The sequence below is a fragment of the Eptesicus fuscus genome, chromosome 10 (genome assembly GCF_027574615.1).
Source record: "Eptesicus fuscus isolate TK198812 chromosome 10, DD_ASM_mEF_20220401, whole genome shotgun sequence".
Lineage (NCBI taxonomy): Eukaryota > Metazoa > Chordata > Mammalia > Chiroptera > Vespertilionidae > Eptesicus > Eptesicus fuscus.
In genome coordinates, this window is record NC_072482.1 from 2,267,375 (window position 1) to 2,391,644 (window position 124,270).

At 56.9% G+C, this 124,270-nt stretch overlaps 9 protein-coding genes, 1 long non-coding RNA gene and 1 pseudogene across 27 annotated transcripts; 5 read left to right on the top strand and 6 right to left on the bottom strand.

The window, feature by feature from the left end:
• Positions 1–5,482: 5,482 nt before the first annotated feature.
• On the top strand, positions 5,483–17,910 carry PPT2 (palmitoyl-protein thioesterase 2). Of its 4 annotated transcripts, none has more exons than XM_054722644.1 (9): positions 5,483–5,550; positions 10,706–10,902; positions 11,144–11,297; positions 11,740–11,835; positions 11,931–12,038; positions 12,752–12,835; positions 12,947–13,031; positions 16,940–16,994; positions 17,156–17,910. In XM_054722644.1, the coding sequence occupies exons 2-9, from the start codon at positions 10,714–10,716 to the stop codon at positions 17,297–17,299; spliced, it is 915 nt and encodes a 304-aa protein (XP_054578619.1). In that variant the 5' UTR covers positions 5,483–5,550; positions 10,706–10,713; the 3' UTR covers positions 17,300–17,910. The 4 variants fall into 4 exon arrangements, with proteins under 4 accessions (XP_054578619.1, XP_054578618.1, XP_008155546.1 ...); XM_054722643.1 differs by lacking the exon at positions 5,483–5,550 and adding an exon at positions 6,713–6,732; XM_008157324.3 differs by lacking the exon at positions 5,483–5,550 and adding an exon at positions 9,828–9,906.
• PRRT1 (proline rich transmembrane protein 1) lies at positions 5,498–7,894 on the bottom strand. The gene is made up of 4 exons (XM_028133795.2): positions 7,876–7,894; positions 6,511–7,049; positions 5,809–5,994; positions 5,498–5,675 (listed from the first exon to the last, which is right to left on the bottom strand). The coding sequence occupies exons 1-4, from the start codon at positions 7,892–7,894 to the stop codon at positions 5,499–5,501; spliced, it is 921 nt and encodes a 306-aa protein (XP_027989596.2). The 3' UTR covers position 5,498.
• Positions 17,911–18,898: 988 nt separating the features above from the next.
• Positions 18,899–21,167, top strand: EGFL8 (EGF like domain multiple 8). Its single transcript, XM_054722307.1, has 8 exons — positions 18,899–18,930; positions 19,675–19,797; positions 19,901–20,013; positions 20,090–20,185; positions 20,276–20,446; positions 20,516–20,595; positions 20,677–20,830; positions 20,943–21,167. The coding sequence occupies exons 1-8, from the start codon at positions 18,899–18,901 to the stop codon at positions 20,990–20,992; spliced, it is 819 nt and encodes a 272-aa protein (XP_054578282.1). The 3' UTR covers positions 20,993–21,167.
• On the bottom strand, positions 21,162–30,106 carry AGPAT1 (1-acylglycerol-3-phosphate O-acyltransferase 1). 6 transcript variants are annotated; one of them, XM_054722645.1, is made up of 8 exons: positions 27,406–27,532; positions 25,140–25,561; positions 23,960–24,168; positions 23,620–23,753; positions 23,138–23,313; positions 22,917–23,012; positions 22,738–22,810; positions 21,162–22,302 (listed from the first exon to the last, which is right to left on the bottom strand). In XM_054722645.1, exons 2-8 carry the CDS (start codon positions 25,149–25,151, stop codon positions 22,121–22,123), a joined length of 882 nt encoding a protein of 293 aa, XP_054578620.1. In that variant the 5' UTR covers positions 25,152–25,561; positions 27,406–27,532; the 3' UTR covers positions 21,162–22,120. The 6 variants fall into 6 exon arrangements, with proteins under 6 accessions (XP_054578620.1, XP_054578622.1, XP_027989570.1 ...); XM_054722647.1 differs by lacking the exons at positions 25,140–25,561; positions 27,406–27,532 and adding an exon at positions 29,448–30,106; XM_028133769.2 differs by lacking the exons at positions 25,140–25,561; positions 27,406–27,532 and adding an exon at positions 28,987–29,068.
• Positions 30,107–30,280: 174 nt separating this feature from the next.
• RNF5 (ring finger protein 5) lies at positions 30,281–32,637 on the top strand. 2 transcript variants are annotated; one of them, XM_008157321.3, is made up of 6 exons: positions 30,281–30,496; positions 31,392–31,410; positions 31,505–31,617; positions 31,721–31,775; positions 31,848–31,965; positions 32,070–32,637. In XM_008157321.3, the coding sequence occupies exons 1-6, from the start codon at positions 30,357–30,359 to the stop codon at positions 32,165–32,167; spliced, it is 543 nt and encodes a 180-aa protein (XP_008155543.2). In that variant the 5' UTR covers positions 30,281–30,356; the 3' UTR covers positions 32,168–32,637. The 2 variants fall into 2 exon arrangements, with proteins under 2 accessions (XP_008155543.2, XP_054578624.1); XM_054722649.1 differs by lacking the exon at positions 31,392–31,410 and having other exon boundaries at positions 30,431–30,496.
• Positions 32,638–32,846: 209 nt separating this feature from the next.
• On the bottom strand, positions 32,847–35,551 carry AGER (advanced glycosylation end-product specific receptor). 2 transcript variants are annotated; one of them, XM_008157319.3, is made up of 11 exons: positions 35,485–35,551; positions 35,224–35,330; positions 34,936–35,128; positions 34,729–34,793; positions 34,542–34,629; positions 34,262–34,456; positions 34,057–34,190; positions 33,730–33,871; positions 33,452–33,478; positions 33,214–33,340; positions 32,847–33,109 (listed from the first exon to the last, which is right to left on the bottom strand). In XM_008157319.3, exons 1-11 carry the CDS (start codon positions 35,534–35,536, stop codon positions 33,010–33,012), a joined length of 1,230 nt encoding a protein of 409 aa, XP_008155541.2. In that variant the 5' UTR covers positions 35,537–35,551; the 3' UTR covers positions 32,847–33,009. The 2 variants fall into 2 exon arrangements, with proteins under 2 accessions (XP_008155541.2, XP_054578613.1); XM_054722638.1 differs by lacking the exons at positions 32,847–33,109; positions 33,214–33,340 and having other exon boundaries at positions 33,417–33,478; positions 34,542–34,653; positions 34,705–34,793; positions 35,485–35,536.
• Positions 35,552–36,889: 1,338 nt separating this feature from the next.
• Positions 36,890–40,661, bottom strand: PBX2 (PBX homeobox 2). Its single transcript, XM_008157316.3, has 9 exons — positions 40,441–40,661; positions 39,606–39,679; positions 39,174–39,421; positions 38,890–39,080; positions 38,647–38,782; positions 38,398–38,551; positions 37,990–38,078; positions 37,790–37,876; positions 36,890–37,680 (listed from the first exon to the last, which is right to left on the bottom strand). The coding sequence occupies exons 1-9, from the start codon at positions 40,659–40,661 to the stop codon at positions 37,588–37,590; spliced, it is 1,293 nt and encodes a 430-aa protein (XP_008155538.1). The 3' UTR covers positions 36,890–37,587.
• A 692-nt stretch (positions 40,662–41,353) lies between these two features.
• GPSM3 (G protein signaling modulator 3) lies at positions 41,354–46,584 on the bottom strand. Of its 2 annotated transcripts, none has more exons than XM_054722650.1 (5): positions 46,508–46,584; positions 43,037–43,081; positions 42,738–42,837; positions 42,316–42,515; positions 41,354–42,086 (listed from the first exon to the last, which is right to left on the bottom strand). In XM_054722650.1, exons 2-5 carry the CDS (start codon positions 43,076–43,078, stop codon positions 41,949–41,951), a joined length of 480 nt encoding a protein of 159 aa, XP_054578625.1. In that variant the 5' UTR covers positions 43,079–43,081; positions 46,508–46,584; the 3' UTR covers positions 41,354–41,948. The 2 variants fall into 2 exon arrangements, with proteins under 2 accessions (XP_054578625.1, XP_054578626.1); XM_054722651.1 differs by lacking the exon at positions 46,508–46,584 and adding an exon at positions 43,287–44,137.
• Positions 45,094–65,457, bottom strand: NOTCH4 (notch receptor 4). The gene is made up of 30 exons (XM_054722637.1): positions 65,413–65,457; positions 64,692–64,792; positions 64,290–64,582; positions 62,630–62,977; positions 62,436–62,558; positions 62,102–62,338; positions 61,870–62,025; positions 61,111–61,305; positions 59,645–59,758; positions 58,476–58,589; positions 58,210–58,332; positions 57,503–57,662; positions 56,927–57,072; positions 56,560–56,712; positions 56,272–56,389; positions 56,025–56,112; positions 55,593–55,746; positions 53,947–54,131; positions 52,201–52,453; positions 51,885–51,997; positions 50,581–51,101; positions 49,720–50,100; positions 49,473–49,648; positions 48,754–48,973; positions 48,497–48,578; positions 48,269–48,407; positions 47,495–47,778; positions 47,095–47,242; positions 46,508–46,605; positions 45,094–46,339 (listed from the first exon to the last, which is right to left on the bottom strand). The coding sequence occupies exons 1-30, from the start codon at positions 65,455–65,457 to the stop codon at positions 45,659–45,661; spliced, it is 5,949 nt and encodes a 1,982-aa protein (XP_054578612.1). The 3' UTR covers positions 45,094–45,658.
• On the top strand, positions 46,284–51,556 carry LOC114228285 (uncharacterized). Of its 7 annotated transcripts, XR_008557363.1 has the most exons (7): positions 46,295–46,365; positions 47,358–47,629; positions 48,198–48,388; positions 48,711–49,005; positions 49,195–49,353; positions 51,085–51,174; positions 51,286–51,556. It is a non-coding gene; the product is annotated as an uncharacterized LOC114228285 (long non-coding RNA). The 7 variants fall into 7 exon arrangements; XR_008557359.1 differs by having other exon boundaries at positions 46,284–46,365; positions 47,399–47,629; positions 51,085–51,556; XR_008557362.1 differs by having other exon boundaries at positions 47,358–47,659; positions 51,085–51,556.
• Positions 65,458–95,661: 30,204 nt separating the features above from the next.
• LOC103300443 (adenylyl cyclase-associated protein 1-like) lies at positions 95,662–98,381 on the top strand (annotated as a pseudogene).
• The last annotated feature ends 25,889 nt before the right edge of the window (positions 98,382–124,270 follow it).

Here is a 124,270-nt window from a genome sequence, read left to right on the forward strand (position 1 = left end):
TTTATTTATTTCAGAGAGGAAGACGGAGAGAGAGAGAGATGGAAACATCAATGATGAGAGAGAATCATTGATTGGCTGCCTCCTGCACGCCCTACACTGAGGATCGAGCCTGCAACCCAGGCATGTGCCCTTGACTGGAATCGAACCTGGGACCCTTCAGTCCTCAGGCCTATGCTGTATCCACTGAGCAAAACCAGGTAGGGCATAGACCTGGGAGTCAACCTTTGAATGCGGTCCACTCTCATTCAAGAACTGACTATCATCGGGGAAAGATTAGCAACCTTGTTGCCCAACAATGGGGCCCACCCAGCCTGCACTGCCTGCTTCCCCACGTCTGTAATCCCACTTCCCCACGCAATCTTTGTCTCACCCGATATAAGCCTCTGGCTGATGGGGGCTGCAGAGCAGATGTTTGTGAATGATCTGCTGCTCTCCCATACTGCCGGCAGTATTGGAATAAATGCTCATATATGATTCAACCCTGTCTCTGCTGAATTGGATCAAGTAGTGACAGGCAGCATGAACCCATTGATTGTCCAGTTACAAAGAAATTATGTATGTTCTATTATCTTACACCATTTATCTAGGACAGTACAGAAAGCATTACAGGTGTATGGAAACAAAATTCTACCTGCCCCCGATAAAGACTACCAACAAGCTACATCAGGGGGCCAGGGGGAGGCAGGAGGAAACAACTGCCCTGAGTCCCAACTACATCCCAGATGGAAGGGCCACATCAAGTCCTAGTAAGCACCCCAACTATAGTAAAGCTCCCAGGGATACCCGGTGGGGTCCACTTATCTGGTGTAATCTATTTCCGGTGAGTCCCCATAGGAACCTCACCCTGAGACCTGCTCTTGTGAACCTATGGAGGACCTGAAGCTCCTCTCCAAGAAACAAAAGCCTGTCACAGGTGAGTAATGCCATGACTAGGCTTTGATATAATTGACTTCCCTCCACTAACCTTCTTGTCAGGTTTGTCACTTTCAGAAAACAGCAATTTCATGTCAAGATGATGACACTTCAAGAATTCCAGCCCACCCCCACTTTATTTATTTATTTATTTATTTAAAATGTTTTATTGATTTTTTACAGAGAGGAAGGGAGAGGGATAGAGAGTTAGAAACATCGATCAGCTGCCTCTTGCACACCCCCTACTGGGGATGTGCCCGCAACCAAGGTACATGCCCTTAACTTTTTTTTTTTTTTGACTGGAATCGAACCTGGGACCCTTGAGTCTGCAGGCCGATGCTCTATCCACTGAGCCAAACCATTTAGGGCCCACCCCCACTTTAGTAGAATCAGCCAATGGCCTCTGGATTCCAGTCTCAGATCCCATTCCCTGGTCTCCCTTAGCTCAGGCAGTGAAAGACTCCCACACCCGACATAGCCAGGGACTATGGCCATTGTCAGCATGAAATGGTTGCAGAAGAAAAGACCATCCTCCCTCATCAACCCTAAAAGACTTTAGCAATGGAAGTCTCTGAGCAGGGAATGTGGCAGGCTAGTAAGAAGCTAGGACAATTCCTGGGCAAGTGGAAGGGGAAACTGAGACAAGAAAAGGAAACAAGGCCAACCAGTTTGGGCAGCTTGCAGCTAATGTGTGAGACACGACCTTATCTTCCCCAACCAAGGACACTCGAGAGCAAATGGTTTATATCTCTCCCCCCTAACCAGAGAATATAGGAAAGGGGGAAGGGGGAAAAGAGGGAGAGTTTTATCTCACCCAATGAACAAAGAAGTCAGCAGTCTTGGGACTTGCCCAGATAAAATTCTGGAAATTCTTGCCCAGATGTCATCATAAATTCTGGAAAAAGCCACAACAAAGTAAAAGGGGGACCTTGAAATCTGGTCTGTTGCCCAAGATATCTGGCAGAGGAAGCTTTAAACCTGTAGACAGAAAAGTATAAAACCCTTAAACTTCCACCAGCAGGGCACTCAGACTAGCTGGGTGCCCACTTATGCTATATGCCAAGTGTATTTTTAATAAATTTGCTTGCTTTGTTACCTTAATAAATCCGCTTGCTTTGCTACAATGCTGCTGTTGCTCATCTGAAATCTTATGAGACTGACAAGAGCCAAGGAGGGGACAGCCCTCCCCATCCGACTCAGGGAACTGTCCTCTAATAGCATCAAGTTTTCAGATAAGGGGGCTGGGAAAATGGTGCCAATAATAGAGACAGGGAAGCAGGTTTTCAGTGGCATTTGGTTTGGAACATGCTGAGTTTGAGGACCAGCAGCGTGGTCCAGTGGAGGTGTTCCACAGGCCGTGGAAGAGTGTCTGCATGTAAACATTTAGGTTGGGTAATGTCTCAACCAACTCGGGCTGTTCTAACAAAAGGCCATGTACTGGATGGCTTCTAAACAACAGACGTCCATTTCTCACACTTCTGGAGGCTGGAAAGTCTACGATCAGGCACCACCAGATCCAGTGTCTGCTGAGACACTCTGATTCACATACAGCTGTCTTCTAACTTTGCCCTTACTTGGTGGAAGGGGCAAGGGAGCTCTCTGTAGTTTCTGGTACTCATCCCACTCATAACAGTCCATCCTCATGACCTAAGCACCCCCCAAAGGTCCCACCAGCACACTGGGATCAAGTTTCAGCATGAATTTGGGGGGACACAAACATTCAGTCTACAGCAGAGAAGCATTAGAAATCATTTCTGGGCAGCTCTTCCTCTGGGAAGCCACCCGCACCTTTCCCTTCCCTCGGAGCCCGTGACTACGAGTCTATGACTTTCTAAATAAACTTTCTCTTATAATTTGAAAAAAAGAAAGAAAGAAATGATGTGTGAGTTTGGAGTAGATGAGATTTTCAAGGGAAGGTCCCAAATAAGGGGGGAAAAATCCAGAACAGGCACTTAGGGGAAGGGAGGAGGAAAAACAGTGGGAGGAAGATGATTAGAGGTGTGTATGGAGGTAAAGGGGGGAGAGATGACCTGTCCCTGAACCCTGCCTGGGTGAGTGAGGAATCCAAGGTCAAGAAACAAACATGGAAGGGTTCAGGAAAATGCCACTGACTTTGGCTCCTGGTGATTTCTGGTCATTGGGTACTGTTTGAGAGAGCAGTTTCAGTACAGTAGGGAGTGGGAGCAGATTTTAAAGGGTTAAGAAACAGTGGGTATGAAAGAAAGACAGACAGAGACACATCTGTGACAACCATGTTCCCCTTTTCAGGCGGCAAGGGGGGAAAATGAGTAAGTGGTAAGGAAGTGGAGGTTGCAAATGTGAATTCTTTTTTCAAGAAGTTTGGTGATGCCCTGGCCAGAGTGTCTCAGCTGGCTCAGCTGGTTGAGAGCCCACCGGTGCAGGTGTGCCGAAAGGTCATCGGTTAGATCCCTGGCCAGGGCACGTACCCAGGCTGCAGGTTCGTGTGCAGGACGCAACCAATTGATGCTTCTCTCTAACATCAATGTTTCTCTCCCTCTCCCTTCCTCACTCTCTAAAATAATCAATTACAATTTTTTTTTTAAAAAAACAAGTTTGATGAGGAAGGCACATTCAACCTGAAATGTCTAAAAAAATGTTCCCCATGATTTCCACACCCTCCTCCCACGCCTCTTATCCTGGTGCGTGGCTTTCCTTCTAGGTAAACTGCATGAGGTCAGTGTTCTCATCTGCTGTCTCGGCAAATGTCTCACCAGCACCCTGCGTGGTATCTGCATGTTGTATGAATGCATGGAGTCAGGGTAGGATCATGTCCTGCAGGTGTCCAACTGAAGAGACCAAGCCCACTGCTTGTGCCCCTTCCCCCTCCCCAAGAGGCCCCTGGCTGACCTCAGGGTAGGCAAGGACCACAGCCCACTTGGGTGTGAGCGGCTCCTGACCGCCTTCCTGGGGCCCTGCTGTAGCGTGAACATGTTCCTTGCAAACTTCATGTTAAAATCCTAATGTGCAGAGAGGGGGCCTTTGGGGGTGATTAGGTCCTGAGGGTGGAGCCTTCGTGAATGGGGCACCCTCCCCCCGCCCCCCCAAATGGGAAGTCTGCAAGCCACAGAGGGCCCTCGCCTGCTCTTGGGCGCTCTGATCTCAGACTGCAGTCTCGGGGACCCTGAGCAATACATTCTGTTGTTCATGAGCCGGCCTCTGGCACTGAGAGACAGAAGCAGCTGGAATAGACTGGGACAGGTGTCCGCAGCCCTTCCCTCTGCCTCCCGGTACTGGCACAACACACCACTTAGGGCTCCAACTCAAATGTCTGCCACCCTCCAGCCCGCAGGCAGGCACACCTGCGGGCAGTTGGCATCTTTTCTCTGCCCCTGCCACCCTATCTCTGACCAACTTCTTCAGAATGGTCTGCCCTCTCCTTCCCTCCTGGCGTTCCGGAGTTCTGGGGATAGATCCCCGGGCCTCCTTGTGCCTTATCCCTCTCCAAAGCCTGAAGCCCAGTGGGTAGGGAGTGGAAAAGGTGAGCTGCGGAAAGAAATCCTCCCCGAGAATGGACCCCAAGATCTTTCCTGGCAGGATCCCAGGGACCCTCCCCGCTGCATGTGTGTGTGTCTCTCTCTCTGGTGTCCTGAGACCTGTCAGTCTCCCCCCCCCCCACACACCCCAAGGGGAAATGGGAAGAGATGAAAGGGGTACCAAAAGAGCAGGGTCTTTGCTAGGCTGCAGCCATCGGATTCCGGGTAATAAATCCACTTAGATCTTTAATATTGGCTTTCAGAAATCCACACACACACTCACACACATCAGAACAAGGCGGGGGCTGCCGGGGAGCGGGAGCGGGCCGGCTCCCCCGACATTGGCAGGCCCGCAGCCTGGGGTCCCTTCTGCCGGCCGCTCAGGGAATATTTACAGGGATCGGCACGGAATCTTCCTCCCAGCGTGAAGGGTCCTAACCGGGAGCCTCCCAAATTTCATCCCAAGAAACAGAACGAAAATAGAGGTTCTGGGATTAGCAAGAAACGCAGTGGAGACGCGGGTGTAGGAGACGAGAACCTGCCGGCAAACACGGGAGTGCGCGTGGGCCGTGGCCGCGCCGAGGCTGGGTCCTCACGCCGCGAGAACGGGAGTCTGTCGGTCTGGGGCGAGGCCTGGAGCCCCAAACCCAGTCACCGGCCCGAAGCACCCCGCGAGGAAGAGAAGAAGGCGGAGCCTGCCGACCTGGAGGCGGGGTTTTTCGGAGCCGGGCGGAGCCTACGGAGGAGGCGGGGTTTGCGGGACTGGTCTCCGGGCTTCGCGGAGGGCTCTCCGCAGCTTCCCCGGGGGCGCTGCTTTTACCGGGGAGGGGAGTCTGGGCCGACTGGGGCCCGGCGTTGGGCTGGGATCCAGGGAAGCGGCGCCCTTGGGAGTGTGGGCTTTGGCGAGGTTCCTGAGGAACTGGATTCGGAGCGTGCCCGCACCGCGAGAGCTTGGGCGGAGGCCGAGTTGAGGGCGCATCCAAGTCCGGCAGCCCCGGGGGCGGGTGTGCAGGGCGCCCCCGGGGTCCGCGGCGGGACTGCAGGACGCGCGGCGGTGGAGGGGCGCCGGGCGGCGCCGGGCCGGGGGCGCCCTCACGGGTCCCAGTAGTTCTCGTGGTGCTGCGCGGCGATGATGATGACGACGGTGAGGATGGTGCAGAGCACCATGGCCGCGATGCCCACCGCCAGGGAGATGAAGGAGAAGTTCCGCGCCTCGCGCGAGGCGATCTCGGCCGACACCATGTCTCCGCGCGCCAGGGCCGTGCGCACCTGCGGGCGGCGGCGGGGACGCGGGTCAGAGAGCTGCCGCCCGCCCTCCCTCTGGCTCCCAGTGGCTCCCAGACGCCCGGCTCCCGGGCTTAAGAGCCGAGTGAGCCTCCGCTCCGAACGCCCCCCCCCGTACCTGCACCGCCTTGAAGATAGCGATGATGCCCGTGGGCCAGAAGCAGCAGATGGTGGTCAGCACGGCGATGGGCATGTAGTCGTGCGGCGGGCGCCTGGGCTCCAGCAGGGCCAGCCCCGGGCCCTGCGGCGGCGCGGGCAGCGTGGAGGGGACTCCCGCGGCCCCTGGGGTCCCGCCTGCATAGGGCTGTGTAAGGGGGGGGGGGGGAGGCGGCGTCATGCGGACCCTCTCTGGGCCCCACAATGCTCCGCTTTGGAAGGGCGAGTTTTAAAGCACAGTTCTTGCACGTTGCTTCCAGAACCCCCTACAGCCCACCTAGGCCCCTCTCCTCCCTTCATTGTAGCCATTAACCCCATATCCTCGGGGTAACCCTATATCCAGGGGTTCTCCAACTTCCCTCCCCCAAGGGATCGCCCCTCCGGCGCTGCCCGCCTCACTTCAAACCTTGTTTCTCCTCTCCAGATCCCTCCCTGGCCTCCCCACTCACTCGGTCCCAGGTTTCTGCTCGCTCAGCTGTTCCGTTGCCCTCCCAGGCCACGGTCTCTGGCCGCACTGACGGCCAGAACCCCCCCCCCCCCCCCCCCCCCGCCTCTCTAGGCCTTAGCCTAGGCCGCCAGGTCCCCTGGCCCGTTTCCCCACCCCACCGGCCCCCAGGGTGTCCCCACCGCGCCCTCCCCCTCCCGGCCCGTCCGCCGCACTCACCGCGCCCACGGGGTAGACCGGCACGTAGGCGGTGCAGGGCTGCAGCTGCAGGGGGTACCCGGGGGCCACGTAGCCCCCCAGCGGCAGCGTGCCCACCGCCCCGGGGTGCGTCGGCACCACGAAGCCGGGGGCCTGGGCTGTGTGCGAGGGCGCCGGCGGGGGCGGGGCGGCGGCGGCGGGCGGCGGCGGGGGCAGCGGGCCCTCGAAGCGAGTCTCCTGCAGGTAAGGGTCGGGTGGCATGCGGGGCAAGGTGGCGCAGCCGGGCGGGGGCGCCCCGGAGGCCGGGCCGGGCGGGGCGTGGTGTGGGGGCCGCGGCAGAGTGGCGGAGAACGAGGGCCCGCGCGCGGCGGAGGCCCCGGAAGCCGCCAGGCCGCCGGCCCCGAGGCGCGGGAGGGTGGCGGTGCCCGACTGGTGGTAGTGGTGGTGGTGGTGGTGGTGCGCGGGGGGCGCCGCCTGCGGGGGCGGGGCGGGGGGCTCGGCGGGCGGCTGCGGGGCGTTGTAGGGCGGCGGGGAGGTGTGCGGGACCGAGTCCGGGAGGCCTGGGGCGGCGAGCCGAGGCGGGGTCCGGGGGCAGGTCAGGGCGAGATGGGGAGGGTTAGGGGAGACAGAGGGTCCGGGGTGGAGGAAGACAGTGGGAGAGACAGAGGAGATAGGTGAGAACCATCTCATGTTGGGGGCAGGAGAGGGCTGGTATCTAGGCCACCTGTGCTCCCCCACTTCTGTTTCTCCGTCTAGTTCTGAGGCCACAGCTCTGCTCTCCACAGCACGGTGCCCGCAGCGTTCGCCAGCGGAGCCGCGCCGCTTGGCTGTGGCCGCCTCGGGCCTGCCTCTCTGAGCTAGTCCTGCGCGTGTCCATGTGGACATGCAACACTGCTTTAACCTGTGTCAGCTCAACACTGCGAGCCATGCGGGCTGACACGGCCCACCCGCCATGCCTTCAGGGGAGGGCGCCCCAGCCTCTCTGGGAATCTCAGTGCTTCTTTAGGGCTGACAGCGAAGGGTCTGCTGGGTTTTACTCCCCTAACAACCCGCATCTGATAGTGTCTCCCTACGTCCCCACTGGATGTCCCCATGCCAGCCAGTGCCATCTGTCACTCCCAACGATGCTGTCCCTGCAGCACCTGGCTGATAAGCCACTCGCCTACTTCCCTTACCGCTTCAGCCTACCCCCTGCTGCCCACGTTGGCAGGGACCGAGGCTGAAACTGGAAGGAGGAAAGGAAGAGGAGGGGGTTTAGGGGTGGCTGAGAGCTGGATAGAACCCGCTAGGAAGAGGTAAGGGAGGGGGTTGGAGCGGAGGGGAGGGGGAGGGGGAGGGGGTTAGGAGACCGCGGAGGGAGTGGGAGGTTTTGCTGTGGATTCTTACCTGACTTTTCTGATGACATGCTTGCAGTCTCTGTCTCGCTGGGTCAGGGTCTCTCTAGCTGGAGTCGGGGGTCTCCAACTGGAGCTGGAGTCGGGGTGCAGGGATTGCGCAGCCAGCAGCGCAAGAGATGGAGAGAAGACAGCCTCGGAGGGTGGTGGTGGAGGGGGGGCAGAGGGAGAACAGGGAGGGGGGAGAGCTTAAAGGGACCGAGGCGGGGTTGGGGGAGCTCTTCAGATGTACCCCCACTCGTCTCTCCTCCTCTCACCCCAGCATTCAAGCCCCCAGTTTGGGCTCCCTTGGAGTTGTCATGGAAACAGGGAGGCAAGCAAGACCAGGCAAAGTGGGTGGGACTAAGGAAAGGAAGGAGAGAGAACAGTCTAGAGCCTGCCCCTCTGAGGCTGGCAGTAGTGATCAGCTGTGGGAGGGATCCAGTAGGTGCTCCACAGACTCAATACCCAGCTCCCTGAGATCCGGCTCACTCCAGTGCGGCCTCTCCCCCAGCTTCCCCCAGAGCCCCGCCAGGTCCCAGAATCTTCTCTCAAATCCTTGCCCCTAGTCTCCTCACTTCAGGAGAGACAGCTGTGTATGAGGAAGGTGTATATGCAGAGTTGAGACCTGTGATGGCCTGGAAAGTTCCCAGGGTTATAGCCTCAACCCGCCACCCAGGCCTGGGCGAACGGGGAAGTAAAGTGGGAGGCTCGGGCTGTAACGGTTGGGAGAAAGCCCCACCCACCCCGACCATGGGAGGGGGCAGGACGGAGGGGAAGCTTGGGGGATGCACTGATACTTCCTTCCCCAGGTGAAGGGGCTGCTCATTCCTGGCCGCTGGTTTGGGAAGATGTACTTGATCCCCTTTTCTCCCTTTGCTTATGGGCTTCTTGGAGTCCCTGGGCCTGCCAGTGTTCAGATCCATTTCTTACCCCCCCCCCCCCCCCACCCCCCGCCCGCCACCCGCCAAGACACAGAGTCACTCTCCTGGGCTGTGTCCTTCCCCTTCATGTCTGAACAGAGACTACAGAGCTAGCTGAACGGAGACCCTCAGCTGGGCCTGAGGCTGCAGAGATTTAAATCACGGCTCCTCATTCTGGTTTTTAAGGTGTTTGTGTGAGCCCCAACCTGTACCACCACCTCATCCTCGTTCTACACAACTCAGAGCTCAAGTTGGTGATTGGGAACTGCTTTAGACGGGCAAAGACCCTGTGAGCAAGGGAGGGGTTCAGACCACCTGGGAAGTTCTTTTCTGAAGGGAAACACCTTTAAGTGCTAAGTAAAAGCTCTAACGGGGCTCTGGTGTCCAAGAAACTCAGTAAGTGTCCGGAGGCTTTGATAGAAACAAACGGCAAAGATTTATCCAAGGATCTTAGGGTTGGCAACCTGGTAACACAATCAGGCAATACTTGGAGTGTTCCTGAGAAGAAGGAAAGGCTTATAGGGTACATTTTCCAGAAGAATCAGTTCATTCTTAGCCTCTGGATGGGTGATCCTCCAGATGACCAGCGGTCTTCACACTGGGTGTCAGGTGGTCTGGATATCAGAGTAGTTTCTCAGTTGTCTGGAGGTCTGAGGTATATGCAGGCATTGACGCAGGGCTAGAAAGTTCCAAAGTTTAAGTTAAAACAAGAATAGAATCCTTTCTTCATACCTCAACCTGCTTACCATTAGTAGCTTAGCAGCTTGGCCACAGCGAGTTCATTTTTTTCATTGAGTTCTTCCTGGGTACTGGGTAAGGGTCACAGGTGGAGGGTGGGGATGCCTGGGGCTGGGAAGTCTGGCCTGGTGGGGAGCCGCCCCGGGAGCTCCCAGCTAAGGCCAGGTTGTGGGGGTCGTTCTGGTTGAAAGTCTGGTCGAAACCACGCTAGCAAGCGTGAGTCAGAGCCGCCTCGGGAGCCCTCCACCCTGAGGGGTGGATCCTTCACGGAGCCGCAGAGCGGGCAGGAGAAACTGGGCCAGGCTGCTCTCAGCTCGAGGGGCCAGGAGGACTCTCCACGTCTCGGGAGACAAGGCGCGACACGCACTTCAGAATCAAGAGTTGTAAGAGGCCGGCCGGGCGGCGGGCAGGGCGGGCGGGGCTCGCCGGACTGGCTCCAGCCCTGAGCAGGCGGCGGCGAAGCGCGGAGGACTGCCCTTCCCCGGGAGGGAACGTCGAGTTCCCTGCGGAGCCGGACCCAGAACCGGGCACTGGGGCGAAGGCCTTCTCTCTATTCGCAGGACCTCTTTGCTGCTTCTTCCTCTCCTCGCCGTCAAAATGGGTCGCTCCGCCCATGTCCTCCCCCGCTCCTAGGGCGCAATGGAAAGTTCCAGGGTCCCTCCGGTCCCCGGCCTGCGTTGCCTGGGACGCTGGCACGGTTGCCAGGGAAAGCCCCGGAAATGACGTCTGAGCGCGACCCCGAGCAGCCTCCCCGCTCCCCCCCCCCCCCCCGTCACTCCCGGGCGCACGCCGTCCTCCCCCCCCCCCGCCCCCCGGGCTTCCAGACCCGGGAGAAGCCCACAGCGGGCGGGCGGGCGGAGCCGGGCCGGTGGGAGTGCGGCTCCCTGGGACCTGGCTGCAGCCCCGAGGTCCCTCCTGCAAAAGCGGGCGGCGCATGGCGGGGACTACGCTTTAGGGACGTCCCCGCCGGAGCACCGTCCCCGCGAGTTGGGGGCGGGGCTTCGGTGCGCGTCGCTGCGTCTGCGTGGTAGGGGGTGTGTTTGCGGGGAGACCAGAGTAAGTTAAAAGTTGGCTGTTTTGTGGCCCGGACCTGGGTGGGCCCGGGCGGGAGAGGCTCGACAGCGCGCTGTCTGTCCGAGGGCAGGGGCGTTGTCATCGCTCACGAGCCTCATCCCCTCTCAGGTGAGAGCATGCTGGGGCTCCCGGGGCCTCGGCCGCCCCCGGCGGGGATCCTGCTCGCGTTGCCCTTCCTGCCGCTGCTGCTGCTGCTGCCTGCAGCCCCCGCGCCCCATCGCGCTTCCTACAAGCCGGTCATCGTGGTGCACGGGCTCTTTGACAGCTCGTACAGCTTCCGCCACCTGCTGGACTACATCAACGAGGTCTGGCCGGGGACGCCTGGTTGCGGGCGTTGGAGGCGTCACGGTGGCTGGGGAGGAAGCGTGCGGAACTGAAAGCCGCCCCGCTGGGCCTGCCCGGTTCCTCGGGAGCTGGTGCTGGACTGGGGAGAGGGGTGGGGGACGGACCCCCGGTTCTGCAGGGCACAGGAGGCATTGGCGCAGCCAGGGTGGCGTGGAGGGCTTCGCAGTTCGCCCCCAGCTGCAGCATCGCCCCTTCCCACAGACACACCCTGGCACCGTGGTGACCGTGCTTGATCTCTTCGATGGGAGAGAGAGTTTGCGGCCCCTGTGGGAACAGGTGCAAGGGTTCCGAGAGGCTGTGGCCCCCATCATGGCAAAGGCCCCTCAAGGGGTGCATCTCATCTGCTACTCGCAGGGTAGGTGCCCCCCTAATCCTAAGCACTCTCTGAAGCTTGATCCTTATCTGAGGGGCACTTCCTAGGGTCCCCTTTTCTGAGCCACACTGTCCAGCAGGGCCCTGGTGCCTGAGCCCTCCTTTTCTGACTTCCCTCAGCCCCTGGTCTCACCTCTGTGTCCTCCGTGGACCCAGTGCTCCCCCCTCCCTTCCCCATTACTCCTGGTTCTCGGACCTAAGAGATAGTGAGAGGGGCGGTGAAAAACACCTAGAGTTAGAGCCAGAACCCCGAATCCAAGTCTGGCTCTTGGCCCTGTCACCTGCGTGATAGGACCTTTTGCCACAGGCCGTGTCTGTGTTGTCCGGGCCTCAGTCTTCCTGGTGCACATTGTGGTGGGGGAGGCAGTGGGGACTGCTGGCCTGGCTGTCCCCGAACCCCTGCCCATGTGGCGGTCTGCCCACAGGCGGCCTGGTGTGCCGGGCACTGCTCTCCGTCATGGATGAACACAATGTGGATTCCTTCATCTCTCTCTCCTCCCCACAGATGGGACAGTATGGAGGTGAGTGGGAACTGGGGGCTTCATGCGGGCCCTGAGTTTGGGGGGCACAAAGTTTGGGGGTTTGGATCTACTTGGCGCTGCTGTTCTCTTGCCAGACACGGACTACCTGAAGTGGCTGTTCCCCACCTCCATGAGGTCTAACCTCTACCGCATCTGCTACAGCCCCTGGGGGCAGGAGTTCTCCATATGCAACTACTGGCATGGTGAGTAGGGGATGCTAACCTGGACCTCCATGGAGGGGTGCCCTGGAGGCTAGGGCCTGCTGCTCCCCCCTCTACCATAGCCAATAGCAACAATAATAGTGATAACTTATATTTATTGAGCACAAAATGCTTTATGTGTATCAGCTGTTGTCTCAGAAAGTACCGTGTGGTGCAGAGGTCGGCAAGCTTTTCCTTTAAAGCACAGATAGTAAATGTTTTTAGTTTTGTAGGCCGCGTGGTCTCTGTCACCACTCCTCCGTCCCGGCACGCCCGTGTGGACGCAGCCGCGGGTCCGTGTTCCATGCAGCTTCCTCACAGGAGCAGGCCGGGGCGAGTGCAGAAGCCTGCGGGCTTTTCAAGACCCTGGCTGCCGGGTCCGGGCCCCTGCGTTTGAAGTCTGAGCCTGCTGGGGGCCTGGGTGTTCCTCCACCTTCCTGTGACTCAGTTTCCTCGTCTGTAAAAGAATAATGTAATACTTACCTCACAGGATGGTTGTAAGCATTACATAAATTAACGAGTATAAAATGCTTTGAACATATCTGGCTCATCGTAGGTGCTAGGTAAAGGTGTTTGCTGTCGTGTTCACATGTATTATTGTTGCTGCATCACATCACTGCTCACCTTTTACTGAAGCCTCCGGAATGGTCTTCTGTGCCGGTCCTCCTCCTCTGCCTGCTCCTCTGACTGTCTTTCTCAATGCTCCTTGTTCCCAGATCCCCACCACGATGACTTGTACCTCAATGCCAGCAGCTTCCTGGCCCTGATCAATGGGGAAAGAGACCACCCCAATGCCACTGGTGAGGCCCCAGGCTTCCGCTTGGGTATCACTTTCTGCTTTTCTGACCGCTGTGTTCCCCTCTCCCACCTGGCCTGGCCCGGGACTGACGGCTCTCTCCTCCCCACGGCAGCATGGCGGAAGAACTTCCTCCGCGTGGGCCGCCTGGTGCTGATCGGAGGCCCCGATGACGGTGTCATCACCCCGTGGCAGTCCAGGTAACAAGGGGCTGCATGGCCTGAGGTTCACTAAGGACACCCCCTAGTCCCCATCAATCTCATCGCATACCTAAAACTGGTCCCCCTGTTCAGGGAATGCCTGTCAGCCAAGATCCAAACCTGGGAGTCCTCCCCCAACCCCTTGTATCTAGCCAGTCACTACATCCTGCGGATTCTATTTCCTCCCCATCCCTACCACCCCGAGTTTTATAAAAAACTTTTAACTTTGAAATAATTGTAGATTCATAGGAAATTGCAAAGATGGTTTAGAGAGGTCCTGTGTACCCTTCACCCAGTTTCCCCAATGGCTGCATCTTATGTAACCATAGCACAGTATCAAAAAACAGGAACTTGACATTGGCACATTGTGTGCAGACACTCCATGCCATTTTAATCCATTTCCTATCACCTCTTTACTTTCCTGGTCCGCTGTGATTGCCTCCTTCTCGTCCCTTCCGTCCTGTTCCTCTGGGAAACCAGGTCTCCATGGCACCATGTGCGAGCCGCCGTTCCAGGTCTCCTGCTGAGGTGTCACGTAGTCCCTCATTGAGCGTGCGTGCCCTGGCGCTGTCCTGGGCCTGGGAGTGCAGCTGTCAGTGAGGAGTCGGCTGTAATGTAGCTTTCATTCTAGAGGGGAGGCAGGTAACAGATGTAACTCTGTGTCAAGTAGGAGGGAAGTGAGGCAGGGGTCGGCTCTCAGGAGCGGAGCCTGTTTTAGGGGTGGCCACAGAAGCCCTCTGGGAAGAGCTGCCCTCTGCGCTGAGGCTGAGGCGGAAGGAAATCAGGGAAGGAGTTGTGCAACGGTGTGGGGGAGTGGGCCAGGGACCAGGACAGCGCCTGCAGCCCTGTGAACAGGGAGCCGGGGAGCGAGTGGGAGAGGAGGTTGAAAGCGGTAGCAGGGAGCCGTTATGTTGAGCCTTTGTAGGGCAAAGTAAGGTCCTTCTTTTAAAAAAATATACACAAAATAAAACTTGCCATTTTTTATATATGTATTTATTTTTACAGAGAGAGAGAGAAAGAGCGGGCGAAACATCAATCTGTTGCAGAGAGAGAGAGAGAGAGAGAGAGAGAGAGAGAGAGAGAGAGAGAGAGAGAGAGATCCGTTGCCTCCTATATGTGCACCGAACCGACCAGGGCTCGAACCCAAAATCTGGGTATGTATCCTGACTGGGCATTGAACCTCACCACCTTTCGGTGTATGGATGACACTCCAACCTGCAGAGTCACACCAGCCAGGGCAAAATTTGCCATTCGTAAATGCACACTTCAGTGGCATGAAGTACGTTCACATTATTGTGTGACCATCATCACCATCCATGTCCAGGACTTCCTTTTTCTTCCCAAACTGAAATTCCATATCCATTAACATGAACTCCTCAGCCCAGCCTTCCCCAACCCCAGCAACCACGACCCTTGACTGTATATTCTGAGTAAGATGGGAAGACATTGGAGGGTTTGGAGTGAAGGTATAACATCCCTTGTAATAATAGTAAGAGATGGGATTTCTTTACATTTCATTTCAATCTACGACCCTATAAAGATAGTAATAGCTCACAGTTATGTAGCACCTTTAAATAAAGCTCACTTAATCCTCAAAACGACCTTTTAGGAAACTTGGGTGCAAAGAGATGGAATTTTTTACGTTCATAGAGTTAGTGCGTGGTGAAGTCAGGCTGTCTCCCTGTTAGCACGCGCTTTCCTTCCTCGCTGCCAAGGAGGTATTTCTCACTAGGACCCGGGGGAAGGAGCATGCCCAGTGGCACACAGTGGGGAGTGTGGCAGAGCTGGAGAGCGAGTCCAGGTCTGGGCCCTGCTGCTCTCCCAGCCGGGGGACATCCAGCTTCTCCCAGGCCTCCAGGTCTCCCCCCCCCCCCCCCCGCCCCGGGACCCCAGCTGCGCCCCCCTCCGCGCCTTTGCTCTGGCATTCCATTGGCCTGCAGCAGCCTTCCCTAGTCCAGGGTCATCGCGGGGAAGCCTTTGTTGATGCTCTAAACCAGGGGTGCTCTGAACCGGGCAGGCCCGATAAGGCCCCGGAAATCGTTTGGTCTGGCCTGCCAAGGCATTAGGGGGGTTAATTAAATGTTTGACCGAACACAGCAGGCTAATGTTTAAGTCGATAATTTGGTATGGCCATCGAATCACGTTATAAATATCCAAGTGGCCCTCGGCAGAGAAGGTTCCCCACCCTGCTCTCCGATAAGGCGGGGCTTTTGTCTGTGCTCCTGTGGCCCATTGGACTGAACTCCTATCAGCATTCAGTTATTCACTGCCAGCATCCACTCAATGCTCGTGCCAGTTATATATTCTTCTTATTTATTTATTTTTAAATATATTTTTATTGATTTCAGAGAGGAAGGGAGAGGGAGAGATAGAAACATCAATGATGAGAGAGAATCATTGATTGGCTGCCTCCTGCACACGCCACACTGGGGATCGAGCCCGCAACCCAGGCATGTGCCCTTTGCCAGAATCGAACCCAGGACCCTTCAGTCCACAGGCCGATGCTCTACTCACTGAGCCAAACCGGCTAGGGCCAGTTATATATTCTTAATGAAGAAACATGTTCAGACCTTTAAAAAATTTTTTTAATTATATATTTTTATTGATATCAGAGAGGAAGGGAGAGATAGAAACATCAATGATGAGAGAGAATCATTGATTGGCTGCCGCCTGCATGGGGATTGAGCTCCCAACCTGGGTGTGTGCCCTTAACCAGAATTGAACCCGGGACCTTTCAGTCCGCAGGCCGATGCTCTATCCACTGAGCCAAGCCAGCTAAGGCTTAAGGTCTTTTTATTTTGAAACAATCTCATATTTAAGAAGTTACCAAAGTAGTACAAAGCAATCTCATATACTCATCACCTAGTGTTTATAAATATATATTTCGGAGAGGAAAGGAAAGGGAGAGGTAGATGCATCAGTGATGAGAATCATTGGTCAGCTGCCTCCCACACGCCCCCTGCTGGGTGTGTGAGCCGTTTGAGAGTAGGTTGAAGACAGTATCTCTTTATCCCTAAAACTGGAGTATGTCACTACATATTTCCTATATACAGGGCATTTTTTTATATGTCTGCAATACAATTATCAAAATCAGGAAATTAACATTGATAGGGTACTCTATAGACCTTATTCAAATTTTTCTAATTATCTTTTAAAAAAATGTTTGATACTTTAGAGGAAGGGAGAGGGAGAGAGAAACATCGATGAGAGAGAAACATCCCCCGGCTGCCTCTTGCACACCCCCTACTGGGGATTGAGCTGGTGACCTCTTAGTTCATGAATTGATACTCAACCACTGAGCCACACTGGCCTGGCTCTAATTGTCTTTTTTTAAAATATATTTTTATTGGTTTCAGAGAGGAAGGGAGAGGGAGAGATAGAAACATCAATGATGAACCAAGAATCATTGCTCAGCTGCCTCTTGCATGCCCCACATTGTGGGTTGAGCTGGGCTCTCCCGGGCTTGAGCATGTGCCCTGATCGGGAATCGAACCGTGATCTCCTGGTTCATAGGTCGACACTCAAACCACTGAGCCACGCCGGCTGGGCTGTCTTTTTAGGGGAAAACAAAATTCCAGTGCAAGATCAAACCCAGGGTCATGTGTTAGTTTTCATGTCTTTTCAGTTTCTCTTAATCCTGAATACTACCCGAGTCCTCTTGTCCGGGACACTGATACTTTTGAAGTGTATGGACCATCTATGTTGTAGAATGTCCCTCAGTTTGGGAATTCAGCGAAGTGATGCCGTGTCTTCCGTGCGTCACCTCATGGGGTGCATGATGTCCCGTTAAATACGTTGAGTGTTCTCCCTGCTGCCTGTCTCCCCAACAGGCTGTGAGTTCTTAAAGGACCACCCCACCTTGATTTTCTCCACCTCTCCTGATAATGGCCCGCCCCATCTCTTTGTAGCTTCTTTGGTTTCTATGACGCAAATGAGACGGTCTTGGAGATGGAGGAACAACTGGTGAGTCCCTGGGGTTTCTTCATGCCCCTCCCAGCTGTCTCTAGCCCCCCCACTGCTGACTCCGGAGCCCAGGGGTTCACCCTGGGAAGGGGCCTGGGACTCGGCGGGAACTCACGTTGTCTCTCCCTGTGTCTTTCCCTGTGTCCCTTCACCCCGCAAAGGTTTATCTTCGGGATTCTTTTGGGCTGAAGACGCTCTTGGCCCGGGGGGCCATAGTGAGGTGCCCCATGGCTGGCATTGCCCACACGGCCTGGCACTCCAACCACACCCTTTACGAGACCTGCATCGAGCCCTGGCTCTCCTGAGGGCACGCCCACGGGGCCCAGAGACCGAGTGCTGGATTGGAGAGCAGCTGCCTGTGACCATGTCATTACTGCCCCCTGACTGCCCCCACCGGCCAGGGCTCCCAGACCCCTCTGCTCTGTGAATGACAACTCCTGGTCTCCCCCACCTCATGTCTTCATTTGGGGGTGGCTCCATGCTCTCCCATCCTCCCAAGGCTGAGGTTGGGAAGTGAGAAACCAGGTTTTTAACTTACGGCTGCTCCTCCATCTCTGGCTGTACAGGACGGGGACCCAGCCTGCCCACCACCGGGTCTCCTCCCAGGCTGCTCAGGACATTGTCACTCTGTTCCCGCTGAACTCCCCATGGTCAGCCCTCTCACCCCCAGGAAGGACTGCCCATGAGAGCGGGGTCCACGGCTCCCCTGTGGGTACAGTTCCATTCTTGAAGTGTCAATGTTGGGGAATATCTGTGGCCTGCGAGGCCCATCTCAGGTTTGGGGATCCCCCAGTCCCTATGTTCAGTGTTGGGGTACTTCCTGGGAGCCTACTTTCTTTGAGGCCCCAGCCCCTCCTTTAGCTACCCTTGAATGGGTGTTACCTTGTATTTATGGAAATAAAGTTCCATTTCCTCAGTGTGGCTTGGCTCATTTCCAGGTGAGGGGGACCTGGCTCCCCAAAAAGGGTGGGAATGGAGAGCCCGAGGCCTGGGTGCCCGGATGCCTGGTCTGGGGTGGGACCCCTGGTGTTTCCGCTCTCTCAATGCCCATTCTGTGTGGGTTCCTGATTCTCTGTGGGTTCTTTCCTGCTGAGGACAATTCTCTTCCTGTCCCAGGCTGAGATTGGGGGGCTGAGCCCAGGGTCCCAGTGGTTTGTGCCCCAGCTTCATGGATGGAATGTCCTTGCCACCCCAGGCCAGCCCGGGGGGAAGGGTCAGGGGAAGCATTTCTTGAGCCCCTTTCTAACCTTTGCGGACCAGAGCTGGGTGAGGGCGGACAATGAGCCTCCTCTTCCTGGAAAGGAGGAATTTTGATGGAGACAATAGAGCCCTGTCTACTCTGGCCGAGGGGGCGGTGGCTGACTCAACTGTGCCCCCTCCCAGGCCCTGACAAATGTCATCAAGAAATGGGGTCATTTTCCCCTAGTGCCCTGGCTTGCCCCCTGCCCCTCTGTGATGACTTCCCTTCTTTCCTCAACTGATCTTGCCTCTTCTCCCATGACCTGACCCCACTGTGTTCTTTGCCAGCCCTTTCCCTGCCCCCCAGTTCTCCCCCGGTCTGTGTTGGGTTTAAGGGGGAGGCTAGGACCAAGGGTACTGGTAGTGTTATATAGCAAGTAGCCTGCTGATTTGGGGGGTCCAGAAAGAAGGGGCCTCAGGAAGTTGGGAGGATACTTCTAGGGGGCCCTGTGCCGGGGTGGGGAAAGTGGTGAGACTTGGAGCCCACTGAGCACGCCAAGCTGGAGCTCTAGGGGGAGCCTGTGGGAGGGGGCAGGAATGGGAGGGCTCTGGCCCAGCCCCTCCTCTCAGCAGCCCAGCCTGCCCACCAGTCGAGCTGCTGCTGCTGAGGCTGGTGGGCCTGACTCTCCCAGAGAGAGGGAAAGGCAGGTGGGCATGGAATGGCGATGGGGAAAGTGGGGTCATTCAGAGCCTTGGAGTGAGTGTGAGTTGGGGTGCTGTCTGGGTGAGGGGTGTATGTGATGGCATGGTGTGGGGTGTGAGGGGAGTAGGCATGTGTTTGCAGTGTGGAGTTTGTGTGGAGGGAGGGAGGGGTGTGGTGAATACCTCAGGTTGTGAAGGTAGGGAGATTACGGTGGAAGAGGGCATGTTAGAGATCAGAGGGTCATGAAGGGCAGGGCAGTGTGTGTGCAGAGGGGAGGCGGGTGCAGGTGGCAGCCTGTCTGGTGCTACAGGAAGGGTGCTGGTAGGTAAGCACGCCCCCGTGCCGCGATCCTGGTGACTGGTGCAAGTGTACACGAATGAACGTGTCACCCTTCGAGGGCACCGCAGGCCGCTCGGGCGGGGCGGGAGCTGGAGAAGGGAGCGGGGCGGGAAGGCCGTCCTTCACCTCTCCTTCCTGCAGGCGGCAGTCTGGAGTCAGGAGCGTCATGGGGTCCAGGGCTGAGCTGTGCGCTCTCCTAAGCGGACTCTCACTCCTCCTCCTGGTGTCAGGCCAAGGGTCCAAGGGTGGATCCCTCAAAGAGAGGTGACAACGAGGGGGCAGGGCAGGGGCAGGGGAGACGGTCAGGAAACCTGGGTGGGGCTTCACAGGAGGGGCCAATGAAGTTCAGAATGGGGGCGAGGCTGTCAGCTGAAGGGAGGCCTGGGCCTCGGGGAGCCTGGAGGACTCCCCAGGGCCTGGCCCACTCAACGCCTCCCACCTTCCCCCGCGTGGGTGCAGCCAGGGGGTCTGCTCCAAGCAGACGCTGGTGGTCCCGCTCCGTTACAACGAGTCCTACAGCCAGCCCGTGTATAAGCCCTACCTGACCCTGTGCCCGGGAAGGCGCCTCTGCAGCACCTACAGGTGAGGGATGGGGAGCGTGGGTCCCGGGGTCTTTCAAGAGGAACCCCAAGAACCCCGACCAGGACCCCTGTGTCGGGGTCCAGAGCCGGGCACTGTGCTCCAGGACCACGTACCGCGTGGCATGGCGGGAGGTGCGGAGGGAGGTGCGGCAGACGCACGCCGTGTGCTGCCAGGGATGGAAGAAGCGGCATCCGGGGGCGCTCGCCTGTGAGGAAGGTGAGGCTGGCTCTTCCTGGGCCTCGGGGCGGGGAGCCCGCGGGCCCGTTCCAAACCGCCCTTCCTGCGCCCCCAGCCGTCTGCGCCAAACCCTGCCTGAACGGAGGCGCCTGCGTCCGGCCGGACCGGTGCGAGTGCGCCCCCGGCTGGGGTGGGAAGCACTGCCACGTGGGTGAGTCGGATGGCCGCCTCCGGAGCGCCGCGCCCTCCCAGCCCCCGGCGCCCGCCCGCCCCGCTCAGCCCCTCCTCTCTCCGTCACTAGACGTGGATGAATGCCGGACTAGCGTGGCCCTCTGCTCGCACCGTTGCCGGAACACGGCAGGCAGCTTCTCCTGCGGCTGCCCCCACGGCCTGGTGCTGGGCCCGGACGGGCGCACCTGCCTGGAGGGGTCCCCGGAGCCTCCGACCAGCGCCAGCGCCCTCAGCGTGGCGGGTGAGCGGCGGGAGCGCGGGCCGCGGGGCGGCGGCGGCGGGGCCGAGGTCACGCTCTCCTCTGTGCCAGTTCGGGAAGCGGAGCCGGATGAGCGCGCCCTGAGGCGAGAGATCCGTGAGCTGCGAGGGCGCCTCGAGCGGCTGGAGCAGGTGAGCTGGGCCCTGGGGCCGCGCCCGCCCGCGGGGCTGGGCGCGCCCACCCCAACCGCCGAGGCGGCTCTTCCTTTGCAGTGGGCTGGGCAGGCCGGGGCCTGGGTCCGAGCGGTGCTGCCTGTGCCCCCCGAAGACCTGCGGCCGGAGCAGGTGGCAGAGCTGTGGGGCCGGGGCGACAGGATAGAATCTCTCAGCGACCAGGTGCTGCTGCTGGAGGAGAGGCTGGGCGCCTGTGAGTCCTCTTCCCCCAGCTGCCCCCCCTCACTCGCCCCACGCCTTCCCGCCGGCGGCTCACTGTGGTTGGGTGACAGACCACAGGTCTCCTGTCTCCTGTCATTAACCAGGCTCCTGTGAGGACAATAGCCTGAGCCCAGGCCTCAAGGGGCGGCAATGAGGACCCTCTGCAGAGCCCTGCCCCCAATTTACACAGAAGCTGGACCCACTCATCCTCTGGGACTCGCCAGCTGGGGACCTGCAGATGAGGTCACCTGCCACTAAGGAGCGACGTCTTGGCCGACTCCCTCCGGGTGGGAACTGCTTCAACTTAACAAAGGCAGCTAGCGTCCAGATCGCTCTGTCTTTATTCTTGGTTCCTTGCTGTTATCCAGATAATTAATAAAAACCAACCATGAAAAACGGAGTCCCACCCTCTCCTTTGCTCCCAGCCCCTCCCTGTTGTGGGCACAGGTCCGGGATGGGAGGCAGGGAGGCTAATGCCACAGGGAGGAAATGAAAACTGGCTCAAAGGGGGAAACCTCAAAAGAAAGAGAAATAAATAAAAGCCCTCCCATCCCCTCCAGCCAGGGGTCAGCGCTTCCCCGGCGGGAGCCCGAGTGCAGCCCTGCGGTGCGCTTCCCCATGTCTCTCCAGAATGGACCCAGGGCTGAGGGGGTGGTGGGGCCGGCACAGGAACAGGGGGAGCAGAAATGTGAAGACCAAACTGGCATCCGGGAGTGTGCTCAGTCCTGGGCACCTGGGCACGGGCAGGAATGAGACCTCGGAGTGAGAAGAGTCCAGCCCCCTGACGGAGGCTCCACCGGAGGGAGGGTGACGTTGCTGAGGAGTGTTCCCAGGAGGAGCCTGGGAGGTGTTCCAGGCACCAGCTTCCAGGCCCAGCATGGAGTCCTCCTCGCAAACGGATGAGTCCACTGAATCCACGGGCGTGGAGGCGGGGGATTTGTTCCACGGAATGGATGAGTCCACTGGCCAATGTCGGGGAGAGGGAGAGACCACGAAGGAAGGCGGCCCACTGGGCAGGATGGAGTGCTCCCGCTGTGTGTGGGCTGAGCACTGGAGATGAGGGGGAGGCACTGTCCCAGGACTCAGGGCACAGGAGGTGGGTGGGGTCAGAGTGGAGGCTGCACCGAGGCAAGGAGTCCATGGGGGAGCTGGGGAGGGGCAGACATTCACTTCAGAAGCTGGACTCCGAAGAGGAGACTGAGCAGGGAGGGGGGGACGAGGAAGAGGGCTTGGTCCTGCTTCAGAGCCCACGGGCTGGCAGGTGGGGGGGGTGGAGGGGAGCTCAGAGCCGGGCCTCGCCGACTCCAGGTTTCTTCAGGTAGTCGCCACCGCCCCTGCCATCAGTGGAGATTTCCCGGAAAATGGTGAGCATGGAATGCCGGACTCTGTCGGCCAGAGCTGGGACGTCATCTGGTGTCAGCCCTTCTGTGGGCACTGGGGGCAGCACCCGGACCTGACAGCGCCCTGGCGGGGGGGCGGGGGGGGGGGAGAGCAGTCAGGGCCCGTCTGCCCCGCCTTGGCCCGCGGCTGGGCCCAGGTTCTGGGCTCTCCTGCTACCCCTCTCCTCAACCGTGTAGGGCTCTTCTCCCTGCCAGATGCCGCCTGTTCCGTGAGGCCCCCTGCACAAAGCCTTCCTCAGACCAGTCCAGACGCCGCACCTCCCAGCCCCCCGTCTGTCCAGATGCCACACCTCCCAGCCCCCCGTCTGTCCCAGCCACCCGAACACAGGCCTCTTTCCTGCTTGACAGGAACGGCCCCTTACGGCGGTGCTCCACAAACACTTCCTGGCAGGTGATCTGTGGACATTTCGCAGCTCTGACACTCAGTGCCCCGTGGGGACGTCCCTCCAGCCTCTGCCATGACCTTTCCGGTCCCCCCCAGGTCTGCTCAGAGCCTCACCCGACGTGAAGCGGCGCTCCTTTTTGCAGTAGAAGTCTTGATAGGAGGACATGACGATGGGGACGATGGGAACCTGGGGAGGGAAAAGCCATCAGCCCTGACTCCCTTCGGAGGCCCGGACATGCTCCGCCAGAGCGGAAGGGGCGGCGGGGTCGGCAGCAGAGGGAGGCAGTCATCACCTGGGCCTGCACTGCCAGGTGGAAGGCGCCGCGTTTGAAGGGCAGCATGGAGCCATTGTGGTTTCTTGTGCCCTCAGGGAAAACCCAGACCCGCACCTGGGAGGAAAGACGCGTCTATGCAGGGGTCGCAACATGGTTGTGGCCCCTTGGCCCTACCTATCAGTTTATTTACAACTGTTCTACTCCATATGCGCCATCCCCCTCGTCCCAGGGTGACTCACGTCCTGGGTGAGCAGGGTCTGGGCGACCTCGGACATGACACTGATGGCATCCCCGGTGCGCTTGCGGTCGATGAAGATGACTCCAGCCAGCCAGCAGGCCAGCCCGGCAGAGCCAGCCCAAAGCAGCTCCCGCTTGGCGATGGGCACACATCGGCCGGGCAGGACCTCCATCATCCCTGGGGCAGGGGAGGGGGGGTGAGCATCAGGGCGGAGGTGGCCCCGTCACCCAGGTCATCACTATGCTACTAAGGCCTGGATATAAAGGAAGAGGGAGACGGGGGGGGGGGGGGGGGGGGGGGCAGGGCTAGGGAACACCCAAGTGGAGGGAAGGGTGACTGAAGGCCTACCACCCTGCTTATGAGGGAAAGACAGCCACGTCCCAGCTGAGGGGCAGGTGAGCGCGTCCGAGAGAAGATTCTGGGGAGAGTTCCAAGAGGAAGAGGGAGGGCATGGCTGGGAGGTGTACTCTAGGAGGGCCTCACCAAGCAGGTCGAGGGAGCTCTGATGGTTGGAGACCACGACGTAGGGCTGTGAGGGAGGGAAGTGGTGAGCCCCTCGGACCTCCACGCGGATCCCGTACAGGTACTTGATGTGGAGCAGCATCAGACGCAAGATCCTATGGGGTGTCACGGCAGGCGGTTCCAGGGGATCCACTGACGTCCACCCGCATGCTTCAGCTCCCCGCTTTCCCGGCATCTTTGCAATCCTCCCCTTCCTGTCCCCGGACTCTTTCAGTCTCTCCTGCACACCCATGTCCCCCCCAGGCACGGCTCACCTCCGACCCTTAGGCTCCCTCACCACCCAGCACCCCTTGGCCCTCACTTCATGTTCTCGACATTGCGCCCTCGCACGGCACACACGGGGATGGCGAGCACAGCCAGGAAGAGGATCCAGCCGTTGTAGAAGGCCATCTTGAAGAAGTACTTGGCACTGGGGCTGCAGAACCACAGGGTGGGCAGCAGCAAGAGCAGCAGCAGGAAGAGCAGCAGCAGCACCGTCCATGCCCCCGGCCACAGGTCCATTCTGGTCACCTGCGGGATTGGGGCAAGGGACAGGGGGCCTGATTCCTGGAGGGGGCGGGGCGGGTGAGGTGCAGAAGGCAGGAGACAGGATGGGGCCAGGGCTCCCGTCGAAACCATTCAGGAAGCCGCTAGCAGCGGGCAGTGGGAGCTCAGGACTGGTCTCCCACCCCTCTCTCTGAAGGCCCAGATATCTTCAGATGCAAAAGGGAGATGGGACATGTGTACCCACTGAGGCAGATGTAAGACTAAAAGGACAGTAACAGGAGAGCTAACACTAGTGGCTGGTAAGGGTCTTCCAAGGGCCTACACCTGCGCTGTCCAACCCAGCAGCCACCAGCCACCTACGGCTACTGAGCACGTGCAATGTGGCCCAGTCCAGACTGAGACGTCCTGGAAATGTAAAATGCACATCAGATCTCAAAAACTTCGAATGTAAAACAGAATGTAAAATATCCCTTAATAACCTTTTACATTGATTATATTGTGCAATTACAAACTTTTGTGTTCAATAGAATATATTAAAATTAATTTCACCCTGTTACTTTTTACCTTTTTCAATGTAGCTACCAAAAAATTAAAAATTACAGCCCTGGCTGGTTGCTCAGTGGTTAGAGCGCCGGCCCATGGACCAAAGGGTCATGAGTTCGATTTCCGGTCAGGGGCACGTGCCTTGGTTGGAGGCTTGATCTCCGGTTGGAGCATGTACAGGAGGCAACCAATCGATGTGTCTCTCTCACATTGATGTTTCTCTCTCTCTCTCTCTCCTCTCTCTCTCTCTCTCCTCCTCCCCCTTCCCTTCCCCTCCACTCTCTCTAAAAAAATAAATGGAAAAAATATCCTCGGGTGAAGATTAAAAAGAAAAATTAAAGATTACATATGTGGCATGCATTATATTCGTGTTAGACAGGGCTGGTTTACATATACTATACACTACGTTAAACCACAAAGTTTACATTTTGTAGGAAAGTTCAGTAACTTACCTGAGGTAACATAGCACCTGAGAGGCACTTCCTAGCTTCAACCTAAGCGGCCTGTGCCCCTCACCCCGCAGGCCCCCTGCCATCTGTCTGCGTATTGCCTCGGTGCACACAGCAGACACAGCGAGAGTCACCAACACCCACAGACATTCTCAGGGCTGGCTGACAAGAATGAAGGCGCTGTCACGCAGGCAACAGACACACAAGACGGACGGGCACTCACACACACGTTTACGATCCTATCCAGTGACAGATGAAGGATTGGGAACGCATACCTAGAATATCCCTCTCCACCCACGCGGCCTCCCCTTCCAGATAAAGCCATGGACAAGCCAGGAGTCCCCACATCCATCAATCCTACCTCCACAGACAGGCCAACGAATCCCACCGCTCCTCCCCTCCCTTCCAGCGGCACTGCCAGCAGTCTGCCAGGCAGGGACAAGGGGAAGGGGTGAAAAGAGGGCAGAGTAAAAGGGACATCACGCCACCTTCCCTGGAAGAGGAAGACGGACGGGCGCCCAGAACCTGCCTTCTAGGCTCTTCCTTCTTCCTCCACTCTGCTGTCCCCCTGCTGGGGGCAGGGTCCCAATTCGCAAAAACGGTGTTCAGGGAAATCCGATCAAGGCCCGAGACATTCCCTTCCAATGACAGGAAGGGCTGTGCTCAAAGGCCAGCCCATCGCCCAGAGCGAAGGCAACGGGAGTGGAGGAAAGCAGACGGCCGGCTGCAGAGCCCCCTCCCACGGCCCTGCACGTGTGGACCAGTGTCTCTCATCTGGGCTTTTGCAACAGGCTCCTAACTCTCCCTCTTCAACCCTCTTCCACGGGGCAACCAGAGATCCTTCTGTAACGCAAATCTGGGCATTTTCCTGTCTTGCCTAAAGGCCCTTCTTGACAAGCTGACTTCTGCTTACTTCTTTGGCCACATGCCCACAAATGCCTTTTCCTCAAGCTGATTTACTTCAGTTCCTCAGACCCACCAGGGCCTTTCAGGCCTCTGTGCCTGGAACATGCTGTTCCTTCCGGCCGGAACGCCCTTCCACCCCTCACCTGCCTCACTCGGCTCAGTGGACACTTTGGAGGTCTTTCGGAAGCCTGCTAGGCCTGACTTCTCTTTACACTTGGATCTCAGTCACCGGTTCTCAAAGTGTGGAGATGCAACTTCTTGGACTTCACCCCAGATCTCCTGGGTCAGAAATCCTGGGTGTTGGGCCCATTAATCTGTGCTTTAACAGGCCTTCCAGGTGAGTTTGGGAACCACTGACCTTGACACCACTGAGTATAACTGCTCACTGCATTTCTGTTTCCCTCTCTAGTCTGGAAGCAGCTTGAGGACAGGGACTCTGTCTCATCCCCAATGCGCGGGGCAGGAGGAGGATTAACATTTACCGAACACACCATAAGGCTGCATACAGACCCACACAACCATAGGCCTGAGTAAGCTAGCTACCCTCTCGAGGATGTTCGCTATGAAAAGAAGTCACCGAGAAAGCAGTGAGCACACCAAGCCACGTGACGCACGGCCACAATGAAAGCAGAGCGGCAACAATCAAGATGGCACATACCATCACACACACAAGAGAACATCCAGAATGGGGATTCACATGCCACGGGAAAGATGCTGCTACCACGAAATACATGCCAACAGTGCAGCGCGGGGGCAGATATGTGCACAGTGGGGCTGACCCAGGCAGGCACTGAGCTCCACGGACCCACCGCACAGCCCCGGAGAGACCCCGTGCAGGAAGACACAGGCCAGAGAAGTCAGCAAGGCAAGGCACCTGGACATGGTTCTTTGGGGAGATGGAGGCCCCGTTACCCGCTCTAATATGTACTAGTAATATTACGTGATCCTCTCTGGAGCAGAAACATCCAGGATTTATAAACACAATAGAGCGCCGAATGGGTTAATGAGCACTTGACTCCCAAAACATAATGCCAATAAAATTAAGAAATAATTAATAGTATGTGTAACCATAAGCATGTTGGACATGTCACATCAGCATATCATGTGAAGGAGCACACATATGTGTAGAGTGAACCCTGACTGGGAAAATATACACAGCAAAGAGGCCAACCGGATTATGAAAGGAGCGTGTGCTAATCAGGTAAGCCATGGATCCCACACGTGAAGACCGCTGCATATGAAGGGAACATGGATGGAACACGTGAGCCCCCCAAAACAAGGTATAATCTCTACATGCCAAAGTTTATGTGCAAGAAACATGAAGCCAATAATAGATGCAATATGTGTATGAAAACTCACACACCTGAACATGTCGAGACTAGACGTGAGACATGGATGTAAGATGAGAATGGGCAATTCTGATGGGAAACAACAGCACTTCTTCACAGCCCGTGGATAGCATAGGACAACCTAGCTGCACACAAGCCACTATGTCCAGGGTACACGGGTCAGAAAACACCCGTGTCCGTGAGGGGAGCCGCGCGGAAGGCCCGGGAACAGGGGCCCTGCGCCTGGATGGGCAGACCAGTCCGAGGGCATTCCTAGGAAGCGGATTCTGCTGCGGAGGGAGGCCACAGCGCGGGGCCTCCTCCAGCCCCAGCCCTCCAAGAATCCGGTGGGGCCAAAGGGCAAGAGAGGAATTGGGCTTGGGGAGCGCAGGGGTTCCCCCCCCAGGACTCGCTGTCCACACCCTTCCCACAACGCGCAGGGTCTCCAGTGCTCCCTCCTCCATCCTTCCTCCCCTCAGGGCCCCTCTCCCTTCCCCAGAAACCCTCTCCCCAGCCCGCCCTCCCAGACCCACCCTCTCCCCCACCCCCTCCCGTCCCTTTCCTGCCCCCACCTCAGTGGGGAGGGGAGCCTGGGGGGCTGGCCCCCTCCCCGGCCAGGCTGCGGCAGCGGTGGTGGCGGGTGGCTGTGTCTCTGCCTCGTTCGGGGTGTCGGTGCCAAGGGGGCGACAGGGCTTGGGGGTGTCCTAGCCCCGGCCGATGGAGGGGAGGCGAGAGTGGGCGGCAGGGCCCATGGCGGTAGGAACGGCGGGGGCTGTCCCCCAGCTCCCTCCCACCCTTCCTGCTGTCTCTGAGGGCTGGGCTGCCGCTGCCGCTATCCCCCCACCCCCGACGCCTGCTGGCTTCCGGGGCTGGTCAGGAAGTGGGGGGCGGTGATGGGCGGCCTGTTTTGCCAATCGCCTCCCAGGCACCCAGGCGTCTCCGCCGCGCCGACCAGTCGGCTCTCGCTGGCGGGCCGGGCCGGGCCGCAGCAGCATCCCGGTCCTCCGCCGACCGCCTTCCAGCTCTGTGCCCGCAGGCTGCGCTCGCGGCGCCTCCCCATCGCCGGCTCTCCTCTCACTTCCCCTCGGCTTCCTCCTTCCTCCTCACCGCCCGTGTCTGCAGTCGGTTCCCGCCTCTCCTCTGAGCCCCCTTTCTTGTCCCCATTCAATCCCAAATATTTACGGGGCGTCTGCTAGAGGCCAAGCACCGAGCCCTTCACCCCTGTCCCTCCAGGGCTCCATCCACCTCGCTCACCTCCCCCCAGCCCCCAGCGGGGTCTCTCCCTTTGTCCCCGCACTGCCCCCCCCCCCCCAGCGCCCCGCTCCCCCTCCCCCCGCCTCGCTCCTCTTTAAGGGGAAGGGTCCTCGCAGGCCCTCTCCCTGCCCGTCTTTCCAGGCTCTGCAATCCAGCACTTTTTCCAGTGCCTTCCTACCCGTCTCCGGACCCAAGCCGGGACAACCCCTCTCCCCAGCATAGAATCTGGGTGCACCTATTCTTAAAATGGAAATTGGGCATTAGGGCTGCTTTGGGGGAGGGGTGCTGATTTCCTCTGGGACAGGCGTGCCTCCTCAATGTTGAAGTCCTGTGCCCAGCCCGTGTCCCCATAATCCCTTTACCAGGATCATCCTATCACTGCTGCTTCCTTGGTCTCCACCGCTTCTTTTCGGCAACCTTTCCCTAACCCTGCACAACTCCTGACCGTCGCCTCCCCTGCATTTATCAGATGCCCGCCCGCCCCGCCTTCGCCGAGCGCGAGTCCACACGCCCTGAGGACGAGGTCCAGGCACTGGCCCTGGAGTCACCTACACCTGCTCCTCGGGCCACCGCGAGGGTCACTGACTGCGGAACAAAGGCCCCGCTCGGAAGCAGCGTGCCCGGCCCGGGGTCCCGCCGGGAGGGCCCCGGCTCCCGGGGCATCCTACACGGAGGGCGGGGCGGGCCTTGCCCCGCAGCCACTCGCCAGGTGTGGGGCTGGGCGTTTTCGCTGCGGAGGTTTAAAACGGGGTCGAGGCCGGCTCTTCCACCGGCCCCTTTAGAAAGGGTCTCTTTGGTGCAGCTCTGCTCCGTAAGCACCTACAGGCGGGCCGAGTCCAGCCGCGGGAGGCGGTTAACACCAGCGCCGCAGGTCGAGGCTCGCACCATCCCGGCGTCGGGCTAAGGCCGGTTCCCCGTTCTTCACTGAGAGGGAGGGGCGGCCCCGAGTTTTGTTCCCTACGTCACCGAAGGAGGCCGGAGCCATTTTGAACCCTGCGACCCTCGTTTTGCCCTTTTTCCTGAGCTCTTCGCCGTCTCTTCCGATCTCGGCCAATTAGGGGCTAAGGAAACGGGCCAATCGGGCGAGAGATGCCTCAACCTGAGGACTCGGAGGAGGCTGAGCCGAATCCTTTGAACCCGAACCCAGCCAATTGTAGAGCAGTCACCATGACGACGAGATAGAGGTGCAGGGTGGGGCCCAGAGAAAGCTCAGAGCTCACGGGATTGGTCCACCCCTTCCCGCCGCCTGCTGCGCACGCGCACTTCCTAACCACCAGTTTCCGTCGAGTCCAGCCAGTCACTTGCTTTGGAGTCATACTGTCCAAAGTCCAATAGGAATGCGGACCTTCTGAGAAAGAGGAAGTAAAGGAAAGCAAGGGCAGCCCCGAACCAATTGCTTCTGGCCTTTGCATATGACTGGCAGCTACCCACACGAATAAAGCTTCCCTTGGCCCGGCGGCGGGCGAATGGCAGAGCACGCCAGCGACGGCGACTGCTTGAGCCAATCGTCATAGGGCAAGGGCAGGGCCGCGCAAACCTCTTCCTCCCCGCCTCCGGACCAATCCTTTATGTTGCATCCTGTGTGATTGGCAGGCACTCAGGCCAATCGTGATTAAGAAACCTTGAGGCCTCCCCAATGATCGTGAGCGGGAGGCGGTTTCTTGTTTGTTGGGGCTTGTATTTGTGTGTTTGCGGGGACTTAGGGGTTCGTGGGGGCGAAACCGAACGGGCCATGGCAGCAGCGGAGGAGGAGGATGGGGGCCCCGAAGGGCCAAACTGCGAGCGGGGCGGGGCGGGCGCGACCTTCGAATGTAATATATGTCTGGAGACGGCTCGGGAAGCTGTGATCAGTATGTGTGGCCACCTGTACTGGTGAGAACCGGGAAGCGGGCGAGAGGAGTGGGGCTCACCTCCATACGGGGCAGGCTGGGGGCGGGGGATCACGAAGCGTACGGATAATCGGAGGGCACATCCCCATAGGTGAGCCCGGAGGAGGGGGCGTACGTCTTTCTGGATACGTGTGGGTGGGAGGGGCTCGTCTGTACGACCAGACTGAAAAGCAGAGGCGCAGGAGCTAGGAGCGGGAGCGTGTGGTGTGTTTTGGAGAAACGGGGCGAGGGTGTACGGCGCACATCTGTATAGGGGAGACCCGAGCCACCTTACCCCCGATAAGAGAGGGGGCTTAGCTATGCAGGTGGAAACGCATTAGACCCAACGGGTAGGAGAGGCATTAGTTGAGTGGGGGAGACCTAGGGAATGTGGGACCACATTCAGGTGAGCTATGTCAGGGGCGGGGTGGTATGTCCTGGGGACAAGGGCACTTGGAGGGACAGCCGTAAGAGGTGGGAGGATTGTGGCAATAGGGACTTCATGTGCCTGGAAGAGAGGAAAAGGAGCCGGGGCGGGTGGTGCTAATTAGGTTTGGTTTGGGAGTGATGGGTGTGGGGCAAGGATGGGGCTGGGGCTGAAAGAGGAGATCTGGAAAGGGGTAGTTGAAAATAATTGAAAATTAAGTCAAAAGGAGAAGGGAGGGGATGAGCGTGTGTGTGGGGGGGGGAGAGGGTTAAGCATTTTGAGGATGGATGAAACTTTGTGTTGGAAGATTAGAAAAGCAGGAAGGCCAAGTTGGTGGGCGTGGGAGAGGTGGCAGACAGTATGAAAAGAAACAGCTGGTGATCCCTAGGAATTGGGGGTGAGATGGGACTCGGAGGTCGGGTCTGTGTCTCTTTCCTGTAGCTAGTTTGACCTTTTTTTTCCCCCCATCCAGTTGGCCCTGTCTTCATCAGGTGCGTACTCAGAAGAGATGAAGCGGGAAATGGGGAGGTCTGAGGAGCTGGAGGACCTGCTGTATACTGGAAACCACTTCGTTTTTCCCCCCAGTGGCTGGAGACACGGCCAGAGCGGCAGGAGTGCCCAGTGTGTAAAGCTGGGATCAGCAGAGAAAAGGTGGTCCCCCTTTATGGGCGAGGGAGCCAGAAGCCCCAGGATCCCAGGTGAGAGAGGAGGGTGCTGAGGGAAGGTGGGAGACTTCCTCCCTGCGAGGGGGTGTGGAAGTGGAGAGACATTTCCTGTTGCTGTCCCGCTCTTCTTCCTCAGATTGAAAACGCCACCCCGCCCCCAGGGCCAGCGACCAGCTCCGGAGAGCAGAGGGGTGAGTCTGTGATGGTGTTCCTTCCTTGCCAAAGCCTCACGCAGCCCACCCTGACTTCCTCTGCCTCCGTAGGGCTTCCAGCCATTCGGCGATCCCGGGGCCTTTCACTTCTCGTTCGGTGTGGGTGCCTTTCCCTTTGGATTTTTCACCACCGTCTTCAATGCCCACGAGCCGTTCCGCCGGGGTGCAGGTAAGGGCCATCCCTCAGCCCCTGCCAGGGAGCCCCCGAATCCCCTCCAGCCCCTCCTGGCCCCAGAGTGGGTGCTTCTGCCACAGCTTCCCTTTCTCCTCCAGGTGTGGATCTGGGACAGGGTCACCCGGCCTCCAGCTGGCAGGACTCCCTCTTCCTGTTTCTCGCCATTTTCTTCTTTTTCTGGCTGCTCAGTATTTGAGCCGTGTCTCCTTTCTGCCCGCCTCCAGCCAGAGGAGAATCAGTATTGGGGGTCCCTGCTGACCCTGCCTCACTCCTGGGCCCTCGCCCAGCCCCTCCACTTCTGTTGGCCACTCCCCAGGCGGGCGTGGGAGGAGTGCGTCTGCGCAGGACCACAGGCCGGACCGGGACGGGAGAAGCAGCCTCTGACCCCGCTCTCCCCCGCACCCCCCGCAGCGCCCCTCCAGCGCTGGGAGAGGCGGGGACTGAAGAGAAGGTCTGTTTCTCCGCTCTCCTCATCCTGTGCGTCCCCCCGTTTCTTGATTTGGTTTTGAAAGGTGGGCAGGGCTCCCTCTGACTCTCCCTGACTTCTCCCTGGATTTAATTTAATTTCTCTCCCCAGGACCTACTGTGGGTTCTGACTAGATGCTCCCTTCTCACTGACTCCTCTGTCACACACTCAATAAACAAGCGGAGATGTATTGATGGGAACTCTGCCCACCTTTGTCCTTCCTCCCCTTCCTTCCCGGGCGGAACAACCCCACTGTGAGTGAGCGTTGGTGTGGTGTGGGGACGTTCTCAGGGCTGTAGGGAGTGAGGGTGTCGCGCGCTCGCTCTCTCTCTCTCTCTCTCTCTCTCTCTCTCTCTCTCTCTCTCTCTCACACACACACACACACACACACACACAAGAGCAAAGGGAGCAAGGTTATGTCAGGTGTTTACTCATCACTGTTTGTGGAAGGCTCGGTGGTGAAAGGACGTTAGGCGAGGTGAGTAGAGGTTATACAAGGGAGAAATGGTCTGGGGCCAAAACAGTGTGGGGAAAAGAAAAGGGAGCTGAGGGATGGGGTGGCCAGGGGCCCCTCAAGGCCCCCCTGCACTGCTCTCGGCTGCATCGGGCTCCTGGGACTGATTGAGCTCTGCACGCTCCTCCTCCTCCTCCGCCTGGTTTTCTGGGGCCTTCCTGGGGAGCGGGCGTGGGAGCGTTCTGCACATGGCCTTGCACGTCCCCACGCCTCTCCTGCTGCCTGGGAGCCCAAGACCAGGTGTCCAGCTTCCTCCACTCACCTCTCCTCTCCTCGGCGACGGCGCCTTTGCCACACGATGACCCCAATGAGCAGGGCGGCTGCCCCCAGGCCTCCCAGGATCCCCAGGGCCAGGGCTATAGTTCCCAGCCCAGGCCCTCCCACAGAGCCTGTAGGGAAATGGGAGGGTGAGGGCCCAGCCCCACCATTCCTTTCTTGTTGGCCATCCCCCCACGCACATGGGGGTCAGTCTTCCTCTCTGACCTGCTCCAGCCCCTCACCTGCAGTAGGCCCCTCCTCGCCTGTTTCTGGAAGACAAAGTCAGAGCCAGTCAGAAAGGAAGGCGGCAGGTGGGAGGGGTCTGTCTAGTGGGAGTGTTTCCTTTTTTTAGCTCCGAGTGGGGAGGGGACAGGCTGGGCTTGGTAGGATTTGGGGGGGCGGGTAGCTGAGGCCTGGGAGTGGGTGAACTGAGGGTGGAGTGGGTGGCTCTTGGGGACAGTGCCAGAATGGAGGAGGTGACGAGCCTGCACAGCCCCTGGGGTGTGGGGAGAGGTCTCACCGATGAGGCTGATGCTGACAGCCCGGCTCTCCTGGGGCCCATGGCTGGGGTGGGTGGCCACACAGCTGTAGGTTCCTTGATCTTGAGGCCCTACCTCAGGGAGGAGCAGCACTGGGCTGGGGGGAAGGGCCAGGGGGGTGCCCTGGGTGGGGGAAGGGACAGGACGCTATTACAACCCAAGTCCACACATCCCATCTCCTGACTTGGTCCACATCCTCAGCTACCCCGTCTTCCCCAGCTCCTTGCCTGCCTCTCCATGAGCTCCCTGCCCTCCCAGTTGCCAATTATGCCCCTCTCTACCTCCCAGCCCCTCCCCAGGTCACTCACGTCCTTGACCCAGTGGATTTGAGGAGGCGGCTGGGTGGAGGCTTCACAGGTCAGGGTCACAGTGCCACCAGGAGCTACTGCTCCGCCTTCCGGCTCCACCACCAGTTGGACCTCTGGAGGCACAGGCTCCGAGGCTGGGGGGCAGGAGGGAGAGTTACACCGCTGTGTGGGCCCGTGGCCAGACTTTCAGAAGGTACTCACCCACCTCTGGGCTGGCCCTGGACGCTGAGCCGGATGGGGGCTGTGTGCAGGGCTCTGCGCCGGGGACGGCCAGGGCTGAAGCTACAGGAGAAGGTGGAGTGGGGCGCTCCCCCCTGCGCTGGGGTCACCGTCAGCTCTGACTGGAGTGTGAAAAGCCCTGTCTCAGGGTGTCTCCTGCTCTCTTCCTTCACCGACACGCCTAAGGTGGAGGGAGAAGGCGGGGTGTCCCACGGTGTGCGGGGGAGGGATCAGGAAAAGGCAGCTAGGAGGGGAAACGGACTCACCTTTGCCATCAGGTATCAGGGGTTTCCCATCTAAGTGCCAGCTAAGAGTCCCTGCAGGGTAGCCCCCCTCAGACACACATGTCCCCACCTGGGGAAAGAGTGACCTCATCACCTTTGAAAGTAAGACACCATACACACGTACCCAGCCCCCTCCTGTTCTCACTCTCCTCCCCTTTTCTCCCACTACCTTATTGGGGACACCAGCCTGGAGCTCAGAGGCGGGATCAACAATCTCCGGCTTCCCGGGGATCTCTGAAGGAGGGAGAATTCCGATCAAAAGCTGGGGCTTTGAAGATTCTCCCACCACCAGGGCCAGCCAGAGGAGCAAGGGCTGGGGTTGAAGGCTCTTCCTGAAAGGAGAGGGGGGCCTTGGGGAGGGCCCCGGAACCCTTACGGTAGACTCGGACTTGGTAGTTGGACTTGATCTCCTTTCCTTTCCGGCTCATTGCCCGGCACCGGAAAATCCCCTCATCCGGGATCCCCACAGCGGGCAGGAGGAGGGAGCCGTTGGGGAGGACTCGAGCCACGCTGTCCCAGGGGCTTCCCTGGGGAGACAGGACCTTCCAGGCTTCTGTCCTGCCTGTGTGCTGCGGGCAGAGGAGAGGCCTGAATAGCGCAAGTCCTTTGGGAAAGGGCTCCTGAGGCATGGAGCTGGGGAGGCTATGCCAGGAGCCCCACTTACCAGTTTCCATTCCAGCTGCTGGGGTGGTTTCCTGGGAGCACCCTTACAGTTGAGCACCAGCGGCTTCCCGATCGGGGCTGTGACGTTTTGACAGCCTGCCACTGCCCCTGCCCCTGGGAGACAGCAGCAAGGTGGAGGGGCTGGAGGGAGGCGGGCTGACAGACCTGGCACAGGGTGGGCAAGGGAGCTGGAGGAGCGTGAGGGTCCAGGGAAGATCTGGGAGGGGGCGAGTGCCTTCCACGGGTGGGGGCAGTGGCTCACCCCACAGACTGAGGACCAGCACCCAGGCTCCAGCCATTGCCCCTGCCGCCATCCTGCCTCCTGTCCGGGCTCCTGGCTCTGTCTGCCTCTCACTGCTGTGGCCACTGCCCTAGGTGGGGCTTGTACCCTCTCCCCTGCCCCCATCTCCCGGTCCTGTCCTGGCACAGGGAATGCTAGGAATTCGTGACTCTCGGATAAGAGTCCTTCAGATGCTAGAACGGTGATCACCCCACCCCTGGCACTGCCACACTGTGGGGGTGGGGAGTGCATCTTCTGGGGTCTCTCGGGCCCTTAGGGCCCCCAACCTGACCATCAGTTTGCTGAGGGCTACCTGTGGGCCACTGGAGCCCATCTGCGGACACAAGGTTGCCAGGCCAACCGGTTCAGGCCAGGCCGTTTTCCCACGGGCGAGGCCCGGCTGAAACATGGGGCCTGGGTGCTGAGGGCAAGGCTGGTGGACTCCGGGAAATCCTTCTGGGCGTTTATGAAGAGAAAAGTGTTTTCTTCCTGGGGTTTCTTATGTTTTTGAAAATAATTCTCAACTAAACCCAGGGGGAAAATTTCTTTATTTAAAACTGCTTTTTTTTTTTTTTGCGAAACTATAAGTTTACAAGTGAGGAGAGAACTGCCCACGCCCGTGCCGTGCCTCCCGCCCCCCATCAGCCCCAGCCTGCCCACAGTCTTGCCGGGTCTTTGACGGGAGGGGTTCCCCAAGGTCACAGTCTGTGAAATCCTGACGCTGTTGGAGGGGTTCAGGGCCAAGGATGGGGCAGCAGTGACTTGACTTCCCTCTGGACCTGGCTTTTTGCAGCCTCTCGCCTCTCCCCACCCACATGATTTTGGACTGAGGACAAAGATACCTCATTTCTGGGGAAATTGAGGGAGATACATACACAGGCACCCCAACTCATACTTATTTCACAATAACCCTTCCCCCTTCTCCCCTCCAACCTGCATAGTTAAAAAAGACGTGTCACAGGGGAAGGTGGCACTGCCTCCAAACAGCTGTGCCCAGCCCTGCCCACGGGCTGAGAGGGGGAGCACAGGCCAGCCCCCAGCCCCTGCCTCCACACCAAGTGCAGCGGGAGCTGGCGGCCGGCAGAGCCCCTGGGCCTGTACGGCAGAGGAGGACACCGAAGGGAGAGGAGGCGGGCTTGGGGCCCAGCTAAAGGTCCTCCTGTGGACGAGCCAGCCGGGCCTCTTCTCCGGTCCCCTTGTTCCCCTTTCTCTTATCATGACCCCTTTTGCTGTCACCCCTCATATGGGAAAGCCGGTAATTAAGGTAAAAAAAAGAAATCAATGTATAAAACATCTACTTCCCCAAACTCAATTAAAAATTAAGAACCACCACCAACAAAACACCCCCAAAATACAGATGGATCCCAGGCATTTTTTCTTCCCTAAAAAAAAAAAAAAAAGGTTCAACCCCCAAACCCAGTTAACAATTCCCAATTCCCTAAAGTAGCAGAAACTCCCTCCGAGGTAGATATCTGAGTCAGACACTCTCGTTCACCGAGCAATTCTATTGGTTTAAGATGAGCTGCATATGAGGTAATAAAGCCGTCTGGAGGGGGAGGGGTGGGAGGCCCGGGGCGTGGCCAGGTCATCGGTCCAGAAGTTGTGTCCCCATTTTTGGCATCTCTGGTAGGTAGGGCAAGGCTGGCGTCTCCACAGATCCCAGAGCAGATAAGGAGTGGGGGAGGGAGAATGGGTGAACAGAGAGAGAGAGAATAGTTGTGTATGTTTGTATGACCGAGAAACAGAATAGTCATATGTGTGTCTGTGAGAGAAACAATAGTTGTGTATGTGTCTGTGAGAGAGAGAGAGAGGATCTGAAAGACAGGATTCTGGGTGTGTTTCTGTGTAAGAAATGGGGAGAGAAAAAGATTGAAAAGAAGGGAAAACAGACCCCGCCTTCCCCTTAGGGGACCCCCTTCTCCTTGCCATGTAGTCAGCAGCCCCAGCACCGAGTCGGCTGGGGTAGGGCAACCCCATTTGCCCTTCTCCATCTTGTGCTTCTCCTGTGTCTGGGGCTTGTCCTCCGGATGCCTTTGTCCTCAGTCGTCACCTCGTGAGCCCCCAGCCCGTGGCCCCGAGGGGGAATCAGTTGGAAGTGTCAGAATGAACGCTCCCTGGTCCCTCTGTTGGGGACGTCACTGAGGACGGGGTCACAGCCTCCTGCCAGCCGCCGTTTGCCTGGAGAAAAGACAGTTGGGGTGAGGCTCTGAAACCTAGAGTGGGGGCAGTGCTGCCGGGGAAGGGCACTGGTCCTGGGAGGGGGGGAGGGCTGCAGGGCTCCACTCACCCTCATTTCCCGAGGGCTGTACATCTGGCCTGCGCCGAGGTTATCGCCGTAGCCGCCGGGGCCCATCGAGTGTCGGAGGGATTCCACCTGTGGCGGCGAAGGAAGGTGCGCCAGACCGTGAGGGCCTCAGAAGCCGTCTGTGTGCGGAAGGGAGGGAACCCGAGGGTGGGGAACCCTGCTCAGGGGAGAGGGCGTCTGACCTGGGAGGCAGAGTAGGAGTCTCCGTTGAGCCCGGGCATCCCCAGAAACATGTCTCCGGATCCTGAGAGATTGAAAGAGCCGCCAGAGCCTTGGGGGAGCAGAGAAGGAATTAGGGACGGTAACAGCCGGTGTGGCAGACAGGAGACACCCCGTTTCCAACAAGCCCTCTGAACTAGCTGTGGGCACCGCCGCGGCATCAAGGCTCCGCTCCGGGCCTCCCGCGCTGGCGGGAAGAGAGCAAGACGTAACTTGCTGGAGTGGCCTCTGTCCCCTGACATCCCCACCCACCTCAGCTTGGTCTCTGTTACCCCCAAAGGCCCCCCGTGCCCAGGATCCTGCCTAGATAGGAAGTGGGAACAAAAGCAGGAAGCGTGCGAAGCAGCCGGCCGGCCGGCCGAGGGCTCCACCTGCGGAGGAAGGGGGTGTCGGGGAGCTGGTGCGGCTGTGGCCCCCCTGGGTGACGGACACGGCGGTCTTGACGGCGTAGATGTTTGCCTCCTCTTGAAACTTTCCGATATTTTTCTTATAGCGAATCCGCTTGTTGCCAAACCAGTTGGAGACCTGGGGTGTTGGGCAGAAGGAGGGTCAGCTGGAGGCCTCCCCTCTGGGACCCTGTCAACGGCCGGAGCGCTTCCTGCCGGGCCTCCGCCCGGTACCTGGGAGACGGTGATGCCGCACTTCTTGGCGAGCTCCTCCTTGGCCTCCTCGCTGGGATACGGGTTACTCAGGTGGGAATAGAAATACTCGTTTAGGACCTCGGTGGCCTGTTTGCTGAAGTTCCGGCGTTTCCGTCTGCAGAGGAGGGAGAGGGGCGCTGAGGACTGCCGGGCCGCAGGTCTCCGTGCTGCGGGCGCCGGGGCCCCGGGGGTCCCGTGTGCAGCCTGGGCCCCGGGCCCCACCTGGCGTCCAGGAACCGGGAGCGCAGGATCATGACGGCCTCGCAGGTGCTCTGCTTGAGCTGCATCTGGATGGCGCTGAACTTGCGGTGGATGATGCTCACCATCCGCTCCATCTCCTTGGGTGCCACGGGCCGCGTGCGGCTCTGCTCCCTCAGCAGGTTCATGACGTGGGTCGTGAACTCGTTACATGCCTGCGGCGGGGGCCGGTGGGCTGTGAGGTGCCCTTTGGCCTTGGGGTCCCCCCGAGGAAGCTCCCGCCACCCACTCCCGCGTCCTCGCCTCACCTGCTCGTACTTCTCCAGCTCCGAGTGGTAGATGTGGCGGATCTGGGCCAGTTTGCTGCGATAGTCCGAGTGTTCGATGGAGTTGTCAGGGGACACGCCGCCCCCGGAAGCTGCTGCGGCTGCAGCTGCTGCCGCTGAGCCCCCCCCTTTCTCAGGCCCAGCCACACCTTCTGCCAGAAGCATGTTGTCCAGGCGCATAAGCTGGGGGTCCACGGGCTCCTCCTCCTGGGAGCCCCGGATGCTGAGGCCTGGCACGAGCGAGGGACTTAGGGACCCGAGGACCCCACACCCAGCTCTCTGCCCTCCTGAGACCCCAGTTTCTCTGGTTCCCGCCCCAGTGCCCCTGGACACCTCCCTGGCCCCCACGCTCCTCAGGGCTCCGTGTTGTCAAACTCCTGGCCCGAGTGCGTGGTGAGCAGGGACCCCACGTACCGGTCTTCTCCTTGATCTCACACAGGACGCTGAAGAGCGCTGGCTTCATGCGGTGGCAGTTCAGGGCGTGTTTCCTTGGGAGGAAACGGGAGAGAAAAGTTTAGCTACAGAAACGTGCGGGGCACCATGAGGGCGAGAGGGAGCCTGGAACAGGAGGCAGGCAGAAAGTGGGGCTGGGGTGACATGGGGGTGGGGAAGCTGCTTGGCCCCGCACAGAGGGAGGGTGGAGGCAGCAGGCGGAAGGCCCCGTGGGCGGCTGGGGGAGACGGTCTGGAAGGGTGCAGAGGGGGAGTTTGGGGTGACTGCAGATATGAAGGTGACTAGGTCGATTTCAAAAGAAGAGAGATGGAGACTGGGAGAAGAGTCAGAATTTGAGGTGCCAGAGGGGTTAGGGGTGCCGAGCTAAAGTGGAGGGATCCGCAGAGATGTGTGTGGAGGGTCCCGGGCTGAGCAGGGGTGAAGGCGGGTGAGGACGCAGGGAGGCTGGGCCTGGTGGAGGAGAGGTAGGAACTCTGGGGAGGGGTGTGGAGGTCCCCAGGTCTGCAGAGGAGGGGGTGGGCTGAGTGGAGAGTCGGGGGAGGAGCCAGAAGGGGGCTCTGGAGAGGGAAGGTGGTTCCGGGGACTGGGGGGTCAGTGAGAGGTTAGGAGAGGGGGGTGAGACCACCTGGGGTTCCCCTCTTTAAGGTTTCAGGGCCTGGGGGTGAAGGAGAGGAGTCACTTATCTGGGGGTTCCGGGAGCAGGGAGAGGAGAGGTGTGGGATCCTGGAGTTGGGGGTTCCAGAGACCGAGCTTGTGAAGGGGCTGCTGTGTGGGGTGGCGGGGCGGGGGCACTCACTTGGCCTGGGCCTCGTCCAGGCTCTGGTCCGTGATGGTCATGATCTGCTGCAGAATGTCCCCGATGTCTTGCTTCCCTCGGCCTCCCGGGACCCCCCCGCCACCCCCACCGGGGTCTCCGCCACCCGGAGGCTCGCCAGGGCCCCCAGGCTCCCCACCCACCAGCCCCAGGCCCCCCCGGCCCCCGCCTGGAGGGGGCGGCCCCAGCAGCCGCTCGTCCATAGTGGGGGGGGCCCTGAGGCCCCCTCCCTATCCCGCCCCTCCCCCGCCTGGTTACTTCCCCCCAAACTCGGCGGGGCCGCTGCTCCCTCCGCCCCGACCCCCGCCCGTCTCCCCGTCTCCTGGCTCCCCCGGGGGTTCACCCCGGCGCTGAAGGGAGACCTGGGGTACCGGCTGGGCCCCCCACAGGAGACCCCGGCCCCCGGCGGCGGAGAAAATGGAGCCGGAGAGAGGAGGCCCAGGCGGGGGTGTGTGTGAGCGAGAGGGAGGAGGGAGGAGGCGCGGGGAGCTGGGGGAGGGGAGGGCGCGGGAGGGCGGGGCGCGGGCGGAGCTGGGGGCGGGGACGCGCGCCGGCACCGCGGCGGGAGGGTGGGGGAGGGGCGGGAGGAGGGGCGGGAGGGCGGGCGACGGGGGAGGGGACGCGCGGGGGGCCGGCCAGTCGGGGCGCGCGGCCGCGGGCTGCTGGGCCGGGGTCCGGGGGGCGTGGGCTCCGGCTCCGGGGCGCCGGGGCTCGCCGACAGCGCCGTTCATATTTCTTGTCCTAATGACTCCCTCCCTGTGGTACTTAATTAAAACCCGGAGGGCGGGGTAATTAGGAGGTCTCCAGCCGCTGCTTAATGAGCCGGTAATTAACCGGCGGGGAGGGGAGCTGGCCCCGGGCCAGCGGGAGCGGCTCCGGCCTCCGGCCCCGCCCGCAGCCCAGACACAGTCCAGTCCGAGGGGAACACCTTTATTCACAACAAACTTGGGCCCGCGGAGCAGGGGGGCGGGCAGGGCGAGCCGTGCACGGCGGAGGGCGTCCTGGCGCGGGGCGGGGGCGCGCAGTCCGTCCCGGCGAGGCCCACGCCCCCTTTCCGGTTGGGAAGGAGGGGGGACTGTCCCTCGGGTCACGGCCTGAGGGGACGGGACTAGTCTTTTCTTGGGAGTTGGAGGCCTCGAGCCCCAGATCCCGCCTAGCGGCTGGACGTCTGGGGTGCCCCCACCGCTCAGGACCCAGACTCAAGCCACTCCCTGAGGTCGGAGTAGGGACGGGTGTCCCTGGGTGCTGGGACCCTCACTGCCTCCGGCTCCGCGCACTCAGGGAGGGTCCTGGGTGACATCCTACCTGGACTATTCCCAGGGTGCGAGGCCTTTCACCCCCTCAGTTCCCAGGAACATGGGCGAGGACGATGGACAGATTTGTGCTGGGTCCAGTTTCTGGCGCCCCTGCCCAGCAGGGTTGAGGGTGGGCAGCGGGCTGCCCCGCTTGGAGCCCCGGGAGTGAGGAGGGGCTGGTGGGGGGCTCAGATCTCAGCAGGTGTGAGTGGGGGGCCGAGACCTTTGTTCCTCCATTCGACCCCCACCCTGAACTCTCAGCAGCAACTCCAGGAGCTCCTGTCCCCCTGGGGGTAGGGGGGGCTCTGACCGCTGGGCTTCCATGCGCTGGCACTGGAGGGATGGAGGGATGGGAAGGGTTGGTGAGGGTGAAAGAGGAGCAGGCCAGGAAAGGAGCCAGGGCTGGTAGGAGGGGCATATAGGACACCTGTGACTGGGGTGGGGGGCTAGGGCCTGGAGAGGGGCAGATGCCTGGGGAGAAGGAGGGATAGGGCCCCAAAGAGGACCGGGTCAAGAGACCAGGAAACCTGGGTCTGGCCTCCTGGGGGGTGGGGCGTCTCACCTGGTGACTGAGGATGGTGCTGTAGAGCTGTTCTCTGTCCTCCTGGGGCCGGGGTGGGGCTGGGGCTAGGTTTGGGGGATCCTCGGGGACGTGGAAGGTGGCTCTCTGCTCCTCGAGGCGGCGGGACTGGGCCTCAGCCACGAGGTCCAGGAGGAGCTCAGTCTGCATGGAGAGCAGGGAGGCCGAGCGGGGTCCTAGGGCTGGGAGGGTAGGGGGGGGGGCTCAGAGAGGTTGGCAGGTGGGGGACTGGGACAGGGACAGACGGGGCGAGGTGATTAGGGCCTGGTGGTCAGAGGTAAGGAGGTACAATGGGGAGTCCAGAGGATGTGGGGAAAGGGCCCATGATGGAGCGGACCCTGGTAATAGGATTAGGAAGGATGCAGGCACCAGGGTCAGGGAACTCCCTGGATGGGTGGGGGTACCTGTGCGGCGGGTCCCTGGAGGAGGGGATGGAGGAGCAGATCGCCAAGGTCGAACGGTGGTGTTTACAGGGGGCCAGCCATGCTCATCCCGAGGGGGGCCCTGATGCCGAGACAGCCGTTCCAGTCAGGCAGGGGCGGGCTGGGCCGGCAGCCTGTTTCCTCTCAGTCTGTTCCTACCCCTGTGCCCAAGCCCTTCCAAGTCCTGCGTCCAAGGTCACTAGTTCTCTGCCTCAGGTCCTCTCACCTCCCTTTCTCCCAGGGTCAGCCCGCCCCCCGCCCCCCCACCGGTGCCTGCTCACCTGCTCACCATCCTCTTCTTCCTGGGGTCTCTCAGCCTCCATGCCCTGGAGGGGAGAAACCGATGGGGGAGGGGAGCTAGGATTTGGAGGAGGGCCGGAACCCTGAGTTCCTGAGGGGAGTGGGGGCTGGAAGGGGTGGGGGTGAGCCAGGGGCTGGATGTCTGGGTACTAAGCAGGAAGCTGGGTTCCTGGTCAGCCCCCCATGGGCCCCGCCCATCCCTGTCAACTTCCTCCAGTTCTGTTTTCCCACCCAAACTGCTTGCTCAACCTCTTCCCCAGGGGCGCAGAGGCTGGCCGGCCCCTCCAGCAGCAGTGGAGGCCTTTCAAGGTGGGCGAGAACTCAGGGCCTTCCCCTCTCCAGAGCCGCCGTGGACCCCAACCCGCACCACTCTGTTCCCTCCCCCTCTCCTCCCCTCCAGCTCTGTCAACACAGGAACTAGCTGCACAGGAAGTGGTTTCACTCCTCAGAGCCCTCACCCCCAGGTCGCTCCTCTCCCTAAGAAGTCCCCTGACGGTCGGATTCATCCTCCCCTGCTTCCCAGCGTCCAGCCTCATTGGGATGGGGACAGGCATGGTTCCAGTGGGAAGCGGGACTCCGATCCCGGGATGTTAGGCCTCAGACACACACACATACCCCCCGCACTGGGCCCAACACAGAGTATCAGATACCCCTGCCCTCTGGTGCTTGGTCTATTCAGTGGACAAGGCGTGTACCCGATGTGAGACATGGTCAGGGCAGGCTTTCCTCTGGTCATGAATGAGGGATAAAGGGAAAGGACCAACTCCCTGGCTTGGTCATTGATCTGTCCACACTGATCACACTGGCGGGCACCAAGCTAGAAGGACAGACATCTGGAGCCTCGGAATGGAAACCTGTCATAATCGGGGGTTTACAGCTGAGCGACTTCAAACACGAAATGTGATGAAGAGCTCTCGTTCTGCCACTTAATGCCTCGTCTTCACCAGATGAAAACCTGTGCCTGTTTCCTAGGGTAAAGTGGACCTAAGAGTTTTGGTAGACCTGACAGTTGGTGTGAGGACTAAGTGTGATAAAGCACTTGGTACAGTGAATGCTCAGTAAATGGTAGTTACTACCAGGCACACTTGGGAGATATTGCAGGTTGGTCCCGGACCACTACAATAAGGTGATTATCACAATAAAGCGAGTCAGATGTTCTGGCTCCCTGGTGCATGTTTACAGCTATACTGTAGCCTGTTAACTGTGCAATGGCATTGTCTTAAAAACAACAAACATACCTTAATTTAAAAATACTTTATTGGTAAGAAATGCTAACCATCATCTGAGCCTTCAGTGAATCATAATCTTTTTGTTGGTAGAGGGTCTTTGCTTTGATGTTAATGAAAACACTTATATGCAAAGCGCAACCAAGTGAAGCCCACACAAATGAGGTATGCTTGTAATCCGCCTTCAGAATGCCCCCCGCCTCCACGTCTCAGGCCCTTCATCACCACGAGAGGTGTAACTACGCTGCGGAAAGGTGGATTAATCTGAGATGGTCTCCGTCTTCCTCTACCTAGCTTGAGCTCCTGGAGTCTCCTATGTGGCTAGAACTAAATGCCCTTGGAAGGCGGGCAACATGTCTAATGTGTGGCTTCTCTTCAGACTACTAGACTCGTTTTCAGATGACACCTTAAATGAGCACCCCCAAATGACACCTTAAATTTGGACCCCCAAATCGTATTCTTGCTCTTACACTATACTGAAAGTCTCCATTCAAATACTGAATTTGGGTCCTAGCCAGTTTGACTCAGTGGAGCGTGTCAGCCTGCAGACTGAAGGGTCCCAGGTTCGATTCTGGTCAAGGGCATATGCCTGTGTTGTTGGCTTCATCCCCAGTAGGGGGCATGCAGGAGGCAGCTGATCAATGATTCTCATCATTGATGTTTCTTTCTCTTTCTCCTCTCCCTTCTTCTCTGAAATCAATAAAAATATAAAAACAAAAAAAAAATATTGAATTTGGGACACAAAATTTTGAAGACAATGCAGCCACTCCCATGTTTTCTTCATTGCACTCCTCAAACCCTCCAAAAGAAGGTAACACTTTATACCAGCTTTATTATCTGATGACAGACTTGGGGTTCTTAACTAGAGAAAGTAGTGGCTAGAAGAGTGGCACCTCATCCCTGCAGTGGTGAGAATGCAAGGAGTCATCAGCTGGAGTGTCCTTGGTGCTCCCCCCACCCAGCACTGCAATGCCTGGCACACAGCAGGTGCTTAGCACAAATTTGCCAACTGTTTGTAGCAGTGGGGGGTGACAAACGCTCCCTTCGGGAACCACATCCTGTTCAGGAAGAACATCTTACATCCCATCTGTAGTTCTTGGTTCCAGTGCAGGGTACCTAGCCCCCTCCACCCACCCTCCGGTAACCCCTCACCCTTACTTCCTGGGCCCACTTCATCTCGGCACCTACACCCTTCCCAGGGCTTCATCTCCACGCGGAAGACGATGACGGTTGTGAGTGGGCATACCCTCATTTTGGGAGGGACGCTATATTCCCGACCCCCTACTTTTGGGGCTCGAGAACTTGAAAACCTAAGGGACTCCCAGGCGGGCATTTAATGGGTGCTCACTTTTGGAACCCCACCCTGCCATTAGCCTTCTACTTTTGAGGTTCGCTTACTGCATCTGAGGGTATTACTTGGTGGACTGGGGAACCCCAGGCAACGCCCGGAGACCCGCGCTCCGGGGACGGAGTAAGGCAAGGAGGCGGGCTCCGAGTGTTGGGGGCGGGGCCGCAGGCTCCCAGGGACACCCAATCCCGCGGCCCGCCAGCGGAGGTCGCGACCCCGGATCTTCCCGGCATGGCGGCGGGGCCGGGCCTCGGCCCACGCGTGCCTGCGGGAAACGTCGGGTCGCGGCGGGGCGGGCCGCCTCCAGCTCCTTTCGCTAGGCTTCGGTACTGAGAGTGGGCACCGGCCCCGTGCGCGGCCAAGTCCACGGACAAAGTGCGGGTTTGCAGGCCTGCTCCGCGCCCACGCGGGGCGGCTCCCACCGACTGCGTCCGGGTGCGCCGCACGGCCCCGCCCCGCCGGCCGCTTCCCGAGGCGGCCCGCGCACGCGCGAAGGCGCCCGCTGGGCCGGGCGGCGCTTTGTGACGCGCGTGCGCGGGCCCCGCCCCCTCCAGCAGCGCCAGCAGGTCCCAGTGGTGGCGCTGGCGGGCGACGTCGGCGGGCGCCAGTCCCGCCTGGTCCCGCAGCGCTCGCGCCGCCCCCAGCCCCAGCAGCAGCTGGGCCACCTCCGCCGCCCCTTCGCGGGCGGCCAGGAACAGCGGCGTCTGCTCCTGCGAGGGAGGAAGCCGGCGGCGAGGTCAGGGAAGGCCACACCCCGGGACTGGCCCTTCGTGACTCCACCTACTGGGCCGCCGGTCCCCCCACGGCTTTGGGAGGTCCCGCTCTTCCCACCTCTCCGCGCCCCTTTTCTGTGTGGGGAGCCCTCTGCCCGGCCTAACCCTGCCGTCCTGGGCGTCTTTGTCGGCTCCGGCCTGGAGAAGGGAGCGGGCGGCCCGCGCGTTGTTCACAGCGGCGGCCCAGTGCAGAGCGGTTTTTCCTGGGGAGCGACGTGGGAGGTTGTCACCCTGAGGCCGGGGGCCAGGCGCCGGGGTTCCCGTTTCCCGGCGATCCTGGCCTTGGGGGAAGGGCTATTCAGACCCGTCGAGTCTGGGTCCCTCAAAGGCGGAAGCGTTGCCCGGGTGACGGCGGCGGGCAGGAAGTACTGCCCGGTGACGTCATCGGCGCGCGGAAGGGACAATGGGGCATTGTTCTGGGGTCGGTGGGACCGGGAGGCGCCTCCACCTTCCCACCGACACCCCTCCCCGTCCTAGTTTACAGAGGGCTGGGGCATGCGCGTTGTTGGGGATGGGGGAGGACGCGTGCTCCATCCAGCCAACGCCCGCGGGCTTACACCCTGGAGAGGCTGCCAGGGAACCCCCAGCCTCCAGCTGCTCCTCTGCCGCCGCCTCCCCACTGTTTGTCATTTTTACCTCACATCCCAACTGCTCAACTTGTCTGTAGCACAGCAACACCCCCAGATCCGTACCCCATTTGTCTCTGGCCCCCACATCTGCTTGGGCTGCAATCAGTTCTTCAACCAGGTCCTCCACTGCCAGCTTGGCGGCCAGCATCAGGGCCGTGGTCCCATCCACTGTCCTGGCATCCACTGCGGTCTGTCTGTTGCGGAGTAGGAGCTGGGGGGCCAGAGAGGGCCAGCCACCCTTGGTATGTCCGGGGCTGCTGGCTCAGGCCCTCACACTTACCCACCTCCCAGTGCACATTCCGCCGTCTGTTCTTTTTCTCTTTCAGGTCCCCAAGCCCACATCACCTTACTCTTTGCCAAACCCTAGGAGTTAGGTCGCCGAAGGAGGACCAGAGGATGCTTTGGCCCAGCTTTACTTCCACATTTGCTCCCTGTTCTCTTCGGGACCCCACTGTGCACTGACCTGGCAGACCTCCCGGGCATCGGCAGCCACAGCGGTGTGAAGAGGGGTGCGCCCCGTTCTGTCTGGCTGGTTGGGGTTGGCTCCAGACTCCAGGAGGCGGCGTGCGGCAGTTGGTCGGGAGAACCGGGCAGCCAGGTGCAGGGGGGTCTCCCCGGTGCCCACGGTGTGAGTCTGGGGACAGGCCCCTCCATCTAACAGAGGTTCCCAGGGCCCAGAGCTTTCCGGGAAAGGCCTGTCCTCCACCGCCCCACAGCAGACTGCTGCCATCAGGGGTGTCACCCCCTCTGCGGGTGGGAGAAAAGGAATGGGCAACAAGTCGATCAAAAGGACACGGGACGGGGCATGGAGGCTCAGGGAGAATCACAGCCCTGAGGTGTCGGGAAGCCCAGCTCTGGCTCTTGATTTTGTGTGGCTTTGAGTCAGGTGACCTCTACTTTTCTCCAGGCCTCAGTTTCCTCCTGTTCAAGGAGCCAGCCAGCAGGCCTAATTCTCTAACCTTCTCGGGCAGTGGTTCTCAAACTTGAGTCTGGATTACACTCACCTGGAGGGCTTGTTCAAACAGATCCCCAAAAGCTTGAGTATCTGAATCAGGAGCTCTGGAGCCCAAGAATTTGTATCTCTACCCATTTCCCCGAGGGCACTGATTCTCCTGCCCCGGGGCCACTCTGTTGTGAGGCACTAATTCTAACATTTGCTTCTTCAGGGCTGATGGCAAAGGATTTTCTGATTCTAAGGGTCAGAGGGATTTGTCCTGGCCCGGGTTGGCTCGAGTACCAGGCCCATGGGTGTCCACGTCAGGGCTGTCCATCTCAGCTTCCTGGGGAGGAGTCAGCAGGGCTGCCTGGGGGAGTTCTCGACAGTCACCACTCAGAGACCAGAGCTGGCACTTGGAGGGTGAGGCCGTGTCTTCAGCCTTGGGATCAGAAAACAACCGGAAGGACGGTTGGCTTGTCCCTTCCCCCTTCCCCCGCCTCGGGACCATTCCTGCCTCAGTGCTTCCACCTGGCCTACCTCCTCTCCTTCCTCGGGGCCTGAGCACATCGCCACTCCGTCCTCATCAGCGTGGGCCTCTGGTTTCAGGGTCCTGGAAGCGGGTGGGTGGGTAGAGGACTTCAGGGTCCACAGGTTTGCAGCAGTCTTCCACCCCCTCCCCTTCCTCCGTCCTCAACCTCCGCAGTGGCTTCTCTGTTGCTTCTGATCATAACTGTCTTCACAGGCAAGAGTCCCCTCCCTGAGCCCCAGTCCCTCCACATTCTCACTTGAGGCCGATGCTGTCCTCGCCCAGTGGGGGCCGGCGTCGGCGGGGAGCTGGCTGAGTCCGAGGCCTTCGAGCGAACCCAGGGGGCAGCCAGAGGGCCCCATGCTCTCGGCGCCTCCGCCGGATGAGCTGAAGGATGAGAAGAGCCCCAAGAGCCAGGAGAAGCACCCCGGCCACTGGCGAGCACAGCACCGGCCAGGGAAGCTGGTTGGCGGGGGGCTCTGGTGGGAGAGACAGAAGGAGGCCGTTCCGGGTGAGGCTGTAAGACCTGTGGGCCTCAGTTTCCTCATCCGTAAAATGGGAATAACAATGCACCCGCCTCCATGGGGTTGTTGGGAGGATAAAAGGAGTTAGTACTGTAAAGCGCTTAGAGCACAATGGGCACGTAGTGCGTGCGACGTGAGTTCTTGCTCTCTCGTGAGCTCTGCACTGTCTGACACAGGAGTGCTGATGCCCTCGGCCTAGCAGAGAGGGTGCGCCGAGACCGAGGCTTGCGGGAAGCCCAGAGGGAGGCTAGCACAAAGCCCTTGGGAAGATCAGGAAGGAGACTGGAGCGAAGGGGCCCCGGGAAGATCCCAGCTAGAGAAAGCGGGTAACAAGGGTAAGGCCCCACAAAGAGCACTGGGGTCCCGGGGCTCCTGTTTCATTTGACCGCCATGCTGGTTGCGGCGTGAAAGCTGGCCTGGGAGCAAGGTCAGCGGAAGTGATGGGGCCACCTACCGGTGCCTGCACGAGGGTGGGCAGCCAGCAGGGGTCCCGGCAGGAGGGGCTCCAGGGCCTCCACTGCAGCCATGGCAGCAAGGAAGCGGAGCAGGAACCCAGGGTCCCAGGGACAGCGGGATGCAGGGTGGTCAGGGCCACAGCGGGACAAGTCCACACCCATCACCACCACAAACCTGCGGGCGAGGCACCTCAGGGACCCCGTGTTGGTCCCGGGCTCCCTGCCCTCACCCCTCGCCAGCCTTACCCTGTGCTGAGGGCGTCTGTCTCCTTGCCCACAGGCTGCGTTTGAGGGGCTGCTGTTTCTTGAGAGGGGTCTGGGACTCCTCCCAGCTCCTCTTCGGCCTGGGCCCCAGGATAGGGGTACACCATGTCCCTGCCGTCACTGTCCTTCCTCACCCAGAGCCCCACCCTCAGAGCCAGGGACAGTGCCCGGGCCAGGGCAAGCAGCTGCTGGTCCAGGGCTGGGGGGCTAAGCACCACCAGCAGGGCCAGGGAGGGCCCCCACTCCGAGTCCCCATCTCCCGGCCTGCAGTCGCCTCCATCCCAGCCACACTCCGGGGTGTCGCAGCCTTTCTCACAGTGCCCGTTGTGGAAGTGATCGCGGCAGAACTGGTCATAGGCTGGACTGGGGGGCGAGGAGAGGGGGCTCAGGACCCCCTCCTTCATCCCAGAGAGGATTCCTGATCTCCCACAGCCTCCGGGGCACTCGCTAACGGGGCAGCTCCAGAGAATGGGCTTAGGCAGGCCCTGGGTGGTAGGTAGCCCAGACACCCAACGTTGACTGACACCTTGTTTCCTAGGACAGTCCCTTCTCCCTGCCCCCCAAGCTCCCCGCTCCCTGGAGGAGAGCCCGAGGCACTTTCCCCCAGGTGCCGGCTGTAGGGGAGTCTCCAGGCAGCAGCTTGGAGAGGCTGGGGCAGAGATGGTGCTCGGGTGGCTTTCGCTTCCGGCTAACCTGATGCTGCCCCCCCCCCCCCCGGGTGGAGCCTAGGCCTTCCACCCCCTCTTGGCAATGCTGACAGTGATGAGGGGGGCAACACCCTGGAGCTTGAGGCTGGGTGACACTGTAACTCAGGAGCACCTGTGGCCCTTCACCCCAACTCACGTGCAGGCTGGAGGAGTCTCACAGTCATAGCCATCAAACAGGCATTCTGCAGAGTCACACTGCGGGTGGCACTGCCCGTCGCGGAAGAGAAGCCAGCAGCGGGAGTGGGAGGGGCAGCCCTTCCAGGGGTCCAGGACCCCCAGTGAGCAGTCCCCTCCATCCCAGTTTCCTCCCGGGCCACTGCAGCCAGCATCACAGGCCCCATCTCCCCCTCTGCCCTCACACCCCTTTGCTCTGGGGCTCTGACACCTGGGCCCTGGGGAGCTGGGAGGGCAGGAGCATCGGAAGCTTGGGCCCCCCAGCTTGGAGGTCTCTGAGCAGCTGCCGTTGTGGAGGCAAGGAGAAGGAGGGCCACAGCCTTGAACGGCTGGGGTCAGGCAGTCAGGGCCCCCGTAGCCATTGAGGCAGGCGCAGTGGGGTGGGAAGCCAGACTTGGGGGAGGGCAGACACAGCCCACCGTGGTGGCAGTGATGGGGGCCACAGGAGGGGGCTCTCTGGCTGCAGGTGGGGCCTTCAAAACCCTGCGGAGAGGAGGAGAGAGATTGGCAAGGGACCTTGCGTAATTCTCCCCACTTCCTCTCAAGACACTCCTGGGTAAGATAACTCGGAGGGTCCCAGAGTGTCCATCTGGAAGGGGCCTCAGAACAAGTTGATCATTTTATAGATGTTGCAACCAAGTCCCATGTTTTTTCCACACAATGACAGTACGTGGTGGTGACAGCGGACGAACCACAGCTCTGCAGCCAGCTGCATGGACTGTAGCATCGCAGTTCAAGTCCCGGCAGACTGGAGTTAATGAGTGTTAACTGAACTACTGTCCTAATCCTTGGAAATAGGACTGTATACGCTCTCTTCCTCTGGAAGGGGGCAGGACAGAGGAGGACATAAGTACCTGCAAGTTATTAATGTTGTCATTCTTGGGTTTGGTTCATGGGTGTTATATTGTAAGAATAAAATATATAGAAGGCCATGCACAAACCAATGAATGTTGTTAGTGTATCATGAACCAATTTTATGCATCGGGCTCAGCGTGTGCACACACGCACACAGTTAAAAGAACTGGGCACTTACCCAAAGTCACCCAGCTTGATTTTGGGGTCCTTATGCATTCGTGCTACCACCTGATCCTGCCTCCACTCCCCCCCCCCCTTTTTTTTTCTGCTGAGAGGCACTTCTGTGAGCAGGGGAGGGCTTTCTCCTGCCAGTCCCACTGCAGAGCCCCCAGGCGGCCCTCTAGGCCCGGCTCAGGCGTCGCCTTGTGTCGGTGCTGGGGCAACGGAGAAGGCAGCGTGGCAGTCACTCACCGGGGGGCAGCGGCAGGTGAAGCCTGGGGGTGGTCCTGCCGTGGCCTCACAAGACCCTCCGTGGGAGCAGGGCTGGCTCTGGCAGGGGTCCATCTCCTCTTCACACCGCTGGCCTGCGGCGGGGTGGGACCAGATGTCACTGCTTTGGTACTGCCTCCTTTTTGCTCATTCCTGGGGGTCAGCCCAGCGCTAGCTGCACAGGTACAGGGACCCTGGCCATATTCTCTGGGGACAAGATGACTAGCTACCTTGTGGGAGGGGATTATCGGGGTTTCCATGGCCAGCTCAGCTGCCCCCCTCCCCACCCCCTCCTCACCCGTGTGCCCGGGCAGACACTGGCAGTAGAAGGCGTTGGCTAGAGGGTGGCAGGCTGCAGTGCCTCTCGGGTGGCAGGGCTGGTCCAGACACTCGTCCACATCCCCCTCGCAGCGCAGCCCCACGAAGCCTGGGGGGCAGGCGCAGTGGAAGCCTCCGGGTGTGGGGGTGCAGGTCCCCTGGTTGTGACAGGGCTGGGACTGACAAGCGTCCGGTTCCTCTGAGCAGTTCTGTCCTTCGTAGCCCGGGGCGCACTGCAGGCAAAGCGGGTCAGAGGAACCAGGAAGGAGCCCCCCCAGGCTGCAGAGCTCACAGCTCCGGACAGCCTGCCCGCCGCTTCCAGCTCCGGTCACCCCAGCCCTCCCCACGTGCAGCTCGCCCCATCCAACACACAGCACACGTTATTCCGTGAGGCACGGCGCACACCCCTCCAGCCCCAGACAGCCTCTGGACAGGGCGCCAACCTTTCGGACCTCACGGCCCACGGTTGTGACCGCTGCTCCAGGACACACTGCCACTGAGGAGAGCTCCTTTGGGGTAGAACCTCTCTCCACCCACCGCCCCGGCCTGGCCAGGCTTTAACCTGAGCACTGACTGCCGGCCCTCGGCGCCGGCCACCCCTTCGGGAGCAGGAGCGCAAAGAAAACCAGGCGGTCCCTGCTGCCCGGAGGCTCGCAGGCGGCAGCTGGCACGGCTTGCGTGACTTACACGCGGGACCTCCTAAACTCCTTCACGTCACAGAAATGGGGCCGAGTCCTGGAAAGACGGACTTGTACAAGCCACACAGCGAGGCGGCAGCTGGGCAGTGCCGGGCTGTGGCTCCGTAACCGGCGCCCGTACCCTGCCTGAGCGTTCCACCTTCTGCTGGGGAGGGGATCGGTGCGAGGCCTTGGCCATGTGCCGAGTTCTTGCACCAGGAAGGCGAGCATGCAAGAATGGAACCAGAAAGGCTTCGGGGAGACGGAGGGAAGGGGCTCACAACCAAGTGGCTGGAGGCTGAGGAAGCAGGCGAGGGGCTGTTTGGAAACTTCTGGAGGGAGTTTCACGAAAGAGAAAGCTGAGCAGAGGTGCGCGAGGGTTACTGGTCAGCGCGCTGCTTCGGTGAGTGTGTGAAATGCTCACAAGACGACGCCGTGGAGGGTGGTTAGGGGGTGCATGGTGCCTTCGCCCCCAAGTCCCGGTTCTGAGTACAGGGACGAGGCTGCTCAGGCTTGAACCTTAGTTTGGCCTCTAGCTCCGTGACCCGACCGCCCCCCCCCCCCCCGCCCGGACCCAGCCTGGGGGGCCGTTCAGGACGTGTTCCTGAAGAAGGCACCCCTGGCATCATCCGGTGGGGAGGCTGGGGAGGGCACCAGAGGGCCGGGATGGGGTGTGCAGCGAAGCCAGACGCAGTTTTGTGTTGCTGGAGCGGGGGTGGGGGGAGAGGGGAGGGCATGAGGCCTGAGAGCCAGGGCGGGTCTCGCAGGGCCGTGGTGGAGGAGGCAGCCACTGGGGGGTTCTGATCAGGGGGTGACGGGTCAGCAGCAGAGGAAGGGCTGGGCAGGGACGATGGGAGGCCGACGCAGGTGGCCACGTGGAATGCAGCAAAGGCCTGGACTGAGCCAGTGTTCAAGGCGAAGGGACAAGGGACAACACAAATACTTAGGGGTGAAGTGGCCGGACGTGGTGGCTGGTGGATGTGGGCCAGGGAAATGAGGGATCGCTGCCCCACCATGCCGACGTTCCCCATGGCCCTGACCCCGCTCACCTGGCAGAGATACCCCGCGGGCTGGGCCACGCAGGTGGCCCCGTGCTGGCAGGGTCTGGACTGGCATGGGTTCACCCTGTCCTGGCACAGACTGCCCTGGAATCCCGGGGGACAGTGACAGAAATAGGAGGGGCCGCTGTCAACGCAGAGCCCTCCATTCTGGCACAGGGAAGAGACGTCTGTGCCTGCGGAGAGACAAACAGGATCAATAAAGCTAAGGGGTGGAGGGCGCCCCGGCCCAGACACTGAGCCCAGAGGCCCATGGGGCCACCATCATTCTCGGGGTCGGGGTCGGGGGCGGCCTGAGGGCCAGCCCTGCCTGACACGGGTTAGAGCCTCGCGCTTCCCCCGGCCGTGCTGCCTGAGGGAGGGCCGCCCCTTCTCGGGCTGTGGAGCGTACTTCTGACCCTCCAGCGTGCGCACTGCCACCAACCACCCCGGCCCACACGCCTCTCTCTGAGGTCTTCTCACATCAAACTCATCTGCACAAAGGGCTGTTTTTACTTTTTAAAAAAATATTTTTATTGATTGCAGAGAGTAAGGGAGAGAGAGAGCTAGAAACATCAATGATGACAGAGAATCATTGATCAGCTGCCTCCTGCACGCCTCCTATTGGGGACTGAGCCCGCAACCCGGGCATGTGCCCTTGACCGGAATTAAACCCGGGACCCTTCAGTCCACTGAGCCAAACCGGCCAGGGCAAGGCCTGCTCTTTCACAAGGGGCTTGGTGTGGCGTCACGTGTGGGAAGCGACATGTGTTGAGTGCGGTTGGGTTAAGTGTGTCCACTCTAGAGATGATGATAGTGACAGAGTCGAGTTGCTCCGCACTGATTACGTCCCTGCGGTCGTGTTAACGAGTCTTATTGATGGGCTGGCTGGTGTTTCTTGAGCTGCGCTGAGCGTGGTGCTGGGAGCTGGGCCGTGTGAGGGCGCCCTGGGCGCGGAGTGTGTGTGAGGGCGCCCTGGGCGCTGAGTGTGTGTGAGGGCGCCCTGGGCGTGAGTGTGTGTGAGGGCGCCCTGGGCGTGAGTGTGTGTGAGGGCGCCCTGGGCGTGAGTGTGTGTGAGGGCGCCCTGGGCGCTGAGTGTGTGTGAGGGTGCCCTGGGCGCGGAGCGTGTGTGAGGGCGGGCGCTGAGTGTGTGTGAGGGTGCCCTGGGCGTGAGTGTGTGTGAGGGTGCCCTGGGCTCTGAGTGTGTGTGAGGGTGCCCTGGGCGCGGAGTGTGTGTGAGGGTGCCCTGGGCGCGGAGTGTGTGTGAGGGTGCCCTGGGCGCTGAGTGTGTGTGAGGGTGCCCTGGGCGCTGAGTGTGTGTGAGGGTGCCCTGGGCGCTGAGTGTGTGCTGGGTGCTGAGTGTGTGTGAGGGTGCCCTGGGCGCTGAGTGTGTGTGAGGGTGCCCTGGGCGCTGAGTGTGTGCTGGGCGCTGAGTGTGTGTGAGGGTGCCCTGGGCGTGGAGTGTGTGTGAGGGTGCCCTGGGCGTGAGCGTGTGTGAGGGCGCCCTGGGCGCGGAGCGTGGAATCAGCCTCTGTGGTTGGCCTGTGTGGCTTGGACTCTGGGCCGAGTGCTTTGTGGTCCCGTGTGTGATGGCCTCAGGGACGGGGCAGGGAGGGCGCCTTTCCCCCTCATCGGCTCCCCGTCGGCCTGGGTGGTACCTTGGCTCAGGGCGGCCTTCTGGCAGGAGGACAGCGGGACTTCGCAGCGACGCCCGGTCCATCCCTGGAGGCACGGGCACTGGACGGAGGGCCCGGCCTGGAGGCAGCGGGCGTTGGGGGGGCAGGGCTTCTGGGCGCACAAGTCCATCAGCGTCTGAGGGTTTGGACGGAGCGTCAGGCCCCGCCCCCCTCCCCCCCCCAGACGGTGCCTGCCGCTTCAGCTCCTCAACATCCGCTCAGAGCCCCGGGTTCCTTTGCTGCCTACACCCCCGGCGCCCGGGCCGGCCCCCGCAGCCCCTCTCCATGCAGACCTCAGTGCCTGGACTCCCAGACCCCTCCCTGTGGGGGCCCTGCTGCCACCTCTCCGGACCCCAGACCCTCCCCCCCGCGCTCCCCGCCTGCCCCTCAGCACACCTGGCTCGGAGCCCTCACCTGGCAGCTGCTCCCCGTGTAGCCGGCAGGGCAGAGGCAGCGGGCGCCCTGGGGCCCATCCTGGCAGGTGGCCTCGTTTCTGCAGGGGCTGGGCAGGAGACGGGCGCGTAGGAGGCAGGGCCGGGACATGGGGAGGGTGGCCCGGGGAGATGGGAACCGAGGGAGGCCCCCCCCCCCCAGAGAAGGAGGTGGGGTGGGAGGCAGCCGGACCCAGAGGAGGAGGAGGAGGGCCTTGGCCCCGGCTCACCTGTCGGCGCAGCTGGGACGGACCCTTCCCTCACAGCGTGGGCCCCGGAAGCCGGGGGCACAGAGGCAGGAGGGGGTGCCGGGCCTGTTCACACAGGTGCCCCCGTTGAGGCACGGGGCTGGAGAGAGGGGGCCGGGAGCCAGGGGTTGGGTTCTTGCCTATCGCCGGCCTGTGACCTCAGTCACACCACACAGCCCCCCCACCCCAAAGAGCGCCAGCGCGCGGCCCAGGGTTCGCTCCGGCCCAGCACCCCGGCCCTGCGCCCAGCCCCGGCCCGGCGGCGCTCACCCGAGGCACAGAGGTCGCTGCGGCTCTCGCAGCGGGGCCCGGTGTGGCTTGGAGGACAGGAGCAGAGGTGGCCCCCGGGGCGGGGGCTGCAGGAGCCACCATTGAGGCAGGGTCCCGAGTGGCACGCTGTCACCTCCTCCGTGCAGGCGGGCCCTGAGGAGGGGAGCCCTGTCTCTCCTCTCCTCCCCGTCCCACCCCCTTCCCCTCCCCCCAGCCCTCCCCCCTCTTCCCTCCCAGCAGCTTTGCTCCTCGCCACCTCCAGCCCCCGGCCCTTGGACGGGGACAGGGCCCGAGGCCCGGTGTCACACGGCCCCACGGCCGGCCCTTCAGAGGGTGGCAGCGTGTACGTGGCTCAGGGAGGTCTCACCTGTGTAGCCCGTGGGGCACGTGCAGTTGTAGCCAGAGGGCTGGGGGTGGCAGGTGCCCCCGTGGGCACAGGGCGAGGAGACGCAGCCCCCCAGCTCTGCCTCACACTCCGGTCCTGTCCAGCCCACGTCACACACGCACGAGGCCCTGTCACGGAGAGGCGTTTTCTCCCGCCTCCCATTGGTCGGTCCCGGGGCCGCCTGTGGCCCGAGACTCCGAGGCCTTTGCCCTCAGCAGCGCCCCCGACAATGGCCGCCTCTGCCGCCTCTGCCCGCGCCCCGGGCAGCGCCCCGTCCTCTGCCGCCTCTGCCCGCGCCCCGAGCAGCGCCCCGCGGAGCAGGTGCTCAGTAACCGCTTGTCTGGGGGACCGGCCCTGGGGCTCAGCGCTCTTCTCTCGGGCTCGCCCCTAGGCCTTCGCTCCCCGTTTTTTGTGATCTCCCCCTCCTGGACCACACTCACCGCCCAGCCCTGCCCCCTGAGGCGGGCACCTCAGAGCTCCGCCGTCTCCTTGTGGTCCCCACGGGCCCCCACAGACCTGCCCGCTGTCTCCTGGGGAGGGGGGGGGGCAGGACGTTACCTCTGGCAGTGCCCGTGCCGGCAGGTGCAGTTGTCCTCCGCGGGGGCACAGCCGGGGCTGCCGCCCGGGCAGAGGCAGCGGGCCTGGTCCTCCTGGCGCTGGCACCTTTGCTCGGGCTGGCACAGGCTGGGGGCACACAGGGGAACCTCGCAGAGATGGCCTGGGCGGGGAGATGGGCGAGAGAGACGGGGTCCCTGCATGTCCCCCATGGGCCAAAGGCCGCTGATGTATGACACGCTCCTGCCCGCGAGTCCTCAGGCCCCTGTGCCCGGCCCGCGCTCCCTGCCTCCCCCCTGCGCTCCCGAGGGGCGGCCGTGACCGCCTCTGACAGACCCGGCTCCCCTGGAAGGCCCGCCCAGGCCTGCGCAGCTCGGCGGGCTGGGGCCGTGTCCAGGGCCCCGCACGCGGCTCTCCCAGCCCCTCCTGGCCTGTGTCCTTCCCGCCCAGACTTCGGCCCTCGGGCGGGCGTCTGTCCCCTAAGTGCCTGCTACCGGAGCGAAGGAACGGCTTCCCCTTGAACGCCCCCCTCTCCGGCCCCAATCCCGCATTCACGCCGAGGCCGCGGTAACAGCACCCCGTGTGCAGCCGCAGGCTTCGCGCGGAACGAGGGCTCCCGCCTTCCGCTCTCCATCTCACACCAAACACGCCCGTGACGGCGGCCCACCCGGGACTCAGTCCCCGCCGCCTTGCCAGTGGCTCCCGCTGACCTGTGAAGCCGGAGGGGCAGAGGCACGAGAAGGCTCCCGGGAGGTCGAGGCAGCTGGCGCCCGGGGGGCACGGGCCGCTCAGACACTCGTCCACCTCGGCCTGGCAGCGCGGGCCCGCGAAGCCTAGGGCACAGGCACGCTCAGGGCTGCGGGCGTCCCCCTCCCTCCCCATCCCCTCCCCTCCCCTCCCCTCCCCTCCCCTCCCCTCCCCTCTCTTCCCCTCCCCTCCCCTCTCCTCCCCTCCCTCGGTGTCTGAGCCCGCTTACCCGGGAGACATTCACAATGGAAGGCCCCAGGCTGGTCCTGGCACTGCCCGCCGTTGGCACAGGGAGAGCTGCCACACTCGTTGACGTCCTCCTCGCACCGGGAGCCTGTGAACCCTGCGGGGGGGAGGGGGCAGAGGGCGGGGCATCTCTGTTCCTTACACGCATTAGGGAGTCGTTACACGCATTAGTCGTTACAAGTGTTGGGCTGAGCTGTGCAGGCCAACGTCGTGGTCGGAAGAAGAACCGAAGTTAGCGGACAGCGAGCCCTCTTGCTACAGGAACGAGCGCTGCAGATGAAGGGCGTGGGGGCCCGGCCAAGCGCATCGCTGTGTAATGAACGCTCCAGTCGGAGGCTTCCTAGTGACTTGAGCTTCAGGACTTTACAGAGCATAACGTGGTCACCTTGTTCTTCATACAAATAAGGCGCCACTGGATGTATGTGCTAATGCAGAAAACGCATTTTATCCAAAGCAAAATCCCAGCCCTGGCCCTTCCCCTGGCCAGGAAGGGCGAACCTGGAGGGCTTCCCGGAGGAGACACGTGGGCAGGTGCCCCTGCAGAGGATTAGTAATGGCACCGACCTCGGGCTGCCGTGGAAGGAGGGACAGGACAATGCCGGAGCCTACAGCTAGGTGTGTGCTCAGTAAGCCCGCCGCCGTCACAGCGGAGGACCGAGGGCCCCGTGCCGCCAGGAGTCCTGCGGCTGTCCCTGCGGTGGGCAGCGGCCCTGGCCGTGCAGGGCGCACCAGGGGCTCGGGTCTGGGAAGGAGGGCTGAGGGGTGATTTGGCAGGACAGTGATGAGGGTGGGCGGGCAAGCAAGGGAAGGAGGATTTGGGGGACATGACCTGGAGCCTGAACGGTGGAGGCTCAGAGGCCCTAGGCGAAAACAGGGTGGAAGCGGCACTCACCTGGGGCAGGTGCAGGGGGGCGAGGGCGGGGTGGGCAGGCAGGTGCAGGGGGTGAGGGCAGGGTGGGCAGGCAGGTGCAGGGGGGGAGGGCGGGGTGGGCAGGCAGGTGCAGGGGGGCGAGAGGGCGGGGCAGGGTGGGCAGGCAGGTGCAGGGGGGCAGGCAGGTGCAGGGGGGCGAGGGGGGCAGGCAGGTGCAGGGGGCGAGGGGGGGGCGGGGTGGGCAGGCAGGTGCAGGGGGCGAGGGCGGGGGGCGCACTCACCGGGCGGGCAGGTGCAGTGGAAGCCGTTGAGCCGGTCCTGGCAGTCAGCCTGGTGCAGGCAGGGAGCAGAGGCGCACTCGTCCGTCTCCAGCTCACAGAGCCGCCCTTCTAAGCCTGAGGACGGAGCTCGGTGAGGGCTGCAGCGCCCAGGGGGCCCGGGTTCTAGAACCAGCCTCCCCCAGCCTCAGGCTGCCCTCCCAGGGCGCCGTGTGCATGCGGGCTGCAGGGATGAACTCGGGGCCCTGCTGCCTCGGGAGAAAGCCCAGGACAGGCGCCCGCCGGCTGTGGGAGGGCTGCGAGGACGTGCCTTTTGGGGCCCTTCCTCTGCGCCCAGGGGGCGGGCTGAGGAGCCAGAGGCCCCGAAGGACAAGTGAGACAGGGCATCTGCTGGGAGCTCCGCCTCTGTTCTCCCTGGGCCGGCTCTGTGCCGGGGAGGCCGGCTGTGTGCAGGGGAGGCCGGCTCTGTGCCGGGGAGGCCGGCTCTGTGCAGGGGAGGCCGGCTGTGTGCAGGGGAGGCCGGCTCTGTGCCGGGGAGGCTGGCTCTGTGCCGGTGAGACCAGTGCCCCAGCGGGGCCTCTAGGGCATCGGGGAGGCTCGTCGGTCCAGACGTGTCCTATTCCTCGGGCAGGCCCCGGACCACACTGCACGCCCCCCCCCCCCTCGCCCCCCGCCTGGGAGCCTGCTTCTGCAGCTCCTCATGCCCACAGCCTGTCCCTTGGGTCCTGGACGTTTTCTCAGCACGTTCCCGGGAAGCCGCTCAGCTTTAGGGGGCACGAAGCCTGGGCCTGAATCCTGGCTCTGCGACCTTGGGCAGGTCACTTAGTGTGTGTGTGAGGGTGAAAGGAGGGACGGGAGAATGCCTGAGCATTCTGAGAATGCCACTTACAAGCTGGGCGACCTTGGGCAGGTCACTCAGCCTCTCTGAGCTTCAGTTTCTGCATTTACAAAGCGGGCACAGTAACGGGCTGACCTCGTGGGGCTATTGTAAAGCTTAGATGGGCATGTAACCTGCTCAGTAGCACCTGCACAGGGTAAGCTATTCTCGTCAGTTTCTTTCCACTCCCGGCACCGGGGGGCGAGCGGAGCTGGGTGCGGCCTGGCAGCATTCCCTTCCTGTTGCACCAAATTCAGGCAACAGGCCCTTCGAGGGCTTTACTGCCGAGCTCCACAGAGGAGCGCCTCCGTGTCGGGAGGAGCATTCTGGGTCGGCATGCCGTTTAGGAACTGCTGTTCTGCTCGCGTGACGGGCCTGAGTGCGGGGACCGGGCGGCACACTCCACGAGGACTGGGAAACGCATGCCCCTCCCCGGAGTCGAGCAGTGCACAGCCTTTGCCATCTGGGGCCCCGAGTGTTCATCTGGGGTGGGGGCAGGAGCAGGCTCTCGGGGAGCTGACTCGGCTGCCCTGAGGCCCTCCATGCTCTCGAGGCGAGAGGGCCTGCGGGTCCGGGACGAGCCCGCGGGTACCTGGGGGGCAGAGGCAGTGGAAGCTGGCGAGCAGGTCCAGGCAGGTGCTGCCCGGGCGGCAGGGCTGGGACAGGCACTCGTTGTGATCGGCCTCGCAGCGGGAGCCGGTGTAGCCAGGCGGACAGAGGCAGTGGAAGGAGCCGGGGGTGTTGAGGCAGGAGCCGCCGTGCTCGCAGGGCCCCAGGCCTTGCTGGGCTGGGGAGGGAAGAGCCGGGTCCCCAGGGGCCCAGGCCTTGCTGGGCTGGGGGAGGGGAGAGCCGGGTCCCCAGGGGCCCAGGCCTTGCTGGGCTGGGGGAGGGGAGAGCCGGGTCCCCAGGGGCCCAGGCCTTGCTGGGCTGGGGGAGGGAAGAGCCGGGTCCCCAGGGGCCCAGGCCTTGCTGGGCTGGGGGAGGGAAGAGCCGGGTCCCCAGGGGCCCAGGCCTTGCTGGGCTGGGGGAGGGGAGAGCCGGTCCCCAGGGGCCCAGGCCTTGCTGGGCTGGGGGAGGGAAGAGCCAGGGGCCCAGGGTGGACGGCCGGGCAGCCAGCCGCTGGGGGCCGGGGCCGGGTGTGGCAGAGGAGACCGCGCCAGGAAAGGGCAGTGCCTTCAGGAGAGAGGACTGCGTGGGGCTGGGCGTGGGGAGAAGACCACGTGGGGGAGAGAGGCCAGCCCTGGACAGGTGCAGGGAGAGAGCCGTTCATGCTTTTAACTTGGAAAGCGATCGGCCTGTCTCCAGTGCGGAGGCTGTCGGGGCTCAGAGAGGGCCCGAGGGGGCGCCTCACCCATCTGGCACTCGTCCAGGTCCTGGTGGCAGGTGGGGCCCGCGTAGCCGGGCTGGCACAGGCAGAGCGTGGCGCCCGTCAGGGGGTTGGTGCTGCACTGGGCTTCCCCGTGGCAGGGCTGGCTCAGGCACCTGTCCTCCAGGTGACACAGGAGGCCTGCGGGCGGGAGGCTCTCAGCGGCCCCGGGGGCTTCTCTGGCAGCCGCCCCCCAGCCCCGGGCCTCCGCCCACACCTGTGCGGCCCGGGGGGCAGAGGCAGGAGAAGGCGCCCACGCGGTCGATGCAGGTGGCTCCGGGGGCGCAGGTGGCCGCGGCGCAGTCGTCCAGGTTCTCCTCGCAGCTGGCGCCGCCCCAGCCGCTGACGCACACGCAGTGGAAGCCGCCGGCCGCGTTCCGGCAGGTGCCGCCGTGGCCGCAGCGAGGGGCGCGCTGGGGCTCACACTCGTCCACGTCTTCCGAGCAGTCCCGGCCTGCGGGAGGGGCGGACGGGGCTGGGCGGGCCCGTGGGGGCGGCAGGGGCCGGCCGCCGGGGCCGTTGGCGCCGGGAGCTGGGCTTCAAGGACTCACCTGTCCAGGCCTCCGGGCAGAGGCAGGTGTAGGTGCCCAGCCCATCCTGGCAAGTGCCGCCGTTCTGACACGGGCGCCCGGCACAGTCATCGGGGTTCACCTCGCAGCGCGGGCCTGTGAGACCTGACAGGGCCCCGGGTCAGCCGAGGGCGCCAGGCTCCGGCCCCGGGGGCGCAGGGCCTGCGAGCACACACCTGGGGGGCAGAGGCAGAGGTGGGCGGTGGCGTCCTCCCCGGGAACCAGCCGGCAGGTGCCCCCGTTGGGACAGCCCGCCGGGGGACAGGGTCCTGCCCGGAGCGCGCAGCGGGGGCCTGTGCGCCCCGCGGGGCAGACACACCGGAAGGACCCCAGGGTGTTGTGGCAGGCGATGCCCTCGGGGCAGGGCCCGGGGTCTCGGAAACACTCGTTGACGTCGCGCTCGCAGGCGTGGCCCTCGAAGCCCGGGGGGCAGCGGCACTGGATCTGGGGGTAGGTGGTCAGGCACACCCCTCCGTTCATGCAGGGGTTGGCTGAGCAGAAGTCCCGAAGCTGGCACTGCTCGCCTGCGGCCGGGGGCAGAGGGCAGAGGGCAAGGGCCGTCAGCTCCCAGGGCCTGGGAACAGCTCCCCCGCCTCTCACCTCCCCATTCCCCCCCCCACTTCGCCCTGCCCCATCGCCCTGCCTCGGTTGGCTTGTTTCTTGGGGGGTTTATCGGGAGCGAGGATATTTCTGAGCTAAAGGTAGGACATGGGGTTGTTGGCGTGTTGCAGATCGGCCCGGCCTGGGGGAATGGGACACGGGCCCCCTCGGGGTGACGTGGTGGGGGGTGGAAAGCGGCCCTGCCTGCCCGCCCCCAGGAGACTTAGCACCCCCAGCCCCTCTCGTCCGGCCGCCTGATCTTTGCGAGGGTGGAATCTTCGAAGCAACAAGAGACTTCCTGCACAGCCACCGCGCCACCGGCAGGGGCACTTGTGCCCGCGTGCTGTGCGCCAGGGCGGGCTGAGCGAGCGCCTCCTGAGCAGCGTGGGCACAAGGGCCGTCAGCTCCCAGGGCGTTCGCCACACGCCACCTGTCCGCTGCGGACACAGTCTTGTCAGTGGCAGAGCCGGCCTGGACCGGGGAAGGGGCTGCCCAGAACCCCGACGCCACACGCAGGCCTGGTCCCGCGTGCCGGTCCCTGACGCCCAGTCTCAGAATTACGTGGGCAGCTTGAACATCTCCGTGCCCCGGGCCTCCCAGACCCACCAGCCCCTCTGGGGTGGGCGCTGGTATTTGAAGGCACTCCAGGGAGCTGCTGTGCCGGCCGAGGCTGAGAGGCCGCAGCCCCCGAGCCGCCCGGGCCCCACCCCCCAGGGCCTTCCCCCGCCTCCCGGCCTTGGCGGCCTGGTCCAGCCCTCCAGCCGACAGCCCTGCGGCCCTTCCTCTCCGCGGCCGCAGGCTCTGTCCTCCCCCGCACCATTTCCTCAGGGCGGCACCCCCTTCCCACCCCGTCCTGCTGTCTTGCACCCTCCTCCTGGGGGGACACCCATTCCTCTCCCTGGTCAGACCCTCTGCACCCCTTCTCACCCAGCACCTCCCCCCACTGAAGTCTGCCTGGTGACCCCGGCACCCAGCAGGCAGAGGCCACTCGGGTGCTCAGGCAGAGCCCGCTGCGGGCCGGCTGACCCTGAGGCTGCGGCGGGCAGGGGCTGGGAGAGGACTCGGCTGCACGCTGAGGAACCGCTTTGGAAGTATGTCAGACTGGGGCGGTCAGCACAGCTGTGTGGTGAGCGCCAGTCGCGGGTGACCGTGTCACCAGGGACGGCTTGTGGATTCTCAGGGCCCCTGTCTCCGGCCCGGCCCAGCCCCCGCCCGCCGGCTCCCCCCGCCGCTCACCTGTCCACCCCGGCAGGCAGGAGCACCGCGGGCGTCCTGAGGCCTGGACGTGGCAGCGGCCCATTTGGGAGCAGAAGGAAGAGCAGGGGTCCTTGAGCTGGGCCTGGCACCTCTCGCCAGTGAAGCCCGAGGGACAGGTGCAGAGGAAGCTGGGGGCTGAGGAAGAGGGGGCGCTTGGGGAGCCCGGGGGGACAGGAAGCAGGGCTTGGCAGCTGCCCCCGTTCTGGCAGAGCTGGGCGTCCTGGCAGGGATCGGGAAAGCGGCACGTCTCACCCAGGAAGCCAGGAGCACACCTGGGGGGGGGGGGGGACTCACATCACTGGCTGAGGTTGGCCTTCTGTCCCCTCCCCCTCCGGGCCTCTCCCTCCCCTTCCCAGTCTCCCTCCCCCACAGGCACCTCACCGACAGGTGCCTCGGCCCGGAGACAGGCTCAGGCAGGTGCCGCCATTGGCACAGGGTTCTGAGAGGTTCCCGCAGGGCAGCCCTAGGATGGAGACGGGGACCTGTTAGCCTCCTACCCGTTCCTCGACCCCATGTGGTGCCCTCCCCACCCCCCAGGTCCCAGGCCTCTCACTGACTCATCCCCACCCCCCTTCCTGTTTTTTCTCTGGCCTCCGTCCCTGGTCCCTCGGAAGCAAGACAACAGGGATCAGGAGGGGCGAGGGGACTCCTGGGAGGTGAATGGCTGAGACAGAGAAGGGATTTCCTCCCGGAAGGGCCCAGCATTGAGCCATGGGGGGGCGGGGGCGGGGAAGGGGGGCCTGAACCGGAAAGGGACTTGGTGGACCCTCAACCTTTCCACGTCTCCATCTCGTCACGTCTCTTTCCCCACCAGGCGGTCAGTCTGTTCCTCTTCCCCCCAAATGAGCCCGCTGTCCCCAGGCTCCAGGTCACTGTGCTCTCCCTGGGGGTGGGCACCCTGTCACCCACCCCAGCAGACCCCTGGCACCAGGCCCGCAGCCTTGGTGTGCGCAGAGCCCTCCCGCCAGCTGCCCCTCCAGGGCGAGCTCTCCTCCACCCAGTGTCCCCTCAAAGCACGAGGCTCGGCCCCGTCCCAGCCCGCCAAAGGTGGCCCCTCTTCCACCAGCACGGCCCCCTGGCCCTCACCTCCGGGCTCCCCAGCCCAGGAGCCCAGCAGCCAGAGCAGCAGCAGCGAAGGGGGCTGCATTCCCGAGCCCGCAGCCCTCCGGCCGGAGCCTCCTGCGCCACAGCCCCTTCCTCCGCCGTCTTGGCCGCCGCGGGCCTCAGCTGAGTTGTTTCCTGAGTCGCACAATGTCCTGGACACCCAAGTGATGGGGGAGGGAGGAGGGACATGGAGGGGATGAGGGAGGGGCCTTCCATCCCTGACAACCCCTGCCCCCCCCCCCCCCCCAGGACAGAGTGGCTGGAGGGCAGGTGATGGGAGGGGAAGAACGGCTGGTGGGGCCTGGGGACATCCCAGCCCTTCTGCTGAGGCGGCCTCTCCCTCCCCAGGGGGCACTGCAAGGTGGCGCCTGTGCGGGGGGGGGGGGGGGGGGGGGCGGGGGGCGGCCAGGGGGGGCAGGGGGGGGGCAGGGTGTGAGGGGAGCGCTGCTCCTCTGCCAGGGGAGGTGCCTGCTCCTCGGGGCCATACAGATGCTTCTCCGAGAACTGCAACTTGGCCAGAGACTGCCCGGCCTCACTTCGGCCTTGCTAGGGCTCCTCCCCTTTGGGGAAGGAGGGGGGTGTCGGCTGCTCCTGGGGAACCCTGGCCTTCCTTGGAGGGGAAAGTGTAAAACTGCCATCAATTTTGCAGTCTGGATTATTCACAGCAAACCCTGCATTTGGGTCTTTCCCCTCCCCCCATGTCTCCCTCCCTCTACTGCAGAGTCCCTGGGAGGCAAGGAATGCTAGTCATTGACTTTATGTATTTTTAAAATATGTTGTATTGATATTTTTTAGAGAGAGAGGAACGGAGATGGGGGGGAGGGGAGAGAGAGAGAGAGAGAGAGAGAGAGAGAGAGAGAGAAAACAACGATGTGAGAGAGAACATCTGTTCCTTGCCTCCTGCATGCCCCCTGACCAGGAATTGAGGAATCAAACAGTGACCTGTTCGGTGCACGGGACAAAGCTCAACCAACTGAGCCACACCATCAGGACCAGGCATTGACTTTAAAATCGGACTAAATAACATCACGAAAGAGAATCCGCTGCCCTGACTCACCTTACCTGCTTTGTAAGCCCTGCCATTGGGCTCACCGTCTCCGGCCTTCCTCTGCTGGCTCAGGACTGAGAGTCAGGCGACTGGCACAGGTGCGGCAGCAAGTACCCTCTGCAGCCTGGGGCACCCTGAGCAATTCCTCTGCCGAGGAATGCACCACTTAAAAAAGCTTTTTATTTTTATTTTAAATATATTTTTATTGATTTCATAGAGGAAGAGAGAGAGAGAGAGAAATAGAAACATCAATGATGAGAGAGAATCATTGATTGGCTGCCTCCCACACACCTCCCACTAGGGATCGAGCCCACAACATGGGCATGTGCCCCTGACCAGAATCAAACCTGGGACCCTTCAGGCCATAGGCCAACGCTCTATCCACTGAGCCAAACCAGCTAGGGCAGCTTTTTATTTTGAAACTAGTGGCCTGGTGTACGGATTCGTGCACATTGAAAGGAAATTAATTAGAAGGTGGCTGATGGGGTGGGACTGGGTGAGACAGGCTGGACACACCCTGGAGGCGCCCGGGCTTGAAGGACGTCTGTGGAGTGAGCGGGGTCCCTCTGACAGGTGGGGTCCCCTAGCCTGGCCAGCGGGGATCAGGCCGAAACCAGTAGTTCAACATCCCCAAGGGGTTCTGAAGTACGAGAGGGCACTCTACAAAGTTGCTATTGCTCGGCAGCTCCTGCATTGAGCGTCTGCCTCCTGGTGGTCATTGTGTGTCATAGCTACCGGTCAGACGGTCGCTTTGGCTTTTATATATATAGATTGCCAGCGCACGTCATATGTACTGGCCCATCAGTTGAACAGTCAGATGGTTGGTCACTTAGCCTTTTATATATATAGATAACTTAAAACTCACAGAAAAGGAGCAATGAGCCCTAACTGGTTTGGCTCAGTGGATAGAGCGTCAGCCTGCAAGACTCAAGGGTCCCAGGTTTGATTCCGGTCAAGGGCATATACCTTGGTTGCGGGCACATCCCCAGTGGGGTGTGTGCAGGAGGCAGCTGACTGTTGTTTCTCTCTTATTGATGTTTCTAACTCTCTATCCCTCTCCCTTCCTCTCTGTGAAAAATCAATAAAATATATTTTTAAAAAAGGAGCATGATAGTAAAAATAATTTCGGGATATTCTTCACTCAGATTCACCAGTTGATATCATTTAACCATGTTTGCTTTGTCATTATTTCTCTAAATACACATTAGAGTATTTTTCTGAATCATTTGAGAGTAAGATGCATACAAAATATCCCTCTACTGGTAAACACGTTGGTGTGAACTTCTTAAGAATAACATTAGCGAGAGAGGAACCAAGATGGCGGTAAAGTTAAACAACTAAACTGTCGCCTCGCACAACAATTTAAAAAATACAACTAAAAAACAAAACGTCTACCACCCAGAACCACGGGAAAGCTGGCTGAGTGGTAGATTTACAACTAAGAAGAGAAGGGAGCACAAACGCTGGGGAGCTGAGGTACGGAGGCGCGCGAAGTGGGCTGGCGGCGGGCGACTGGGCGCGCGGCTTTTCTTCAAACCGAAGGGAGACAAACTCCCGATCACTCTGAACTCCAGTTTCGGGGGACACGTGGGGGACCCAGACGCCTATGGGGAGAAGCTGGATTCACTCTCGGTCGGAGAGTGAGAGTGACTTTTCTGCAGAGGTGTGCCCAGCAATCAGGGTTTGCTGCGCTGGAGTGCGGGACACGGGGACTTGGAAACGCGGAAAGGCAGAGACTGCTGAAGGCAGCCATGGCTGTTGGCCACGCCCCAGCCTAGTGACGCCCTGAGACCCCGCCCCGCCCTGAGATCCCACCCCGCACATTCTACAAACCCGCCCAGGCTCCACACAGCGGCCTTTACATATAAATGGCCTGTGCTGTGGCAGCTCAACCAAATTAACTGCAGCTCCAGTCAGACTGCTCCAAAACCACCCAAGCAAAGAGGAGAAAACTGTAGTTCTTGCTGTAGCTCCTGCTGGGAGGCCTCAGACCTGCACCCCATTGGAGATCCAGACACTAGGGTATCTAGTGGTTGGTGTGGATGACACCAGATTTCAACCACTCTCATAAGGGACACATTCAAGAGGCAGACTCAGTGAGCACCAAAGCCCTACTTTGTCTCCAGCACAGCAATTCTTCCGTTATAGACACAACAGGTCCTCACAGCCAATTGGCCTGGAGGTCAATTCCTCCCAGTGTACCAACAGCAATCAAGGCTTTTAACTACACCAAGACTTTCCACTCAGCCCACAAAGGGGTGTACCAAGAGTGACCACCTAGAGTGATTGGGGAAGCTGAGCTACCGGCCCCTATAGGTCACTGACCACACAAAGTCACTCCATCAACACAGGGAGGCAGCCAAAATGTGGAGACACCGAAGTATGTCACGAGTAGGAGAGATGGAGGAAAGCAAACTAATGGACGACACAGTGTTCAGAACCACATTTATAAGGTTACTCAAGAATCTTCTAAAAACCGCTGAGAAACTTGAAGAGACCTTCAAGGACCTTAATGAGAATACAAAAAAAAAATGGAAAAGGACCAGTCAGAAATTATGCATACACTGTCTGAAATAAAGAATATATAGACACTCAACTGTAGACCACCGTACCCGAAGAGTCAAACCAAAGATCTGGAATATGAGGAAGGAAAAAACAACCAGAGAGGCAGAAAGAAAGAAGAATCCTAAAGTGTGAGGATAGCGTAAGGAGCCTCTGGGATGGCTTTAAGCGTACCAATATCCGAATTTTTGGGGTGCCACGAGAAGAGAGAGAACAAGATACTGAAAACCTATTTGAAGAAATAATGACAGAAAACTTCCCCGACCTGGTGAAAGAAAGACTTACAAGTTCAGGAAGCACACAGAACCCCAAACAAGAGGAATCCAAAGAGGACCACACCAAGACACATCATAATTAAAATGCCAAGGGCAAAAGACAAAGAGAGAATATTAAAAGCAGCAAGAGAAAAACAGTTAGTTACCTACAAGGGAGCACCCATACGACTGTCAGCTGATTTCTCAACAGAAACTATGTAGGCCAGATGGGAATGGCAAGAAATATTCAAAGTGATGAATAGCAAGAACCTACAACCAAGACTACTCTACCCAGCAAAGCTATCATTCAGAATGGAAGGTCAGATAAAGAGCTTCACAGATAAGAAAAAGCTAAAGGAGTTCATCACCACCAAACCAGTATTATATGAAATGCTGAAAGGTATTCTTTAAAAAGAGGAAAAAGAAGAAAAAAGTAAAGATAAAAATTATGAACAACAAATACATATCTATCAACAAGTGATCCTAAAAATCAAGTGAATTAAAAATCTGAGGAACAGAATAAACTGGTGAACATAATAGAATCAGAGGCATAGAATGGGAGTGGATTGATAATTCTCAGGGGGAAAGGGATGTCTGTGTGGGGGGTACGGGAAGAGACTGGACAAAAATCATACACCTATGGATAAGGACAATGTGGGGGAGGTAAGGGCAGAGGGGAGGTGGGAACCGGGTGGTGGGGAGATATGGGGGGAAAAAGGAGAAACAATTGTAATAATCTGAACAATAAAGATTTATTAAAGAAACAACAACAAAAGAATAACATTAGCCCTGGCTGGTTTGGCTCAGTGGATAGAGCATCGGCCTGCAGAATTGAAGGGTCCCAGGTTTAATTCCAGTTAAGGGCGCATGCCCCGGTTGCAGGCTTGATCCCCAGTAGGGGACATGCAGGAGGCAGTCGATCAATGATTCTCTCTCATCACTGATGTTTCTACCTCTCTCTCCCTCTCCCTCTATGAAATCAATAAAAATATATTAAAAACAGAATAATGTTACTCTTTTATTTTTTAATTTTTTAATGATACTCTTACATAACCGCAGTACAACTATCAAAATCAGGAAACTATTAAACAAAAAATATTAATGTCCATGGCTAAAAGTCTTTTTGTGTTTTATATATACTAATATATCTATATCTATATCTATATCTATATCTATATCTATATCTATATCTATATCTATATCTATATCTATATCTATGTCTATATATATCCTCACCTGAGGATATGTTCATTGATTGTAAAGAGAGAAAGGAAGACAGAGAAACATTGAGAGATTTGCTGCCTCCTGTATGGCCCCCAGGACCATAGCAGCAACCTAGGTATGTGCCCTGACCTGGAATCAAACCCACAACCTTTTGGTGTACAGGATGATACTCCAACCAACTGAGTCACCCAGCCAGAATGGAAAGTCTTTTTAAAAGAAAGGGTTTAGCCCTGGCCGGGTAGCTCAGTTGGTTAGAGCATCATCCCGATACACCAAGGTTGCGGGTTCAATCTCCCATCATGGCACATACAAGAAACAACCAATGAGTGCATAAATAAATGGAACAACAAATCTCTCTCTCTCTCTCTCTCTCTCTCTCTCTCTCTCTCTCTCTCCCTTCCTCCCACAAACCAATGCATTTTAAGGGTTTATTAGGGCATTGATGGAGCCTCCCCCGGCATCATGGCGAGGTGGGAAAGACCACCTGCCCGCAGTCCCGGAGTTTTGCTGCATCAGGTGGGGGAAGAGAGGCGTAAGCCATTCTGAAGGACTTACATTGGCTATAGACAAAGGAGGCAGAGAAGGTGAAGCAGGCAGCTCTGGGACAGGCAGAGTCAGCAAGGGAGAGGCGTCCGCTCCTGTGGATGAGCTTGGAGCAGATGGGGAGGTACACGTGTGAATGAGAAGCAGACTCCTGGGGTGCCTGTGTTAGGGGCAGAAGTAGAACATTGGAAACTAATTATAATGATAAGAAATGTTAATCATGCTCTGTTAACTGTGATGGCTCTGTTCTGGTTAGAAAGCACATTCTCACCCGCTGGGAGCCGCATGCCCTGAGACATGGGAGCTCACATGGGAATGCAGTCCATCCTCCTGTCCCGAGAACTGTCTGTCCTATGGAAAGATTAGCACCCTCGGGGCTGAGACACCTGCTCTTCACAACCCCCAGGGGGTGTCCGGGGCCCGCCCTCCGTGACCCCCACCCCCCAGCCCACATGACTTGTAACCTGTAATGATTATCCCGTGCCCACTTCCCCACGCCTGTATTTCCTATTTCCCACGTGATCTTTGTCCCTCTACCCTATATAGCAGCTGGCTTATGGGGGGGTGGGGGGGAGGAGAGCGGATTTCCGTGTCTGACCTGCTGCAGGCAGGATTGGAATAAACCCCCATGTATGATTCGACCCTGTCTCTGCTGAATTGGCTCAAGTAGTGACAGGCAGCCCAGACCCTTGGTTGTCCAGTTACACATTCTGGTGACCCAGATGGGCCACAAGTGGGGAATTCCTCTGGAGTGAGCACCAGGGATCCCGCTTGCTGCCTGGCCTGGGGGTTCCCAGGCTGAGGCCTGGACTCTTACTTGCAGCGCTGCCTGGAATTTTCCTGTTCTGAGTCCCAGCCCAGCCTCAGCAGTCCCGTTGTCTCACCTGAGACCTCAGTTGAGTTGAGCGTTCTGGGGCCTGTAACGGGGGAAGTCAGTTGTCTGCTGCCCCCATCTGGGGTGAGTCTGACCAGCTCTTGGTTGCAAGCGGCCTCTCAAGGTCCTTGCCTGGTTATTCTGTCTGGCTGTGCAGGGTAAGGTCTGACTGTGCAGGGTAAGGTCTGGCTGTGCAGGGTAAGGTCTGGCTGTGCAGGGTAAGGTCTGGCTGTGCAGGGTAAGGTCTGGCTGTGCAGGGTAAGGTCTGGCTGTGCAGGGTCAGGTCTGGCTGTGCAGGGTAAGGTCTGGCTGTGCAGGGTCAGGTCTGGCTGTGCAGGGTAAGGTCTGGCTGTGCATGGTAAGGTCTGGCTGTGCAGGGTCAGGTCTGGCTGTGCGGGGTCAGGTCTGGCTGTGCAGGGTAAGGTCTGGCTGTGCAGGGTCAGGTCTGGCTGTGCGGGGTAAGGTCTGGCTGTGCACGGTAAGGTCTGACTGTGCAGGGTCAGGTCTGGCTGTGCAGGGTAAGGTCTGGCTGTGCAGGGTAAGGTCTGACTGTGCAGGGTCAGGTCTGGCTGTGCAGGGTAAGGTCTGGCTGTGCAGGGTAAGGTCTGACTGTGCAGGGTCAGGTCTGGCTGTGCAGGGTAAGGTCTGGCTGTGCAGGGTCAGGTCTGGCTGTGCACGGTAAGGTCTGGCTGTGCGGGGTAAGGTCTGGCTGTGCGGGGTAAGGTCTGGCTGTGCAGGGTCAGGTCTGGCTGTGCAGGGTCAGGTCTGGCTGTGCAGGGTAAGGTCTGACTGTGCGGGGTCAGGTCTGGCTGTGCGGGGTAAGGTCTGGCTGTGCGGGGTAAGGTCTGGCTGTGCAGGGTAAGGTCTGGCTGTGCAGGGTCAGGTCTGGATGTGCAGGGTAAGTAGCTGTGCAGGGTAAGTAGCTGTGCAGGGTAAGGTCTGGCTGTGCAGGGTAAGGTCTGGCTGTGCAGGGTAAGGTCTGACTGTGCACGGTAAGGTCTGGCTGTGCAGGGTAAGGTCTGGCTGTGCAGGGTAAGGTCTGGCTGTGCAGGGTAAGGTCTGGCTGTGCACGGTAAGGTCTGGCTGTGCAGGGTAAGGTCTGGCTGTGCAGGGTAAGGTCTGGCTGTGCAGGGTAAGGTCTGGCTGTGCAGGGTAAGGTCTGGCTGTGCAGGGTAAGGTCTGGCTGTGCACGGTCAGGTCTGGCTGTGCAGGGTAAGGTCTGGCTGTGCACGGTAAGGTCTGGCTGTGCAGGGTAAGGTCTGGCTGTGCAGGGTAAGGTCTGGCTGTGCAGGGTAAGGTCTGGCTGTGCAGGGTAAGGTCTGGCTGTGCACGGTAAGGTCTGGCTGTGCAGGGTAAGGTCTGACTGTGCACGGTAAGGTCTGGCTGTGCAGGGTCAGGTCTGGTTGTGCGGGGTAAGGTCTGGCTGTGCGGGGTAAGGTCTGGCTGTGCACGGTAAGGTCTGACTGTGCAGGGTCAGGTCTGGCTGTGCAGGGTAAGGTCTAGCTGTGTACGGTAAGGTCTGATTGTGCACAGTAAGGTCTGGCTGTGCACGGTAAGGTCTGGCTGTGCAGGGTAAGGTCTGACTGTGCAGGGTAAGGTCTGACTGTGCACGGTAAGGTCTGGCTGTGCAGGGTCAGGTCTGGTTGTGCGGGGTAAGGTCTGGCTGTGCAGGGTAAGGTCTGGCTGTGCAGGGTAAGGTCTGGCTGTGCAGGGTAAGGTCTGGCTGTGCGGGGTAAGGTCTGGCTGTGCAGGGTAAGGTCTGGCTGTGCAGGGTCAGGTCTGGCTGTGCAGGGTAAGGTCTGGCTGTGCGGGGTAAGGTCTGGCTGTGCGGGGTAAGGTCTGGCTGTGCACAGTAAGGTCTGACTGTGCGGGGTAAGGTCTGGCTGTGCGGGGTAAGGTCTGACTGTGCACGGTAAGGTCTGGCTGTGCAGGGTAAGGTCTGACTGTGCACGGTAAGGTCTGGCTGTGCGGGGTAAGGTCTGGCTGTGCAGGGTAAGGTCTGGCTGTGCACGGTAAGGTCTGGCTGTGCTGGGTAAGGTCTGGCTGTGCAGGGTAAGGTCTGACTGTGCACGGTAAGGTCTGGCTGTGCAGGGTAAGGTCTGGCTGTGCGGGGTAAGGTCTGGCTGTGCAGGGTAAGGTCTGGCTGTGCACGGTAAGGTCTGGCTGTGCAGGGTAAGGTCTGGCTGTGCAGGGTAAGGTCTAGCTGTGCAGGGTAAGGTCTGACTGTGCACGGTAAGGTCTGGCTGTGCAGGGTAAGGTCTGACTGTGCACGGTAAGGTCTGGCTGTGCGGGGTAAGGTCTGGCTGTGCAGGGTAAGGTCTGGCTGTGCGGGGTAAGGTCTGGCTGTGCAGGGTAAGGTCTGGCTGTGCGGGGTAAGGTCTGGCTGTGCAGGGTAAGGTCTGGCTGTGCAGGGTAAGGTCTGGCTGTGCGGGGTAAGGTCTGGCTGTGCGGGGTAAGGTCTGACTGTGCGGGGTCAGGTCTGGCTGTGTGGGGTAAGGTCTGGCTGTGCAGGGTAAGGTCTGACTGTGCACGGTAAGGTCTGACTGTGCGGGGTCAGGTCTGGCTGTGCGGGGTCAGGTCTGGCTGTGCGGGGTAAGGTCTGGCTGTGCAGAGTCAGGTCTGGCTGTGCAGGGTAAGGTCTGACTGTGCACGGTAAGGTCTGGCTGTGCAGGGTCAGGTCTGGCTGTGCGGGGTCAGGTCTGGCTGTGCAGGGTAAGGTCTGGCTGTGCAGGGTAAGCCACAAACGGTTGTCTGTCTGTTGTGCGCACTTATAAATATTGTAGTAAGAGTGGTTTTTGCCTGGTGTACTTTTGCCTATAATCTTGCTTAAATTGTTCAATGATGGGTGCTGGTGGCTCTTGGCTGGGCTGGACTGCAGGCCTGGGGACACCAAGGGCTGTGAGTTGTCCCACTGGAGCCTCTGTGGCCCAGGCGCCTCTGACACCCCGTGTGCACCCAGAGTCCTGGGCTGCCCCTGGGGCCCACATCTTTGTGCAGGGAGGGTTGTTGTCTGGCAGAAGCAATAGCTGGGTAACCAGGGAAGCTGCTCCCGGTAGAGACGGATGTGGGGGTAGAGTTCTCATTTTAAACCTCCCCGGTCCATTTCTCCTTGGATGTGTGATTCTCTGTTGTCCCCTTCAAACCCCAAACTTTCTTACTTTTTTTCAACCAAATGTCCTCCTGAGAGACAGACTTCTGAGGAGTAATATGGGCTTCCTCTCGATGGCAGCTCATCAGCGGGTGTGTGCTGGAGGCTAAATCTGGTGGGTCATAATAAGTGTGGGAAGTCCTCAAAAGGCTGAATGGACTCTTTCAGCAGGGCTGAAAATCTGCATATATTATTGCCTGCTGCCAGACAGCTGAAGGCAGTTCCCCCAACCTGATAATCTTACTGATTACCAAACCTTACCTTTGATATGTATATCTGCTTTACTAAAGGGAAAAATCCTATACAATAAAGTGGTAATATGCAAATTGACCATCATGCCCTCGCACAAGATGGCCACCCCCATGTGGTCACTAAATAGCCAGCACAGGAGGGCAGTTGTGGGTGATCAGGCCAGCAGGGGAGGGCAGTTAGGGACGATTGGGCTGGCAGGGGAGCAGTTAGGTGTCAATCAGGCTGGCAGGGGAGTGGTTAGGGGGTGATCAGGCTGGCAGGCAGAAGCAGTTAGGGGCAGTCAGGCAGGCAGGCAGGTGAGTGGTTGGGAGCCAGAAGTCCTAGATTGGATAGGGTGCATGTTGGGCTGAGGGACACCCCCTTGCCCCAGTGCACAAATTTCATGCACCGGGCCTCTAGTCCTATCTAATAAAAAATAATATGCAAATTAACCATCACTCTGCTACACCCACAAGCCATGTCCACCAGCCAATCAGGAGCAAGTATTCAAATTAACCAAACCAAGATGGCTGCAGCCACGGAGTGAGCAGGAGGCTTGGGTTTCCCCGGCAATGGAGGAAGCCAAGCTTTCAACACACCCTGGCCAGCCCAGGCCTCCGCTCAAGGCTACAAAGTTTCAATTATAGAAGATAAATAAATCCCAACAAAAATAGCGGCAGCCACGGAGCTGGAGAGAGCAGGAGGCTTGAGTTGCCCCCAGCGATAGAGAAAGCCAAACTTCCTGGCCTGCCTTGGCCTGTGCTCAAGGCTACAAAGTTTCAATTATAGAAGATAAATAAATCCCAGATACCAGGGCCTCTGCTTGGATCTCTGTGGGGTGTGGCCAGCCTGCAAACCACCACAGGCCCCTCTTCCAGGCCACCCCACGCCCCAAGGGAACCCCCACCCTGATCCGGGACACCCTTCAGGGCAAAACCAGCTGGCCCCCACCCATGCACCAGGCCTCTATCCTATCTAATCCTATCTAATAAAAGAGTAATATGCAAATTGACCATCACCCCAACACATAAGATGGCTGCCCCCATGTGGTCAAAGATGGCTGCCCCCATGTGGACACAAGATGGCCACCACAAGATGGCCAGCAGTTGGAGGGCAGTTGGGAGGGACCTGGCCTGCAAGGGAGGGCAGTTGGGGGCAATCAAGCCTGCAGGGGAGGGCAGTTAAGGGTGACCAGGCCTGCAGAGGAGGAAGTTGGGGGTGACCGGGCCTGCAGGGAAGGGCAGTTGGGTGGGACCCAGGCGTGCAGGGGAGAGCAGTTGGGGGAGACCAGGCCTGCAGGGAAGGGCAGTTAGGGGCAAACAGGCTGGCAGGGGAGCAGTTAGGCATCAATCAGCCTGTTAGGGGAGTGGTTAGGGGGTGATCAGGCTGACAGGCAGAAGTAGTTAGGGGCAATCAGGAAGGCAGGCAGGCAGGCTAGTGGTTGGGAGCCAGAAGTCCCAGATTGGATAGGGTGCAGAGCCGGCTCACTCCCGAGGGGTCTCAGGTTGGAGAGGGTGCAGGTTGGACTGAGGGACACCCCTCCCCCTCACACAAATTTCATGCACTGGGCCTCTAATGTGTTAATAAAAAGCTAGGGGTCCAGAGACTAGGGGAACTGAGTTACTAAAGCTAAGCCTCCCTGGCTCCCCCAAAAATGCCTCCCAAATTTATATTTCATATCTAGTTTATTAATATACTCGCACCCCTTCTCCAGATTCCTGAACCCTAGCAGATGCAGGATAACACCCCGGCGTTAGGTGTGGCCAGTGGGGGGGCCTCTGCAATGCAGAGGGAATGGGGTACTTCTCCTTTGCTGCCTGTCTCATTCCCTGCCAGTGTCTGGGCTAAGGGAGCTACAACTATTGTCCTGCTGTTCCTCCTCCTCTCGGCCCTTCCTGACTGGGCCTCCCCCAGCCTCAGATCCCTGCTGCTGCTCCTCTAGGCCCTGCCTGGCCCTGAGGAGGGGGCGCCTACTGTCTCGGGTCCCCTGCTGCCCTGGTGAGTTCTGCCTCCTGCTGGCGGCTTCACCTCGGGGCGCTCTCCTCACTCAGGACTCTTCTCTGTTGGCAGAATCTGCAGGGCAGAGTCTGGGCGCTCTTTCCTGCCCCTCCTCGGCTTAGACTCTAACCGCTCCCTCTGTCTTGAACCTCTGGCCCAGCTCTGTCAGTTCCGAGGTTTTGGAGAGGCCAGGTTCTCACTCCCATTCTGGCTTCTTGCCAGAGGGTTTGGCGTCTCCCCAGGGAGTCCAAGCTGGAACCTGAGGCCACTGCTCCAGCAACTCTCCCAGGAGCAGCCTCTGCTCCTTTCTCTCCGAACCCCCCACGCCTCTCCGAGCAGCTGAGGGGTCTGCCTTCCTGCCCACGTTGTTGTGTGGTTTCTCCACTTCTTCACCTGTCCTGTCAGTGGTCCCCCTTGTGAGGGAGGCTGCTCAGAGCAAGAGGCTTAGCGTTCCCTGTTAGAAGCACCTCTCACCGGGACCAGAGAGGTGTTGTATGAGAGACCTTGACTGCGCTTCGAAAAGCCAATTTATTAAAGCGATTAAAAGATGCTCCTTTATTGAAAAAGCAAAGCCAGCAAACTTATGCATCTGGCTTAGAAGGGCGGCGGGCGCTCAGCTGATCTGAGGAGCGAGCTGGGTGGGGGCCCGGGGCGTTACACACCCTCCTGTCTATGGGTCTCAGGACTCCTCCGCTGGCTGTACTGGTGCAGAGTAATCCTCCAGGTCCCTTTCACTTTGCTGTGGCGTCCCAGAATTCATGAGTAACACCTGGCAGCTTTATCCTGACAAACCTGCCGGCTGCTCTGCTTAGGGAGTAAAAACACTCTTTTTTCCCTTTCCCCTCCCCCTCCCTTTCCCCATTCTCTCATCAGGGTTTTTAACCATTTGCTCTCCAGGGTCCTTTGCTGGGAAGATAATGGTTTGTTAGTTACAAGCTGGCTGTGAATTGCCCACACTGCTTGGCCTTGTTTTAACTTTCCTGTCCCAGTTTCCCTATTCCTCCTGCCCTGGGTCCTGTAACATTCCCCAGGTGCAGGCAGGGGGTGTGTCCTCTAGCCTTTCAGTAGGGGCGCCTTGAGAGGTGGGAGGGGAGGGGCAGGCGGAGGAGAAAGGCTTTGGGTTTGGGGGAATGGCAGAGACAAGGTCTGGTGTGGGCCTTTTTCAAAGAGAGGGTGCCTGTGTGCACGCATGTGCATGCGTGTGTGTGTGTGTGTGTGTGTGTGCGTGGTCCATGACAGGAGAGACCCTTGCCCTGTCAGGCCTGGGGCAGCAGTGAGATTGGGGAGCAAGGTGGGGCAGACCAATGCGTGGGGACATACTTGCTCAGAGACGCTGACATTGTCCCAGTGTTCCCTGTGGGAACTCAGTTTTGCTATAAAAAAAGAGTAACAGTTTATTAAAATAAATAAAAATAAAATTAATAGAACGAGTAACAGTAAAGCATCAGTGAGTGAGTACGTGGTGAACTCGTCCCAGCCCAGATCACTCCCTGGTGTCCTCTCCTGTCCTGCCTGCCCCTCAGCCTTCCGAGTCATCCTGGCCTGGTTTCCGCCGCTCAGCTTGCTGTGCCCGTGGCTTCATCTGTCAGGAACCCTGCAGGGAGTGGTCCCTCTGTCCGTCCATCTGCTTCCCGGCTCCCCTCCAGCTCTCTAAGATCCCTTGGCGGCCCCGCCCCGCCCTCCTCCGTGTCCTGTCCGCCACGTGCTGGCCACACGGGGGCAGCAGAGCCTGACGGATCCCGGTGCGACCCGGCGGTGCTGGTCCACTGTTCCTGGGCTACCGACCCCCCAACCCCACACCCTTTGATGGCGCCTCCCAGGCAGGTGCTCCGCTTCGCCCCCTGGAGACCTGCTGCTTTAGAGAGGATTTCTGGAGCGAGGTCTGGAGTGAGCCGGCTCCGAACTCCTGAGCTCTCACACTCCTTCCAGCGGCCGCTGTGTCCGAGTGGATCAGAGACAGAATGACCGGCCAGAGACCAGGCTCGGATACACAGGGAAACGGGCGGGTGATGAGCGATCCAGGGCAGCAAAGACGGGGAGGGTGTGCGGTTTAACGACCCCACCAAAGGGCAAACCTTACCCCACACCTGCAGACAGAGCCCAGAAGCGCATAGCTGGGAACAAACGGGATAGTGGGATCAAGACCAAACGAGGGAGGGGCAAGAATAAGACAGAAAACCAGGGGCTACCCCACGGGGCCCTGGACCCTCGCTCAAGCTGCCCCTCTGACTTCGGCTCTTAAATGACTTTTGCCTCTTGCTGCAACTTCCCGTCTCTCCTCGCCGCGGAATTCCTCCCTCTGCGCAAGAACTTGGCCTTGCAGACCCCAGCACCGCGGACACTTTGAACCTCAGTTAACAATTATGTGCAAACATTGCACGGACTATAAGAACAACTCCAGTACCACATCCAAAGAGACACGAGTATGCTGTTATAATGGAAAGTCTAACTTTTAAAAAATACATTTTTATTGGTTTTAGGGAGGAAGGGAGAGGGAGATAGAAACATGAATGATAAGAGAGCATCACTGATCGGCTGCCTCCTGCATGTGCCTCCCCCTACCACCCCCCACTGTGACGGAGCCTGCAACCCCGGCCTGTCCACAAGCTCCGGGCGGCTCTGCGGGCGGCCACCTCCTCTCTCAGCCAGCAGTGCGGGCTCCTGTGGGCACGGGGTGAGGGCACCTCCTCTCTCAGCCAGCAGTGCAGGCTCCTGTGGGCACGGGGTGAGGGCACCTCCTCTCTCAGCCAGCAGTGCGGGCTCCTGTGGGCACGGGGAGGGCACCTCCTCTCTCAGCCAGCAGTGCGGGCTCCTGTGGGCACGGGGAGGGCACCTCCTCTCTCAGCCAGCAGTGCGGGCTCCTGTGGGCACGGGGTGAGGGCACCTCCTCTCTCAGCCAGCAGTGCGGGCTCCTGTGGGCACGGGGAGGGCACCACCTCTCTCAGCCAGCAGTGCCGGGCTCCTGTGGGCACGGGGTGAGGGCACCTCCTCTCTCAGCCAGCAGTGCTGGGCCCTGTGGGCACGGGGAGGGCAGGCTTTAAGGGAGGTAGCGTTTGCCTCCAGGTTTCAGTCCCGACAGAAGCCGTCAGAGGAGAAAGGCCAGGCGCCAGGGGTGCGGTGGGAGGGGGTCCCTGGGCGAGGCTGAGTGATCAAGAGTTCGGACCTGGCCAGCTTCCGGTCCTGTCCTTGGAGGGGCCAGGTGGGAGCTGTGTTCTGGGGCGGGGGGCGGGGGGGGGTCCCGGAGCCTCAGTGTCAGCTTCGGGGACTCGCTAGCAATGCCCGTTCTCGGGCCCACCTACCGAGTCAGAAGCTGTTTTACAGGCCCTGCTGGTGACGCCAGCCCCGGAGGTGACAGCCACAGGCGGAGAGTCCCTCACAGAGGGTGTGAGGACAGGAGCCGAGGGGGAGAAGGGAGTCGTTTGGACATTCCGACCACAACTTTGTGACCCGAAGATCGTGCCCTGATCCGAGTGGCTACACCTGCGCCCCTGCCTGGGCCTTCCCGCCTGAGGGTCCGTGTGTCTCCACCTTCCTCCCTCTTCCCGTGTCCGCAGGGGGTTCTTGTCCTCGGCCCCTCGGAGCCCCTGGGGGCCGCGCTGGGCGGGGACGGGCGCTGCCCTGCCGCACGCCCGGGCCAGGGGCGCCGAGAACACGCAGCTGCGGTGGTTCCGGTGGTTCCGCTCCGAGTTCCCCGAAGCCGGGCTCATCTACCAGGACGCGGGGGCAGCGAGGAGCTGAGGGCCCGGGAGGCAGGGCGGACCTGGCTGGAGACTGAGCTCCTGGCCAGGGGCAGGCTGCTGCCGCGCATCCGCGACGCCCAGGCTCCGAGGAGGCTGCACCCTGCTTCCGCAGGGAGGAGGCCAGCGTGCAGCTGAGGGTGGCAGGGGGGTGGCCGGCTCTGCACTGTCCTGGGGTGCGGGGTGGGGAGGGGCCTCCAGGACCGTGCAGTCCAGCCCTCACCTTATGGAGAGGAAAGGGCGGCTCATTCATTTACTCACTAAAAATACAGAGAACCCCCACTATGCGCCAGCCTGTCTGGGCGCTGGGACACCCAGGGAACCAGAGATCCCTGCCTGTGCCGTCATGTTCTGGACAGTCACCGGGTAGATACGTGGGTAAGTGGGCTACAGGGATGGCCGGTGTGGCCCTGCTTAGGATGCAAGGCCGAGTAGAACAGGGCAGCAGGCCAGGCTGTGGGCGGGGGCAGGGGCGGGGGCGGGCTTCGCGGTCACACAGGGCTCACACGGGATCTTCCCGACAATCTGAGCACAAGTTCCAAGGAGGTAGGGATGTAGCAAGTGGCAGGAGGGCCAGGGGGTGCCAAGCAGAGGGAACCCCCGTGAAGCCGGAGCCGGGGTGTGGCTGGCTGGCTCCGGCGCCTGAGGAGGCCACGGCCGCGTGTCCGTGAGACCAGTGAGTGGGAGGGCGGTAGGAGCTGACGACACTGGGGAAGAGTTCCTGGTGCGGGCGGGCTTGATGGACAACCCCAGGAACACCCACAGGGAGTGTGCGCCCGAGCAGGTGCTTGAGGTCACCAGCCAAGGTCAAGGTCCCCCTGAGCACTTGAGGCTGAGGGACTGGGATTGGAGGGGCAGGTGATTGTGTTTTGAGCAGTTACAGTCCTTGTGACAGGAGTGTGTGGCCCCGAGGGGCCCAGGTGGGGGGAGGCGGTCAGTGGGGAGAGCAGGTGGAGGGAGGCAGGTGGGGGTCAGGGAGGCTGTGCTGGGGCGGGGGCAGGGGGGGGGCGGCTGGATGCCCTGCTGAGGAAAGAGCACAGGCAGTGCTGAGAGAACGGATGGAGAGGAGCATGGCTGGGGCTCGGATGGACGGGTTGTGAGGTGGGAGGCGAGTGGCATTGGGGCGGGCAGAAGGGATCACACATCATGAGGCTTCCAAAGTAGACCCGCTGGGTGAGTAGGTTTGGGGACAGTTTGCAGGGAGAGGGGCTGTGGCGCTGTGGCTGGTCGCCAAAGGAAAGCCTTTCTGACTGAGTGAGCGTTCCAGCCAGTGCGACCCCCTCCCGGCGGCCAGCCTGCTGCCAGCCCAGCACCGGCAGCGCCCTCAGGCCGCGGCCACTAATCCTCAGGAAGGAGAACGCAGGCCCCATCACAGATAGCTCACCCTAAACTCACCTGCGAGTTGGGTGGCCATGGATGAGCTCATTGGAGAAAAGCTGACGCTCAGCCTTTATGAAGGGAGGGAGGTGGTTACAGCTCAGGGCGCCCCCACTCCCGCCAGTGGGAGGCAAGGCCGGGGGCTCACATTTCAGAGGGGCCTCCACCTCCTCCCCGGGCAGGTGTGGGCTCTGCCCCCCGAGTACGCATCACAGCATCACAGGGCCCGAGGAGGACGAGGAGGACGGGGTCCGCATGCAGTGCGTGGCCTCCGGGTGGTTCCCGAAGCCCCAGGTGCAGTGGCCAGGCCGCTGGGAGGGCTGTTCACCTGGGACGCCCGCGGGCTGTTCAGCGCAGAGGCCGCGCTGGTGAGAGACCGCAGTGCAGGCAACGTGACCTGCTCCTTGCGCAACCCCATCCTGGGCCAGGAGGAGGCTGGGCATTTTCATCCCGGGTCAGAGCTGCTCCTGCTCCCCGCAGCTGGAGGGCGGGTGGGCCTGTGCGCGCTGGGGGGCTGTCCCGGGGTGCTGGGGGGCCGTCCCCGGGGGCTGGGAGGCTGTCCCGGGCTGGGCCCTGTTGGGGCCTTCCTCCCCCAGGCCTCTCTCTGGAAGCTGGCTTTCTGGGTGAGCCTGGCCGTGCTGGGGCTCCTACTCCTGGGGGCTGGCTATTGCGCCCACAGAGAACATTCCATGAGACTTCGGGCACTCAGGGACAGGGAGACTCTGCTCAGGGCTAAGGAGGAAGACCGGCGGGAAAAGGAGGCTGCGCTGAGGGCCACAGGTGAGGCCGGACAGGCCCAAGGCAATGGGTGTGGCAGCCGTGCTGAGAGGGGCAGGCCCAGGGCGGTGCCAGCACCAAGTGCCAGTTCTCCAGGGAGACCCAGGGCCTGGCGCCAGCAGGTGCGCGGAGACCCAGAGAGGGCACTGCAGGCTCGGGGTGGGGTCTGCAGTGGGGACCTCCAGGCTAGAGCGGTCTCTCCGGCGCTGTCGCTCATGCTTGCTCTCACTCTCTTTCAGGTGAACTGCAGGCCCAGCCGGTAGGTTCTGCTCCCCCCGACCCCTCTGCCCCTGCGGGAGACACTCGGCGTCGGCTCACCTGGCCTGTGTTTTCTCTCAGAATGGAGGAAGAGAGTTGGTGAGTGGCTGGTGAGTGGCTCTCCACGGTCCGCGCGCTCCTGCCCCACTTGGCCCAGTGTCCCTCTCCTGGCTTCTGTCTGGGCACATGCGTGTGGACCCCTTCCTGGGGCAGAAGTGGGAGCTGGTGGGAGGCAGACCCCAGCTCCCCGGGCTCCCCTGACCGGCCGGCTGCTGCTCTTCTCCACCCAGTGCCTGGGAACCGGGCGTGATGGTGGCCGGGGGTCTGCCAGGCACCTGGTCTCATTCCAGCCCTGACCACCGCTGTATGGCCTTCAATGCGCGTAGCTCGGCCAGCACCTGGAGCGGAGCCATGTAAATAAAGGGTCAGGAAGTGTAGGATTGTGAGCTCCTGCCTTCCCCCAGACACCACCCAGAGAGTCTGTTTTCTCCAGTTCCTGCGGGTGCTGATCAAAAACGATTGGGGGAGCCCTGGCCTGTGTGCTCAGTGGTTAGAACACTGGCTCTCCCACCGAAGGATCGCAGGTTCAATTCCCGATCAAGGGTACCTACCTGGGTTGTAGGGTTGATCCCTAGCCCCGATTTGGGCGCAAGCCGGAGGCAACCAATCTCTCTCCTTCCCTCCCTCCTATCCCCCCCTCCCTCCTTCCCATTTTCTCTAAAACTCAATGGGAAAACTATCCTATAGTGAGGATTAACAAAAAAAGTCACGGGGGACTGGGCTGGCCACTCAGGGACTGTGCCGGAGGGGGCCAGCGCCCAGAACAGGGACAGTGCTGGCTACCTTTAGAAACTATCTATATGAGAAAGAGTGGCCACTCTATCCCAGCTCCCACCTCACACCCTGTCCTTAACTTAATTCCCAGTTTGAGTTATTTTTCAACTATACCTTTGTCAGAAAAAGATTGGATATGAAAGTGCTTTCTTACAATTACAGAATAATTTATATTTATTTCCTAAAATATTTTCACACATAGTGCACCTTTTCATCCTGAATAGCAATGGTGAGTAAGTAGCAAGTGAAACGGGAGTTTTGAGGTTGTTTTGGAGCAGAGCAGCTAAGTGACCAGCCAGAGGCCACACAGCAGCAGCCCACCTGCCACGGGGTTTCCCTCAACCCCTGCCAGGCACCTCCCTGTAGGCAGTCTCCCCTGCAGAGCTGGTAGCCAGCAGGTTCCCGCTGTGCTGGGTGTAGTGGCCGAGGTCTCACAAGGAGTGTTCCCTTTCAGCCTGGGGGAAGGCCCAGCTGTAGGCAGGCAAGTGACTCTGTTTCCCGCGGCTTCACCTCCCCAGCCTCGACCCCGCCCCTTCTCTGTCAGTGGACCGCACCCCAGGGTGGGGTGGGTGAGCTTGCTCTCGTGTCACTTTTGTGGCCGCCATCTGAAGGGTGCCAGGACTCCTCCCAGGGAACACACACCGGCCTCCATCTGGCTCTCCCCCCACCGCAGGTCACTCAGGGTTAGCAGCACTGCTGAGCTCACCCTCCTGACAGCGGAGGGGTTGTGAGGAGAGATCGCAGGCCGGGACCACGGTGCAGATCATCGGTCTCTCTCTAGGTTTCAGAAATCCTGCTTGCCTGCGTAGGACTCAGGTCTTCCTAAGAGGTCCTTGGTTTTGGATCCTTCTTGCCCCGAAACCCCTCCCGTTTTTGGATCTACTGTATTTTCCAGCGTATAAGATGACTGGGCATATAGAAGATTTTCCTGGGTTAAAAAGTCATCTTATATGCCGGAAAATACTGTAGTTTTGGTCCTCTGAGGGATTGGTCTTCTCTGCTTCCTGATGCTCTGAGCTCCGTCTAAGTTGGTTCCTCCCTCTCAGCCTCCTTGGTGCTGAGGAGGTGGTTGCTTTAGAGCAGGTGTTCTCAGTCTGGGGTCCAGACCCTGCAGGAGGTTTCTGGTATAGTCTGTGACAGAGCTAAAATTACATGCAAAATTCTATGCAAAAGTCTGTAAAATAATACGCAAAATTCTGTATATGATTCTAAAATTACATTAGAACCAACATTTCCATATTGACAGGTTCATAGTGTGAGGTGGACAAATGTCTGATCTCATCTTAGTCATAAAACTGGAAAACAGGAGAAAACCAAGATGGCGGCATAAGGTATACACCTATACGTGCTGCCTCTCACAACCACCAAAACTACAACTAAAAGACAAAACGATATCACCCAGAACCACGGGAAAGCTGGCTGAGTAGAAGTTCTACAACTAGAAGGAAAGAAAAAAGTGCATTGAGACTGGGTAGGAGGTGCAGAGGCATGAAAGAGCAGAGGTATGGAGGCGCACACATGGGGCTGGCAACTGGGTGCCCTGTGTTTTTCAATTGGGAGGGAGATACAAGCTCCTGACTGCTCTGAACTCCAGTTTCTGGCGAGACTATGGGGACTCAGACTCCTATGGGGAGAAACTGGACTGTCTGGCATCGGGTCGGAAAGTGAGGGTGGCTTTCTCGCAGAGGTGCTCACAGGGATTATTGTTATTGCGTGGGGCACAGGACGTGGGGACGCGGGGACACAGAGATGGCTGACTGGCAGCCATTGCTGTTTGCTACACCCTGGTGACCCCCTGAAACTCCACCCCACCCAATTTACAAACTCACCCAAGCTGTGCACAGTGGCTTTTGCATATGAATGGCTGTCTTTTTGCAGCCTAACCTAACAAACTGCAGCTGGGTCAGAGAGCTCCAAAACTTCCAAACCCCAAACAAAGAAGAGGAATCTGCAGATATCTCTGTAGCTCCTGCTGGGTGGTCTCAGGCAGTAGCTGACTTGCACCGCCTTGGAGATCCAAGAACCAGTGTACCCAGTGGTCAGTGTGAGACCATACCAGATTACAACTCTTCACATCCGTAAGTGACACACTCAAGGGGCAGACTCAGTGAGCACCAAAGCCCCACTGAAGCAAGTCCTGCCCCATAAGGGTGTCTCCAGCACAGTAGTTCTTCCATATTCCAAAGTGGATATGGAGACACAGCGGGTCCTCACAGCCAATTGGCCTGGAGCTCAATTCCTCCCAGTGACACCAACAGAAATCAAGGCTTAACTACAACAAGACTGTGCACCCAGCCCACAAAGGGGTGCACCAAGAGTGTCCACCTCAGGTAATTGGGGAGGCTGAGCCACTGGGCCCTAAAGGACACCTAGCACACAAAGCCATTCTATCAACACAGGGAAGCAGCCATAATGCGGAGACAAAGAAACATGTCACGAATGAAAGAAATGGAGAAAAGCAAATTACTGGATTTAGAGTTCAAAACCACGGTTATAAGATACTCAAGAATCTTCTAGAAACCTCCAAGAAAGTTAGTGAGATCTCTGAGGAACTTAGTGAGACCTTCAAGGATCTTAATGAGAATGCCAAAAAATTGGAAAAGGACCAGTCAGAAATTAAGCATACACTGTCTGAAATAAAGAATAATATACAGAAATTCAACAGTAGACTAGAGGATCCCAAGAATCAAACCAAAGATTTGAAATATGAAGAAGCAAAAAACACCCAATCAGAAAAACAAAAAGAAAAAAGAATCCAAAAATATGAAGATAGTGTAAGGAGCCTCTGGGACAACTTCAAGCATACCAATATCTGAATTATGGGAGTGCCAGAAGAAGAGAGAGAACAAAATATTGAAAACCTATTAGAAGAAATAATGACAGAAAACTTCCCCTACCTGGTGTAAGAAATAGACTTACAAGTCCAGGAAGCACAGAGAACCCCAAACAAGAGGAATCCAAAGAGGACCACACCAAGACACATATAATTAAAATGCCAAGGGCAAAAGAAAAAGAGAGCATATTAAAAGCAGCAAGAGAAAAACAGTTAGTTACCTACAAGGGAGTACCCATACGACTGTCAGCTGATTTCTCAACAGAAACTATGCAGGCCAGACGGGAGTGGCAAGAAATATTCAAAGTGATGAACAGCAAGAACCTACAACCAAGATTACTCTACCCAGCAAAGCTATCAGTTAGAATTAAAGGTCAGATAAAGAGCTTCACAGACAAGAAAAAGCTAAATGAGTTCACCACCACCAAACCAGTATTACATGAAATGCTGAAAGGTATTCTTTAAGAAGAGGAGGAAGAAGGAAAAGGTATATAAAGATAAAAATTATGAACAACCAAGTGACAACAAATACATATCTATCAACAAGTGAATCTAAAAATCAAGTCAATAAAAAATCTGATGAACAGAATAAACTGGTGAATATAATAGAATCAGGGACATAGAAAGGGAGTGGACTGACAATTCTCAGGGGGAAGGGGGCGTGAGGGTTGTGGGAAGAGAGTGGACAAAAATCTTACACCTATGGATGAGGACAGTGGCGGGGGGTTAGGGCATGGGAGTGGGGAGGGAATCAGGTGGAGGGGAGCTATGGGGGAAAAAAGAGGAACATCTGTAATAATCTGAACAATAAAGATTTATTAAAAAAACTGGAAAACAAAAATGCATTGTGAACAAAAACACAATTTATAATTGTTCACACCCATTATTTCTCTTTGTGGGAGAACCTGCATTTGCCCGAGGCTCTTGACCCTGGTTGAATCTGTTAGGGCAAATGTGTGAAGATTCCCAAAGGAGAAACCTACAGGAGTTAAAATTGTTTTCTAGAGAAAGGGTGGGGAGCAAGTGAGGGAAGGAAAGATGGGGGGCATGGAGGGGGGTTGATGAGAGAGGAGGAGGTGAGAAGGAAGTGGAATGCCCGAGATTCACTAGATAGAGATTGGGTGGCTCAGCGCGGTGGGAGGGAGACCAGCAATGGTGGTGTGAGTTGGGGAGTTCGCACAGGGTTTGCAAGTGCTTTGGGTGCATGAAATGTAAGCATCTCCTTGGTAAATTTCAGTAAAGATATTTATTTTTAGGCCATTTTGAAGTAACCAAGCAATTGAGTTTCCTCTGGTGGTGAGAACATCTCATCCTCCCATTGGCGGTCAGGGCAGGAGGGTGGTAAGGGGGATCCCAAGGCAATGAAGGGTGGTCCAGAGGACCCCTCAGCACGGGGCAGGTAAGGATCTGTGCCCTCCAAGCCTGGGTAGCGCCCTCCCTGTGCTTCACATGTTTCTGTCTATGGTCAGGGACACAGATTGTGTGTGTGTGTGTGTGTGTGTGTGTGTGTGTGTGTGTGTGAGTGAGAGAGAGAGAGAGAGAGAGAGAGAGAGAGAGAGAAGAGAGAGAGAGAGAGAGAGAGAGAGAGAGAGAGAGAGAGAGAGAGAGAAAGGGGTGAGCCATGGGGTGACGGGGCATGTGGACCGGATGCATGAGGAACCCTCAGAGAGTCCTACTGAGTCTCCCCAGGATTTATTTCTATAAAGTGGTGATCATCTCCCCCGTACACACGGAATTAAAGTGCTTGTGTTTTAATATGTACCTGTATCCCTTTTATTTTGTAAGGATAAACACCATTACATTAGAACCAACATTTCCATATTGACAGGTTCATGGTGTGAGGTGGACAAATGTCTGACCTCATCTTACTCATAAAGCTGGGAAAATAATTTCTAACGTAAAGGTTTGCTGTAGAAATTAAATGAAGAATGCAGTAAAGTGCATAGCACTCAATGTATTGTAGAGGGTCAAAATCAAATACAAATCCCCCTTTCTTCCCTCCTTTGGTAATCTCCTTTAGTTATGATCTCGAAACTTATCATTGGCTATCGACTCCTATCTTGGTGAAGAAGTAAATTAAAGTTCATTTTCCTCAAAGGTCACCTGGGTCAGCCCATTTTATGTGATTTTATTTCCTCCAAGCAAATCATTAGAGACAGAAGTGCAGTTTCCCCGAGTCACCCTAAATCAGTGTGCTGGTGGCCACCCATCACACCCCGCTGTGCGAGGAGAGCGCCGTTCACTACTTCTAGAAGCGCTTTAGTCTTGCTCCCAGCATCCGTCCTGTTGGAGGCAGCAGCCCCGCCGTGGCCGACTTTTCAGGTCTCATGACGTACAGGCTTTGCTGTGGTCAGCGAGCTTCCTCTCTTCTCCCCAGCGGGAGTATGGCGGTTGGAAGAGGTAATGTGGGGAGAGGGGTCCCGTGCTCTCCGTGTAGTCATGCCAGGCGCTCACCCGGGAAGGCTAGCCTGACCTGGTCCTCAGGGTCCTTGGTTGGGGTCTGCTTAGGAGGGGCAGGTGCCATCCAGCTATTGGAGGGAATTTTTGGTCCTCCCTACTGACCCCATCTCCATCTGTAACTGTATCTGTAAAGTTCCCCTTTGCCGTATCACATGTGCATGTTGGGGGCTTGGGACATGGCATCTTTGGGGTCCCACCACCGCAGGGATCTCCTGGAAGCGTTCAGTCTCTCTGGGCCATGTAGGGGGAAGCAGATGACAGAGCCAATGGCTATATCCTTTATATAGATAGGGGTTATTTTCGATATATGGGTGATTTTTGCTGTCACTACCGATGAGAAGGGGAAGAAAATTTGTTAATGTCTGTCCTCTTACTGAATGCATGACTTTCCTGCTTTGAACCCCTCTCCCTTCCTTAGAAACCCCTCCACTGCCTCCGACTGGGCAAGATTTCTCTGATCTGTATCCCCATTCTCTCCACTCAAGGCTGGAGTCACCCTCCGAGTTCAGCCCAGCCAGTTGTATTCTCTCTTCCATGGCTGAGGGGCACCCCGAGTTCAGCTCAATCCGTTTTTCATTTGCAAAGGGACATTTCGATCTCCCCAGCTCTTTAAAGGAAAACCTAGCTTTCAGGATGGCTGTGTGGCTTGGGACTTGAGAAAGCAACTTTGATACCAAGTTTGGGCCTTTCTGCTCAGTCTCCAGACTCTCAGTCCCGAGCGTTAAGCTTTCATGGGAAGGTGGTAGCATGATGGCTCCATGTGCATGTGTATGCCTATGTGTATGCATGCATTTATGTGTGCATCTGTGTATGCGCGTGTGTGTATGTTTGCATGTATAAAAAAGAAATAAATGCATCAGCTGAATGTTTCCAAAAACAGTTTCCCCTGTATATCTGCATCAGTATGTTTCAGAAAACTAGGTGCTGATCTGATGTGTGCGGTCTCTGCGAATCCCTGACATGTCACGTGCTCTCTTGCAGATTGGCGGCAGGAGAAGTTCCAGGCCTGTGAGTGAGTGTGTTCTTTCCGGTGCTCCTCCCGCTGCCCCACGACTTCTGGCCTCCCTTCAGTTCTCTGTGGTGGGGCAGATAGTGGCCCCATCAGCGGTGGCGGGCTGGGTGGCGGAGGTGATAGCACAGGGCTGGGGCTGGGGCTGGGGGGTGGCTCACCCGTGGAGTCCAGGCTGGGCCTCAAGGTCCCTGAGACATAACTAACCCCAAGTAAGTCTTGTGATTCCTTCTCCTGCTTGGGGGGCCATGGGCTTGAGTCACAAGGCTCTCCTCTCAGGAGGCTGGCCCCCCTGCAGCTAAGGGTCGGGTGGTGGGGGAGGTGTGCCCTTGTTGGGGGAGGGGAGGCCTTGCATGATTGGCACCTCTCTGCAGGGTCTGTCACTCTGGATCCAGGCTCTGCGGATTCCAGCCTTGTTGTCTCTCACGAAAAGGGGAGCGTGACCTTGAAGGACACCTGTGAGGATCCGGGGGCAGCGCAGCGTGTTGGGCCTGCACTATCAATGTCACTCCTTCAGCTCTGAGGCAGCTTCCCCGCAGGTGAGGGCTTTCCTGGACCACAGTGAAGGGGACTTCTCCTACAACGTGACGGATGGCTCCCACATTTTCTCCTGCCCTCGGGCTTCCTTCTCCGGACTCTCTTTCCATACTTCAGGTTGAAGTCAGAGTTGGGTCCTTGACCATCTGCCCCATGGTGGGTGCGCCCGAGGGGCTCCCTTGCTCTGTAACAGTTCTTCTTGGGGGGAGCCTGTGAGCCTCCCAGGCTCTAGTGTTGATGGGACTGAATCTCCATTACTCCTGCAACGCGGGGGCGCCCCCCACTGTCCCTGACCCCTCGCTGAGGTGCTTCCTAGAGCTGCAGCCTGCCCTGGCAAAGCCTCGGAGGGAGACCTGAGTGCAGAGCCCCGCCCCCGCGTGCAGAGCCCCGCCCCCGCGTGCAGAGCCCCGCCCCCGGCATGCAGGCTCCCAGGTGTGAGCCTGTGAACAGTCAGTTCCTGCCCCCCTCCCCTCCCCGCCCCCTCAGGCAGCAGGTTACAGAAGTTGACTGGGCTGGGTTGGGATAGGCGCTATTTTGATATGGGAAGTTGTTTTTCTTTTGGTAATGAAAAATATTTCATGGGCTCATTATACAGCTTAAATATGCAAGGTGGCTGTGTTAGAGTGGGGATTTTTGAGCATGCTTCCTCCTAGTTGACTTGCCCATAAATCCCAGCTGCAACTAACAAAATAGCCTTACAGGATAAATTACTGTCAGTTTTCTTGAGAACAGGAAGCCAGTAAGCCTTACAAGATAGATCACTGTCAACTTTCCTGATAACGGGATGCAGTTACTTACTCCACCAGGCGCCAGGACCCTGTAAATGACATGTTGACATTACCTAAGAAAAACTACTTTGTTTTAAATTGTTTGCTCTGCAAAAACAGGATGTAGTGAATGGGTTTAAATACGGTCGGACACGAAGGGTCAGGGCTGCTCTCTGGGCTTGCTGCGTGGAGAGAGAGCTGTCAGCCGGCCGGTTATTAAAGGCTCCCTAAATTTTAATTTGGTCTGGACTCCAGTGGTCTTTACTCGCGTTCGCTCCACAACAGGCTGGGGCTGAATTACTCTGCAGCACTAAGTGGAGTTTCTTTTATCCAACTTGAGTCTGTGCAGAGGAGCCCAGGGGCTGAGGGTGGTCCCAGATCTATGTTATGGGCTCTTCACTATCTGACCAGAAAAGTTGGCCACCCACAAATCTCCAGGGCAACGATGGCAGGTGGACTGTTCAGGGGAGAGAAGTCGGTAGTTCCTGTTCCGGGATGGCTGGAACAGTTGTTCCCCAAACCTCAGTAAGTTTCTGTTACCTGGGCAAGACCTGGGGGTCAACTTAAGGAGTGAAGGAGAAGCACCCGGCCCTCTTCAGTGTGCAGCACCAGGGAAGAAGGGCGCTCCCCAGGGCCACGATGTGCCCGAATGCAGCGCGAACGGCAGGAAGCTTTGGCTGGGAGCGCCCATCCAGTCATCAGCATGTCGCCTTCCAAGTCCAACGGCAAGGTTAATGGAAAACCACAGCAAAGAAAAGGAAGGCGGACCCCGGAGGACTTGGACCTACAGGAATGAAGTTCTCTACGAGACGAGAACTCCGACTTGCTATGGTTCTCACTGAGGGTGGAAGAGCGGGATGGGAAGTGGAAGAAAGAAGTCAGATGATCAGCTCTCACCTCCGACCCATGACAAACAAGGAGTGAAGTGACAGCCTTGCATATGTTCTCTCGTGTGTGTGTGTGTGTGTGTGTGTGTGTGAGTGATTTGTACACATGAACCATTTTCCTGCTCGCTCTTCTCCTTACCCTCTGCTTTTTGTCAGTTGCTGGGGGTTGTGCTTAGTATAGTCTGTAGGTAACAGAACAGTCAGTGGGGCTGTGGATTTCAGGAATTGGCAATATAAATATAGCAGTGATCGATACAGTGACTGAGACTTTCTGCCTCCTCATTTTGGGGGAAGGCTAAGACTTTCTTCACGTGTAACAATGGTAGCTTTGTCTTGTGTGTGAAAAAGTAGAGTTGTACTTTTATATGAAAGCTCAGATTTGGTAAATGGTTCATATGGAAGCTGAGTAGTCAAAGGTATGGACTGTGTCCATTATCAATTTATTGCCTCTTGGTTCCAAATCCACCTCATGTTTGCCCTGTTTTGTGACCCCCCACCCCTGTGCCATCCAGCCCAATGCTGTGAGCCTTTGACGGCCCTGGTGCTCTCACACGGGCTCTCTTCCCTGCTGGCCCTTTCTTCTTGCTCCCGCGTGGACTGCCACTGGCCAGCAGAAGGCCCCGTGTCGCGCCTTTTGGTGACTTTGCCTGGCATTGCAGCAGTCTGTTTTCCGGAGGACAGCTTCCAGGGGGCTAAGCAGAACCCCCGGGGGAGGTCTCCTGCCACCAGCTGTGGCCCGTGGCTTGTCAGTGTATTCCTTCCAGGGGGCCACGGTCCTACCTTGACCAATTAGCTCTGAATATGTTTTGTGGGGGGTCCTCTCCCAAATTTCTTCCTTCCTGTGTACTCTGTCTTAACTCCAGAGCTAGGGTCTGTTTCTTGTATCTGCTATTTCTGTATTCCTTAGCGCTTTCTTTTCCTTGTTTCAGTAGTTAACCACTAAAACTACCTTTGGTTACTTAATAATTTTTTTATATAAAAATTAGAGGCCTGGTGCATGAAACTCGTGCATGGGGGGTGGGGTTTAGGGGGGGGTGGGATCAAGCCTAAACCGACAGTTGGATCTCCCTTTCACAATCCAGGACCACTGGCTCCTAACTGCTTGCCTGCCTGCCTGCGTGGTCACCCCTAACCACTCTGCCTGCCTGCCTGCTTGATTGCCCCTAACCGCCTCTGCCTCGGCCCCCACCGTGGTGGCTTTGTCCAGAAGGACATCCAGAATGATGTCTGGAAGGTTGTTTAGCTGTCTGGTCTAATTACCATATTATGCTTTTATTATTATAGATTTCCCTGCTCTAGCCAGTTTGGCTCAGTGGACAGAGCATTGGCCTGAGGACTGAAGAGTCCCAGGTTTGATTCTGGTCAAGGGCACATGCCTGGGTTGCAGGCTTGATCCCCAGTGAGGGGTGTGTAGGAGGCAGCCGATAAATGATTTTCTCTTATCATTGATGTTTCTATCTCTCCCTCTTCCTTCCTCTCTGAAAGCAGTAATTAATAATAATAATAATAATAATAATAATAATAAAAATATAAAATTTCCCTGTTTAGCCCAACTGGTGTGGCTCAGTGGTTGAGTGTTGACCCATGACCAGGAGGTCATGGTTCGATTCTCAATCAGGGCACATGCCTGGGTTTAGGGTTCGATCTTCAGGAGGGGGTGGGCAGGAGGCAGCCGATTGATGATTCCCTCTCATCATTGATGTTTTTATTTTTCCCTCTCCCTTCCTCTCTCTGAAACCAATAAAAACATTAAAAAAATTTCCCTCTTCAAATTACTGATGTGTCTTTTGTCTCCTGACTGGACATCCAGCCCAATGCTGTGAGCCTTTGTCGGCCCGTGTGCTGCAGGGGGAGCTGTGGGGCACAGCAGGGGAAATGGGCTCTCTTCCCTGCTGGCCCTTTTCTTCTTGCTCCCACGGTGGACTGTCACTGGCCTGCAGACATCTAAACATTAAACATCTAAACCACAATGCAGCTTGGAGGGGGCAGGGCACTGTTCCCAGTGTGTGGGGAAGGGCAGTTGAGGCATTTGCAAATGCATTGAAATGGATTACCCCAACAATAAGGTCACAAATATATTCTACAGGGTCCCTGTGTGGGTATAACTGCTCTGCATGTTCATATTTATATGTCATCTCTATGCCCCTCCATTTGGCTTGTCCCTTTGTGATACTATATTCTTTTTTGATGAGCTATGGGCATAGTACTTCATTTGAAACAGACAAGGAAGGCATGCATGTGACATAAATTATCCACCCAAAATAGGAGTATTTATTACTCCACTAAGTAGGAGTAATCTTTTTAAACAAGTGTACCAGCAGCCCAAGTCATTCCAGAAAAAATGATTAAGGCAATTGATATGGAAGAGTTTTGTCAGAGTTGACCGACTTAAAAGTTACCTGGATGTACATTTTGTACTGAATTATCTTGGAAGTTCTGGTGATCAAGCTTGCAAGGTGGTCTTTTGAGCACTTACTTACTGCTGTTTAGGGAGGTGTTTCATGACAAGGAAGCCGTGTTTTGCGTCCACCCTGCACGGGGTGACCTAAGCGCCCCCTGCGTGTGGCTGTGCCCGAGGCGCTCCCTTTGCTTCGCCAGCCCCACGGCCACTCCAGGCGCCTGTGAGTGAGGCTTCTCAGGGCCCACAGGCGGGTGCAATGGGCCCGCAGGCCGCCCCGGCCCTGAGCACACGGAGGGCGGCTGTCGGCCTGTCTCAGCGGTACTACCCACTCTGGATGTTTTTGGAATTTTAATTTTTTATCATCCTTTAGCAAGCTTTCAACTATTAGCCATGAAACCTTTTCTTTATATTGTTAAGAAAAGCTGTTTGAAGGAAAGCGGCTGTTCGCAGTCCGGAGGTGAAGCCGAGCTCTGAGCAGGTGGTGCATTATGGCTGACGTGCAAAATCTGGCAGAAAGATTGGAGAGGGCCGTGGGCCACCTAGAGGCGGTATCCCATGTCTCTGACACGCACTGTGGGGACGGAGACAGCGCCTCTGACATGCCTCTGACACGCACTGTGTGTACGGTGACAGCGCCTCTGACATGCCTCTGACACGCACTGTGGGGACGGAGACAGTGCCTCTGACATGCCTCTGACATGCACTGTGTGTACGGAGACAGTGCCTCTGACATGCCTCTGACATGCACTGTGGGGACGGGGACAGTGCCTCTGACATGCCTCTGACATGCACTGTGGGGACGGGGACAGTGCCTCTGACATGCCTCTGACATGCACTGTGGGGACGGGGACAGCGCCTCTGACATGCCTCTGACATGCACTGTGGGGACGGGGACAGTGCCTCTGACATGCCTCTGACATGCACTGTGGGGACGGAGACAGTGCCTCTGACATGCCTCTGACATGCACTGTGGGGACGGGGACAGCGCCTCTGACATGCCTCTGACATGTACTGTGGGGACGGGGACAGCGCCTCTGACATGCCTCTGACATGCACTGTGGGGACGGGGACAGCGCCTCTGACATGCCTCTGACATGCACTGTGGGGACGGGGACAGTGCCTCTGACATGCCTCTGACATGCACTGTGGGGACGGAGACAGCGCCTCTGACATGCCTCTGACATGCACTGTGGGGACGGAGACAGCGCCTCTGACATGCCTCTGACACGCACTGTGGGGACGGAGACAGTGCCTCTGACATGCACTGTGGGGACGGAGACAGTGCCTCTGACATGCCTCTGACATGCACTGTGGGGACGGGGACAGTGCCTCTGACATGCCTCTGACATGCACTGTGGGGACGGGGACAGCGCCTCTGACATGCCTCTGACATGCACTGTGGGGACGGGGACAGCGCCTCTGACATGCCTCTGACATGCACTGTGGGGACGGGGACAGCGCCTCTGACATGCCTCTGACATGCACTGTGTGTACGGAGACAGCGCCTCTGACATGCCTCTGACATGCACTGTGGGGACGGGGACAGCGCCTCTGACATGCCTCTGACATGCACTGTGGGGACGGGGACAGTGCCTCTGACATGCCTCTGACATGCACTGTGGGGACGGGGACAGCGCCTCTGACATGCCTCTGACATGCACTGTGGGGACGGAGACAGCGCCTCTGACATGCCTCTGACATGCACTGTGGAGACGGAGACAGTGCCTCTGACATGCCTCTGACATGCACTGTGGGGACGGAGACAGTGCCTCTGACATGCCTCTGACATGCACTGTGGGTACGGAGACAGTGCCTCTGACATGCCTCTGACATGCACTGTGGGGACGGGGACAGCGCTCCGAAAGGAGCAGTTCCCTATGTGCAAGCATTTGACTCACTGCTTGCCGGTCCCGCGGCAGAATACTTGAAGACCAGTAAGGAGATTGGGGAGATGTGCAGAAACATGCGGAGATCTGAAGTTGGAGCGGGCTCGCTTGGTTACAGCCTCTCAGTGCCAGCAGCAGGAGGTAATAAGCTTTCTGACTTGTTGGCTCTGATCTCAGAGCAGACCCAAGAAGAGTATAACCCCTCGGGAGAAGAACCGAGGCAGCAAACTGTCCAATCACCTGTCAGCTGTCAGCGAAAGTATCCAGGCCCTGGGTTGGATGGCTGTGGCACCCAAACCTGGTCTTTATGTGAAAGAAATGAATGATGCTGCCATGTTTTATACAAACCGAGTCCTTAAGGAGTACAAAGATGTGGACAAGAAGCATGTGGAGTGGGTTAAAACTTACTTGAGTACATGGACAGAGCTGCAGGCTTACATTAAAGCGTTCCATACCACCGACTGGCCTGGAGCAAAACGGGCCTGTGGCGAAAGAACTGTGTGGATTGCCATCTGGCCCCTCTGCGCTATCAGGTCCTCCCCTCCCCACCCCCCCAATGCCGACTAGCTCAGGGTCAGATGACTGCTTCACGCTCGACACTGTTTGTGCTGATTAATCGGGGAGGCCATCACACATGCCCTAAAACATGTACCTGATGACATGAAGACTCACAAGAACCCTGCCCTGAAGGCTCAGAGTGGTCCAGTACGAAGTGGCCCCAAACCATTCTCTGCACCTAACCCAGGAGTTAACCCATCCCCTAAACCAGCCACAAAGAAGGGGCCGGCTCTACTTGAACCGGAGGGCACGAAGTGGAGAGTGGAAAATCAGGAGAAGGTTTCTAACCCGGTGATTGATGACACAGAACTGAAGCAGGTGGCTTACATACACAAGTGTGTCCACACGACGTTGCACATCAAGGGCAGAATGAACTCCACTACAGTAGATAACTGCAAGAAACTCCGTCTGGTGTTTGATGACGTAGTGGGCATTGTGGAGATAATCAGTAGTAGAGATGTCAAAGTTCAGGTAATGGGTAAAGGGCCAACCATTTCCATCAACAAAACAGATGGCTGCCACGTTTATCTGAGCAAGAATTCCTTGGATTGTGAGATCGTCAGTGCCAAACCTTCTGAGATGGATGTCCTCACTCCTATAGAAGGCGGAGACTTTAGTGAGTTCTCCATCCCCGAGCAGTTCAACACCCTATGGAATGGGAAGAGTTGGTCACCACAGTGACAGAAATTGCTGGATAAGCGAAGTGCCACTGGGTTCTTTGCCCTCTCCCTCACACCATGGGATAAATCTGTATCAAGATGATTCTTTTGTAGATTCCCTCTACCTTTCTGCTCTTAAACTGCTTCTCTGCTTTGAGAAGCACAGCTACCCGCCTTCACTGAAATGTACCTCAGGCTGAGGTTTGGGTGGGATAGCAGGACAGTTATCTTCTGCAGCAAGGGGCGGCCTTTTCCTGTCGGCTCAACCACACACCAGTCTGTTCTTAAGGAGCTGCAGACCAGGGCTGGCGAGCTTCAGCTTTCAGCCTTTGGGGATTATTCCACCAATAGTCTTTTGGGAAGAACAAAGCAGTCCCCAGGAATTAACAGCTCAGGAAATTCACACAAGTTAATCTTTTCCTAACAATGAGCACGAGGTAGCAGAAGCTGGTGTGATTCCAGCTGGTTCTTCTAACAGACTAATTTTTCAATGTTGACAAGTGAGGCAAGTGCTGCATTGGACCAAAGGCTGAAGCTCGGCCATCTAGCATTCCAAGCAAGATTGTTCCCTCTGAGTATTCCTTTTATTCTGCATTCCATCCTGGCTCCACCTGAACCTGAGACAACAGGTTCTCCTGTACCAGCTGCTGTGGCAGTGCCTGCACCCAGGCCAATTTAGAGTCTTGGACCCTTTCTTTCTCTGGGATCCCTGCCCAGCACCTTCCTAGAGAAGACATAAAAACAGAGAGAGAGAGCGAGAGAGAGAGAGAAGGAAGAAGAAGGAGGAGGAGGAGGAGGAGGAGGAGGAGGAGGAGGAGGAGGAGGAGGAGGAAAAACACACCATTCTAAGGAATCTGGCATTCCTTCCTCCCATGCTAGGTGCCTGTCATCCATCTTCCCTGTCTCCATTGCCCTGTCATGCTCAACAGCTTTTGGCTTCGGTCCAGGCACCTGAACAAAGGACTACAATCTCCACTGTAGGCGGGTTTTCAGTTTTATGTAAGAATCTTGCACAGCATTGCTAATATAAATTTCAGTTTTTCCTCCCCCAACCCCAAAGGACTGCCTGGGTGCCATTGCACATGGCGCTCCGTCCCAAGGGTGTTGCCAGCACGAACATGGTGACCCTCCACTTTCTTGATGCCAAAGCATTTGCCTGGTGAGTTTTTACCGAGGTTTTGGAGCTGCCGCTTGTCTTCTCGGATGCACATCTGATGGCAGGAGCTGCTGCCTGTGGGGGCCTCAGCAGGCTGCAACAGCTCTGCCCCTCCCCAGCGCCAGCACCACCGATGCCAAGTTTGCAGTACACTTGCTTCTGGCCCTGGTGGAGACTGTGGGTTTTCTGTGTACGATATCATGTCATCTGCTAATAATAACAGTTTTAGAGGAAAAGCTTTCAGTTTTTCGCCATTGAGTATGATATTGGCTGAGGGTTTGTCATATATGGCTTTTATTATGTTGGGGCACTTTCCTTCTATTTCTATTTTATTGAATGTTCTAATCATACATGGGTGTTGTATCTTATCAAATGCTTTTTCTGCATCTGTTGATAAGATCACATGATTTTGATTCTTTTGTTAACGTGGTGTTTTACATTGATTCATTTGCATATGTTGAGCTGTCCTTGTGGCCCTCGAATGAACCCTAGTTGATCGTGATGTATTATTGTTTTCAATTTGCTAGTATTTTGTTTCGGATCTTTGCATCTGTATGCATCAGAGATATTGGTGTGTACTTTTCTTTTTTTGTGCTATTATTGCCAGGGTTTGGTATCAGGGTTATATTGGCCTAGCAGAATGTGTTAGGAAGTATTACCTCTTCTCCAATTTTTTGGAAGAGTTTGAAAAGGTATATGTTTTAATTCTCCTTTGAACGTTTGGTAGAATTCACTGCTGAAGCTATCTGGTCCTGGACTTTAGTTTTTTGATGGTTGTTTCAATTTCCTCACTGCTGATTGGTCTATTTAGATTTTCCAATTCTTCATGATTTAGTCTAGGAAGATTATATATTTCTAGGAACTTATCCATTTCTTCTAGGTTATTGAATTTGGTGGCATAAAGTCTTTCATAATATTCTAGTAAGATCCTTTGTATATCTGTGATGTTTGTGGTGACTTCTCTCTCATTTCTGATTTTGTTTATATGGGCCTTTTCCCTTAGTGAGTTGAGCCAGGAGTTTATCAATTTTATTAATCTTTTTAAAGATCCAACTCTTTGTTGTATTTTTTAAAATATCTTTTTGTTCTCTATTTCATTCAATTCTGCTCTAGTTTTTACTATTTCCTTTCTTCTGCTGACTTTGGGTTGCTCTTGTTCTTCTTTTTCTAGTACTTTAAGATGTGATGTTAGGTTATCTACTTGGGATTTCTCTTGTTCCTTGAGATAGCTCTGTAATAATATAAACTGTGCTCTTATTATTTTTTAAAAAATATATTTTATTGATTTTTTACAGAGAGGAAGGGAGAGGGATAGAGAGCCGGAAACATCGATGAGAGAGAAACCTCTATCAGCTGCCTCCTGCACACCTCCCACTGGGGATGTGCCCGCAACCAAGGCACATGCCCTTGACCGGAATCGAACCTGGGACCCTTCAGTCCGCAGGCTGACGCTCTATCCACTGAGCCAAACGGGCCAGGGCAAAACTGTGCTCTTATTATTGCTTTTGTAATAATATAAACTGTGATCTTATTATTGCTTTTGCTGCATCCCAGAGGTTTTGATATGTTGTGTTATTCTTATTTTTCTCTATATATCTTTTGATCTCATCGTTTATTTCTTATTTGACCCAGTCATTTTTTATTTTTTTAAAATTTAATAAATCTTTATTGTTCAGATTATTACAATTGTTTCTCCTTCCCCCCCCCCCATATCTCCTCACCACCTGGTTCCCACTCCCCCTCTTCCTTTACCTCCCCCTGCCGCTGTCCTTATCCATAGGTGTATGATTTTTGTCCAGTCTCTTCCCTTACCCCCCACCACAGACACCCCTTTCCCCCTGAGAATTATCAATCCACTCCCATTCTATGCCTCTGATTCTATTATGTTCACCAGTTTATTCTGTTCCTCAGATTTTTAATGCACTTGACTTTTAGATTCACTTGTTGATAGATATGTATTTGTTGTTCATAATTTTTATCTTTACTTTTTTCTTCTTTTTCCTCTTTTTAAAGAATACCTTTCAGCATTTCATATAATACTGGTTTGGTGGTGATGAACTCCTTTAGCTTTTTCTTATCTGTGAAGCTCTTTATCTGCCCTTCAATTCTGAATGATAACTTTGCTGGGTAGAGTAGTCTTGGTGGTAGGTTCTTGCTATTCATCACTTTGAATATTTCTTGCCACTCCCGTCTGGCCTGCATAGTTTCTGTTGAGAAATCAGCTGATAGTCGTATGGGTGCTCCCTTGTAGGTAACTAACTGCTTTTTCTCTTGCTGCTTTTAATATTCTCTCTTTGTCTTTTGTCCTTGGCATTTTAATTATGATGTGTCTTGGTGTGGTCCTCTTTGGATTCCTCTTGTTTGGGGTTCTGTGTGCTTCCTCGACTTGTAAGTCTATTTCTTTCACCAGGTGGGAGAAGTTTTCTGTCATTATTTCTTCAAATAGGTTTTCAGTGTCTTGCTCTCTCTCTTCTTCTGGCACCCCCATAATTCTGATGTTGGTACGCTTGAAGTTGTCCCAGAGGCTTCTTACACTATCTTCAACTTTCTGAATTCTCTTCTCTTCTTGCTTCTCTGGAGGAGTGTCCTTTGCCTCTTTGTATTCCAAATCTTTGAGTTGATTCTTGTGTTCCTCTAGTCTGCTGTTGGGTCTCTGTATAATATTTTTTATTTCAGTCAGTGTATGTTTAATTTCTAGTTGGTCCTTTTTCATATCCTCGAGGGTCTCATTAAATTTATCTGCCTTTTCCATGAAATTCTTGAAAAACCTTATAACCGTGGTTTTGAACTCTAAGTCCATTCGTTTGTTCTCCTCCATTTCTTTTTTTTTTTGGGATCTGTTTCCTTGCCTCCTCATTTTCGCTGCTTCCCTGAGTTGGTTGGGTAGCTTTGTGTACTAGGTGTCCTATTGGTTCAACGGGTCAGCCTCCCAGTTACCTGAGGTGGACACTCTTGGTGTACCCCTTTGTGGACTGTGTGTACAGCCTTGTTGTAGTTAAGTCTTGATTATTGTTGGTGTCACTGGGAGGAATTGACCTCCAGGCCAATTGGCTGTGAGGACCTGCTGTGTCTATAACAGAAGAATTGCTGTGCTGGAGACACGTTTATGGGGCAGGACTTGTTCCAGTAGGGCTTTGGTGCTCACTGAGTCTGCCTCTTGAATGTGTCCCTTATGAGAGTGGTTGAAATCTGGTGTCGTCTCACACTGACCACTAGATACACTAGTGTCTGGATCTCTAATGGGGTGCAGGTCAGCTACTGTCTGAGGCCCCCCAGCAGTAGCTACAGCAAGAACTACAGTTTTCTCCTCTTTGCTTGGGCGGTTTTGGAGCAGTCTGACTGGAGCTGCAGTTTATTTGGTTAAGCTGTCACAGGGCAGGCCATTTATATGCAAAAGCCGCTGTGTGGAGCCTGGGCGGGTTTGTAGAATGTGCTGGGCGGGGTCTCAGGGCGGGGCTGGGTCTCAGGGTGTCACTAGGCTAGGGCGTGGCAAATGGCGATGGCTGCTAGTCTGCCTTTTCTGCCTTTCCCGTTTCCAAGTCCCCATGTCCTGTGCTCCAGCGCAGTAAACAATGATTGCTGGGTGCACCTCTGCAAAAAAGTCACTCTCACTTTCTGACCCGAAGGCCGAGAGTCCAGCTTCTCCCCATAGGCGTCTGGGTCCCCCGTGTGTCCCCAGAAACTGGATTTCAGAGTGATCGGGAGCTTATCTCCCTTCTGGTTGAAGAAAAGCTGCGCGCTCAGTTGCCGGCCACCAGCCCGATTCGCGTGCCTCCGTACCTCAGCTTTTCAGTGTTTGTGCTCCTTTCTCGTCTTAGTTGTAAATCTTCCACTCCGCCAGCTTTCCCGTGGTTCTGGGTGGTAGACGTTTTGTCTTTTAGTTGTTGTTTTGAAATTGTTGTGCAAGGTGGCAGTTTAGTTGTTTAACTTTGCCGCCATCTTGGTTCCACCGACCCAGTCATTTTTTAGTAATCTCCATGTATTTGTAGATTTTCCTACTTCCTTTTTGCAGTTGATTTCTAATTTCAAATCATTGTGGTCAGAGAATATGTTTGGTATAACTTCAGTCTTCTTGAATTTGTGGATGCTAGTTCTGTGACCCAACATATGGTCTATCCTTGAGAATGTTTCATGTGCACTGGAGAAGAATGTGTAATCCAGTGGTTCTCAACCTTCCTAATGCCATGACCCTTTTATACAGTTCCTCATATTGTGGTGACCCCCAACCATAAAATTATTTTTGTTGCTACTTCATAACTGTAATTTTGCTACTGTTATGAATCGTAATGTAAATATCTGTGTTTTCCGATGATCTTAGACTCCACAGCAGCTTTTCATGACCCACAGGTTGAGAACTGCTAGCAGGGTCGCCTAAGACCATCAGAAAACACAGATATTTACATTACGATTCCTAACAATAGCAAAACTACAGTTACGAAGTAGCAACGAAAATAATTTTATGGTTGGGGGTCACCACAACATGAGGAACTGTATTAAAGGGTCGCGGCATTAGGAAGGTTGAGAAACACCGGTGTAATCTGATGTCCTGGGATGAAATATTCTGTAAATGTCAATTACGTCCATTGGTTTAGTGATTCGTTTAAGGCCCATATTTCTTTATTGATTTTCTGTTTGGTTGATCTGTCTAGAGCTGTCACTGGAGTATTAAGGTCTCCAACTATGATTGTGTTTTTATCTGTTTCTCCCTTTAGTTCTGTAAGTAGTTGTATTATATATTTCGGTGCTCCCTGATTGGGTGCATGTATATTAAGAAGTGTTATGCTTTCTTGATATAATGCTCCTTTTATCATTATAAAGTGTCCATCTTTGTTTCTTGTTATCTTGAGATCTATTTTATCAGATATAAGTATGGCTACACCTGCTTTTTCTGCGGGTGTTATTTGCTTAGAGAATCATTTTCTACCCTTTTATTTTGAATCTACCTTTGTTTTTGCTGCTTAGATGTGTCTCTGGTAGGCAGCATATGGTTGGATTTTGTTTTTGGATCCACTCTGCTGCTCTGTGCCTCTTTACTGGTGAATTCGGGCCATCTACATTTAGGGTAATTTTGATGCATGAGGATTTCCTACAGCCATTTTACCTTTTGTTTTCTGGTAGCTCTGTGCCTCCATTGGTTCTTTTCTTTTGTGCTTCTGTCTGTGGTTTTTGTTTGGTGGTATTCCACACTTCTTTCCTCTGTTTCCTTAGCTTTTAAGCTATGTGTCCCATTTTGGGAATTTTTGTGTGTGGTTGCCATTCTTCATTATAAAGAATGAAGTTGTATATATACCACATTTCCCCCCATTTTGAGTGCAACTGATCTTCATCCTCCTTTGCCAGTTCAGACCTTTCCCCTTTCCCCTTATATGCTTTTGTTGTCACAAATTATCCCTGTTTATGCTGTAAGTTTTGTGGTATCTTACTCTTCGTGTTCAATGGAAGTTTTCTGGTGATAAAACCCCTCAGCTTCTATATTCTGGAAATGTCCTTATTTCTCTGTCATATTTAAAGGATAATTTTGGTGGATATATTATTCATGGCTGGTAATTTCTCTCTGTCAGACATTTGAATATTTGGCTCCACTGTCTTCTGGCTTGTAGAGTTTCTGCTGAGAAGTTGGGTGAAATTCTGATGGGTTTTCCTTTCTAGGTCACTTCCTTCTTTTCCCTGGCTGCTGTGAGAATTTTTCTTTGTCATTAATTTTTGACAGCTTTAATACCAAGTGCCTTGGAGAGGGCCTCTTTGGATTGAGGTAACTAGGTGTACTGTTTGCTTCTTGGATTCGAGGATCTAGTTCTTTCTATAGTTTTGGGAAGTTCTCATGCACTATTTGTTTGAATAGGCCCTCTGTCCCATGCTCCCTCCCCTCCTCCTCTGGAATGTCTACAATTCTAATATTTCTCTTTCTGGTGGAGTCAGATAAGTCTCAGAGAGCTCCTTCATTTTTCTTTATTCTCAGGTCTCTCTTCTTCCCTTTGAGTCATTTCTTGATTCCTATCTTCAATGTCACTAGTTCTTTCCTCTAACTGGTTGGTTCTGTTTTGATGCTCAGTAGTTCACTCTTAATCTCCTTAATTGCCGGCTTCATTTCCAGGAGTTCTGATAGATTCATTTTTAAAGTTTAAATTTCCTTGGAGAAATACTCCTTTTGTTCATGGATTTGTTTTCTGAGAGCACTGGATTTCCTGTCACTATTTTCTCGCATCTCGTTGAGGATTTTCAGACCTGTAATTGTGACGTCTCTGTCACTTTTATCACACAATCCCACGCGTTGCAGCCTGCTTTCTGGGGTTTTTCCCTTTTTTTCTGGTCGTTGTGGTTCCTGTGGTTCCTCATGGTATTTGCTGCCCTCCATTGTTTTTCCATTTATATCAGAGGGTGTTTCTATTATGTTCCAGTAGATGGCGCTGAATCACAAGCCTTTCCTCCGTGCTCTCGCAGGTTTGAGCCTGTGGCTTCAGAGGCTTCCCTAAGGACTGTGCCGCCTTGCTGCTGGGCTTGGGGTGAGTGCGGGGGGGTGAGGTTCCTTTTACCTTCACCGTAATGGCGACCCCTGACCTCCATGGGTGCAGCCCAAGCACCCCTTCTGGGGGTTAGTTACAGAGGGAAGCAGCGACTGGACTGCATCTTGGTTTCCGGACCATGTGCTCCTGGAGCCAACGCCAGGGGCCGCAGGAGGCGAGTGTTGGAGGCCAAGCAGCGGCGGGGCTCTGTGATTCCCGTTTTGTCCAAGCTCCGCCGCCAGGCGCGGTGCTCTGACCCGCGGGCATCTGCGGACTCAGCCCGTGTAGCTCTGGCAGCTCGTGTGTGTGCAACTCGGACCCTATTCACACGCGCCCTCGGTTCAGATGCGGTTCTCTCGCCATCACGCGCCACCAGCCCTCTCCTCTCCGGCTGTTCCAGCGCGTGTCTGCGCTCCCTCCCTCTCCGCTCCCCGATTAATTCCCGGGCGCGCACGTAGGTGTCTCAGGGTGCGGGTGTCTCAGGCGTGCATCTGTGTCGAGCAGGGACTTCTTTGTTTAATTATAGGTCAGGGGGAGAGGAAAGGCGCGCCCTTGTGCCGCCGTTCCTCTGCCGTCAGCACCCAGGGGTCTTAAACGGACACCAGCCCCTCATACAAGCGCATGCCCAGAGGGCAGGCTGCAGTCATGAACAAGTGCACGTTCTGGCTGGCCTTCCCCAACAGTCTTCCCTGACTCCCAGGGCCTACATGCCTCCGTGCCAAAGCGCTCTACCTGCGGACCCTAACTAGGCCCTGTCTCTGTCTCTGTGGCACCGGAGAGGCCAGTATCTCCATCGCTTGTGGGAGTGAGGCCCCTGGGGTCCCGCTGAAATAAGCATTTTCAGAAGCCCCCGCGGAGAATGCGATGTGGTAAAGGCGTTATTTGTCTGCAGTTACATCCATCGGCCCCTAAGCCAGTCCCGAAAGGTGCGCTGGGGTCCAGCAGAGCCCAAGGCGTGTCCAGAGCTTCCGTCCCTGTTGCAGCCGGTCTAGTCCAGCGTCAGGCTGATTAAGGTCCATCAGTCCACGTGTGGATCCCACAGGGCTCTGAGCCACTGGGCACAGGGGAGTGCATCCCTGGAGCAGGAGGCCCAAGAGGACCAGAGGCTGACTCCTTTGTCTGGAGGTGAAACATTCAGGCTTCCTGCCCTCGCAGTGGCCACGCCTATTCTGGCCACTGACCTGCTTCCTGGTGTGATTAACAGACAGGTAAGCACCTTCCATGTCACCGGACCTTACTGGGCATACTCCAGACCGCCTTGTCCCGTCCCTTCCCCGCCCATCAGCAGGGAACAGGCTCCGAGAGTGTTAAATCGGGAAAGCTGTGTAAATGCCATGCCTAATGCTCTCTTCTTCCCTCCACTCCTTTCCTGGTAAATAATAACCAGATTACTGCGCGGCATCTCTGCATCTGCCTTCGCCTCCCCGCATGGCCCCTCAAGGCAGTCTGTGGCCTCCTCCAGGGCCCGGGAGTATCAGCGCCACCCCCAGCTCATCCTCCGGGCTGCACTCACCCAGTGTTAATGTAACAGTCTGAGCAGCACCGCTCCTGCTCCGTACACAGGAGACACCCCCACCAACCAGCCTGGCCAGGAGTCTGTGGGCCTCCGTGGACGCCTTCCCTCTGCAGGCAGTGTTGTGGGTGACCCGCGAATGACGACCACCAGTCAGTCAAATTGAAATTTAGGAAGCCTTTATTACGAACGAACTCGAGTCCGGGCTCACGTCTCAACTGGCACCGCAGGACTGGTGGTCGTCATTCGCGGGTCGCCCACAACAGCAGCTGCGGTGCTTGTGAGCTCTGAGCCCCGCGGAGGGCCACCTTGTCTGTTAGCCCACGCTGCGTCCCATTCTCCCCAGGGCGTTGGGCTGTGGTGGACCCCACCAAGTCCCACTGGCTCCACTGAGGTCAGTCTTCTGGGGATCCCAATGTGGAGAGTGGGGTGCCGGTCATTTGAACTCACCCCTTCCTTGGGAGGAGCTGGGCGAGAGGGGTTCTCTGAGCCCATGGCCCTGCACCAGTGTAACCGGACAACCAAGGGCCCGGGCTGCCGTCACCACCTGAGCCAGTAAAGCAGAGACAGGGTGGAGTCACTATGACCGTTGATTCCAATCCTGCGGGCAGCATGGAGAGCAGCAGGTCAGCCACAGACACCTGCTCTGCCCGCCCCCCACAAACCGGCTGCTAATATTGGGTGGAGGGACAAAGAGTATGTGGGGAGTAGCCAAAGGCTATGCCAAACGGGCAGTTTACAGGTAGGCAGGCTGGAGATTTGCAAAGGCCTGTGGGTATGCAAAGGCTGGGCCTTCAAAGGGCTAGTGATCTGCAAGGGCTGGGTCTTCCAAGGGCTGGCGGCTCTGGTTTCTGCAACAAAGTTGTTCATCTTTCCATGAGAATAGAGCGGATGGGCTGCATTTCCAGGTGAGCTCCCAGGACCCGTGTGTAACTGCCAGCCAGGTTAGAGTGCGCCTTCTGTAACCAGAACAACACAATCACAGTTAACAGAGCATGATTCATATTTCTTACAATTCTAGCTGGTTCCCCAACCTTCTATTTCTGCTCTATCACCAGGGCACGGACTACAGTGGACAACATCTGGAATCTGTAAGCACATTCTTGCACTCCATTATGCCCTGCTGGGGGCTCTCACCACTCCTGCCATTTTCCTGTTGTTCTCATTGTAGGTTTCATGATTAACGGTCTTCAGCTTCCAGTAAACCGCCTCGCCCAGTTTCCAGTGACCCCCACACCTGGCCCACCTGCACCTGGTCCCACCGGTTACTCTGACTGACCCGCACAAGGGACATATATATCCCGCCCCCCCTACTCAGCCTTGCTGACATGGCACACTGGTCTCAGCCTGCTTAAACTCTCACAGCGTCCCCTGGCCTGGCTCCTTTCCGCAGGGACCTGACATTCCTCTTTACAAGCTCTGGGGAGGCCTGAATGGTGGCCTTACAAACTCAGAGACAAACCGTGGTCTGAGATTAAAGTTTTTAAACTAAAAGCAGTTTATGACAGCTAGTCATAAACTGTCTTAGGCTAGAATCTTCCTTGACAAAGGTTCATTTTCACCGAAATCAAGCCTGCCTATTGTCTTTTTGCATCTATGATAACATACCTTTGGAATGTCAAGGTAAGTTCCTTCCCTCCCCTCAAAGCACAGGCACCACTCCGCTCCTCTCTGCTCTGGGGACCACAAATCCCCTCATTGTTATCCTGTTAATTGTCGGCTGTTGACTATGCTGCACCCACCTTGTAAGAGAAGCATGTGTCTATCATTTTGCTTTTTATCCAATCCCAGAGTCCAACCCTTTGCTTTTTCCCGCCTCCCTAATCCATCACCAATGGATTCCGTGTAACCGCTTCCTTCTTCTCTTCTGATTGTAATGTTTGAAATAAGGCGCAGTGCTTCCATCCTCTGGAGCGGTTTCTCAATCCCTTAAGATTCTGCTTCCAGGCGGTTGTTGACAGTTTGGCGCAAATAAACTCCCAGAAACCCTCTCCAGGTTCGAATGTTTCTTACGTGGCCTTGGCTTTGCAGGTGCCTGGAGCAGGAGCTTTTCACTTCGTTTTGGATTTCCCACAGAGGGAACCGGTGCTGGGTGGTGGTGGTGGATTTCCCACAGAGGGAACCGGTGCTGGGTGGTGGTGGCGGATTTCCCACAGAGGGAACCGGTGCTGGGTGGTGGTGGATTTCCCACAGAGGGAACCGGTGCTGGGTGGTGGTGGCGGATTTCCCACAGAGGGAACCGGTGCTGGGTGGTGGTGGTAGATTTCCCACAGAGGGAACCGGTGCTGGGTGGTGGCGGATTTCCCACAGAAGGAACTGGTGCTGGGTGGTGGTGGATTTCCCACAGAGGGAACCGGTGCTGGGTGGTGGTGGTGGATTTCCCACAGAGGGAACTGGTGCTGGGTGGTGGTGGCGGATTTCCCACAGAGGGAACCGGTGCTGGGTGGTGGTGGCAGATTTCCCACAGAGGGAACGGGTGCTGGGTGGTGGTGGATTTCCCACAAAGGGAACCGGTGCTGGGTGGTGGTGGATTTCCCACAGAGGGAACCGGTGCTCGGTGGTGGTGGTGGATTTCCCACAGAGGGAACCGGTGCTGGGTGGTGGCGGATTTCCCACAGAGGGAACCGGTGCTGGGTGGTGGTGGATTTCCAACAGAGGGAACTGGTGCTGGGTGGTGGTGGTGGATTTCCCACAGCGGGAACTGGTGCTGGGTGGTGGTGGATTTCCCACATAGGGAACCGGTGCTGGGTGGTGGTGGATTTCCCACAGAGGGAACCGGTGCTGGGTGGTGGTGGATTTCCCACAGAGGGAACCGGTGCTGGGTGGTGGTGGTGGATTTCCGACAGAGGGAACCGGTGCTGGGTGGTGGTGGCGGATTTCCCACAGAGGGAACCGGTGCTGGGTGGTGGTGGATTTCCCACAGAGGGAACCGGTGCTGGGTGGTGGTGGCGGATTTCCCACAGAGGGAACTGGTGCTGGGTGGTGGTGGCGGATTTCCCACAGAGGGAACCGGTGCTGGGTGGTGGTGGCAGATTTCCCACAGAGGGAACGGGTGCTGGGTGGTGGTGGATTTCCCACAGAGGGAACTGGTGCTGGGTGGCGGCGGATTTCCCACAGAGGGAACCGGTGCTGGGTGGTGGTGGTGGATTTCCCACAGAGGGAACCGGTGCTGGGTGGTGGCGGATTTCCCACAGAGGGAACCGGTGCTGGGTGGTGGTGGATTTCCCACAGAGGGAACTGGTGCTGGGTGGTGGTGGTGGATTTCCCACAGCGGGAACTGGTGCTGGGTGGTGGTGGATTTCCCACATAGGGAAGCGGTGCTGGGTGGTGGTGGATTTCCCACCGAGGGAACCGGTGCTGGGTGGTGGCGGATTTCCCACAGAGGGAACCGGTGCTGGGTGGTGGCGGATTTCCCACAGAGGGAACTGGTGCTGGGTGGTGGTGGTGGATTTCCCATAGAGGGAACTGGTGCTGGGTGGTGGTGGTGGATTTCCCATAGAGGGAACCGGTGCTAGGTGGTGGTGGTGGATTTCCCACAGAGGGAACTGGTGCTGGGTGGTGGTGGATTTCCCACATAGGGAAGCGGTGCTGGGTGGTGGTGGATTTCCCACAGAGGGAACCAGTGCTGGGTGGTGGTGGATTTCCCACAGAGGGAACTGGTGCTGGGTGGTGGTGGTGGATTTCCTACAGAGGGAACCGGTGCTGGGTGGTGGTGGTGGATTTCCCACAGAGGGAACCGGTGCTGGCTGGTGGTGGTGGATTTCTCACAGTGGGAACGGGTGCTGGGTGGTGGTGGCGGATTTCCGACAGAGGGAACCGGTGCTGGGTGGTGGTGGATTTCCCACAGAGGGAACCGGTGCTGGATGGTGGCAGATTTCCAACAGAGGGAACCGGTGCTGGGTGGTGGCGGATTTCCCACAGAGGGAACCGGTGCTGGGTGGTGGTGGCGGATTTCCCACAGAGGGAACTGGTGCTGGGTGGTGGCAGATTTCCAACAGAGGGAACCGGTGCTGGGTGGTGGCGGATTTCCCACAGAGGGAACCGGTGCTGGGTGGTGGCGGATTTCCCACAGAGGGAACCGGTGCTGGGTGGTGGTGATGGATTTCCCACAGAGGGAACCGGTGCTGGGTGGTGGTGGTGGATTTCCTACAGAGGGAACCGGTGCTGGGTGGTGGTGGTGGATTTCCCACAGAGGGAACCGGTGCTGGCTGGTGGTGGTGGATTTCTCACAGTGGGAACGGGTGCTGGGTGGTGGTGGCGGATTTCCGACAGAGGGAACCGGTGCTGGGTGGTGGTGGTGGATTTCCCACAGAGGGAACTGGTGCTGGGTGGTGGTGGTGGATTTCCACAGCAGGAACTGGTGCTGGGTGGTGGTGGATTGCCCACATAGGGAAGCGGTGCTGGGTGGTGGTGGATTTCCCACAGAGGGAACCGGTGCTGGGTGGTGGTGGTGGATTTCCCACAGAGGGAACCGGTGCTGGGTGGTGGTGGTGGATTTCCCACAGAGGGAACTGGTGCTGGGTGGTGGTGGTGGATTTCCACAGCAGGAACTGGTGCTGGGTGGTGGTGGATTGCCCACATAGGGAAGCGGTGCTGGGTGGTGGTGGATTTCCCACAGAGGGAACCGGTGCTGGGTGGTGGTGGTGGATTTCCCACAGAGGGAACCGGTGCTGGGTGGTGGCGGATTTCCCACAGAGGGAACCGGCTCTGGGTGGTGGTGGATTTCCCACAGAGGGAACCGGTGCTGGGTGGTGATGGTTGATTTCTCACAGAGGGAACTGGTGCTGGGTGGTGGTGGATTTCCCACATAGGGAACTGGTGCTGGGTGGTGGCAGATTTCCCACAGAGGGAACCGGTGCTGGGTGGTGGCAGATTTTCCACAGAGGGAACCGGTGCTGGGTGGTGGCGGATTTCCCACAGAGGGAACCGGTGCTGGGTGGTGGTGGATTTCCCACAGAGGGAACCGGTGCTGGGTGGTGGTGATGGATTTCCCACAGAGGGAACCGGTGCTGGGTGGTGGTGGTGGATTTCCCACAGAGGGAACCGGTGCTGGCTGGTGGTGGCGGATTTCTCACAGTGGGAACGGGTGCTGGGTGGTGGTGGCGGATTTCCGACATAGGGAACCGGTGCTGGGTGGTGGTGGTGGATTTCCCACAGAGGGAACTGGTGCTGGGTGGTGGTGGTGGATTTCCCACAGCGGGAACTGGTGCTGGGTGGTGGTGGATTGCCCACATAGGGAAGTGGTGCTGGGTGGTGGTGGATTTCCCACAGAGGAAACCGGTGCTGGGTGGTGGCGGATTTCCCACAGAGGGAACCAGTGCTGGGTGGTGGTGGATTTCCCACAGAGGGAACTGGTGCTGGGTGGTGGTGATGGATTTCCCACAGAGGGAACCGGTGCTGGCTGGTGGTGGCGGATTTCTCACAGTGGGAACGGGTGCTGGGTGGTGGTGGTGGATTTCCCACAGAGGGAACTGGTGCTGGGTGGTGGTGGTGGATTCCCACAGCGGGAACTGGTGCTGGGTGGTGGTGGATTTCCCACAGAGGGAACCAGTGCTGGGTGGTGGTGGATTTCCCACAGAGGGAACTGGTGCTGGGTGGTGGTGATGGATTTCCCACAGAGGGAACCGGTGCTGGGTGGTGGTGGTGGATTTCCTACAGAGGGAACCGGTGCTGGGTGGTGGATTTCCCACAGAGGGAACCGGTGCTGGCTGGTGGTGGCGGATTTCTCACAGTGGGAACGGGTGCTGGGTGGTGGTGGCGGATTTCCCACAGAGGGAACCGGTGCTGGGTGGTGGTGGTGGATTTCCCACAGAGGGAACCGGTGCTGGGTGGTGGCAGATTTCCCACAGAGGGAACCGGTGCTGGGTGGTGGTGGATTTCCCACAGAGGGAACCGGTGCTGGGTGGTGGTGGCGGATTTCCCACAGAGGGAACCGGTGCTGGGTGGTGGTGGATTTCCCACAGAGGGAACCGGTGCTGGGTGGTGGCGGATTTCCCACAGAGGGAACCGGTGCTGGGTGGTGGTGGTGGATTTCCCACAGAGGGAACCGGTGCTGGGTGGTGGCGGATTTCCCACAGAGGGAACCGGTGCTGGGTGGTGGTGGTGGATTTCCCACAGAGGGAACCGGTGCTGGGTGGTGGTGGTGGATTTCCCACAGAGGGAACCGGTGCTGGGTGGTGGTGGTGGATTTCCCACAGAGGGAACCAGTGCTGGGTGGTGGTGGTGGATTTCCCACAGAGGGAACCGGTGCTGGGTGGTGGTGGTGGATTTCTCACAGTGGGAACGGGTGCTGGGTGGTGGTGGCGGATTTCCGACAGAGGGAACCGGTGCTGGGTGGTGGTGGTGGATTTCCCACAGAGGGAACTGGTGCTGGGTGGTGGTGGTGGATTTCCCACAGCAGGAACTGGTGCTGGGTGGTGGTGGATTGCCCACATAGGGAAGCGGTGCTGGGTGGTGGTGGATTTCCCACAGAGGGAACCGTTGCTGGGTGGTGGCGGATTTCCCACAGAGGGAAGCGGTGCTGGTTGGTGGTGGATTTCCCACAGAGGGAACCGGTGCTGGGTGGTGGTGGATTTCCCACAGAGGGAACCGGTGCTGGGTGGTGGTGGTGGATTTCCCACAGAGGGAACCGGTGCTGGGTGGTGGTGGATTTCCCACAGAGGGAACCGGTGCTGGGTGGTGGCGGGAGGGAGGCCCACGCTTCCCACTCTGCCATCTTGCTTATGGCAGCCCTGATCCATGATTTAAGTCGAGAGTAATGTTTTGGGGAAACCCTGTCCCATGGGTGTGCAGAAGGAGACTAAGGGAGGCTCGCAGGTGTAACTCCTCTGGCACAGATTTTAGTCACTTCACTATTTTCAGATTTACTCTCCCCCCAGATTTCCTTGGCTTGTTGTGTCTAGAGATCAGAGTTTCACCTGAAAAGCAACCTTCTCTTTGAAGTTCCCTGGATGCACACACTTTCATCAGTTGTGTTGTCACCAATTTTTCAGGGAAGTTACAGTCCTTGCTGTTAGCTGTTCTCGTTGTGCCTGCCTGGTCATCCTGTCAGTGGCCTTACCAGTGTTTGGGGAGAAAGTGGCCATACTTGCCTGCCCCCACAGGCATAGACCTCTGTTCCCACAGCCCATCAGCACAGCGAGGGGACAGGCGGGAGGCGCTGAGGAGGCAGCTAGGCAGATGGGGGGCGGGGTGCTTGGAGCCCCAGGGGACCGTGAGCCAGGGAAGGGGGAGCTGCTAGGCCTGATCAAATAATTGAATGACACCCCCACGCCTGGGAACTGACTTTAGAACAAACACTTCACAACCCATGTCCCCACCCCCCTTTTTTCTTTTTTTTATTAAGGTATTATATGTGTACATATCTTACCATTGCCACGTCCCCTTTCACTTAGACCAGTGATGGCAAACCTATGACACACGTGTCAGCACTGACACGCGTAGCCATTTCTGATGACATGCGGCCGCATGCCGAGGATGAAACATTTGCTGCTCCTGAGGATGAAACATTTGCGACTAGAGTCTTAGAGTTAGTTTTTTCCTCAAAGTGACACACTACCCGAGTTATGCTCAGTTTTTTGGCGAAGTTTGGCACACCAAGCTCAAAAGGTTGCCCATTACTGACTTAGACCGCATTCCACTTGCTGAGACCATCATTTCCCCTTCAGACTTCCCCAGGATTGGACCTGCCCAGAGAGTCCCGTCCCCTAGACTCGAGTACTTTATTATTTTTTAAAAAATATATTTTATTGATTTTTTACAGAGAGGAAGGGAGAGGGCTAGAGAGTTAGAAACATCGATCAGCTGCCTCCTGCACACCTCCCCACTGGGGATGTGCCCACAACCAAGGTACATGCCCTTGACTGGAATCAAACCTGGGGCCCTTCAGTCCGCAGGCCGAGCTCTATCCACTGAGCCAAACCGGCCAGGGCGACTGGAGTACTTTAGAACCTCTGCCCCCAGTCCCTGGGTGCTGGCGCCATTTGGGGCTCAGCCCATCTGGGGTTCCAGATGACGTAATAAATTTGTATTTCTTTACCACTTTCTGCCCCGTGCTTCCTAGCTCTGGCGCCTACCGGTAGCCAGAGGGGAGGGGGAGCCGAGAGGGGGAGAGGGGAGAGTGGGTGAGAGCGAGGCTGGGTGTGAGTGCAAGAGGGTGGGAGCGGAGGGAGAGAGGTGTCAGGAGGCGGGCAGGCGGGGCGAGGGGAGGAATGTGGGGGGATGGAGGGGCTGGGGGAGGTGTGAGGCCGGGACCGCCCCAGGTGAGGGGTCGGTGTTAGAGGGAAGGCCTGTAAGGAGGAAACTGGAATGGGGGGCACGTGGGCTGGGAGGGGCCCCCAGCGCCGGCCGCGCTGCTCCCCGTCCCCACGGGGGGTCCTGCCCCCCGCCTGGCGGGTGGAGGGCGCCCAGGGACCTGGTCCGAGCAGAGCGGTTCCGGGAGGCTGAGCTTCAGTTCGGGGAGGAGAGGCGCCCCGTCCCTCCTCACAACAGCGACTCTGCGGTTCGGTTCGGCTGAAACCTGGACGCGGGCAGCGCCGGCGCCTCTGCTTCCCTGGAGCCGCAGGGACAAGGGGGTCCCCTTCGGGAATTCCCCGCCTCCCCGCCCTCCTTCCTCCCTAAACACCGCTCACTTGGAGTGGATTTAAGGCTCACAAGAAGTTGCAAAAACAGGGCCGCCGAAAAAGAGAAAGAGAAGCCTCCCCCCCCCCCCCCCCCCCATGATGGCATCTGAAGTCACACATCTGAGAACAGAATTGACCCAGATCATAAACCGCAGCCCTGCTCGGAGGTCACGGTTGGACACCTTCCCTTTGGGCCTCGGGCGCCGAGCGTCGGGCTCGGCCTGGAGTGGCCGCTGCCGTGGGAGTACAAGGGCTTCGCCGCCGCAGGAGCCCCTCACGCGGCGTCTCCAGCCGGACCTCCCGAGCCCAACCCCAACCTCCCGAGCCCAACCCCAACCTCCCCAGCCCAACCCCAACCTCCCCAGCCCAACCCGACCGCCAGGACCTGCCCTCCACCACAGCCTGTCATTGCAGCCGTGTCACAGGAGCAAGGCCACGCGTGTGTCACCTCTGGCGATGGGCTCTCAAACTCAATGTCCTGGGGCCCATCCAAGCTCCTCTGTGGATCGGCCGGTGTGCGCCGTTCTGTGGCCCCCGGCCTCCCATCCGGCGGACGCCCGGTTATCACTGCCCGCCGAGGGCCTTGGGGTTATTTCTGGTTCTGGGCTGTGACCGGTGAAGTGCTCGGAATCTGCGGCGCGGGCTTCGGTGTGGGCGTGGCTTGTCTGTCGGTACAAACGCGGCTAGATCGCACGGTAAGCGCACGTTTTATAAGAAACGGACGCCGTTTCCCCAGTTGCCGCGCACTGTGCGTTCCGAAGCAGGGCCTGAGCCTCCCGTCCTTGCAACGCTAGGTATTATCAGTACGTCTTACCAACAGCTTGTGGATCTCCAGAGCTGCCGCACCATGTTCAAGCTTCAGGTCCCTCATGCCTAATGATGTTCACTGCCTTCTCCCCCGTCTTACCGCGTCCCTTCTCTTAAATAACCCAATCCTGCAGTTTGGCTGAAGCCTGGACTGTGGATCTAGTTTTCCTTTTATGGATTGTGCGTATCGTGTTATAGCTAAGCCATGATATTTTCTCCTATGTTTTATTTTAAAAGTTTTACAGTTTATATTTAGATTTATGATCAATTTTTACTTAATTTTATTTTTAAAAATAAAGTATGAGATTTAGGTTGAGGTTCATTTTCCTTTGTTTAGTGGAAGTCCAGTTATTTCAATCATACCATTTATCAAAAATGCCATTTTCTATGAATTCCCCCCCCCCCCCCCCCCCAAAAAAAAGCCACTGAATTGCTCTTGCACCTTTGTCAAAAACCAGTTGGGGATACATGTGTGGGTGTTCATCTGTACGATCACGTTCTGTTGATACCTGGCCTATTCCTCTTCTAGAACTATCCTGTCTTGACACTGTAGTTATGTAGTACTTCCTAACATTGTGCCATAGTGTGATTCCTCCGACTTTATTACTCTTTTTTCTTTATTTTTTAAAAATTTCTTTATTGATTAAGGTGTTACATATGTGTCCTTTCCCCCCCATTACCTCCCCAACCCTCCATTCATGCCCTTACCCCCCTGTTGTCTGTGCCCATTGGTTAGGCTCATATGCATGCATATAAGTCCTTTGGTTGATCTCTCCCCGTTACCCCCACTGTCCCCTACCTTCCCTGAGGTTTGACGTTCTGATCGATGTTTCTCTGTCTCTGGATCTGTTTTCGACTTTATTACTCTTTTTCAGTATTGTTTGTTATTCTTGTTCTTTTAACTTTCCTCATAAATTTTAGGGCCAGCTTGTCTATATCTACAAAAGAAAGCTCTTGCTAAGAATTACTGCAAACTTACATAGATATTTGGGGAGAATTGATGTCTTTGTTGAGTCTTCTAGTTAACTAGTGCTGCATGCATCTCTATTTAGATTGTTTTTCAAAAATCAGCATTTTGTAGTTTTTAGCACTCAGATTCTGTATGTATTTTGTTAGATTTATAGTGCTTTAGTTTTGGTTTCCTATTGTTTATTGCAAGTATATAGGAATTTTATTGATTTGCACATATTTGGTGACTTTGCTAAGCTCACTTAATAGTTCTAGGAATGTTTTGTAGATTCCTTGGGATATTTTTTTTTCTGATTATAAACTGGGTTGACAGTTTTTGTCTTTCAGGACTTGAAAAATGTTGTGCCACTTTCTTTCAGCTTCATAATTTTTGAAGAGAAATCCACTGTCATTCTATTTGTTGTTCTTCTATAGGTACTGCTCTTCTCTGAATGTTTTCAAGATTTCCCCCTTTGTCCTTAGTGTTAGAAAGTTGGTTGTGATAAGTCTGAGCATGGCATTCTCTGGGCTTATTGTGTTAGAGGTTGATCTAGTTTCTTGAATTGCACGTTTACGTCTTCCACTAAATTTGGGAAGTCTTCAATCATTATTTCTTCAAATATACACCCCCCCCCCCTCCCTGCCACCAGCACGCCTTGTTCTCTCCCTTTGGGGCTTTGATGACAAGAAAGTTAGATCTCTTGTAAAAAAAGAAAGAATTCTTACCATTCGAAAAGCATGGATGGATATGGAGAGCATTATGCTAAGCAAAATGCCAGTTGGAGAAAGATAAATATAACGTGATCTCACTCATTTGTGGAATACAATGAACAACATAAACTGATGAACAAAAATACATCCAGAGACAGAGAAGCATCGAACAGACCATCAAACCTCAATGTCAATTAAATCCATCTGATCCTTCTTAGGGAAGGCAGAGGAGGTGGGGGTAAGAGATCAACCAAAGGACTTGTATGCATGCATATAAGCATAACCAATGGACACAGACACCAGAGGGGTGAGGGCATGTGCTGTGGGGTGGGAGTGCCCAGGAGAGGTCAATGGGGGAAAAAGGAGACACATATAATACTTTAAACAATAAAGAATAATAAAAAAAAGAAAAAAAAAGAATGTTAGATCTTTTATTATTTCCTACAAGTGTTGCGATCTCCATTCTGTTGGTAGACCTACCCAGTGAGTTTTCATTATTTTATTTTTAGTTATTAATTTTCTTCTTATATTTTCGATTTCTCTGCTGAGTTGTTCATTTAAAAAAAATTTGTTTCACAGAGGCATGGATACATGGGACAGACTGACAGCTGTCAGAGGGGAGGGGCAGGGAGCACTGGGTGAAAGAAGGTGAAGGGATTAGCCAAAGAACATATATGCATAACCCATGGACACAGACAACAGTGTGGTGATGGCTAGAGGGAAGGGGTGGTGGGGGCTGGATGGAGGTGGGCAAAGGAGGGGAAAATGGGGACATTTGCAGTGGTGTCAACAATAAAAAATAAAGTACTACTAGATGATAAAAAAATTTGTTTCAAGGGAGTTTATAATTGCTTGTTGGAACATTTTTATGATAGCTGCTACAACGTCCTTATGAGATAATTTCTACACCTATGCCATTTTGGTGTTGCTATTGTTTACATTTTTTATTTAGGTGAGATTTTTATGGTTCTTGGTAATGACAAGTGATTTTTCAAATTATATGTCAGAAATTTTGAATAGCATCCCTTGAGGCTCTGCTTAAGATCTCAGGGACCATGTTTACAGTCATCCTTTTGCACGTGCACAGAACCTAAATGGCTGCATTTTGCATACCGACTTCATCTCAGAATTTTGTTTTTTCTTATTGTAAAAGATCTTTTTTCAATGTAGACATTTTTATATGTTCCTTAATTTGAATGAAGTAGAGTATACATAAATGACTAATAAAATAGGAGGAAGAGTTAATAGTATTTGATGATCTATAGGAGAGAAAGAAGCTTAAGATAGCTTTCAGGTTTTCAAATAGATAATTTGAATACAAGAGGAAGAACCAGGCTCATGTGTGTGCATGCATTTGTGTGTGTATGTGTGTAAATGGGGTGAGTGGGAAGGGAATTAAATATTTCTACTTAAAAAATAATTCTGTACTGTTGAAAGGATTACACATGTCCTCCCCCCCACCCCCCATTGACCCCCTTCACCCCGCCCCTGCTTCCTGCCCCAGGCCGTTAGTACTCTATTGTCCATGTCCATGGGCCATGCATATATGCATACAGGGGCCCTGGTTGATTATCCACTGCTCACCCACCCTCCTCTGCCTTCCCTCTGAGGCCCCCTACTCTGTTCCATGCTTCCATGTCTCTGGATCCACTCTGTTCATCAGTTTGTTACTTAGATTCCACATATGAGTGAGATCATGTGACACTTGTCATTCTCTGACTGACTTCTTTCACTTAGCATAATACTCTCCAGGTCCCTCCATGATGTCTCAAAGAGTAAGAGATTCCTCTTTTTTACTGCTGCATAGTATTCCATGGTATAAATGTTCCACAGCTTTTTTATACACTCATCTACTGATGGGCACTTGGGCTGTTTCCAGATCTTAGCTATTGTAAACTGTGCTGCTATGAACATAGGGGTGCATATATTCTTTCTGATTGGTGTTTCTGGTTTCTTAGGATATATTCATAGAAGTGGGAACACTGGGTCAAATGGCAATTCCATATTTAATTTTTTGAGGAAACTCCACACTGTTTTCCATAATGGCTGCACCAGTCTGCATTCCCACCAGCAGTGCACGAGGGTTCCCTTTCCTCCACGTCCTCACCAGCACTTGTCATTTGTTGATTTGTTGATGGTAGCCATTAGGACAGGTGTGAGGTGATACCTCATTGTCATTTTAATTTGCATCTCTCTGATGATCAGATTCTTTGAGCATTTTTTTCATACGTCTCTTGGGGAAGTGTCTATTTAGGTCCTTTGTCCATTTTTTAAGTTGTATGAGTTCCTTATATATTTTGGATATTAACCCTTTATCAGATGTATCCTTGCCAAATATTTTCTCCCATACAGTGGGCTCCCTTTTCATTTTGTTGATGGTTTCTTTTGCTGAGCAGAAGCTTTTTATTTTGATGTAGTACCATTTGTTTATTTTCTACTTAGTTTCTTTTGCCCTAGGAGATATATCCATAAACATATTTCTATGAGAAATGCCTGAGATTTTGCTGCCTATGGTTTCTTCTAGGATTTTTATGGTTTCCTGACTTACACTTAAGCCTTTTATCCATTTCGAGTTTATTCTTGTGTACGTATGGTGTAAGTAGAGGGTCTAGTTTCACTTTTTTGCATGTGTCTGTCCAATTTTCCCCAAAACCATATATAGAAGAGTCTGTCTGTGACTCCATTGTATACTCTTGCCTCCTTTGTTAAATATTAATTGAGCATAATGGCTTGGGTTGATTTCTGGGTTCTCTGTTCTGTTCTATTGATCTATATGCCTGTTCTTGTGCCAGTACCAGGCTGTTTTAATTACAGTGGCTTTGTAGTATAACTTGATATCTGGTTGTGATCCCTCCAACTTTGTTCTTCTTTCTCAAGATTGTTGCAGCTATTCGGGGTCTTTTTTGATTCCATATTAAATTTTGGAGTCTGTGAAGTATGCCTTTGGTATTTTAGTAGGGATTGCATTGGATCTGTAGAATGCCTAGTGTGGGCATTTTAATGATGTTGATTCTACCAATCCATGAACACGGTATATTCTTCCACTTGTTTATATCTTCTTCTGTCTCTTTTTTCAATGTCCTGTAGTTTTCTGAGCACAGGTCTTTTGCCTCCACTGTTAAGTTTATTTCTAAGTATCTTAATTTTTTGTTGCAGTGGTTAATGGGATTGTTTGTTTAGTTTATCTTTCTGAGAATTCATTATTGGTGTATAAAAAAAGCCATTGATTTTTGGGTGTTGATTTTGTATCCTGCTAGATTGCCAAATTTATTTATTTATTTATTATACTAGGGGCCCGGTGCACAAAATTCGTGCACTGGGGGTGGGGTGGGGGTCCCTCAGCCCAACATGCCCCCTCTCACATACTGGGAGCCCTCAGGGGATGTCCTACTGATAGCTTAGGCCCGATCCCCACGGGAAGTGGGCCTAAGCCGCAGTCTGGCCTCCCTTTGTGGGAGGCAACCAGGCTGGTCAGGGGAAGGCACCAGCCCCATCACCCTGCTGCTGCAGCCACTGTCAGTCACCACAGCCACCAAGGTGTTTTCATCAACATGGACTGCAGTCCCTTCACCAAGAAAAAATGACAACTTTCTTTAGGCATTTTCAAGATGTGCCTTTCATAGGATATGCATTTCTTTCTTTTTTTTTTTTTTTATCCTCATCTAAGGATATGTTTCTATTGACTTTTAGAGAATGTGGAAGAGAAAGGGAAAGACAGAGAGAAACATCAAAGTGAGAGGAACACTTTGATTGGTTGCCTCCTGCATGAGCCCTGATCTGGGCCCCGGCCAGGGAGGAGCCTGCAACCTAGGTACATGCCCTTGATCAGAATCAACCCAGACCCTGCTGTGGGCAGGCCGAGGCTCTATCCACTGAGTCAAACCGGCTAGGGAAGGATATGACATTTCTTAGCCCTCCAGCAGCGGACCTTCGTTTTTTTCTCCAGAAGTGTGGTGGAAAAACCCTAGATCACCTTTTTGATTCTTATTACCCAAGTTACTAAGAATATTACCAGTGGCATACAGGAAGCTTAGCCAATGTGCAGTCAGAAAAGGTGTTTCCTCTATAGTTCACACCAATCACGGGCTGTGCCCTGCCTAGGCCTAAAGCCTCTGGCCAAAGCTTTAGGCCTGGGACGGGGACCTCTAGCTCCCTGTGATTGCAGACACTGCCCATTGGGCAGGGGACCCCAGCTCCCTGCAATCCACCACAGGAGCAGATGCCCTCGCAGGAGTGGACCTCCAGTTGCCTGCAATTCGTTGCAGGCTCCCTGCTGGTGCCCAAGGCCGGGAAAGCCTCCAGCAGAGGCTTTCCCGGTGTTGGGCTTGGCCGCACCCCAGCGTCCCTGCGACGGATCGCAGGAGCCGACCCCCAGTTGCCTGCGATGGTTTCCTGGTGGGTGTGGCTTGTGGGTGTAGCAGAGGTACGGTCAATTTGCATATTACTCTATTATTACGTAGTATATTTTTTGCATTTTCTGAAAGAAATTCAAGTTTTATTTACTTATTCTTACATTGGTGAGAACTGATGTCAAGAACTTAACAAGCAGTAACATATTTTCCCCCTACCTTTTAGCTGAACAAAAATACACATAACATGGCATTTTCATTAGGCAAGTCTTGCTTCTTTACATTTCACATGAGAATGCAAATATTAATCTTTCTTGAACAAAATGACCAGTTTACTAAGGAAATTATCTTTAGAGGAACTGTTTAATAAGCACATTTTATTTAAATAAATCCTTCAGTAGGAGAATTCATTGCCTTTACTTAGAAGAAGGCGATGTAAAATTATCTGTTAAATTTATCTGTAGCTCACCAACATGTCCTTATTGGAAACATCACTATTTCCACATCACAATTTCTGAAAGAACTTTAAAGTCTCAAAATTCCGTCTCTCCTTTGGTTTGCTTCACTCTTGATTGTACCCAGGCTTTATTAATGGTTCACTTCATATCCTCATCTCCATCTTCACAAATTTTCTTTAGAATATTGATCACTAGGATCTGTTTCAGTGTCATAGGAGGGCTTTCTCAGTTATCAAGTGTCAGTTTATATGCTGGACACTGGAGATATATAGTAAGACGGCTCTGTACTCAGGTAATTCACTCTAGATTTAAAAATCAGTTCCACAGAGAGTGCCTAACTCTAGCCAACCTCATCCTAAATGCATGCTGGCTATCAGAGAGGAGTGAGAGAAAGGTGAATGGCTAACTGACTCCATGTAGTATATTACCAATACAGAGGAATGTGTGACTCTTTCTCTTTGCACTCTTTTTAAACCTGAGTCAGGTAGTCCACCGTGTGTTTTCTGCTTTCTTTCTGCATAAGATAATGACTGTATCTGTCTTGAGTTTTTTTGAACTGCCTTCCACAGAGATGGGTTTCAAGAAATTGTTCACAATCATGGACTAATTCTTCCCATTTAGATTCTTTACCAAAAGACCAAATGACCTCTCTGTGAAGTGCACCTGCACATTTCTCTGTGGGGATTTCCTGGACTCCAGTTAAGGTAATATAGATTTTCACAATATAAACTGACTGATCCCATCCCGAGGATACTTTTCCATTGATTTTTAGAGAGTGAAGGAGAAAGGGAAAGAAAGAAAGAAATATCAATGTGAGAGAAACACATCGATTGGTTGCCTCCAACATGAGCCCTGGCCTGGGCCAGGCTAGGGAGGAGCCTGCAACTGAGGTATGTGCCCTTGATCAGAATCGAACCCAGGACCCTTT

Bases quoted from the DNA above. Each gene is read 5' to 3' on its own strand.
- PRRT1 (XM_028133795.2), bottom strand. The intron at 5,995-6,510 runs GTGAGTGCGGCG...CCCCTTACACAG, and splicing joins CGGTCTACCCCGTGGGCGCG to CCCTATGCAGGCGGGACCCC. The intron at 5,676-5,808 runs GTACGGGGGGGG...CGCCGCCCGCAG, and splicing joins CTATCTTCAAGGCGGTGCAG to GTGCGCACGGCCCTGGCGCG.
- PPT2 (XM_054722644.1), top strand. From the start codon at position 10,714: ATGCTGGGGCTCCCGGGGCCTCGGCCGCCCCCGGCGGGGATCCTGCTC. The intron at 10,903-11,143 runs GTCTGGCCGGGG...CCCTTCCCACAG, and splicing joins TGCTGGACTACATCAACGAG to ACACACCCTGGCACCGTGGT. The intron at 12,836-12,946 runs GTGAGGCCCCAG...TCCCCACGGCAG, and splicing joins AGACCACCCCAATGCCACTG to CATGGCGGAAGAACTTCCTC.
- EGFL8 (XM_054722307.1), top strand. From the start codon at position 18,899: ATGGGGAAAGTGGGGTCATTCAGAGCCTTGGA. The intron at 18,931-19,674 runs GTGAGTGTGAGT...GCGTGGGTGCAG, and splicing joins GGGTCATTCAGAGCCTTGGA to CCAGGGGGTCTGCTCCAAGC. The intron at 19,798-19,900 runs GTGAGGGATGGG...ACTGTGCTCCAG, and splicing joins CGCCTCTGCAGCACCTACAG to GACCACGTACCGCGTGGCAT.
- AGPAT1 (XM_054722645.1), bottom strand. The intron at 22,811-22,916 runs GTGATGACTGCC...TTCCCTCCCCAG, and splicing joins ACCTGGCAGTGCAGGCCCAG to GTTCCCATCGTCCCCATCGT. The intron at 22,303-22,737 runs GTGAGGCTCTGA...CCCCCCCGCCAG, and splicing joins GGAGCGCCGCTTCACGTCGG to GGCGCTGTCAGGTCCGGGTG.
- RNF5 (XM_008157321.3), top strand. From the start codon at position 30,357: ATGGCAGCAGCGGAGGAGGAGGATGGGGGCCCCGAAGGGCCAAACTGC. The intron at 31,618-31,720 runs GTGAGAGAGGAG...CTTCTTCCTCAG, and splicing joins CAGAAGCCCCAGGATCCCAG to ATTGAAAACGCCACCCCGCC. The intron at 31,966-32,069 runs GTAAGGGCCATC...TTTCTCCTCCAG, and splicing joins GCCGTTCCGCCGGGGTGCAG to GTGTGGATCTGGGACAGGGT.
- AGER (XM_008157319.3), bottom strand. From the start codon at position 35,536: ATGGCGGCAGGGGCAATGGCTGGAGCCTGGGTGCTGGTCCTCAGTCTG. The intron at 34,630-34,728 runs GTAGTGGGAGAA...CTCTTTCCCCAG, and splicing joins AGGCTGGTGTCCCCAATAAG to GTGGGGACATGTGTGTCTGA. The intron at 33,479-33,729 runs GTGAGACCTCTC...TTTGTCTTCCAG, and splicing joins TGTCAGCATCAGCCTCATCG to AAACAGGCGAGGAGGGGCCT.
- PBX2 (XM_008157316.3), bottom strand. From the start codon at position 40,661: ATGGACGAGCGGCTGCTGGGGCCGCCCCCTCCAGGCGGGGGCCGGGGG. The intron at 38,783-38,889 runs GTGGGGCCCGGG...CCTCCTCTGCAG, and splicing joins TCCCGGTTCCTGGACGCCAG to ACGGAAACGCCGGAACTTCA. The intron at 37,681-37,789 runs GTGAGTGGAGCC...TCTTTTCTCCAG, and splicing joins ACAGCCCTCGGGAAATGAGG to GCAAACGGCGGCTGGCAGGA.
- GPSM3 (XM_054722650.1), bottom strand. From the start codon at position 43,078: ATGGAGGCTGAGAGACCCCAGGAAGAAGAGGATGGTGAGCAG. The intron at 42,838-43,036 runs GTGAGCAGGCAC...TCTCGGCATCAG, and splicing joins AAGAAGAGGATGGTGAGCAG to GGCCCCCCTCGGGATGAGCA. The intron at 42,087-42,315 runs GTGAGACGCCCC...CCATCCCTCCAG, and splicing joins GCACCATCCTCAGTCACCAG to TGCCAGCGCATGGAAGCCCA.
- NOTCH4 (XM_054722637.1), bottom strand. From the start codon at position 65,457: ATGCAGCCCCCTTCGCTGCTGCTGCTCTGGCTGCTGGGCTCCTGG. The intron at 51,998-52,200 runs GTGAGGAGGGGG...ACCCCGCCGCAG, and splicing joins GTGTCTGCCCGGGCACACGG to GCCAGCGGTGTGAAGAGGAG. The intron at 46,340-46,507 runs GTTAGGCCGGGC...CCTCCCTCGCAG, and splicing joins AAGACGCCCAGGACGGCAGG to GAGCAGACGCCGCTGTTCCT.